The sequence below is a fragment of the Bubalus bubalis genome, chromosome X, assembly GCF_019923935.1.
Source record: "Bubalus bubalis isolate 160015118507 breed Murrah chromosome X, NDDB_SH_1, whole genome shotgun sequence".
In the NCBI taxonomy this organism is placed as follows: Eukaryota; Metazoa; Chordata; class Mammalia; order Artiodactyla; family Bovidae; genus Bubalus; species Bubalus bubalis.
This window is the reverse complement of record NC_059181.1, coordinates 55,816,451-55,959,788: the sequence shown is the minus strand read 5'-3', so window position 1 is coordinate 55,959,788 and position 143,338 is coordinate 55,816,451. Positions and strand designations below refer to the sequence as shown.

General features: G+C 45.5%; 5 protein-coding genes, 2 non-coding genes and 3 pseudogenes across 16 annotated transcripts; 8 read left to right on the top strand and 2 right to left on the bottom strand.

The window, feature by feature from the left end:
- The first annotated feature begins 28,135 nt into the window (after positions 1-28,135).
- Positions 28,136-28,990, top strand: LOC123331952 (annotated as a pseudogene).
- A 9,532-nt stretch (positions 28,991-38,522) lies between these two features.
- On the bottom strand, positions 38,523-38,595 carry TRNAR-GCG. Its single transcript has one exon. It is a non-coding gene; the product is annotated as a tRNA-Arg (tRNA).
- Positions 38,596-68,052: 29,457 nt separating this feature from the next.
- LOC102400584 lies at positions 68,053-69,516 on the top strand (annotated as a pseudogene).
- Positions 69,517-73,828: 4,312 nt separating this feature from the next.
- On the top strand, positions 73,829-83,674 carry GLOD5 (glyoxalase domain containing 5). The gene is made up of 6 exons (XM_044936476.2): positions 73,829-73,864; positions 74,831-74,899; positions 79,050-79,187; positions 81,948-82,103; positions 83,092-83,220; positions 83,621-83,674. The coding sequence occupies exons 1-6, from the start codon at positions 73,829-73,831 to the stop codon at positions 83,672-83,674; spliced, it is 582 nt and encodes a 193-aa protein (XP_044792411.2).
- Positions 83,675-90,506: 6,832 nt separating this feature from the next.
- TRNAR-GCG lies at positions 90,507-90,579 on the top strand. The gene has a single exon. It is a non-coding gene; the product is annotated as a tRNA-Arg (tRNA).
- A 2,124-nt stretch (positions 90,580-92,703) lies between these two features.
- Positions 92,704-99,476, top strand: GATA1 (GATA binding protein 1). Its single transcript, XM_006045697.4, has 6 exons — positions 92,704-92,784; positions 96,434-96,672; positions 97,161-97,538; positions 97,642-97,787; positions 98,315-98,440; positions 98,869-99,476. The coding sequence occupies exons 2-6, from the start codon at positions 96,453-96,455 to the stop codon at positions 99,238-99,240; spliced, it is 1,242 nt and encodes a 413-aa protein (XP_006045759.1). The 5' UTR covers positions 92,704-92,784; positions 96,434-96,452; the 3' UTR covers positions 99,241-99,476.
- Positions 99,477-108,304: 8,828 nt separating this feature from the next.
- Positions 108,305-129,826, top strand: HDAC6 (histone deacetylase 6). 10 transcript variants are annotated; one of them, XR_006548767.2, is made up of 31 exons: positions 108,486-108,504; positions 109,589-109,711; positions 109,797-109,925; positions 110,041-110,129; positions 112,555-112,639; positions 112,746-112,786; positions 113,467-113,563; positions 113,720-113,817; positions 115,026-115,130; positions 115,257-115,325; positions 118,793-118,919; positions 119,018-119,083; positions 119,176-119,235; positions 119,317-119,406; positions 119,718-119,824; positions 119,911-119,978; positions 120,236-120,404; positions 120,494-120,622; positions 120,781-120,949; positions 121,286-121,419; positions 121,938-122,006; positions 122,119-122,311; positions 123,761-123,910; positions 125,350-125,524; positions 125,635-126,059; positions 126,143-126,247; positions 126,380-126,526; positions 126,622-126,750; positions 126,965-127,137; positions 128,205-128,790; positions 129,392-129,826. XR_006548767.2 is itself a non-coding variant. In XM_025276695.3 (29 exons), exons 2-29 carry the CDS (start codon positions 109,619-109,621, stop codon positions 127,031-127,033), a joined length of 3,387 nt encoding a protein of 1,128 aa, XP_025132480.1. In that variant the 5' UTR covers positions 108,305-108,442; positions 109,589-109,618; the 3' UTR covers positions 127,034-127,351. The 10 variants fall into 10 exon arrangements, 9 of the variants coding, with proteins under 9 accessions (XP_025132480.1, XP_025132474.1, XP_025132473.1 ...); XM_025276695.3 differs by lacking the exons at positions 108,486-108,504; positions 128,205-128,790; positions 129,392-129,826 and adding an exon at positions 108,305-108,442 and having other exon boundaries at positions 126,965-127,351; XM_025276689.2 differs by lacking the exons at positions 128,205-128,790; positions 129,392-129,826 and having other exon boundaries at positions 108,413-108,536; positions 126,965-127,351.
- Positions 128,788-131,939, top strand: ERAS (ES cell expressed Ras). Its single transcript, XM_044937216.2, has 2 exons — positions 128,788-129,275; positions 130,958-131,939. The coding sequence occupies exons 1-2, from the start codon at positions 129,020-129,022 to the stop codon at positions 131,704-131,706; spliced, it is 1,005 nt and encodes a 334-aa protein (XP_044793151.1). The 5' UTR covers positions 128,788-129,019; the 3' UTR covers positions 131,707-131,939.
- A 915-nt stretch (positions 131,940-132,854) lies between these two features.
- Positions 132,855-137,293, bottom strand: PCSK1N (proprotein convertase subtilisin/kexin type 1 inhibitor). Its single transcript, XM_006045705.4, has 3 exons — positions 137,058-137,293; positions 133,486-133,958; positions 132,855-133,173 (listed from the first exon to the last, which is right to left on the bottom strand). Exons 1-3 carry the CDS (start codon positions 137,169-137,171, stop codon positions 132,981-132,983), a joined length of 780 nt encoding a protein of 259 aa, XP_006045767.3. The 5' UTR covers positions 137,172-137,293; the 3' UTR covers positions 132,855-132,980.
- A 1,302-nt stretch (positions 137,294-138,595) lies between these two features.
- Positions 138,596-138,871, top strand: LOC123332007 (annotated as a pseudogene).
- The last annotated feature ends 4,467 nt before the right edge of the window (positions 138,872-143,338 follow it).

The window sequence follows — 143,338 nt, the reverse complement described above, 5'->3', positions numbered from 1 at the left end:
AACCCGGGAAATATACACACAAACAAGCCTCGACATACACCAAGGAAAACAGACTCACATATTGGTATATAGCAACAAACAGATCAGAGACCTTACATTCTTGGAAATATACCACCCAACATATCAGAAACCTCACGCTTGGGATATACACCAACAAAGAGCTCAGACACTTTATACCATAGGATACACATGTCCAAAGAGATCAGAGAGCCACATCATAAGTCATGCAGTCACAAACATACTTGAAAACTCACATTATGCAACCCCCCCAAAATAAAACCCCAAAGATCAGAGACCTCATTCCCTGGGGTATACAAATAGAAAAATATCAGAGAGTTTGACATACACCCATATCCTTGACATATACCCATCAAGAGAGACCTCATATACTGAGACATATACAAGGACAGAGAAGTGAGACCTCATTTTGGGACATACACCCAGAAATAGATGACAGATTTCATACTGTGGGACATACACCCACAAAGACTTCAAGGAACTTACATCTTGGGAACCACACCCACAAACATTTTAGAGACCTCACACCCGCACTCACAAACTAAGCAGAGACCTCACACTCTGGGACATTCACCCTCAGATAGAATAGTCCTAACATCATGCAACGCACACCCAACAAACAGATCAGAGTACTTATACTCTCAGAAAACCACACCAAAAAATCTGGGAAATGTAATAACCAGGGCAATATATCCACAAAGAGCTCAGAGACCTCATATCTTGGGACATATACCACAAACAGATCAGAGAGCTCATACACAGGCACAAACACCTACAAAGAGATCAGAGCTCTAATATCCAAGGGTGCGTGCTCAGCCGCTTCAGTCGTGTCTGACTCTTTGTGACCCTATACACTGTAGCCTGCCAGGCTCCTCTGTCCATGGGATTCTCCAGGCAAAAATCCTGGAGCGGGTTGTCATTTCCTCCTCCAGGGGATCTTCCTGACCCTGGGATCGAACCTGAATCTCTTGTGTCTCCTGCATTGGTGGGCAGATTATTTACTACTTGAGCCAGCAAGGGTATAAGCCCCCAAAATAGATAAGGACTTCATACTCTTGACATACACCCAAGAAGAAAGACCTCAAATTCTGTAGCATACAATGACAAACAGATCAGAGAACTCATACACTGAGATATATACCCACAAGTAGATCAAAACTTTATATCATTGGATGTATACCCACAACAGAGCAGAAACCTCACACTCTGGACATTCACACCCAAACAGATCAGACAACTCACATCCTGGAATATACACCCACAACCAAGTCAGAAGTCTTTCATCCTGGGAAACAACACCCAAACATATCAGAGAGCCCTCATGATCTCAGACACACACTCAAAGAGCTCAGATACCTCACACCCTGGTATATACATCTATGAACAGAGACCTTGTATACTGCAACATTCAGCCACAGTCATGTCAGGGATCCCAGACATTTGGGACATACATCCAACAACAGCACAGGAACATTACAACACCCTTAAACAGTTCAGGGGGCTGAAACCCTAGGACACAGATTCCCCCTGCCCTCAAAATCAGTCATATTAATATCTGAACACAGACTCTCAAACACCACAGAAACTTCAAATCCAGGAACTCGGTGGCCCAAACTGTTCTGTCACCCAGTACTCTGGATGCAGACTCTAGTCACCTCGGTGATATATCTTTCTGGACCCTAAAAATCCCTATAGTTCAAAGAACAAACAAAACCTGTACACATCCTCCAAAGAGTTCAGGGCTGTGAAATCTGAGACACAAACTCCTAAAGGCCTCAATGTCCTCACACCCAGAACACAGACTGCCAGAGGGCTCAGAAAGTCCAAATCCTGGACCCCAATACAAGGTATTTTAGAGACATTATACCCTGGGGTCACAAATCCCAAGTAGTTATGATCACATTCTGGACATGAACAGAAAAACATCCCAGAACTCCCATAATTCTAGACCTAGATCCTCAATTAGTTCAGACATCTAAAACATAGAGAGAGAGAACCCAGAGATCAGAGACCTGAAAATGTGAAACACAGAATGCTTAAAACATGCAGATATGCATACAGGTTACAAGAAACTCAGGACTCTGGAACCCTGGACTGAGACTCTCAAAGAGCTCAGAAACACCACAAATTTCCCCTAAATTTAGCAGCTTAAAACAATGGTAAATGTTAATTATATCACACAGTTTTGAGGAGTCAGGAACTCAGGAGAAGCTTGGCTGCACAGTTCTGGCTTTGGATCTCTTGGGCTGCAGTCATCTGAAGGCTGGAGTGGAGCCAGAAGCTCCCCTTGCAGGTTGGATCACTTACACAGCTAATGAATTAGTGCTGGCTTTTGGCTGAGATACTTCAGTTATGTGGTACAGGTGTCTCCCCAAGGGGCTGCCTGAGTATCCTCACAATATGGTGGATGGCTTCCACTAAAGCAAGAGATCCCAGAAAGCAAGGCAGAAGCCAAAATGCCTTTTAAACTTCCCTAGAGGGCAGAAGAAGAAGGGGGCAACAGAGGATGAGATGGTTGGATGTGAGTCTGAGCAACAGACATGAGCTTGAGCAAACTCCAGGAGATAGTGAAGGACAGGGAAGCCTGGTGTGCTGCAGTCCATGGGGTTGCAGAGTCGGACACAACTTAGTGACTGAACAACAACTAAGTAAGCATTGCTTTGCTGCATTCCACAAATTAGGGAGTTTTAGTTTCATTTTTATTTAGTTCAAACTATTTTTAAAAATTTGTCTTAAGGCTTCTTTGACTCATTGAGCCTGTGTGCATGTGTGGTAAGTCACTTCAGTTATATTCAACTCTTTGCAACTCTGTGGACTGTAGCCCACCAGGTTCCTCTGTCCATGGGACTCTCCAGCCAAGAACACTGGAGTGAGTTGCCATACCCTTCTCCAGGGGATCTTCCCCACCCAGGGATCAAGCCCACATCTCTTACATTTCCTGCATTGGCAGGCGGGTTCTTTACCACTAGCGCCACCTGGGAAGCCCCTTAAGCCTCTGCACCCTCTCCCAAAGCCTTTCTCCAGAGCTCAGAACCTACCTCTTGCATAAATGCACAAACCTGTCTGTCTTATAACCAGATTTACAGTTTTCACAAGAGGAACAATGTTTTTTCCTCATTGTGTACCCCTGCCTCATGGTATACAGTCTATTATGTCTGTTCTCAACAGAACAAGTGAAGTACAATTGTGAATTTTGTAGAGATGGAGACACAATTCTGGCGAGTATTTACTCTTTCTTGAATCCAACACACATTTATAGTAAACAATATGTGCATGTTACTCCTACATTCCAACTGAGACAATCTCAGACCCACACTGGCCCCTGACCAGAGATGGCATTTACCTGGATTGCATTCCTCCCCCTACCCCTGAATTCTGCTTTCAGAAATCAAGGGAGTGTAGGTGTGTGGACTGTATATTGTCCTATTGACTCAGAGCTAAGTCTTCTAAAACTTCAGTAAATCAAGGTTTAGAAAGATGATTCAAAAAGTTCGACTCTCCAACCATCCAGCCAGGACTTAGGGGTTCCAGACTCTGAAACAGGGTCTGAAAGTGAAGTTAAAGTGTTAGTTGCTCCGTCATGTCCGACTCTTTGCAACCCCATGGACTGTAGCCCGCCAGGCTCTTCTACCCATGGGATTCTCCTGGCAAGAATACTGGAGTGGGTAGGCATTTCCTTTGCCAGGGGATCTTCCCAACCTAGGGATCAAACATGGGTCTCCAGCATTGCAGGCAGATTCTTTACTGTCTGAGCCACCACATGTGACAACATCTAGGGACAGTTGGGAGGGCGGAGGTGCTATTGGCATCTAGAGGGTAGAGATCAAGGATGCTGCTTGTCATTGCCCTTTAGCCAAAGACCCCCCACCCCCAGGAACATACCTGTAGTTAAACAAGTTGGGTTAATTACTCACTGCAGTGAGGAAGAACGTGGGGAACTGTGGGACATCTAGGTAAGAGGGTGTTAGAGAGAACAAATCATAGAATCTGGGCTTCAGTTGAGTGGTTTGGGGAAGGGTCTAAGGAACTGCAGGCTCACTCTAGATTGGATGCTGTCACAAAGTGAGAGCAGATTTATTATTTGGCATCTCAATAAGCCTTTAAATCTATGGGGAAGGCAGCCTAGAGTAAGGATAATGCTGAAATTGATAGAAAAGTAGCAGTCACTCATTTTAACCAAGTTGTTATTGTTGTCCAGTTCCTAGTCATGTCCAACTTTGTGAATTTATGGACTGCAGCATGCCAGACTCCTCTGTCCTCTACTATTTCCTGGAGTTTGCTCAAATTCATGTCCACTGAGCCAGTGGTACTATCAAACCATCTCATCCTCTGTCACCCCCTTCTCCTTTTGCCTTCAATCTTTCCCAGCATCAGGGTCTTTTCCAATGAGTCAGTTCTTCCGTATAGTCCATATAAAGCTATGGTTTTTCCAGTAGTTGTACGGAAGTGAGAGTTGGATCATAAAGAAGGCTGAACACCAAAGAATTGATGCTTTCAAACTGTGATGCTAGAGAAGACTCTTGAGTCCCTTGGACTACAAAGGGATCAAACCAGCCAATCTTAAAGGAAATCAACCCTGAATATTCACTGGAAGGACTGATGCTGAAGCTGATGCTCCAATACTTTGGCCACCTGATGTGAAGGGCCGACTGATTTTAACCAAGAGAGAGGGATGTTTGCTATAGTGCGGATGGCACAGTGACCTTGTTTTTGCCTATGCTTAGACAACATTATAACATGGCTTGGCTTTGTCTCATTTTGGCATAGTCTCAGAATAACCTTGTCTGAGGTTAGTATTCTATGAGATTTTTTATGTCTAATAAGAGAATAACAGCCTACCTGTGGGTGCCAGGACAACTTCTGGATGTTGGGGACTGCTCCTTTTCTCTCTCTCTCCCTCCTTTCTTTTCTGTCTCATGCTAAACATCTGTTATGAGTTGAGTTGTGTCCCTCAAAATTCACATGTTGAAGTCCTAATCCCTAGGACCTCAGAATGTGACCTTATTTGGAAATAGGGTCATTACAAATATAAGACAAGGTCATACTGCAGTAGGGTGATCCCCTAATGCAATATGACTGGTGTCTTTACAAAAAGAGAAATTTGGGCACAGACACACACAGGGAGAATGCCATGTGGAGATGAAGGCAGAGATTGGGGTGATGCAGCAAAAGCCAAGGAATGTCAGACTGCCAGCAAACCACCAGAAGCTAGGAAAGAGGCATGGAACAAATTCTCCTTCTCATCCCCAAGAAAGAACCAACTGGACTCACACCTTGATCTCAGACTTCCAGCCTTCAGCACTGTGAGAAAATAAATGTCAACTGTTTGAGATAGCGAGTTTTTTATACTATTTTTAAATTTTTATTGTTGCTTTACAATGTTGTGTTAGTTCCTGCTGTACAATGAAATACACACATACACATGTATCCCCTTCCTCTTGGACCTCCCTCCCACCCCACCCACATCCCACCCATCTAGGTCATCACAGACTGAGCTGAACTCCCTGCATTATACAGCAGGCTCCCACTAGCTAGCTATTTTACACATAGTAATGTATATATGTCAATTCTACTCTCCTAATTCATCCTACTCCCCCTCACTCCCATGTCCACACATCGGTTCTCTACATCTGTGTCTCTGTTCCTGCCCTTGATGTGGTGCTATTTTTTACAGCAGCTCTAGCAAATGAATACAACGCCTTCCATAAAGGATTTTCCAATCCAAAATGTCAATAGTGTGTGGTGATCATTTTGTAATGTATAGAAATATCAAATCACGCTATGCACTTGGAACTAACATCATGTCATAGATCAATTATATTTCAATTTAAAATGTATTATTTATCCAATTATTATTTTTTCTGTGTATTCCTCTTTTTTTTTATTATTTTTAAGCTTAATGGTTGATTTAATTCTGTTATGAACAACAGAAATCTACTCACATTGGCTTAAAACACAGTTTTTTCCTTTCACACATTGTATTTATTTTTTAATTTAACTTTTATTTTATATTGGAGTATAGTTGATTTACAATGTTGTGTTAGTTTCAAGTGTACAACAAAGTGATTCAGTTATACATATACATATATTCATTCTTTTTTCAGATTCTTTTCCTATATAGGTTATTTAAGAATATTGAGTAAAGTTCCCTATGCTATACATATCCATTTATTCTTGATTTGGGGGAAATTCATGTGGAATATCATAATCTTAAGATTCATGGTCTGAGTTTTCACTTACATAATAAATTTCAGTAATATCCAAAAAAAAAAAAAAAAAAAAAAAACTGTCAACAGTGCTGAGGTTGAAGAATCCTGCCCTAGACATGGAACCCAAAAGTACTTACTAACCTCAGAATCTCTGATAAAGACCAATAAAAAGTAGCAGAGTACACACAGCTTTGTACATAGACCCTTAAAGTGCTCAAAGACCTCACACCCTGAATACAGAAGCCTAAACAGCTCAGAGAAGACGTGCCTTCAAGAGACCCCTAATAAGTCAAAAACATTATTCTCTGGGGCAGAGACCACCAAGAAGATGAAAAACCTAGCATCTAGAAACAGAAACCAAATGCTCAGAGACATCAAGTATGGGACAGGAAACCTAAGAGAGCTCTGGGTCCAAAATGCTCAGATATTTCACTCTTTGAACACACACCAAATAGGCGAACAGCTCAAGAACAATAGTATCATTCATTTCCTGCTTCTAAAACTGTATTATCTTTATGTAAGTGCTTCACATTAGGGGAAGCTGGGCAAAGGGTATACAAGAACTCTGCACTATTTGTGCAATTTTTCTCTAAGTCTAAAATGATTTTTAAAATAAGCTTTTTAAAGGAAAAAAGATCAAAGGACATAGAACGGAATTTATAAACCTTAAATACATGGTTCCACAAGCTCAGAAAACAACATTATGCCCCTCTAGTAGTCAAAGAAAAGCCCCCCCCCCAAAAAAGAATTCGACTTTAAGGTAAAAAACCCCACTGACCCAAGGACAAAGACCCTCAAACAGCTTAGAGACTTTATACCCTGGGACAGAGATTCACAAACGTCTGTAAAACCACAACCCCTGTGACAAGAGCCTCAAAACAGCTGAGAGACTTCACTGTAGGGCCATAGACATCATACCTTGAACTGAGATTCCAAACAATGAGATTTCACATTCTGAACACAGTCCTCCAAAATGCACACAGCATGTAATAATTATAAGTCGACTGACTTAAAAACCATTTTCCTCCTACTCACTTACACTCAGCCAAACACCTTCCCTGCCTGATGCTTAAAATCCCATCATCAAAGTTTACTCCTTTGAGTTCTTTCTCCCCTTCAAAATTCTCCTTTAATTGTCACACATCCTTCTGTCCTAGAGCGTGAAATCATGCATCTCTCTCTAGTCATTTATGACCCAGCCCCTCACCCTACTCCTCCACACACACACACACACACACACACTGCCACACACCCCGAGTCAGGCCTGGTCCAGAAGGGGTAGGAAACGTCCAAGTCATCCTCTCCCGGGGGAGGAGGGGATGGCTTGGAGGAGGATCATGAGATCGCCTTGAACCTTCTCTGCCGGACTCAGACCTACAAAGGCAGCCTAATACAGTGATGTCAGGAACCCTGGAAAAGAATTTTTCTCAGTTGCTGTTGTGAATGGTGAGTGGATCCTGAAATCAATATAATGGGATGCAATATGCATTGTTCTAAAAAGAGAAACAACAGGTAGAAGAGAATATAAAAGATTACCCGACACATTCTGTGCCAGCCAATAATACCAGCTTCTTTTACAGGTGCGCAAACTGAAGTTCCTAGATGGGATTCGAACCTACAGTGTCCAGTAGCCAAAGCCCTGCCTCAGCAACTCCGAACGCCGACCCGGGAGCCATAGCGCCTGCGCCAAACCAGCAGCCAATGGCATCCCGGAGCCGGTGGACCCCGCGCTCGTAGCCTTTAAGTGAGTCCAGAAAACCTCAGTACCCTGGAAGAGCTTCTGTAGGCAACATAGCGGCGGCCAATCAAAGCTCAGGGCAAGATTTGATCCCGCCCTCCTCATCTAGGATCCAATCACCACTCCACGACCTTCCACCCCACCCCACCCACCCCGCTGTTGCTTAGAAGCGGTAGCCAACTCAAGCGGGACCAAACAGAAGATCGAGGCTGTGGCTGAGGGTGGAGTTTACCCTACCCCGGCCCCCAGGGCCGAGGTCGGTCAGGGCATCGCTATTCTCAGTCTGGGGAAGGGGCCAATACACGCGTGGGATATTTCGTGTTCGCAGACATGAAGTGGTTTCTTCCAAAGTACACTACCCACCCACCTCCGTGGTACCTCCCACAGCGGACTGTTCCATCTCTGCGTCGCGCGATGGAGTGTCCCGGAGGTGCAGAGTCTCGTCAGTAACTTCATTCCCAAACCTCACGCTTTTTGTGTGTGTGACCTAAAAAGAGCTGTTTTATGTCAATACTCTAAGGAGCATTCACACTTCGATTCACGTTGACATAACTACAGACTCTCTCTCTCTTTCATATCTTCCTCCCCTTGCCCATGTTCCATCCCCCGTCTCCCTCTCAAATGTCCCTCAATAGAGCATCCTAGCCTAATGATCTTGTTGAGAGCCAAGCTGAGGGATCCAACCCCCTGCTGCAGATCCCTGGCCCATAAAAAGGCATTCGTTCCCCTGATGCCACTGATAGAAGTGTGAATTTATGTGCCAGCATCTATAAAAATTAAAAAAAAAAAAAGACACCCCTTCCTACTAGAATGTCAGTACTACCAGGGTGTATATAGATTTCTAGTTCCCCTGTGTCCCCACAGCACCTAAAACTGTGCCCTGTACACAGTAGGTGCTCAAAGGGGGGAGGGGAGTGGGGGGTTGTTGAATAAATTGAGTCCTTTGACCTAGCAGTTCCACTTCTAAATATGTGTTCTAAGGAAATACACATGCACTGGTTTGTGTGCACATGAATATGAGATACACAAACTGGGGCGCAGGGTAATTGATGTCATACTGTTGCAGAAACCAGTAATCTAGAAACCAAGCACCACACTCGGAGAATTGGAGAACTCAGGTTTATTACGCCTGAGTAATAAACTGAGTAGGCCCAAACTCTGAGCCCCGAACAAAGGGGTTACAGAGTTTTTATATATGGACAGGCGTGATTAAGTGAGTTTGCAGGTTTGCAGGCACTGGGCGATTGCAAAGAGCAGTACAAGAGTGAGTGAGATAAGCTCCAGTTCCTAGTATTGTAAGTCCCCACTTTCTGAGACTATGGTACCTACGTGATCCAGACTTTGCAAGGAGCAAGCTGAGTTACAGAGGCAGAAGGAGCACGAGGTTATGTAAAATTTTAACTTTTCCTCTTTAATACCACAGAGTATCAGCTGTGAGACAAAATAAGACCTCAACACTGGAAACATACCCCACATGGCTCAGGAATGTCACATCATTGGACATAGCACAAAAGAACTTGGAAAACTCACATGATGAGACATAGATAACCAGTTCATAGATCTCATCCTTTGGTCACAGACTCCTACAAACATCTTAGAGATTTTACTCCCTGGGACACCAAAATGCCTCAGGGACCCATCACACTGGGACACAAACCCCAAATAGCTCACATACCTCATACCACAAACACAGACCCCCCAACAGCTCAGAGATCTTGTCAACTGAGATTTACATTAAAAATCTAGGCAAAGACCTCTGGCTCTTGACATAGACCACAAAACAATTCAGAGGCCTGGACACAAACAGAATGAGGGTGCTGGAGGGACCATTTACAAGACATACTGTTAATGGAAAAGCAAGTAGGAATGCAAGTGAAAAAAAATGCTCAAAGACATGAGATGAGCACTGGCCCTGCAAAGTGTTCTGAGATCTTATAGCCATACAACTCAGAGAAACAACTCAGACACAAATCTTGTGCCCCAAATCATAATCACTTCAGTGATCACACTCCCTAGGATATTGACCCCAAGGAGCTCAAAAAGGTGACATCCTGCACATAAGTTCCCAAACAACTCAGGAGACTCTCACACCCTGGGACAAGACAGGGTGTCTTGTCCCAAAAAATAGAATAGTGGGGACTTCCCCAGTGGTCCAGTGGTTAAGTCTCCACACTTCCACTGCAGAGGGCACAGGTTCAGTACCTAGTGGGGGAACTAAGATCCTTATGCCATGCAGCATGACCAAATAAATAAATATAGTACAGTAACCTGTGACTCCAGAAACAGGTCTCTAAACAGCTAATGAGACTTTATACTCAGGAACACAGACATCCAAATATTCATGACCCCCTACACCCTAGAAGAGAGGTTTCAAAACACTGCAGAGATGTAACCCTCTGTTACAAAGGCCCCCAAATATCTCAGATACCCCAAAACACAAGACACAAAGTTCAAAACAACATAGAGGCCTCATACCTTGGATGCAGACCTGGAAACAGTTCAGAGACCTTACAACACAAGTTAAATGAAAACATAGAAGATTTCATAGAAATAAACCACAAATAGCCTATGAGACTTCATACTCAAGAACTCAGACACTCAAAACACACAGATGCCTTGGAAAAGGGACACTGGTACAACTCAGTGACCTCACTGTTCAGACATAGACCCTAATATAGACACATCACTCTCTGGAACTGAGATCACCAAAACGATCAGAAACCTCATGCCTGGAAACAAAACTCAGCTTACTCAAAAATCTGACATCCTATAACTCAGGATGCACATGACCTCAAACAACTTGCGCATTAAAACCAAGAATCCCAAGCCGCTCACAGATCTCCAGACATGGGTACCCAGCACCTGACAAACTTTATACACTAGACGCAGACTTCTAAAACATTTCCAAGGCTGCACATTCTGGGATAGAGACCTGCCAAGAGAATAGCGATGTCCTACTTTGTGACACATTCCCATAAATAATTTTGGGAACAGACCCCAAATAGGGCAGGGACATCAAAATCAAGAAAGTAATCCCTACCCTCCTACACACTTGGTGGGAATGTAAATTGGTGCAGCCACGACAGAAAAAACGATATGGCGATCCCTCCAAAAACTAAAAATAGAGTTATCAGATGATCCAGCAATCCCACTCCTGGCATATATCTGGGGAAAACTCTAATTAAAAAAGATACATGCAGCCCTAATCTCTGTTTATAGCAGTACTATTTACAATAGCCAAGATATGGAAGACATGGAGGCAACCTAAATGTCCATTGACAGATGAATGGATATATATATAATGGATTATTATTCAGCTGTTAAAAAGAATGAAATAATGCCATTTTCAGCAACATAGATGGACCTAGAGATTATCATACTAAGTGAAGTAAGTCAGAAAAAAAGACAAATACCACATGATATCACTTATATGTGGAATCTAAAATATGACACAAATGAACCTATCTATGAAACAGAAACAGACTCAAAGACCTAGAGATCAGACTTGAGGTTGCCAAGGAGGAGGCGGGTAAGGGAGGGATGAATTGGGAGTTTGGGGTTAGCAGATGCAAACTATTATATAGACAGTGGATAAACAACAAGGTCCTACTGTACAGCACAGGGAACTACATTCAATATCCTATGATAAACCATAATGGAAAAGAGAATGAAAAAGAATTTATATATATATATACACACACACACACATACACATATATATATATTACTATATATAGTAATATATAGTGATTCACTTTGCTGTACAGCAAAAATTAACACAACATTGTAAATCAACTATACTTTAATATAGTGAGTTATTTTTTTAAAAAGAGGACTTCTCTGGCAATCCAGTGGTTAAGACTCCATGCTTCCAATGCAGGGCCAAGAGTTCCATCCCTGGTCAGGGAACTAAGATCCCACATGCTGTGCAGAGTGGCCAAAAAAAAAAATTAATTAAATTGAAAAAAGAAAGAAAGTAATCTCTAACAGGATAAAGACACCACATCCTGGGACTGACATATATGAAAGGAAAAGAGATTTCACATTCCAAACGGTTCAAGGATATCACCATATGGAGCACAGAATCCAAAGAGCTTGGATACCTCCCACCCTGAAACACAAAGGCTGGAACAGCTCTGGGAACTGAGACCCTGGACACAGACCCTAAACAGCTCAGAGACCTCACACGTCAGGACACAGACCCCGAAACACCTTAAAGGTGTAACACCATGGTATGACACACTCACAAAAATACCTCAGAGACCCAGACCCTGCAAACAGAACCCAGAAATAAATTAAAAGCCTTATTCTTGAGAACCTATGGAATAGCACAAGGAACTCTACTCAATGCTCTGTGGTGACCCAAATGGGAAAGAAATCCAATAAAGGGGGGATATATGTATATATATAGCTGATTCACTTTCTTGTACAGCAGAAACTAACACAACAGTGTAAACCAACTATTTGTTGTTTTGTTGATGTTACTGTTTTAGTCCCTAAGTGATGTCCAACACGTTTGTGACTCCATGGGCTGTAGCCTGCCAGGCTCTCCTGTCCATGGGATTTCCCAGAAAAGAATACTGGAGTGGGTGGCTATTTCCTTCTCCAGGGCATCATCCTGACCCAAGGACTGAACCCTCATTCCTGCACTGGCAGATGGATTCTTTACCACTGAGCCACCAAGGAAACCCATGAGCTAAAGATAAGGCTACTGTACTTCAATAATTTTTTTTTAACAAAAAAACCTCATTCCTGTACCTGAGACCCACATAAGCATCAAAGGCCTCACACATGAAAACATCTGCCAAATAGCTCAAAGATTTCAAGTGGTAAGATTTAGACCCATAAGAGTTATGAGTTCCCCCATCTTTGACAGAGACTTCCACAAAGTTAAGAAACTTTAAACTCTGGACCCACATCCCCCTGCAAAGCACAAATCCTCACACACATGCAGAAAATACACTCCAACAGCTCAGAAAACCTACACTGCAGGAAAAAGAACTATGAACACCTCAACAATCTCATTCTGTGGTACCGCACTATTCAAGCATGAAGATTCTGAGGCCTTGGACAGTGATTCCCAAGAAACTCAGAGATTTCATAGGCTGGGACAATGATTCAGAAACACTGCAGAGATCTCACACCCTGAGACACAGTGCCCCAAAGATCTCAGCAATCTTACACTGTGGGCACAGCAGTAAACAATTCTGAGGCCTTAAGCTTTGGACTGGGTCCACTCTCTCCACCCCTTACTCCTCACCAACCTCACAGACCTCACGAGTTCAGAGAAAATCCAAAGCAGAGACCTCACATCCTGTCACATAGAATCCTAATACATCAGAGACCTTCAGACCTGAACACATACCCCAGACAGCTCTGGCAATTCACACCCTAGGAACGCACAACCCCCTAAGGGCTCAAACTATTCACTCAGGGACATCAGTGACAAGTACCTCAGCGATCTCATCTCCTTGAGATTCAGCTCTCCAAAACAGTTCAGAGGACATGACACAAAACCCCAAACAGTTCAGAGGTCTCACACTCTGGAACCCCAATCCACGGACAAACAGTGATACCACACAGTTACACAGATGACTAAACAGACGCCACCCCTTATAAATGGAAAAGAGGTCAGAGACATCATACCCTTATCAGTGATTGTCCATCGGAAGAGACTCTTCACGCACCTGGAAACATATCCAGTTCAGTTCAGTCGCTCAGTCGTGTCCAACTTTTTGCGACCCCCATGAATCGCAGCACTCCAGGCCTCCCTGTCCATCACCAACTCCCGGAGTTCACTCAGACTCACGTCCATCGAGTCAGTGATGCCATCCAGCCATCTCATCCTCTGTCGTCCCCTTTTCCTCCTGCCCCCAATCCCTCCCAGCATCAGAGTCTTTTACAGTGAGTCAACTCTTTGCATGAGGTGGCCAAAGTACTGGAGTTTCAGCTTTAGCATCAATCCTTCCAAAGAAATCCCAGGGCTGATCTCCTTTAGGATGGACTGGTTGGATCTCCTTGCAGTCCAAGGGACTCTCAAGAGTCTTCTCCAACACCACAGTTCAAAAGCATCAATTCTTCGGTGCTCAGCTTTCTTCACAGTCCAACTCTCACATCCATACATGACCACAGGAAAAACCATAGCCTTGACTAGATGGACCTTTGTTGGCAAAGTAATGTCTCTGCTTTTGAATATGCTATCTAGGTTGGTCATAACTTTCCTTCCAAGGAGTAAGCGTCTTTTAATTTCATGGCTGCAGTCACCATCTGCAGTGATTTTGGAGCCCCAAAAAAATAAAGTCTGACACTGTTTCCACTGTTTCCCCATCTATTTCCCATGAAGTGATGGGACCAGATGCCATGATCTTCGTTTTCTGAATGTTGAGCTTTAAGCCAACTTTTTCACTCTCCACTTTCACTTTCATCAGGAGGCTTTTTAGTTCCTCTTCACTTTCTGCCATAAGGGTGGTGTCATCTGCATATCTGAGCTTATTGATATTTCTCCCGGAAATCTTGATTCCAGCTTGTGCTTCTTCCAGCCCAGCATTTCTCATGATGTACTCTGCATATAAGTTAAATAAGCAGGGTGACAATATACAGCCTTGACGAACTCCTTTTCCTATTTGGAACCAGTCTGTTGTTCCATGTCCAGTTCTAACTGTTGCTTCCTGACCTCCATATAGATTTTTCAAGAGGCAGGTCAGGTGGCTTGGTATTCCCATCTCTTTCAGAATTTTCCACAGTTTATTGTGATCCACACAGTCAAAGGCTTTGGGCATAGTCAATAAAGCAGAAATAGATGTTTTTTTTGAACTCTCTTACCTTTTCCATGATCCAGCGGATGTTGGCAATTTGATCTCTGGTTCCTCTGCCTTTTCTAAAACCAGCTTGAACATCTGGAAGTTCATGGTTCATGTATTGCTGAAGCCTGGCTTGGAGAATTTTGAGCATTACTTTACTAGTGTGTCAGATGAGTGCAATTGTGCGGTAGTTTGAGCATTCTTTGGCATTGCTTTTCTTTGGGATTGGAATGAAAACTGACCTTTTCCAGTCCTGTGGCCACTGCTGAGTTTTCCAAATTTGCTGCATATTGAGTGCAGCACTTTCACAGCATCATCTTTCAGGATTTGGAATGGCTCAACTGGAATTCCATCACCTCCACTAGCTTTGTTCATAGTGATGCTTTCTAAGGCCCACTTGACTTCAAATGGCTCATAATTCCCAACATGAGACACAGAACTTCCCCCCAAAAAAACACACAGATTTCATACTCTGAACATAGATCCCCAAATCGCAGAAAGTTCACATCCTGGGACCCAGACCCTAAAGAGCTCAGAGAACTTGAACCCTTGGACAGAGGCCAGGAAACAGATGGAGACATCAGGCCATGAACACAGATGCCCATGAGTTCACAGACCTCCTGTGTTGGGACCAGGATCCAAAATATCCCAGAGATTTCACACTATGGGTTATAGGTCCCCCAGAAAGTCCTTTCAGCCTAATCATAGTCACCAGAGAGTGTGAATTCACCTAGAGAGTTCAGACATCTCACACCTTGGACACAGAACACCAAAAACAAAACAAAACAAAAACTGTTCAGAAACCTCCTACCTTGATAACAGATCTCGAACAGATTCACAAACTTCATGGAAACCAAATGGCAAAGACAACTCCAACTTGAGACATAAACCTGATCCTTTTTCTAACAGACCACTTATTAGTCATAGGTATCACACCCTTACACAGAAACCACCAAAAGTGTGAGAATACCCTAAGTGACACAGGAGTTTTATGGCATGGAACACACACCCAAAAGAACTCAGATGTCTCATACCCTTCAGACAGCTCATATCCTCAAACAGCTAAAAGACCTCATTTCCTGGACCCTGACTAAAAAATAATTCATAACCATTGTACCACTACCAAACATCCCAAAGAAACTCAAAAGCCTCAAGCTTTGGGTTACAGATATAGAACCACCTCCAATACATCACACTGTGGAACACACCCAATGTGAAAGTGAAAGTTTTAGTCAGTCATGTCCGAATCTTTGTGACCTCATGGACTGTAGCCCAGCAGGCTCCCCTGTCCATGTGGATTCTCCAGGCGGGAATACCAGAATGGGTGGCCATTCCCTTCTCCAGGGGATCTTCTCAACCCAGGGATCATTCCTGGGTCTCTTGTATTGCAGGCAGATTCTTTACTGTCTGAGCCACTAGGAACACACCCAGGGACACTATAATTTCAAACAGCTCAGAGACCTCATTTCTTGGAACAGAGCCCTCACCCCCTACCCACATCCCCACCCCAATGCCTCAGAGACCTCACACCATGGGACAAAATACCTCACACATTTCAAAGACTTCAATTCTTGAGAAAAATACATATATTTTTCAGATCTCTCACAGCCTGGACACACATTCCAAAAGAGCTCAGATACAACATACCATAAAGCACAGAGGATCAACCTTGGAATTGAGATTTTCCAAAAAGAACAGATATATTGTGCTTAAAAATGTACCTCAAATGGTTCAGGAAACTTGTACCATGCAAGACAGATGCCAAAAGAGTTCTGAGAATTTACATTCTGAGATATGGACACCAAAACAACTGAGAGATCTCACACTCAAATACAGGAACTATGAATACCTTAGAGCTCTCATTCCTTGGGATTCGGGTCCATAAATGGCTTAGAGACTTCAGTTACTGGAAATAGTACTTTAATAAATCAATAACATCACACACTGGAACTGATACCACTACCCCTGCAAGGAACAGAAACTTAACACTTGGAAATATACCCCCAAACAACTTAGGGAACTCAGGTCATTGGACACAGAAACCAATGGTTCCAAGCCATGTCACCCACTGGACAGAGACACTCACACATAATCCAGAGTTTTCAAATTCTTTGCTATAGGTGCTCAAATAGTTAAAATAAATTCTAATTCAAATAAAGTCCCCAAAGATCTGAGAGACCGCATATTCTTTAGAATGAACTTCCAACAGTATAAGGATCTTGCACCCAGACCCACAGTACCCAACTATAATCCGAAGAGTGTGGGGGAGTAGTGGGGGGGATCTCTGGGGATTTTTTTTCTTTTTTTTTCTTGGTTTGCCCCGAATGGTGGTCCCAGTCCAGAACCATATGACAGCAGTGTAGGCAGCTAAATATCCAAGAGAAATGACACCATTCTGGCCAGAGGACCAAGGAAACAAGCTCCTGAAGGCTGCAGAATGGGGAGGGAAATCCCACAGAAGAGAGAGCTAGAGAAAGGAATCCCCTAATTCCATGTATAAACTGATACAAGTCTCAGGCTTGCTCCTGAGCTGTACGTGCATAAGGACAGCAAAGCTTTGAATACTACAGTCCACAAAGGGGGAGATAAAACTTGTGGTTTGAACCTAAACAAGTGGATTGTCTGGTAAAACAAATAAATCATTATTTTCAGGAACTTAAAAAGACCTAGAGTCTAAACAACACAAGCTTTAAAATATCCAATATATAACCTAAACTTCCTATACATACAAAGAGCCATGAAAATGCAGTCAATTCTCAGAGACTGGACAACAGATCAGATTAGATCAGTCGCTCAGTCGTGTCCGACTCTGCGACCCCATGAATCGCAGCACGCCAGGCCTCCCTGTCCATCACCAACTCCCGGAGTTCACTGAGACTCACGTCCATTGAGTCAGTGATGCCATCCAGCCATCTCATCCTCTGTCGTCCCCTTCTCCTCCTGCCCCCAATCCCTCCCAGATAACAACATGTAAAAATTTAGATGTTAGAATTCTAAAAACTTTTTTAAGACACCTGAAATGAATGGTATGCTAGAAGGTTTTGGGAGACAAATAAGTTTTAAAGGGGCTTCCCAAGTGGCGCTTGTGGTAAGGTACTCCCCAACCAATGAAGGAGATATAAGAGATGGGTGTTTGCTCCCTGGATCGGGAAGTTCCCTTGGAGTAGGAAATGGCAACCTACTCCAGTGTTCTTGCCTGGAGAATCCCATGGACAGAGGAGCCTGGCAGGCTATAGTTCACAGGGTCACAAAGAGTCAGACATGACTGAAGCGACTTAACATGCATGCATGCACCTCTTTTAAAGACTGTAATTTTTTTTAATACTCTACAGAGTATGTAAAAACTATAGAGAAACTATAACAAAGAACCATGTAGAAATTTTAGAACCCCAAAATACAACATTAGAAATTTTAAAATTATCTGGACAGTCTCAATAGAAGAATAGGTATAACAGAGGAGTCAGTGAACTTGCAGATAGGTGAATAGAAATAATCCAATTTGAAGAACAAAAAGGAAATATTGAAAAATGTAGTGAGAACTTCAGGAACCTATAGGAAATTATCAAAAGGTCTAATATGCATGTCACTGGAGTCTCAGAAACCGAGGATGATACTGGTAAGGAAAAAATGTTGAAGAAATAATAGGAAAATCATCTCCGACTTGGGTGAAAGACATAAATTAACAGACTCGAGAAATGCAATGATCTTCAAGCAACATAAACTCAAAGAAAATAATATCAAGAAATATCATAGTCAAATTGCCAAAAACAAAAGATGAAGTATCTTGAAAGCAATTAGAGAAAAATACACATTACTCATAGGAGGAAAAGGATACAAATTCCACATATTTCTCATCAAAAATATGGTGGCCAAAAGACAGTGGAACATCTTGATTTTAACAGTCACCCAGAGTTCCAATCAGCAAAAATTACATTCAGAACTGAGAACAAAATACATTTTCAGAGACAAAATTATGAGAATTTGTCAACAGCAGACCTGCTCTACAAGAAATGATACAGAAAAATGATACCAGAGGGAAACTTGGAACTTCAGGAATGAAGGAAGAGCAACAGAAACGGTAAATATCTGGGTAAACATAGAACACCATTTTTCTCCTCATATATGCTTTAAAATATGAATGACTTTTCTAAACAAAAATGTTATCATTGTCTCTTGATGTTTCAGAGTATACAAATATAATACAATTGACAATGTAACAGAAAGGAGCTGCTGCTGCTGCTAAGTCACTTCAGTCGTGTCCGATTCTGGGCAACCCCAGAGACGGCAGCCCACCAGGCTTCCCCATCCCTGGGATTCTCCAGGCAAGAACACTGGAGTGGGTTGCCATTTCCTTCTCGAATGCGTGAAAGTGGAAAGTGAAACTGAAGTCGCTCAGTCGTGTCCAACTCTTAGCGACCCCATGGACTGCAGCCTACCAGGCTCCTCCATCCATGGGATTTTCCAGGCAAAAGTACTGGAGTGGGGTGCCATTGCCTTCTCCAGTAAAGGAGCTACCTGGTTGCAAAACTTCCACATTTTACCTGAGGTGCTAAAATATCAACTCTAAAAAGACTGTGAAAGGTTAGGTACATTCATTGTAATCCCTAGAACAACCACTAAAAATTATTACAAACAGAGCTAAAATCCTCTTTGTTCTTCAGTCACTCAGTTGTGTCAAACTCGTTGCGACTCCATGTACTGCAGCATACCAGGCTTCCCTGTCCTTCACTGTCCCCCGGACTTTGCTCAACCTCATGTCCATTGAGTCAAGGATACCATCCAACCATCTCATCCTCTGTCATCCCCTTCTCCTCCTGCCCTCAATCTTTCCCAGCATCAGGGTCTTTTCCAATGAGTTGGCTCTTCCCATCAGGTGGCCAAATATTGGAGCTTCAGCTTCAGCATCAGTCCTTATGATGCATATCCAGGATTGATTTCCTTTCAGATTGACTGGTTTGATCTCTTTGCAGTCCAAGGGAGGCTCAAGAGTCTTCTCCAGCACCACAGTTCAAAAGCATCAATTCTTCAGTGCTCAGCCTTCTTCATGGTCCAGCGCTCACATGGACATACATGACTACTGGGAAAACCATCTCTTTGAGTATACGGACCTTTGTCAGTCAGGTGATGTCTCTTCTTTTTAATATGCTGTCTAGCTTTCTCATAGCTTTCCTTCCAAGGAGCGAGCATGTTTTAATTTCAGGGCTGCAGTCAATGTCCACAGTGATTTGGGAGCCCAAGATAATAAAGTCTGTCACTGTTTCCATTTTTTGCTCATCTATTTGCAAGGAAGTGATGGGACCTGATGCCATGATCTTAGTTTTTATTTCCAGTGTGGAGTTTTAAGCCAGCTTTTTCAGTGTCCTCTTTCACTTTCATCAAGAGGCTCTTTAGTTTCTTTATGCTTTCTGCCATTAAGGTGGTATCATCTGCATATGTGAGGTTATTGATATTTCTCCCAGCAATCTTGATTCCAGCTTGTGAGTCATCCAGCCCAGCATTTTGCATGATTCACTCTGCATATAAGTTAAAAAAGCTAGGGGACAATATACAGCCTTGATGTACTCCTTTCACACTTTTGAACCAGTCCGTTGTTGTACATCCGGTTCTAACCATTGCTTCTTCTTCTGCATACAGGTTTCTCAGGAAACAGGTAAGGTGGTCTGGTATTCCCATCTCTCAGAATTTTCCACAGTTTGTTGTGATCCACATAGTCAAAGGCTTTAGGGTAGTCAATGAAGCAGAAGCAGATGATTTGTGGGGAATCCCCATGCTTTTTCTAGGATCTAGTGCATGTTGGCAATTTGATCTCTGGTTCCTCTGCCTTTTATAAATCCAGCTTATACATCTGGTACTTCTTGGTTCAGGTACTGCTGAAGCCTAGAGTGAAGGATTTTGAGCATAATCTTGTTAGCATATGAAATGAGTGCAACTGTACGGTAATTTGAACATTCTTTGACATTGCTTTTCTTTGGGATTGGAATGAAAACTGACCTTTTCCAGTCCTGTAGCCACTGCTGAGTTTTCCAAATTTGTGGGCATATTGAGTGCAGCACTTTAACAGCATCACCTTTTAGGATTTGAAATAGCTCAGCTGGAATTCCATCACCTGCACTAGCTTTGCTCATTTAAGGTGAACTTTCCATTTACCTGTGAGGGCAAGCCGTGCTTTATAAGGCACATATTTCCAGAATGAAGCCAGAGTTTTGAGAAGGTTCAGAGGAGCTGGGCGTCTAGGGATGGCAGACATGAGAAGCAAGAATGTGGAAGCATCAGTGGACTTGTAGCCTGTTCCTGCAATGGCTGGAGTAAGGCTGCTCTCAACTGTCCACTTTAGAACAGGCTGTGGGAATGAGCACTTGCTGATTGGCTGTTCCATAGAAGCGTGGGGTTGTCTCTGATTGGCTGATATTCAGGAGGATTTTTCCACTGGCTGACTCTAGGACTGGCCATTAGTCACTCAGGGATAACTGGGTGTATTACTCCACAGTTTGTTTATCCTTTCTCCAATGTGCCCGAAGAAACAGAATTTCTGGATCACAGAAAACGTGTATATTTCAACTTTCTTAAATGATTCTGAGAGGGTAACAGGCAGGAAGGCTAGAGGCCCCCAAATGGAGGCAACAAACTACAAGTGATAGATTTTTTTCCCTTCTCTATACAAAATTAAAAGGAAGTTTCTTTTAAAATTCTGTGTTGCCATGATGACACCTGGTTCCACCTGAACTTTTCTCAAACCTTGAGCTAACCAATGCGTTTCTTATGGAAATGTTTTTCTTAAGCTATGTTAATGAGCTATGTATTTACCCTAGACTCTGTCTTTCTTCAAATTGGTTCTGCCTAAGACTCAGAACCCATAATGGCTGAAGAAACCAGTATGTTTTACTCATACAGTTGTTCTCCTACTCTATGTTAATGAGTCTATGTATTTGCTTGAAAATCCACCTTTCTTCAAGATTCATGTCAATCATTTTATGGCCTGGGATGACTCACCTTGTGCCAATGTTATCTCAAAATGCATGTTGTGGGTGAGGGGCCTGGTGCCACTCTCTGAGTTTTGAGACATTTCCTTTCTCTAATTAGAAGCCTGCTAGTAGGTATATGGCTTCCCTGGTGGCTCAGACGGTAAAGCGTCTGCCTGCAATGTGGGAGACCCAGGTTCGATCCCTGGGTCGGGAAGAACCCTGGAGAAGGAAATGGCAACCCACTCCAGTATCCTTGCCTGGAGAATCCCATGGACGGAGGAGCCTGGTAGGCTACAGTCCACGGGGGTTGCAAAGAGTTGGACACGACTGAGCTACTTCACTTTCAGTAGGTATATAACTTCCTTCTAAAGATTAGCAGAGGGGCACTCATTCTGCCACCTTCTGATGTCTATGTCAGAAACTTTCTTTATCTCTTTTATATTTTAATAAAACTTTATTATGCAAAAGCTCTGAGATCAAGCCTTGTCACTGGCCATGGATTGAATTCCTCTTCTCCAGAGGCTAGCATTCCTGGCATCTTTCATGGTTCAGCAGCAACGTTTCAATTCCAAATGGTTTTCTGAAGTGCTTCAATCATTTTACATTCCCACTAGCAGTGCACAAAGAATTACCTTGAATTTTTTTTCTTTTCTCTTTTTTAACAATCTGATATTATGTTATGCTCCTTATTGTGGTTTTAATTTGCATTTCCCCTGTGATTTATGAGGTTGAATGCCTTTCACATTTATTGGACATTTGTAATGTCTTCTGTAATTTGCCTGTTCAGATGGTTTGCCCATTTTTTGAAGCTTGGGCCTGTCATTGATGTGCCAAGTCTCATAAATATAGTCCCTGGGGTGAGGCTATTCCTGACTGGCTGATTTTCCAAGCACCTTCACACAGCTGAAGTTATATCTAAATGGTGATTACCTGGTCACAACTTGAGACTTTGCCCACAAAACAGCCTTTTCCTTTCTGCAGTGTGTATTTTTCATTCTCAGTCACCCTTTTTGGTCTTTCCTCCCTCAAACCTGCAGGAGCAACTGTAAGAGGTTTTCCAGATCTTTATTTGGGGAGGTATGATTTTCAGTAGTGTTGCCGTTTTAGCAATTTAAGAAGCAAATACTGGAATTTCCCTGGTGGTCCAGTGGTTAAGACTCCATGCTTCCACTGCAGGGAACACAAGTTTGATCCCTGGTAGGGAAACTGAGATCCCACATGCTGAGGGACACAAGGAAAAAGACAAAGAACCAATTACTGTGGCAGAAAAATGGCTCAAAATGTGCAGTTTTTGCGGGCTTTCCAGGTGGCGCTAGTGGTAAAGAATCTGCCTGCTAATGCAGGAGACACAAGAGATGCGAGTCTGATCCATGTGTGGGAAGATCCCCTGGAGTTGGAAATGGCAACCCACTCCAGTATTCTTGCTAAGAGACATGCACGTCCAGTGTTGGTAAGTCAATAGGGGCAAAAAAGCTAAATACAAGATCTGGGGAATCCTGACAAAGCCAATGCAGGGACATAGCACAAAATAAATACAGGACAGGCCCTGTATATATAAGATGCCTGGCAACCCCGCTCCCTACCGTTGGACCAGACCCCCCACCACATACACACACCTACACACACACAATGGGATTCATCAGATTTACACTGCACAGTGGTATAAAGACCAACAAAACTGTTAGGGAAAGCACATGGACTGAAACTGCCCACCCTGGCCAGGCACTATAGTAACCATTTGCATGAGCTGTTTTATGATTGGAGGTCCTGGTAAGGAACACAGAACTAATAAGCCACCACCAACTGGAAGAGTTCGGGAAAGGTCAAAAAGGAGACACCACATGTTCGACCACCTCCCAGAATCTTTCTAACTGGCATCTATCTTGGCCGAACAAGGCGTGCACCATCAGGAAGGACTCTGAGTCAGAACGATAGGCTAAAGACAACCCAAATACAAATCCCATCACCATAAAAACCGAGACTGCCTGCCACGTCGCAGAGCAGTTCTCCTGGGTTCCCCTACTCTACTGCTCTCTGCCCGTTAGAAGGTCAAACGTAGCTCCCCCGTTCTTCTCGCCCAACATGGAGCAATAGCTCTCAGGCAGGTCCTGGAGGCTTTCTCTGCCTGGCTTGCTAGGTGACGCCTCAGGGACCTGCATGCCCACTGACCTCACCATTGCATAGTCAGCTATAAAGTTCAAGAATGATTGGTGAATATTTTCTCAGCTTAAAGTCCTAATAGTAATATTGGCAGCCGGATCCTCATTTTAAATTTGAGCTGCTGCTGCTAAGTCACTTCAGTCGTGTCCGACTCTGTGCGACCCCTTAGATGGCAACCCACCAGGCTCCCCCATCCCTGGGATTCTCCAGGCAAGAATACTGGAGTGGGTTGCCATTTCCTTCTCCAATGCATGAAAGTGAAAAGTCAAAGTGAAGTCGCTCTATATTCTAATTAATAAGAATGTGCTTTAAAAATCCATGAAAATTTCATACCTTGAATTAATGAGGGAGAGCCAGGAAGGGTTCAGTTTGATTTTGTGTCCATCAAATTACCATTAGAAAATTATTAAAAAAGATTTTCAATGTTTTTTTAACTTATAAAAGGCTGTCTCCTCTGCTCTATATTCTTTAACAGCCTGAATGGTAAAAGAATTTGAAAAAGAATCAATATATGTAAATATATAACTGAATTTTCTTTCCTGTACACCTGAAACGAACACAGCATTGTAAATCAGCTATAGCCCAATATAATATAACATTTTTTGGATATCTCTGGTGGTCCAGTGGTTGAGAGTCCACCTGCCATTGCAGGAGACAAAGATTCCAACCCTGGTCTGGGAAGATTCCACATGCTCTTGGGCAACTAAGCCCATGTGCCACAACCACTGAGGCCCACAGGCTCTAAACCTGTGCTCTGCAACAAGAGAAGCCACTGGAATGAGGAGCCTGCACACCGCAACTAGAGAGTAGTCCTCACTCACCACAACTAGAGAAAGTCTGCTCACAGCAGCAAAGACCCAGCACAGTCAAAAATAAATAAATAATTTAAAAAAATAAAATTTAAAAAGGCTCTATGAACAACAGGATGAGGACATCTTAGAGATCAGGGCCAAAATCAAATGTGATACTTCCAGAAGAAAACCGTTGATGTGATGGACTCTGTTCTAGACAGGATGATGTATTTTTTGGCCCCTGATCTCAGCATTTCTATGCCATGTGCAGGGCTGGTGCCTGGAGATCCACATGATAACATGGGACTTCAGTCAACTCCTATGTGCCCCATGGGCCTGTATTTTCTGTCAAATGAGGAGTCATAAGCACTATTCTGATCTGTCACAGGTTGACAGGTTTGCTGAGAGGTTATAACACTGTGAAAATAAAGTATCTTTGAGAAATTACATCAGCCCTCTCAGAACATACTTTGAAATTATTATCACACAGAAGTTGTTTCTTTGGAGCAAAGTAGTGGGTAATGTCAGTGCATTAGTCTTCTCAGATTGCCATAAAAGAATATCACAGATGAGTGGCCTTCACATCAGAAATGTATTTTCTCACAGTTCCAGAGGCTAAAAGCCCCAAATCTAAGTGCTGGCTTGGTTAGTTTCTCCTGAGGCCTCTCTCCTTGGCTTGCAAATGGCCACCTACTCATTGTGTCTTCACCTGGTCTTTCTGTGTTATTGCTGTCCTAATCTTGCCCTTCTTAAAAGGATATCAATCAGAGTGGATTAGAGCCCACTCGACCTCATTTTAACTTAATCACCCCTTTAAAGGCCATATCTCCACTTCTGAGCTACTGGGGACTAGGGCTTCAACATCTGAATTTGGGAAGAAAACAGCTCAGCCCAGAACAGCCAGGCACAAATTTTATCTATTCGTCTACAATGTGGGGAGAGGAGGAAGGAGTAGGCTAGATCTGGGCTCTGCTGCTTGGCTGAGGAGCCCTCATCTGGGATGCACAGATTGCTCAATGGTGGCTATGGCTTCGGCAACGAACATAAATAATCACGACCCTATCATTTTGGTTAAAAATAATGACAATAATGCCTGCTCATTAAAAAAAAAAAATGCACCCCAAAAGTGCCAGGAAACACAAAGATGAAACATTTTTTAAAAAATCACTCTAGGGGGGCTCAAGATGGAGGGGACATATGTATAGCTAACACTGATTCATGTTGATGTATGGCAAAAACCATCATAATATTGTAATTATACTCTAATTAAAACAAACAAAAACCTTCTAGAAATAAACAAAAATTATTCTAAGTCTCACCACCAAGAAATAACCATTTTCTCTCATCATGTTTTTCTACACATGTAGAGTTAGAAGGCAAGATGAGTGGGTGCTGAGAGAGAGAGAAAGAAAAGCAATTTACACAAATGGGCTTATACTACATATCTTAGTTGAAGTCAAAGGTGTTGAGTTTATCTTCAATGACATTAAGAGGAGAAAAATAAAAGGATGCTGTATGAGTCTCCTATCGCTGCTGTAACATCAGCACAAACCTAGCGGCTCAAGGCAATGCTAATTAATACCTTACAGCTCTGGAGGTCAGAAATCTGACACGGGTCTCACCAGCCTCCGGTCAAGGTGTTAGCAGGCCTGCGTTCCTTTCTAGATGCTCTAAGGGAAATTGTGTATTCTTGCCTTTTCCAGCTTTCAGAGGCCCCTGCATTCCTCAGTTCCTGACCTACTTCCTCCATCTTGAAAGCTAATAACTTCAGCTGAGTTCTCCCATCTTATCCATTCTGACTCCCTCTTCACTTTGAAGAACCCCTGTGATTACACTGGGTCCACCAGACAATCCATGATACTCTCCCTATTTTAACGTCACTTGATTTACAACCTTAATTCCATCTGAAACCTTGATTTTTCTTTTGCCACGTAATGTAACATATTCACATGCGTGCATGCTCAGTCCCTTCAGTTGTGTCTGACTCTGTGCGACCCTATGGAATGTAGCCTGCCCGGCTACTCTGTCTATGGGATTCTCCAGGCAAGAATACTGGAGTGGGTTGCCATGCCTCCTCCAGGAGATCTTCCCGACCAGGGATCGAACCCACATCTCTTACATCTCCTGCACTGGCAGGTGGGATCTGTGGCACTAGTGACACCTAGGAATTCCTAATATATTCACAGGTTCTGGGAATTAGGACCAGGACATCTTTGGGGGGTAAGGGCATCATTCTGCTTGCTGCAAATGCAAAATGTAAAAAAGAAAAACCAAAAAACTGCTGAACTTCAGCTAAATTTTTCATCACAACACCTCCACTTTAAAATTTTTCTTAATTCTCTAAGTAAAAAAAAAAAAAAAAGAAAAGAAAAACCGTTATCAGATAAAATGCTTTTGTTTACAAGTAACAGAAACCAACTTGAACCAGCTTGACCAATAAGAGACTAAATCAGCTTACAAAAGAGGAAGTGAGCTCTGGCGCCCTGAATACAGACCTAGTGGCCCCGCATTCTTCTTACCTCTCTCCCCTGAAATATCCCAAGGCTCATAATACCTCTTGGTATTCATAATTACTAACATTTGCAAACACTTAATACCTGGAGTACAAGAAAGAGGAGAGGGCTTCAGAGAGGATAAGTAAACCGCAAAGGCCATCCTGCCAGGGGTCCCAGGTCACCCAACTCTAGAAGCCAGCATCTTAACCACTGTCAGTCCTCACTGACCTGTGCTGGTGGGGACACTGTGGTCCAGAGACCTGCCTTCCTGAGTGCGTGAGTAGAGGCTGGCGGCCCAAGTTTCCAGGTCTGGTGAGAGGCACAGGCCAGCCCTCAGCCTGTCCACTACACATGACTATGGAGCTGCACCAGGATATTGCCAGGTTGCCTATTTCCTTCTCTTCCCTCTGCCTGGCTGGGCTAATCTGGGCCTTGGCAATGTGCCTATTGCTTGACAGGCTGGTCTGCTACCTTAAACAGTTTGGTTTCCCCAGGTTAAAATTGTTTGTTCTTAGGATTTCCCTGGTGGTCCAGTGGCTAAGACTCTCTGCTCCTAAAGCCGAGGTCCTGGGTTCAATCCCTACTCAGGGAACTAGACTTCACAGGATGCAACTAAACAGATCCCACATGCCACACTGAAGATCAGAGATCCCCTGTCATGCAACTAGGATCCGGAGCAGCCAAATAAATAAACATACTTAAAAAAATATTGCTTGTTCTTGCCACCTCTGGGCCACTGGTGTGCGGGTAGCGCCTCCTCAAGGGGGCTCTCTTTAGTGTGCGGTATTTAGCAGAAGCGCTGGGCAGGGTTTGATGACGTGCAAAACTGCGGCCCAACAAAGGCTTCCCAGAGTGTCCCTTCAGTGGTGGCCTGAGGAAGAGGTGGTGGTGGCAGTTGGCGTTGGCAAAGAAACACGTTTAAGCCAGGACCAGGGTCCGCAGCATGCTCTCCACCCACAGAAATGAGCTGTGAGGCTGCACCAGCGTTACCTACTGGAACCTCAACACATATGCCATCCTCCCAGTGTGCCTGCCCTGACTGGCACCGCTGAGGCCAACAATGACCTGGCAAGTCTTTTTGAGTGTCCGGTCTGCTTTGACTATGTGTTACCACCCATTCTTCCCTGTCAGAATGGCCATCTCGTTTGTCTCAACTGTCGCCCAAAGCTCACACATCTGGCTTGCCAGGGCCCATTGGGGTCCACCTACAACTTGGCTATGGAGAAAGTGACCAATTCAGTTCTCTTCCCGTGTACATATTCCTCTTCTGGATGTGAACTAACTCTGTGAACTAACTCTACACAGAAAAGGCAGACCACGAAGAGCTCTGTGAGTTTAGGCCTTGTTCCTGTCTGTTCCCTGGTGTTGCCTACAAATGGCAAGGCTCTTTGGATGCTGTTGTGCCACATCTGATGGATCACCATGAGTCCATGACAAACCTACAGGGAAAGAAAATAGTTTTCCTTGCTATAGACATTAATCTTCCTGGTGCTGTTGACTGGGTGATGGTGCAGTCCTGTTTTGACTTTGACTTCATGCTAGTCTTGGAGAAACAGGAAAACCAAGATGGTCACCAGCAATTCTTTGCAATTGTACAGCTGATAGGAACACGCGAGCAAGCTAAAAATTTTGCTTATCGACTTGAGCTAAATGCTTATAGGTGGCGATTGGCTTGGGAAGCCACTCCTTGATCTATTCATGAGGGAATTGCAACAGCCGTTATGAACAGTGACTGCCTAGTCTTTGACACCAGCATTGCACAGCGTTTTGCAGAAAATGGCAATTTACACATCAGTGTAACTATTTCCATGTGTTGAAGGCAAACAAACATTTTCTGGCCAGTATTTAAAACCATTGCATTCAGTTTCCCAGAGAATAAGGCACCTGTCTGCCTACCAACCAGAAACCTTTGTTAGGTGGAAGCTAGACACATGATGGTAAATCAAAGGAAAGGCTGTTAAATACAGGGAAGGTTTGCATGTAATAACATTAATATATTTAAAAATAAGTCAACAGTAAACCACTGAAAAATATAGATATATTTACATGCAACATGGGCATCTTTTGTATTAAAAAAGGAAGCACTGTAAAGCAGTTCTGAATTTGTGTTTGCTGAAGATTGAGTGTACTGTTGAAAAATGCTGGGTTCTTGTTTTTGTTTTTCGTTTGCCTGTGTGTGTGTGTTTGGATTTTTTTCCCTTTAACTGACAAGATGTATTGAGTGCCCTTGAACCACTGATATTCCCCTATGTGAGTCAATACATAGTGCTGCTGCTGTTTGTGTATATTTTTTTGTGCCTGTATTTGCTAATTTTATTAATTCTAGTTTTCATTAAATAAATTTGACTTTCTTTTCTATAAATAAAAAAACATTGACTGTTCTCATCTCCAAGTGCTTTTACACATGTCACTGGCACATTCTGTCTCCCCTTCTTCTGCTTGGTTAACTTCATATCCTTTACATTTCAACCAAGATGTCACTTACTCAAGGGCCCCTTCCTGTCATCCTCAACTGTGGAAGGCTAATTAACACATGTGTGCCTGCTAAGTTGCTTCAGTTGTGTTTGACTCTTTGCAACTCTATGGACTGTGCCCACCAGGCTCCTCTGTCCATGGGATCTTCCAGGTAAAAAAGTACTGGAGTGGGTTACCATATCCTTCTTCAGGGGATCTTCCTGACCCAGGGATCCAACCTACATCTCTTAGGTCTCCTGCATTGGCAAACAAGTTCTTTACCACTACTGCCATCTGGAAAGTCCAGGCTAACTAATAGCCCTACAAAATTATCCACCTCCTAATCCTTAAAACCTGTGACTGTTCATTTATATGTCAAAAAAGACTTTGTAGATGTGATTAAGTGAAGGGTCTGTAGACAGGGAGATTATCTTGATTATCTGACGGGCTCTAAATGTAACCACATTTAGATCTGCTGGATCATCAAAAAAGCAAGAGAGTTCCAGAAAAACATCTATTTCTGCTTTATTGACTATGCCAAAGCCTTTGACTGTGTGGATCATAATAAACTGTGGAAAATTCTGAAAGAGATGGAAATACCAGACCACCTGACCGGCCTCTTGAGAAACCTGTATGCAGGTCAGGAAGCAACAGTTAGAACTGGACATGGAACAACAGACTGGTTCCAAATAGGAAAAGGAGTTCGTCAAGGCTGTATATTGTCACCCTGCTTATTTAACTTATATGCAGAGTACATGAGAAACGCTGGGCTGGAAGAAGCACAAGCTGGAATCAAGATTGCCGGGAGAAATATCAATAACCTCAGATATGCAGATGACACCACCCTTATGGCAGAAAGTGAAGAGGAACTCAAAAGCCTCTTGATGAAAGTGAAAGAGGAGAGTGAAAAAGTTGGCTTAAAGCTCAACATTCAGAAAACGAAGATCATGGCATCTGGTCCCATCACTTCATGGGAAATAGATGGGGAAACAGTGGAAACAGTGTCAGACTTTATTTTTGGGGGCTCCAAAATCACTGCAGATGGTGACTGCAGCCATGAAATTAAAAGACACTCACTGGAAGGAAAGTTATGACCAACCTAGATAGCATATTCAAAAGCAGAGACATTATTTTGCCAACAAAGGTCCATCTAGTCAAGGCTATGGTTTTTCCTGTGGCCATGTATGGATGTGAGAGTTGGACTGTGAAGAAAGCTGAGCACCGAAGAATTGATGCTTTTGAACTGTGGTGTTGGAGAAGACTCTTGAGAGTCCCTTGGACTGCAAGGAGATCCAACCAGTCCATCCTAAAGGAGATCAGTCCTGGGTGTTCATTGGAAGGACTGATTCTGAAGCTTAAACTCTAATACTTTGACCACCTCATGCAAAGAGTTGACTCATTGGAAAAGACCCTGATGTTGGGAGGGATTGGGGGCAGGAGAAGGGGACGACAGAGGATGAGATGGCTGCATGGCATCACTGACTCAATGGACATGAGTTTGGGTGAACTCCAGGAGTTAGTGATGGACAGGGAGGCCTGGCATGCTGTGATTCATGGGGTCGCAAAGAGTCGGACACAACTGAGCAACTGAACTGAACTGAACTGAAATGTAACCACAAGTGTCCTTATAAGAGGGAGCCTGAGGGAGATTTGTGATAGATAGTAGAGGAGATGCACACACAGTGGAGGTGGCATTATGACCATGGAGGAAGAGACTGGAGTGATGTGGCCAAAGCCAAAAAATGCTAGCAGCCACCAGAAGCTGGAAGACTCAGCTTCTGAGTCTTCATTAGAAAGCCTTTTTCCAGGATTGGATATAGATGTGAAGGCTGGAGGTACAGTAGCCATCTTGGGACCACAAGACATAAACATGAAAACATAAAAGTCAGTATGCTTAAAGATGATCAAGATGAACAATGGAGAGAATATTCGAAGCTGTTTACAGTATCATTGAGCCTGTGACTGCCAACCTCAAATGTTCTGGTAATGGGAGAAAATAAAGCCTTCCCACTTGAAGGCTGTCTAATAGAACTTTCTGTTACTTGCAGGGAGAAGAATGTTTAACTGAAAAAAAGAAAACCCTTTCAGATAATCTCTTAACTATCCCTTTGAAATGGCCAGGCTAGGTTCTAGCATGTCCATTTTATAAACAAGGAAACAGAGCTGCAGAGCCTATGTGGTTTAAATGTCTGGACCTGGTGGAAAGAGCACTTTTCTTTTCTTTTTTTGGTTTTGCTGCAAGGCTTCAGGGATCTTCGTTCCCTGATCAGGGACTGAACCACAGCCCTTGCCAGTGAAAAAGCAGAGTCCCAACCATGGAACTGCCTAGGAATTCTGGCAGGCATTTCCTTTGGGGTAGAAATAATACTGTCTAAACAAGAACTATCGCAGCATATTGTGTGGGCCTGTATCATAAGAACATCAAATGGCCCTGAAGGTGGCCCAGTTGGGGAACCCCTGCCCACTGCCCCACTAGCCCCAGGGGCTTTGTCCTAGGAGAAGCACTGGATCCAGTGGTGGGGGTGGGAAGGAGCATGATGGGTCTCATTTACAACAGAAAGTGCCTTTATTCTAAGGAGAAGAAGAAATCCACTGCTGGAGGCACTTAGTGAAATCAAAGTTATATTTAATGTATGTACAGAAAGTTGTGGCTGAATTCTCCCAACTCTAGATGGACCCTGAAACCCATTTGTAAAGCCAAACAGGCTATAGAACACCAGCACGTCATTCATCTCTAGTCTCTGAAGAACAGCATTCCATGTCCAGGGTCACTCCGCCCCCAACAGTGTTGCCCAGAGCAGTGTCCAGCTTGGAGATGCAAATGCTCTCCCATCCCCACCCCCTGGCCAGAGCTGTGTCTGCTATTAAGGAAGGAAAAGCAAATCCTAGAAGCTAGGAGGCCCTCCCAGAAGAAGGCTGCCCTGTCCTTGAGCTCAGCTTGCAGAGCCCATTTCCACAGAGGATTCGATCCACACAGCACTGTGTGTGTGTTCAGGAATGAATTCTCCTGCAGTAACAAACCAACACCCCAATGTCAGTGGTGCAACACAATAATAAACATCACAGACTAAAACCTGTGTTCCTGGTTGACAGGTGGATTTCCAAATAGTGGCAGAGGACCCCAGGTTCCTTGTACACTGTGGCTTCACTCTGCTGAGGCTCTGTAAAAGCACATGAAAGTTATAGTCGCTCAGTTGTGCCTGATTCTTTGTGACCCCATGGATTATACAGTCCATGGAATTCTCCAGGTCAGAATACTGGAGTTGGTAGCCACTCCCTTCTCCAGGGGATCATCCCAACCCACGGATCGAACCCAGATCTCCCGTATTGCGAGTGGATTCTTTACCAGCTGAGCCAGCAGGGAAGCCCATAAGCTCATGATAAACAACTATAATCCAATAACTTTTTTTACAAAAAGGTCTCATTCCTATAGCTGAGACCCACACAAACATCAAAGACCTCACACATGAAAACATCTGCCAAATAGCTCAAAGATTTCATGTGATAAGATTTAGAGCATTAAGAGTTATGAGTTCCCACATCTTTGACAGAGACTTCTGCTAAGTTCAGAAGACCTGACACTTGGACACAACACAATTCTGAGGCCATGGACAACGATTCCCAAGAACCTCAGAGATTTCATAGACTGAGACAATGACTGGGAAACACTGCAGAGACTTCACATCCTGAGACACAGTCCCAAAGAGCTCAGCGATCTTACACTGTGGGCACAGCAGTAAACAATTCTGAGGCCTTAAGCTTTGGACTGGGTCCACTCTCTCCACCCCTTACTCCTCACCAACCTCACAGACCTCACGAGTTCAGAGAAAATCCAAAGCAGAGACCTCACATCCTAATAGAATCCTAATACGTTGGAGACCTTCAGACCTGAACACATACCTCAGACAGCTCTGGCAATTCACACCCTAGGAACGCACAACCCGCTAAGGGCTCAAACTATTCACTCAGGGGCATTGGTGGTAAGTACCTCAGCGATCTCATTTCCTTGAGATTCAGCTCTCCAAGACAGTTCAGAGGACATGACACAAAACCCCAAACAGCTCAGATGACTCACACTCTGGAACCCCAATCCATGGACAAACAGTGATACCACACAGTTACACAGATGACTAAACACACGCCACCCCTTAGAAATGGAACAGAGGTCAGAGACATCATACCCTTATCAGTGATTGTCCATTGGAAGAGACTCTTCACACCTGGGAACATATCCCAAATGGCTCAGAAGTCCCATCATGTGACACAGGACCTCCCACCCAAAAAAACACAGACTTCATACTCTGAACATAGATCCCCAAATTGCAGAAAGTTCACATCCTGGGACCCAGACCCCACAGAGCTCAGAGAACTCACACTCTTGGACACAGGCCATAAAACAATTTGGAGACATTAGGCCATGAACACAGATGCCCATGAGTTCACAGACCTCCTGTGTTGGGACCAGGATCCAAAATATCCCAGAGATTTCACACTATGGGGTACAGGTCCCCTAGAGAGTTCTTGCAGCCTAGACATAGTCACCAGAGAGTCTAAATTCACCTAGAGTGTTCAGACATATCACACCTTGGACACAGACCACAACCAAAAAAAAAAAAAAAAAAAAAACTATTCAGAAAACTCCTAAATTGGGAATAGATGTCAAACAGACTCACAGACTTCATGGAAACCAATTGGCCAAGACAACTCCAACTTGAAACATAAACCTGATCAAATTCTAACACACCAATTATTAGTCAGAGGCATCACACCCTTACACAGAAACCACCAAATCTGTGAGTATACCCCAAGTGACACAGTGGTTTTATGTCATGGAACACACACCTAAAAGAACTCAGATGCCTCATACCCTTCAAACAGCTCATATCCTCAAACAGCTGCTGTTGCTGCTGCTGCTAAGTCGCTTCAGTTGTGTCCGACTCTGGGCGACCCCATAGACGGCAGCCCACCTGGCTCCCCTATCCCTGGGATTCTCCAGGCAAGAACACTGGAGTGGGTTGCCATTTCCTCCTCCAATGCATGAAAGTGAAAAGTGAAAGTGAAGTCACTTAGTCGTGTCCGACTCTGAGCGACCCCATGGACTGCAGCCTACCAGGCTCCTCCATCCATGGGATTTTCCAGGCAAGAGTACTGGAGTGGGTTGCCATTGCCTTCTCCCCTCAAACAGCTAAAAGACCTATCTTGGACCCTGACTGAAAAATAATTAATAATCATTGTAGCATTAACAAACATCCCAGAGAAACTCAGAAACCTCAAGTGTTGGGGCACAGATATAGAACCACCTCCAAGACATGACACCAAAGCGAAAGTGTCACTCAGTTGTGTCTGACTGTTTGTGAACTAATGGACTGTAGCCCACCAGGGTTGTCTATCCATGTGGATTCTTCAGGCAAGAATACTGGAGTGGGTTGCCATGCCCTTCTTCAGGGGATCTCCCTGACCCAGGGATCCAACCTGCATCTCTTAGGTCTCCTGCACTGGCAAGTGGGTTCCTTACCACTAGCACCATCTAGAAAGCCTGGGCTAACTAATAGCCCTATAAAATCATCCAGATCCTAATCGTTGAAACCTGTCACCGTTTACTGTTGCAAAATAAGACTTTGCAGATGTGATTAAGTGAAGGATCTAGAGACAGGGAGATTATCCTAATTATCTGGTGGACTCTAAATATAACCAAAAGTGTTATACAAGGGAGCCTGAGGCAGATTTTAGATAGCAGAAGAGGAGATGCATACACAGAGGAGGTGGCATTACGTCCATGGAGGAAGATATTGGAGTGATGGGGCCACAAGTGAAAAAATGCCAGCAGCTACCAGAAGCTGGAAGACACCACAAGACAATGCCTAATTAGAAAGAAATCCTTTGTCCTGATCCCCTTTTCCTGCATTGGATATAGATGTGAGGGCTGAAAGTGCAGCAGCCATCTTGGGACCACAAGGCAATAAATGTGATGATAAAAGTCAGTATGCTTAAAAGTGGTTAAGATGAAAGAGGGAAGGAAAATTCAAACTTATTTGCAATATCATTGAGCCTGCGATTGCCAGCCACAAATGTTCTGGTAATGGGAGAAAATAAAGTCTTCCCACTTGAAGGTGTCGACTAAAAAAAGATATACAACTTGAGAGTTCTGAGTTAAGTTTTATTTGGGGCAAAATGAGGACTGTAGCACAGAAGGCAGCATCTCAGATAGCTCTGAGAGACTGCTCTAAAATGGCAGTGGGGGAAAGTCAATATATAAGGTTTTGGTGAAGGGGGAGTTAAATGCCATGAAGCACTCATTTCACAAAAGGTTTTTGTTACTCATGAGGATCTGATGTCACCATGAAGGGATTTAGTGCTTCTCTAGATATGAGAAGATGCAAGGATTGAGATCATAAAATCTGTTCCTAAAAACATCCAACTATCTAAAGACCTGTCCCAACAGATTCCCTGGAGCAGAGAGTGCCTCACTCCACCCTGAACTCCCTCAGGGATTGCTGAAGGTCAACCCTAAGGTATAGCAGCATGGGGTTCAATCTCCATAGAAAAGTGAAATCGCTCAGTCGTGTCCGACTCTTTGCGACCCCATGGACTGTAGCCTACCAAGCTCCTCTATCCATGGGATTTTTCAGGCAATAGTACTGGAGTGGATTGCCATTTCCTTCTTCCAGGGGATCTTCCTGACCCAGGGATTGAACCCGGGTCCCCCACATTGTAAACAGACGCTTTACCGTCTGAGCCACCAGGGAAGTCCTGATCTCCATAGAGGCAGATGACAAATGCCTTTGTTGTTCAGTTGTTGGCAATGCTCTTGGTAAGTGCCAATTTGTAGTTGACATGACCCCCTTGTGGTCATAAATCCGGCCATATTTTGCAGGGCATTTCATGACCATTTTGTCCTGCCTTGCTGGGAAGGCTCATTCCCAGTTCTGAAGAAGGTTTTTCTTAATAAAACACTCAATGTGCTATTACTGGATTAGGTCTTAATAGTCAAAGATCTCTGGACGCTGTCTTCTAGTTATGGTCCAGGAAAGTATTCCCTCTTTCAAAGTTGCATCTTTTCATATCTAGAGTTACACTATTACAATCATTGATCATATATCGAGCTATATATTTGATCAACTGCTTCAAGTCTAGTTATCATTTTCATTGGAGGCTCAGTCATACACTTGGTAATACAAGAAATAATACTCTTGTGAAACAAGCAAAATACAAATGGTATAGATAATAACATTAGTGGAATTGAATATTTTAGCCACGAGCCTCCCACACGAAACCAGTTTTTTTAAAAGATCATTAAGACTAGGGAATGGGTCACTTAAAGCAGAAATCTGATTTTTCATGTGGCTCATCAAATGTGTTACATTAAAGGATTTATCAGGTATGAAAATATAGCATTCAGTTTGAATTTTAGCACAGATATCTTCCTGAGATGCTGTAAGGTGTCAATGGCCTTGCAGTTGTGTAGCACTGCCTTTCTCGTCATAGAGATCTCAGAATTCAATACACCAACAGCCCAATTACTATCATTTAAAGCTTATGAAAGTTGTTAAGGCTTAGATATGGTCAACTATATCTTCCAACCCCATTGAAGGCACACACACACACACACACACAAACACAAGCTGCTAAATGGTCATACCAGTAGAATACAGATCTTTGGCCCACTGGGATCATACCAATGGTAGATTAGTTAGGGTTACCTCTAATTTGTTAACATGTATGACCTTAAATTCATGGGAATCCCAGGCTACACCTTCGTATCCATCCCTGTAGATGTCAAGGCCATAAATTAGTGCTACAAATCCACTGAGTTCCATACCAATCACTCTCTCTAAGGGTAATAAGAGGCATAGTTCATAAAGCACCCAGCCTTGTCTCATAATTACCAGGTTGATCATTTTTAGTATGATTTAACTGTTCCCAACACAGAGGAGCCTTTAAACTTAAACGACCATAGCCTGGTGTTAATCATGTAGATCCTCCCCATAATTGTGGGAGTTTTCCTTTCAATAGATGAGAGGTTAATTTTTTATTGAGACTTAGCTCATCACTCTGAGTTTAAATGACCCTCAGAGAAAACTTAAATCTATGGCCAGCATCAGAGCAGGTATTATTAATTGGCCAGGTGAGAGGATCCCATCTAGTAATATCATGAATAGATAGAACAGGACTGAACACTCATCTAAAACAAATTTCCTAGGGGGTATCCAATGAGAGCCCTAGAGAACAGAAATCCACCAAGGTAACCCAGAAGTACTAGGCACAGGTAATTGGCCACAACCCAACAACTGGATTGAGTTTTAAACTAGCATAGAATCATGTCCATGATTGAAAACATGTGATTGATAGGCATATGTCCAAGGAATCAAGAAAACATTATAAATGATCATAAAAGTCAGATCACCATCTTGGGCAAGCTGTCTACTTCTGATGTCATCTTCTTCTCGTCCTAGTGTAGTGTACTTTCCTCTGTTTGAGCATTGTTTTAAGGTGAGTTTGAGATCAGCAGGCCTCTCTATGGACCAGTCCAGCTTAGGGGCCTTTGGAAGTGGGAGTTAAACCAAGAGTCAATTTCCCTTCAATTTCACTAGGCATGAGCTAGTTAAGAGTACCTGATAGAAAGGTCCTTCCATTCAGGTTGGAGACAGTTCCTTAAATTATTTATTCTTCCAGTCTTGATTGCAGGTCATATGTGAGGCATCTTATATTCATCCAAAGATAGATTACTGAGATAACCTTCAGAAACAACCTTAGAGTGTTCTTTAATGTGAAGTGAAGTTGCTCAGTCATGTCCGACTCTGCGACCCCATGGACCATAGCCTATAAGGCTCCTCTGTCCATGGAATTTTCCTGGCAAGAGTACTAGAGTGGGTTGCCATTTCTTTCTCCAGGGATCTTCCTGGCCCAGGGATCGAACCCGGGTCTCCCACATCGCAGGCAGACGCTTTACCGACTGAGCCACCAGGGAAACCAATATTAAAGTTCTTTAATAATTCAATTCAATTTTACATTAATATACACTAACAGCAAAGAACTATCCATGAAATGAGTCTTAGTAGATAACTAAGACTTAGTTATGAGTCTTAGTAGATAACTAAGACTTAGTTATAAGTCTTAGTAGATAACTAAGACTTAGAAGATAACCCTCCATTAACAAACTGGGATTTAACATTCATTGAAACATCTCTTTCTCCTTAAAATAAGCATCATTTTTACCAAATATAACCAAATTAAGACCTGTTTGTAGTATAGGTCTGGTCTCAATAAACTGGGCCTGATGACTTATATAGCCATAATTGATCATAGACTTTAGTCTCAGACTGAACTTTTAAAACAAAAACTTTCAGGGCTAGGAAAGCCATGCCAAAGGCTTATCAGATTTTGCCTAACAGATCTAAGTAAATTCCTCCCTTCTCAAGGTCTCCAAAATTCCTTGAGATTTCTGTACCTATTACTGAGATAATCTTCCTAAAGTATCTGATAAAGTTACTGGCCTTACAAATAGCTGTGAAAAGAAGAGAAGTGAAAAGCAAAGGAGAAAAGGAAAGATATAAAAATCTGAATGCAGAGTTCCAAAGAATAGCAAGAAGAGATAAGAAAGCCTTCTTCAGCAATCAATGCAAAGAAATAGAGGAAAACAACAGAATGGGAAAGACTAGAGATCTCTTCAAGAAAATCAGAGATACCAAAGGAACATTTCATGCAAAGATGGGCTCGATAAAGGACAGAAATGGTATGGACCTAACAGAAGCAGAAGATATTAAGAAGAGATGGCAAGAATACACAGAAGGACTGTACAAAAAAGATCTTCACAACCCAGATAATCACGATGGTGTGATCACTGACCTAGAGCCAGACACCCTGGAATGTGAAGTCAAGTGGGCCTTAGAAAGCATCACTATGAACAAAGCTAGTGGAGGTGAAGGAATTCCAGTTGAGCTATTCCAAATCCTGAAAGATGATGCTGTGAAAGTGCTGCACTCAATATACCAGCAAATTTGGAAAACTCAGCAGTGGCCACAGGACTGGAAAAGGTCAGTTTTCATTCCAATCCCAAAGAAAGGCAATGCCAAAGAATGCTCAAACTACCGCACAATTGCACTCATCTCACACACTAGTAACGTAATGCTCAAAATTCTCCAAGCCAGGCTTCAGCAATATGTGAACTGTGAACTTCCTGATGTTCAAGCTGGTTACAGAAAAGGCAGAGGAACCAGAGATCAAATTGCAAACATCTGCTGGATCATGGAAAAAGAAGAGAGTTCCAGAAAAACATCTATTTCTGCTTTATTGACTATGCCAAAGCCTTTGACTGTGTGGATCACAATAAACTGTGGGAAATTCTGAAAGAGATGGGAATACCAGACCACCTGATCTGCCTCTTGAGAAATTTGTATGCAGGTCAGGAAGCAACAGTTAGAACTGGACATGGAACAACAGACTGGTTCCAAATAGGAAAAGGAGTTCGTCAAGGCTGTATATTGTCACCCTGTTTATTTAACTTCTATGCAGAGTACATCATGAGAAACGCTGGACTGGAAGAAACACAAGCTGGAATCAAGATTGCCGGGAGAAATATCAGTAACCTCAGATATGCAGATGACACCACCCTTATGGCAGAAAGTGAAGAGGAACTCAAAAGCCTGTGGATGAAAGTGAAAGTGGAGAGTGAAAAAGTTAGCTTAAAGCTCAACATTCAGAAAACGAAGATCATGGCATCCGGTCCCATCACTTCATGGGAAATAGATGGGGAAACAGTGGAAACAGTGTCAGACTTTATTTTTCTGGGCTCAAAAATCACTGCAGATGGTGACTGCAGCCATGAAATTAAAAGACGCTTACTCCTTGGAAGGAAACTTATGACCAACCTAGATAGCATATTCAAAAGCAGAGACAGTACTTTGCCAACAAAGGTCCATCTAGTCAAGGCTATGGTTTTACCTGTGGTCATGTATGGATGTGAGAGTTGGACTGTGAAGAAAGCTGAGTGCCGAAGAATTGATGCTTTTGAACTGTGGTGTTGGAGAAGACTCTTGAGAGTCCCTTGGACTGCAAGGAGATCCAACCAGTCCATTCTGAAGGAGATCTGCCCTGGGATTTCTTTGGAAGGAATGATGCTGAAGCTGAAACTCCAGTACTTTGGCCACCTCATGCGAAGAGTTGACTCATTGGAAAAGACTCTGATGCTGGGAGGGATTGGGGGCAGGAGGAGACGGGGACGCAGAAGATGAGATGGCTGGATGGCATCACTGACTCGATGGACGTGAGTCTGAGTGAACTCCGGGAGTTGGTGATGGACAGGGAGGCCTGGCGTGCTGTGATTCATGGGGTCGCAAAGAGTTGGACACCACTGAGGGACTGATCTGATCTGATCTGAAAGTTACTGGAAACTAAGAGCTTCCAGTCTCTGGATGGTTCAGATATAGAGAAAAGATAAATGTTTCAATTTGTTTATAAAATATAATTTTACCAAATTACTGTCATAATTAGTTTGAGGGGAAGGGTTTTTTTCCTTACACCTGGAAAACACAGATTCAAATCAGTAATTTTTCAGATAGAAACCATAAAAGTTATAAGCATATTCACCACTTCCTTCAGTCCTTTTGTTAACCTTTGTGAAGTCATTAGGTTTTCTATTAGAATCTTTTACCCAGTTCAGAAACTGGTATTTATCCAAAAGTCCTTTTTATAAATCTTCTTGAAGAGGCAAAACTTGTTTAATGCTATGAGAATATTTTGAGATAGAAACTAGAATTATGCCTGATAAAATTTTACCCAAACATACCAGACTTTTAGGAACTTCATACAGTTTCTAGGATATCTAGATTAATAACATTTACTATACAATATAACCTGAGACTTATTACTCACTTGACAATACATCTCATGTAATTCTGTATACAATATGAACCTAATTAGTGTAATCTCTCTCTTTGGGATATTTCAGGGGCCCTCTCGGATCAGATCAGATCAGATCAGTCGCTCAATCATGTCCGACTCTTTGCGACCCCATGAATCGCAGCACGCCAGGCCTCCCTGTCCATCACCAACTCCCGGAGTTCACTGAGACTCACGTCCATCGAGTCAGTGATGCCATCCAGCCATCTCATCCTCTGTCGTCCCCTTCTCCTCTTGCCCCCAATCCCTCCCAGCATCAGAGTCTTTTCCAGTGAATCAGCTCTTCGCATGAGGTGGCCAAAGTACTGGAGTTTCAGCTTCAGCATCATTCCTTCCAAAGAAATCCCAGGGCTGATCTCCTTCAGAATGGACTGGTTGGATCTCCTTGCAGTCCAAGGGACTCTCAAGAGTCTTCTCCAACACCACAGCTCAAAAGCATCAATTCTTCGGCACTCAGCTTTCTTCACAGTCCAACTCTCACATCCATACATGACCACTGGAAAAACCATAGCCTTGACTAGATGGACCTTTGTTGGCAAAGTAATGTCTCTGCTTTTGAATATGCTATCTAGGTTGGTCATAAGATTCCTTCCAAGGAGTAAGCGTCTTTTAATTTCATGGCTGCAATCACCATCTGCAGTGATTTTGGAGCCCAGAAAAATAAAGTCTGACACTGTTTCCACTGTTTCCCCGTCTATTTCCCATGAAGTGATGGGATGATCACCAGATGCCATGATCTTCGTTTTGTTTTTTTTTATTATTAAAATATTTATTTATTTGGCTGCATGGGTCTTAGTTGAGACATGTGGGATCTATTTCCCTGACCAGGGACTGAACCTGAGTCCCCTGCATTGGGAGCACAGAATCTTAGCCACTGGACCACCAGGGAAGTCCCGATCTTTGTTTTCTGAATGTCGAGCTTTAAGCCAACTTTTTCACTCTCCACTTTCACTTTCATCCACAGGCTTTTGAGTTCCTCTTCACTTTCTGCCATAAGGGTGGTGTCATCTGCATATCTGAGGTTACTGATATTTCTCCCAGCAATCTTGATTCCAGCTTGTGCTTCATCCAGCCCAGCATTTCTCATGATGTACTCTGCATATAAGTTAAAAAACAGGGTGACAATATACAGCCTTGATGTACTCCTTTTCCTATTTGGAACCAGTCTGTTCTTCCATGTCCAGTTCTAACTGTTGCTTCCTGACCTGCATACAGGTTTCTCAAGAGGCAGGTCAGGTGGTCTGGTATTCCCATCTCTTTCAGAATTTTCCACAGTTTATTATGATCCACACAGTCAAAGGCTTTGGCATAGTCAATAAAGCAGAAGTAGATGTTTTTCTTAGTCCTAACCATATACAAAACTCTTTCCTTATGGTTCACTTTTCACATACCTTATGACTTTCTGTACCCATTATTATGTTCTTCCATCCTAAAAAGCCACCTGTAAGTCAGGCTTACCTCCTTTTCCATTCACAAAATGCAATTCCATTCCTCATACCTTCTTTACCCAAAACACACTTCCTACTTCCCTTAAGCAACCAAGAACTGACTTTTATGTTAGCATTTTATAGACTGGTGAGCATAAATATCAGTGATTATTTCTATTTTCTTAGAGAGAACATTTTAGGATGGCACCAAACATCATTTTTAATCCCAAATCTCCTTAGTTTCTCTGTAAGAGGTAATAAGTGTTTAGTAGTAAATGTTTCAAAATCTTATTTTATTTGGAAATGACTTAGCTATTCAATAGACTTCCAACACTTAGTTTAGCACAACCCGTAGAAGTTAAAGTTAGCTCAGTCTGGAGAGACTATTTTAGACAGACATTCCTAAAGCATAATTATTCTTAATAAAGTTTATCTAAAGGCTCATATTACATTTATATTTTTTAGAAGTTTCTTCACTCAAGGTAATTTCCTTGCTGACAAACTTGTAACAGATATAATAATATTTAACTTATATTAACCTAGGTACAATGAAAATATTCTGCTTAATGATAATTACTCTTAGACATGTCTACATTATTTAGATCAACAAATAAACATTAATATCAGCTATTTAATACTGAATATTTCTCAGTTCACATGAACCTGAAATTCATTTAAGTTAATTTCTCTTGCATTTAGAATTATTTGATTTGTAAGTGCTTACTTTTTAAAGGCCAATTAGATTAGAACTCATTTACAAACTGATCTCAGTGATCAGCAATATTATAAAAAAAAAAAAAAACAAAGACACACACTGAGACATACATATATCCAAATAGACACAAGAGATCCTATAGCTTTGTTTTCCAAACTTAGTTGTGAATAAAAAATGGTTGGAACAAGATTCTAAAAGGCTTTGTTCCCCCCTTTTAAAAGGCTTTTTTACTTTTGGTTTCAGGAATTAGATATGGTCTAGATAAGTGATCCAGAGAGCTCTGGTCTAAAGGTATAGGAGGAGTTACTTCCTTAGGGCAAGAATTCTTAAAGAGATCATTTTTTCTTCAAGTTTCATCTGGAGTCTAAATAATATAGTGACCACATTGTCAAAAATTGTATTTTTTTTGTGTGTGACCATAGTTTTATAGCCAAAATTTAGACCAGATAGTGCTCACCTTGGCCCTGATAACAAGGGCAGATTGGTCCCAGCAGGGATTGTCCCTCTGGGGAAGTAGGGGTCTTAGTTTGATCAGCCCCAGGCTGTTGATTACAGGAGGAAGTCCTGGACATAAGGAAACTTCAGTCCATTTTCCTATCCTATGTCAATAAAGATCTAATATTTTAGGCTATTTTTCTTGTCATTGGATCATAGCTATAGATTGACCAGTCAAAAAAAAATTTTTTTCCCCAAGGGGTTCCCAGGTGGAGTGTGGAACCTTATAGTGAGCAATTCCCACATTAGCTCGAGCAGTTTGTACCAGGTGTCTGTGCACTCAAACCAAACCAACAAAACAAAACAAAACCAGAACTTCACCAGGCAGGAGTCACACTCCAAATGAAACAAAAGGCAAAGAGATGCCCAGAAATCAAAAGCCAAGTGGCAAGAGTGCCCCAAAAAGATGGTTAAGTGATGCCCAGAAATAAAAAACCAAATGGCATAAATGTCAAACATGACTTCCCAGTTCGACTAGACCTGCGACCTGGCAAAGTCAGTGCTTAGCAGCCTTTTTTCAGTTTTGATATAGTTTCAAGCAATTTCTTGTGGATTTTCTGCGAAGAAGTTACTCTATCATTTCCTATTTTAGAAGTTTTAGATACCAAAGCATGGCCAGCCTTTTCTAATTGTGCATGCAAAAAATATCACTTTTAGAATATCAAAAGAACCCCAATTTGGCCATTTTAGGTTGAGATCTCTTTTAGTATAATTTCTCCAATTAACTAGGTACTTGGAGGTATGAGTTCCGTGCATATTGTACATGAATCTGGCTAGAGTGTAACTCAGATGCTGGCTTTCTAACACCCCTTTGTTTCTGTTTTTGAGAAATTCTGTTTCCCATTTTAAGCTGAATTTGTCAGGGATAAAAGTCACTAGTGAACTTGTGTAGTGGACTCATGTGCTTCTTGTGAGCTTAAGTCCGCCAGGAGTTGCCCCAGAGTTGTTTCAGCTTGTCTTACATGTCTTGGATCCTGCCTCCAGCAATCTAAGACCACCATGGCTGCTCAGGTTGCTGAATGGCCAGTTCTTAGGTGTGACCCCCAGATGAGCAAGTATTTTAATTAATGAGTGGGTTTCCCTATGGGACCACTGCACAGTATGAGGACTAGGCCTCCACCACTCCTGTAAATTTCTCAGTCACCTGAGAAAACTGAAACTGGCCGGGAGGAGTCTTGTCTCTTTTTTTCAGAGCAAAACTCGCATGTATTTTCCTCACTTTTATCCTGACAAATTCTATAAAGGCAGTCAAATTGAAGAAAAGTGTCAGATCAGCCTCTTACTTAACCACTCAGTCAAGACCATTCAGTCCCCTACAACGGCGTGACCTCAGTATCTTTCAGCAGAGCCCTGGGTATTCCTCAATTTTTTCACAATCGAGCCCCCTCTACCCAGTACCTTTTCACTGTGTGGGCAATTCTCCTGGCATCTTCAGCCAGCCCCTCACCCGGAATCTTTTGACTGGGTGGGAATTCCTTGGTATCTTTCAACAGAGCACCACTCAGTGTCTAGACCACGAGTGGGTATGTCCCGGATGTTTCACCTGGGCTCCCACCCCAGTATCTTTCCTACTGGGAGGGGGCAGGTAACCTGCTCCACTGCCAAATAAAACTGAGAATCTCAACCAATATGGTAGATTCAAGAGCCAGGAGAGACTTACCCAAATTCGTCTGCACCCCCTGAGGAGGCAGATGGGTGCAAGGGGCCGCTGCTGGTACCAAAGCTCCAGTTCCTCGTGGAGTCCAGTGGAAGCAAGGAAGTCCACCCTGGGTCCCTTCGTGGTTGCCATAACTGTTGACTAAAAAAGATATACAACTTGAGAGTTGTGAGTTAAGTTTTATTTGGGGCAAAATGAGAACTGCAGCCCGGGAGGCAGCATCTCAGATAGCTCTGAGAGACTGCTTCAAAGTGGCAGAGGTTGGGAAAGTCAATATATAAGGTTTTGGTGAAGGGGGCGTTCAATACCATGGAGCACTCATTTTACAAAAGGGTTTTTGTTAGTCATGAGGATCTGATGTCACCATGAAGGGATTTAGTGCTTCTCTAGATATGAGGAGATGCAAGGATTGAGATAATAAAATCTGTTCCTAAAAACATCCATCTAAAGACCTGTCCCACCAGATTCCCTGGAGCAGAGAGTGCCTCACTCCACCCTGAACTCCCTTAGGGATTGTTGAAGGTCAACAGCTATAGCAGCATGGGGTTCAATCTCCATAGAGGCAGATGGCAAATGCCTTTGCTGTTCAGTCATTGGCAATGCTCTTGGTAAATGCCAATTTGTAGTTGACATCTCTAAACAAGAACTGTCACAGCAAATTGTGTGGCCCTGTGTCATAACATCAAATGGCCCTGATAGTTGGGGAAACCATGCCTGCTGCCCCACTGGCCCCAGGGGCTTTGTCCTAGGGGAAGCACTGTGCCCAATGGTGGGGGTGGAAAGGAGCATGATGGGTCTCATTTACAACAGAAAGTGCCTTCATTCTAAGGAGAAGAAATCCACTGTTGGAGCCATTTAGTGAAATCAAAGCTATCTTTAATGTATGTACAGAAATTTGTGGCTGAATTCTCCCAACTCTAGATGGACCCTGAAACCCATTATTAAAGCTGAACATGGTTATGGAACACCAGTGCCTCATTCACCTCTGCATCTCTGAAGAACAGCATTCTGTGTCCAGGGTCACTCTGCCCCTGGCAGTGTTTCCCAGAGCCGGTGTCCAGCTTGGAGATGCAAATGCTCTCCCATCCCCACCCCCTGGCCAGAGCTGTGTCTGCTATTAAGGAAGGAAAAGCAAATCCTAGAAGCTAGGAGGCCCTCCCAGAAGAAGGCTGCCCTGTCCTTGAGCTCCTCAGCTTGCAGAGCCCATTTCCATAGAGGATTCGATCCACACAGCACTGTGTGTGTGTTCAGGAATGAATTCTCCTGCAGTAACAAACCAACACCCCAATGTCAGTGGTGCAACACAATAATAAACATCACAGACTAAAACCTGTGTTCCTGGTTGACAGGTGGGTTTCCAAGTAGTGGCAGAGGACCCCAGGCTCCTTGTACACTGTGGCTTCACTCTGCTGAGGCTCTGTAAAAGCACATGAAAGTTATAGTTGTTCAGTTGTGCCTGACTGTTTGTGACCCCATGGATTATACAGTCCATGGAATTCTCCAGGTCAGAATATTGGAGTTGGTAGCCACTCCCTTCTCCAGGGGATCATTCCAAACCATGGATTGAGCCCAGATCTCCCGTATTGCAAGTGGATTCTTTACCAGCTGAGCCAGCAGGGAAGCCCATAAGCTAATGATAAACAACTATAATCCAATAACTTTTTTTTACAAAAAAAAAATAGCTGTGTCTTAGCTGTGACTTAGCTGCTGCGGCTGCTAAGTCACTTCAGGCATGTCCAACTCTGTGCGACCCCATAGATGGCAGTCCTCCAGGCTCCCCAGTCCCTGGGATTCTCCAGCCAAAACACTGGAGTGGGTTGCCATTTCCTTCTCCAATGCGTGAAAAGTGAAAGTGAAGTCGCTCAGTCTTGTCCAACCCTCAGAGACCCCATGGACTGCAGCTTTCCAGGCTCCTCCATCCATGGGATTTTCCAGGCAAGAATACTGGAGTGGGGTGCCATTGCCTTCTCTGTCCTATAGCTGAGACCCACACAAACATCAAAGACCTCACACATGAAAACGTCTGCCGAATAGCTCAAAGATTTCATGTGGTAAGATTTAGACCCATAAGAGTTATGAGTTCCCATATCTTTGACAGAGACTTCCGCAAAGTTAAGAAACTTTAAACTCTGGACCCACATCCCCCCGCAAAGCACAAATCCTCACACACATGCAGAAAATACACTCCAACAGCTCAGAAAACTTACACTGCAAGAAAAAGAACTATGAACACCTCAACAATCTCATTCTGTGGTACCGCACTATTCAAGCATGAAGACCTCACACACTTGGACACAGAACATGATTCTGAGGCCTCGGACAGTGATTCCCAAGAAACTCAGAGATTTCATAGGCTGGGACAATGATTCAGAAACACTGCAGAGACCTCACACCCTGAGACACAGATTCCCAAGGAGCTCATTTGTCTTACACTGTGGGCAAAGCAGAAAACAATTCTGAGGCCTTAAGCTTTGGACCGGGTCCACTCACTCCACCCCCTACTCCTGCCAACCTCACAGACCTCACAAATTCAGAGAAAATCCAAAGCAGAGATCTCACATCCTGTCACATAGAATCCTAATACATTAGAGACTGTCAGACCTGAACACATACCCCAGACAGCTCTGACTATTCCCATCCTAGGAACACATCACCCCCTAAGGGCTCAAACAATTCACTCAGGGGCATGGGTGGCAACTGCTTCAGTGATCTCATCTCCTTGAGATTCATCTCACCAAAACAGTTCAGAAGACATGACACAAATCCCCAACCATCGCAGAGGTCTCACACTGTGGAACCCCAATCCATGGACAGATGATTCCATACAGTTACACAGATGGCTAAACAGATCCCACTCCTTAGAAACAGAACAGAGGTCAGAGACATCATACCCTTAATAGTGATGGTCCATAGAAACAGATTCTTCACACCTGGGAACATATCCCAAATGGCTCAGAAGTCCCATCATGTGACACAGAACCTCCCACCCCAAAAAACACACAGACTTCATACTCTGAACATAGATCCCCAAATTGCAGAAAGTTCACATCCAGGGACCCAGATCCCAAAGAGCTCAGAGAACTCACACCCTTGGACAGAGACCAGAAAAAAATTTGGAGACCTCTGGCCATGAACACAAATACCCATGAGTTCACAGACCTCCTATGTTGGGACCAGGATCCAAAATAGCCCAGAGATTTCACACTATGGGATACATGTCTCCAGAGAGTCCTTGCAGCCTAGACATAGTCACCAGAGAGTCTGAATTCACATAGAGAGTTCAGACATCTCACACCTTGGACACAGAACACCAAAAAGAAATGTTCAGAAACCTCCTAAATTGCTAACAGATATCGAACAAACTCACAAACTTCACAAACTTCATGGAAACCAATTGGCAAACACAATTCCAACTTGAGACATAAAACTGACCAATTTCTAACAGACCACTTATTAGTCACAGGCATCACACCCTTACACAGAAACCACCAAAATGTGAGATTACCCTAAGTGACAGGGGTTTTATGGCATGGAACACACACCCAAAAGAACTCAGATGCCTCATACCCTTCAGACAGCTCATATTCTCAAACAACTAAAAGAACTCATTTCTTGGACCCTGACTAAAAAACAATTCATAATCCTTGTACCAATATCAAACATCCAAAAGAAACTCAGAGACCTCAAGCGTTGGGGCACAGATATAGAACCACCTCCAAGACATCACACTGTAGTACACACTGTGTACTACACTGTGTACATCACACTGTAGTACACACTGTGTATCACACTGTGGTACAAGGAACACACCCAATGTGAAAGTGAAAGTTTTAGTCAGTCATGTCTGACTCTTTGTGACCTCATGGACTGTCGCCGACCAGGCTCCTCTGTCCATGTGGATTCTCCAGGCAAGAACACTGGAGTGGGTGGCCATTTCCTTCTCCAGGTGATCTTCTTGACCCAGGGATCAAACCTGTATTGCTGGCAGATTCTTTACCATCTGAGCCACTAGGAACACGCCCAGGGATGCAATAATTCAAACAGCTCAGAAACATCATATCTTGGGACAGAGCCCCCATCCCCACCTCCATCCCCACCCCAATGCTTCAGAGACCTAACACCATGGAAAAAAATTCTTCACATATTTCAAAGACTTCAAATTCTTGAGAAAAATACATGTATTTTCAGATCTCTCACAGCCTGGACACACATTCCAAAACAGCTCAGATACAACATACCATAAGGCACAGAGGATTAACCTTGGAATTGAGATTTTCCAGAAAGAACAGAAATATGGTGCTTTAAAACATGTATCAAATGGTTCAGGAATCTTGTACCATTCAAGACAGATGCCAAAGGAGTTCTGAGAATTTACATTTTGAGATCTGGACACCAAAACAACTGAGACCTCACACTCAAGTACAGGAACTACCAACACCTTAGAGCTCTCATTCCTTGGGATTCAGGTCCATAAATGGCTTAGAGACTTCAGTCACTGGAAACAGTACTTTAATAAATCAATAACATCTCACACTGGAACAGATAAGACCACCACCACCCCAAAGAACAGAGACTTCACAAATATACCCCCAAACAACTTAGGGAACTCAGGTCATTGGACACAGAAATCAAAGGTTCCAAGACACCTCACCCACTGGACAGACACACAAACACACATAATTCAGAGTTTTCAAATTCTTTGCTATAGGTGCTCAAATAGTTAAAGTAACTCCTAATTCAAATAAAGTCCCCAAAGATCTGAGAGATGACATATTCTTTAGAATGAACTTCCAACAGTATAAGGATCTTGCACCCAGACCCACAGTACCCAACTATAATCCGAAGAGTGTGGGGGAGTAGTGGGGGGGATCTCTGGGGATTTTTTTTCTTTTTTTTCTCTTGGTTTGCCCCGAATGGTGGTCCCAGTCCAGAACCATATGGCAGCAGTGTAGGCAGCTAAATATCCAAGAGAAATGACACCATTCTGGCCAGAGGACCAAGGAAACAAGCTCCTGAAGGCTGCAGAATGGGGAGGGAAATCCCACAGAAGAGAGAGCTAGAGAAAGGAATCCCCTAATTCCATGTATAAACTGACACAAGTCTCAGGCTTGCTCCTGAGCTGTACCTGCATAAGGATAGCAAAGCTTTGAATATTATGGTCCACAAAAGGGGAGATAAAACTTGTGGTTTGAACCTAAACAAGTGGATTGTTTGGTAAAACAAATCATTATTTTCAGGAACTTAAAAAGACCTAGAGTCTAAACAACACAATCTTTAAAATATCCCAGATATAACCTAAACTTCCTATACATACAAAGAACCAAGAAAATGCAGCCAATTCTCAGAGACTAGATAGCAGATACCAACATGCAAAGACTCAGATGTTAGAATTCTCAAAATCTTTTTAAAAGACTGTAAAAAAAGCTATGCCAACTATGTCTCATGAAGCAAAGGTAAATACATCTGTAGCAGATACCAACATGCAAAGACTCAGATGTTAGAATTCTCAAAATCTTTTTAAAAGACTGTAAAAAAAGCTATGCCAACTATGTCTCATGAAGCAAAGGTAAATACATCTGAAATGAACAGTGTGCTAGAAGTTTTTAGTAGAGAAATGTTTTAAAGGGGCTTCCCAAGTGGTGCTAGTGGTAAAGAACTCCCCTGCCAATGCAGGAGACATAAGAGACGCGAGTTCAATTCCTGGGTTGGAAGATCCCTTGGAGTAGGAAATGGCAACCCAGTCCAGTGTTCTTGCTTGGAGAATCCCAAGAACAGAAGAGCCTGGCAGGTTACAGTCCATAGGGTCACAAAGAGTCAGATACAACTGAAGCGACCTAGCACGCATGCACGCACATGTTTTAAAGACTATAAAGTTTCTTTATTTTTTTATTTTTTTTCTTACTTTTTTTTTTATTTTATTTTTAAACTTTACAACATTGTATTAGTTTCGCCAAACATCGAAATGAATCCGCCACAGGTATACCTGTGTTCCCCATCCTGAACCCTCCTCCCTCCTCCCTCCCCATACCCTCCCTCTGGGTTGTCCCAGTGCACCAGCCCCAAGCAACCAGTATCCTGCATCGAACCTGGACTGGCGACTTGTTTCTGTAGAGAAACTATAACAAATAACCATGTGGAAATTTTAGAACCAAAATACAACATTAGAAATTTTAAAATTATCTGGATAGTCTCAATAGAAGAATGGGTATGACAGAGGAGTCAGTGAACTTGAACAATGGTGACACCCTTATGGCAGAAAGTGAAGAGGAACTAAAAAGCCTCTTGATGAAAGTGAAAGAGGAGAGTGAAAAAGTTGGCTTAAAGCTCAACATTCAGAAAACGAAGATCATGGCATCTGGTCTCATCACTTCATGGGAAATAGATGGGGAAACAGTGGAAACAGTGTCAGACTTTATTTTGGGGGGCTCCAAAATCACTGCAGATGGTGATTGCAGCCATGAAATTAAAAGACGCTTACTCCTTGGAAGGAAAGTTATGACCAACCTAGATAGCATATTCAAAAGCAGAGACATTACTTTGCCAACAAAGGTCCATCTAGTCAAGGCTATGGTTTTTCCTGTGGTCATGTATGGATGGGAGAGTTGGACTGTGAAGAAAGCTGAGTGCCGAAGAATTGATGCTTTTGAACTGTGGTGTTGGAGAAGACTCTTGAGAGTCCCTTGGACTGCAAGGAGATCCAACCAGTCCATTCTAAAGGAGATCAGCCCTGGGTGTTCTTTGGAAGGAATGATGCTAAAGGTGAAACTCCAGTGCTTTGGCCACCTCATGCGAAGAGTTGACTCACTGGAAAAGACTCTGATGCTGGGAGGGATTGGGGGCAGTAGGAGAAGGGGATGACAGAGGATGACATGGTTGGATAGCATCACTGACTCAATGGACATGAGTTTGAGTGAACTCCGGGAGTTGGTGATGGACAGGGAGGCCTGGCGTGCTGCAATTCATGGGGTCACAAAGAGTTGGACATGCCTGAGTGACTGAACTGAACTGAACTGAATAGAAATTATCCAATTTGAAGGACAAAAAGAAAAATATTGAAAAATGTGGCCAGAACTTCAGGAACCTACAGGATCATATCAAAAGGTCTAATACTCATGTCATTGGAGTCTAAGAAACACAGGATGTTACTGGTAAGTACAAAATATTGAAGAAATAATAGGACAATTGTCCCCAACTTGGGTGAAAGAAATAAACGAACAGACATGAGAAATGCAGTGATCTCCACGATGCATACACACAAAGAAAATCATGTCAAAAATATCATAATCAAATTGCCAAAAACAAAAGATGAAGTATCTTGAAAGCAATTAGAGAAAAACAACACATTACTCAGAGGAGGAAAAGGACACAAATTTAACATATTTCTCATCAGAAATACAGTGGCCAAAAGACACTGGAACAATGTCTTGAAAGTAACAGTCAACTCAGACTTCCAATCAGCAAAAATGACATTCAGAACTGAGAACAAAATACATTCTCAGATGACAGAAAATTAAGAGAACTTGTCAACAGCAGAACTGCTCTACAAGAAATGATCAAGAAAAATGACACCAGAGGGAAACTTGGAAGTTCAGGAATGAAGGAAGAGCAAAAGAAATGGTAAATACTTGGGTAAACATAGAACACAGTTTTTTCCCTCATAAATGTTTTAAAATATGAATGATTTTTCTAAGCAAAATGTTATCATTATCTGTTGATGTTTCAGAATATACAGATGTAACACATATGACAATGTAACAGAACAGCACAGGGTAAAGGCAGATCGTGGTTGCAAAACTTCTACATTTTACCTGAAGTGCTAAAATATCAACTCCAAAAAGACTGAAAAGTTAGGTATATTCATTGTAATCCCTAGAAAGTGAAGTCGCTCAGTCGTGTCTGACTCTTACCGAGCCCATGGACTGCAGCCCACCAGGCTCCTCCGTCCATGGGATTTTCCAGGCAAGAGTACTGGACTGAGGTGCCATTACCTTCTCCAGAGCAACCACTAAAAATTATTACAAACAGATAGAGCCAAAATCCACTTTGTTCTTCAGTCACTCAGGGTGTCCGACTCTTTGAGACCCCATGGACTGCAGCATACCAGGCTTCCCTGTCCTTCACTGTCTCCCGGACTTTGCTCAACCTCATGTCCATTGAGTCAAGGATGCCAACCAACCATCTCAACCTCTGTCATCCCCTTCTCTTCCTGCCCTCAATCTTTCCCAGCATCAGAGTCTTTTCCAATGAGTTGGCTTTTCCCATCAGGTGCCCAAAGTATTGGAGCTTCAGCTTCAGCATCAGTCCTTATGATGGATATCCAGGATTGATTTCCTTTCAGATTGACTGGTTTGATCTCCTTGCAGTCCAAGGGACTCTCAAGAGTCTTCTCTAGCACCACAGTTTGAAAGCATCAATTCTTTGGTGCTCAGCCTTCTTATGGTTGAATGCTCACATCTGTACATGACTACTGGGAAAACCATCTCTTTGAGTATATGGACCTTTATCAGCCAAGTGATGTCTCAGCTTACTAATATGCTGTCTAGCTTTGTCACAGCTTTCCCTCGAAGACCAAGCATCTTTTAATTTCATGGCTGCAGTGACTGTCCATAGTGATTTGGGAGCCCAAGAAAATAAATTCTGTCACCGTTTCCACTTTTTGCCCATCTATTTGCAATGAAGTGATGGGACCGGATGCCATGATCTTAGTCTTTTTGAATGTGAAGTTTTAAGCCAGCTCTTTCACTGTCCTCTTTCATCAGAGGCTCTTTAATTTCTCTTCGATTTCTGCCATTAAGGGGTGTCATCTGTATATCCAAGGTTATTGATATTTCTCCCAGCAATCTTGATTCCAGCTTGTGAGTCATCCAGCCCAGCATTTCATATGATTCATTCTGCATAAAGTTAAATAAGCAGGGTGACAATATACAGGCTTGACATAATCCTTTCCTGATTTTGAACCGTCCGTTCTTGCACATCCGGTTCTAACTGTTGCTTCGTGTTCTGCATACAGGTTTCTCAGGAGACAGGAAAGGTGGTCTGGTATTCCCATCTCTTTCAGAATTTTCCATAGTTTGTTGTGATCCACACAGTCAAAGGCTTTAGGGTAGTCAATGAAGTAGAAATAGATGATTTTTGGGGAATTCCCATGCTTTTTCTAGGGTCCAGTGCATGTTGGCAATTTGATCTCTGGTTCTTCTCCCTTTTCTAAATCCAGCTTATACACCTGGTACTTCTTGGGTCATGTACTACTGAAGCCTAGCTTGAAGGACTTTGAGCATAATCTTGTTAGTATATGAAATGAGTGCAATTGTACAGTAATTTGAACATCCTTTGGCATTGTCATTTGGGATCAGAATGAAAACTGACCTTTTCCAGTCCTGTGGCCACTGCTGAATTTTCCAAATTTGTGGGCATATTGAGTGCAGCATTTTAACAGCATCATCTTTTAGGATTTGAAATAGCTCAGCTGGAATTCCATCACCTACACTAGCTTTGTTCAAATAAGGTGAACTTCACATTTACCTGTGAGGGCAAGCTGTGCTTTATAAGGCACATATTTCCAGAATGAAGCCAGAGTTTTGAGAAGGTTCAGAGGAGCTGGGCATCTAGGGATGGCAGACATGAGAAGCAGGAATGTGAAGGCATCAGTGGACTTGTAGCCTGTTTCTGCAATGGCTGGAGTAAGGTTGCTCTCAACATTCCACTTTAGAACAGGCTCTGGGAGTGAGCACTTGCTGATTGGCTGTTGGGTAGAAGCGTGGGGTTGTCTCTGATTGGCTAGTATTCAGGAGGATTTTTGACTGCCTGACTCAGGAGTGGGCATTTGTCACCCAGGGATAATTTATTTGGTGTATTATTCCACAGTTTATTTATCCTTTCTCCAATGTGCCTGTAGAAGTGGAATTTCTGGATCACAGAAAACACATATATTTAAACTTTCTTAAACAATTCTGAAAGGGTAACAGGCAGGAAGGGTAGAGGCCCCCAAATGGAGGAAACAAACTACAAGTGTCAGGTTTTTTTCCCTTCTGTATACAAAATTAAAGTTTCTTTTAAAATTCTGTGTTGCCATAACAACAGCTTGTTCCAACAGCTGAACTTAACTTTTCTCAAACGTTGAGTTTACCAATGCGTTTTTCCTATGGGAATGTTTTTCTTAAGCTATGTTAATGAACTATGTATTTACCCTAGACTCTTTCTTCAAGTTGGTTCAGAACCCATAATGGCTCAACAAACCAGTATGTTTTACTCATACAATTGTTCTACTAATCTGTGTTAATGAGACTATGTATTTGCTTGGAAACCTGCCTTTATTCAAGATTCATGTCAATCATTTTATGGCCTGGGATGACTCACCTTGTGCCAATGTTATCTTAAAATGCATGTTGTGGGTGAGGGGCCTGGTGCCACTGTCTGTGTTTTGAGGCATTTCCTTTCTCTAATTAGCAGTCTGCTAGTAGGTATATAACTTCCTTCTAAAGTCTAGCAGGGGGCACTCTTTCTGCCCCCTTCTGATGTGTATGTCAGAAGCTTTGTCTATCTCTTTTATACTTTAATAAAATTGATACTGAAGCTGAAACTCCAATACTTTGGCCACCTGATGTGAAGAACTGACTCATTAGAAAAGACCCTGAAGCTGGGCAAGATTGAAGGCAGGAGGACAAGGGGATGACAGAATATGAGATGGTTGGATGGCATCATTGACTCGACGGACATGAGTTTGAGCAAGCTCTGGGAGTTGGTGATGGACAGGGAAGCCTGGCATGCTGCAGTCCATGGGGTCACAAAGTGTCAGACACAACTATGCAACTGAACTGAACTGAAAATTTTATTACACAAAAGTTCTGTGCAATCAAGCCTCATCACTGGCACCAGATTGAATTCTCTCCTCCAGAGACCAAGAATCCCAGCGTCTTTCACGGCTCAGCAGAAACCTTTCAATTCCAGATGGTTTTCCAAAGTGCTTCAATCATTTTACATTCCCACCAGCAGTGCACAAAGAATTACCTTGAATTCTTTTTCTTTCTTTCTTTTTTTTTTTTTTTTTTACTATCTGATATTATGTGACCTTCCTTATTGTGGTTTTAATTTGCATTTTTCTGCAATTTATGAGGTTGAACATCTTTCACATTTATTGGACATTTGTAATGTCTTCTGTAATTTGCCTGTTCAGTTGGTTTGCCCACTCTTTGAAGCTTGGGCCTAAAGTTGATGTGCCAAGTCTCACAAATACAGTCCCTGGGGTGAGGCTATTCCTGACTGGCTGTTTTTCCAAGCACCTGCACACAGCTGAGGAGAAGGCAATAGCAACCCACTCCAGTACTCTTGCCTGGAAAATCCCATGGGCGGAGGAACCTCGTAGGCTCCATGAGGTCCATGGGGTCACAAAGAGTCAGACACGACTAAGTGACTTCACTTTCACTTTTCACCTTTATGTATTGGAGAAGGAAGTGGCAACCCACTCCAGTGTTCTTGCCTGGAGAATCCCAGGGACAGGGGAGCCTGGTGGGCTGCCATCTATGGGGTCGTGCAGAGTCAGACACGACTGAAGTGACTTAGCAGCAGCACACAGCTGAAGTTATATCTAAATGGTTATTACCTGGTCACAACTTGAGACTTTGCCCACAAAACAGCCTTTTCCTTTCTGCAGTGTGTATTTTTCATTCTCAGTCACCCTTTTTGGTCTTTCCTCCCTCAAACCTGCAGGAGCAACTGTAAGAGGTTTTCCAGATCTTTATTTGGGGAGGTATAATTTTCAGTAGTGTTACCATTTCAGCAATTTAAGAAGCAAATACTGGAATTTTCCTGGTGGTCCAGTGGTTAAGACTCCATGCTTCCAATGCAGGGAGTACAAGTTTGATCCCTGGTAGGGAAACTGAGATCCCACATGCTGAGGGACACAAGGAAAAAGACAAAGAACCAATTACTGTGGAAGAAAAATGGCTCCAAATGTGCAGTTTTTGCGGGCTCTCCAGGTGGCACTAGTGGTAAAGAATCTGCCTGCCAGTACAGGAGATGCAAGAGATTGGAGTTTGATCCACGGGTGGAAAGATCCCCTGGAGTTGGAAATGGCAACCCACTCCAGTACTCTTGCCAGGAGACACGCAGGTCCAGTTTTTGTAATTCAATATTGAAATAAAAACTATATACAGGATTTGAGGTATCCTGACAAAGGCAATGTAGGGACATAGGACAAAATAAATACAGGACAGGCCCTATATATACAGGATGCCTGATAAGCCTGCCCCATACCTTGGCACCAGACACCACACATACTTATACACACATACACACAATGGGTTTCATCAGATTTATACTGTGCAGTATAAACACAAATGAAACTGCCTGTTAAGTGAAGAAATAGAGCTAGAAGATGTCAGTAAATTCTTCTGTGAAGGACCATATAATAAATATTTGAGGCTTTGCAAGACACCATATGGTCTCTGTCACACCAATCAACTGTGTCATTATCATGAAAGTAGCCATAGACAATAGGTCAATGAAGGATGGTGGCTATGTTGCAATAAAACTTTATTCACACAAACTGAAATTTGAAATTCCTGTATTTTTCATGTATCACAAAATTTGTTATTCATTTTTTATAATTTTAAAAGGTAAAAACTTTCACTGTTTGTAGCTCATGGCTGTACACATACAGGCAGCAGAAAAGACTCTGCCCACAGGTTATAGTCACTGACCACTGAAATAGAGCATGGCCAGGACCACAGAGACCCTTGGTGGGACACTTCCCAAGTGTATGGTCCTCTCTACAGATAGAACCACTCCCCTGACTTCTGTGGTCATGATTGCCTTGCATTTCTTTTTCCTTACCATTCACATGTGTGAACATAAAGACAGAGTTTAGCTCTGCATGTTTTGAATAGGATATAAATGAACTAATACATTAGGTATTTTTAGTGTCTTGCTTCTTTTTCTCAACTGTATGTCTATGAGATGCATATGCGTTGTTGCGTGTAGCTGTAATATTTCTCCTCATCACACTTTAGCATTCCATTGGGTACACACTCCACTCAGTATGCAGCAAAGAGTGTCATCTCTGGGTCATAGAGGATGTATCCCTTTAATCTTTCCTAAATAATTCCAAATGGCTTCCAAAGTGATTGCCTCATTTGGCCCTCCCACCAACAGTGTAGAAAGAATTACATTAAACTATTTTTTCTTTTTTGCCAGTCTGATGTGAAGTGAAGTTCTTCTTTTGGTTTTAATTTTCTTTTCCCTAATGAATAATGAGGTTGAACACCTTTCACATTGTCGCAGAAACCAGTACTCAAGAAACCAAGTACCACACTCAAAGAGTTGGAGAACTCAGGTTTATTATGCCGGCAGGCCCAGAGGAGTTAACACTCCAAGCTCTGAGCACTGAACAAAGGGATTACATAGTTTTTATAGACAGACTATAGTGGGCAACACTAGGTGTTAATAGGCTGGTTTGAACTAAGGGATTCCACGCGTGCAGGAACAGCAGTCAAGATGGGGAGGGGGATGCCTGACTTTTACACGGACGGGCATGATTAAGCAAGTTTGCAGGGGCTGGGCAATTGCAAAGAGCAGGACAAGGGTGACTGAGATAAGATCCAGTTCTTAGTATTGTAAGTCCCCACTTTCTGAGACTATGTGACCTACATGATCCAGACTTTGCAAGGAGCAAGCTGAGTTACAGAGACAAGAAGGAGCAGGAGGTTATGTAAAATTTTAACTTTTCCTCTTCAACATGGTTATTGAACATTTGGGCAGCTCTTCTGTAGTGGGCCAGTTCAAATCTTTTGCCCACTAGTCTACTGGATGCAAAGGATTTTGAAAATTTTACCTAGTGACCAACTAGTAAAAGATCTTCTACTAGACCGCAGTATCTGATTTCTGTTGAGATATCAGAAGATCTGGCCACCTGTACAGCAGCCATATATGAGAGCTGGGTAGTGGCTGCCCCTCAAGATGGGACATGGGGTCCCCAGTGCCCCCAGAGACCACTGCCTATCTGGCTTCATTCACGGAAAATGCTGAACCCTGCAGGCACTGGAGTTTGGGACATGCTGGGGCAACCACTTCTACTCCATCTTCCAACCAGGTTCTCTGCAAGCATGAGGGGTCATGGAGAAATGTAGGCAAGTGTCTGCCAAATGCCAGCTCGAAGGTTGAAACTAGCTTCCCCATTCTTCTCGCCCAATATGGAGCAATGGCTCTCAGGCAGGTCCTGGAGCCTTTCTCCACCTGGCTTGCAAGGTGATGCCTGAGGGCCCTGCATGCCCACTGACCTCACCATTGCACAGTCACTTGTAAGCCCAAGTATGATTGGTGAATATTTTCTCAACTTAAAAAAAGACCTAAAGCAATATTGGCAGCTAGATCCTCATCTTAAAATTGAGCTATATTCTAATTAATATGAATGTGTTTTAAAAATCCATGAAAATTTCATAACCTTGAGTTAATGAGGGAGAGCCAGGAAGGGTTCAGTTTGATTCTGTGTCCATCAAATTACCATTAGCAAATTTTTAAAAAAGGTTTTCAATGCTTTTTTTACTTATAAAAGGTTGTCTCATTCTGCTCAATAAACTTTAATAAGCTAAATGGGAAAAGAATTGGAAGAAGAATCAATATACATAAATATATAACTGAATTTCTTTGCTGTACACCTGAAACTAACATAGCATTGTAAATCAACCATAGCTCAATATAAAATTACATTTTTTTGGATTTCCCTATAGAAAAGAAATGCAAAAAAGCAAAATGGCTGTCTGGGGAGGCCTTACAAATAGCTGTGAAAAGAAGAGAAGCGAAAAGCAAAGGAGAAAAGGAAAGATAAACATCTGAATGCAGAGTTCCAAAGAATAGCAAGAAGAGATAAGAAAGCCTTCTTCAGCGATCAATGCAAAGAAATAGAGGAAAACAACAGAATGGGAAACACTAGAGATCTCTTGAAGAAAATCAGAGATACCAAAGGAACATTTCATGCAAAGATGAGCTCGATAAAGGACAGAAAAGGTATGGACCTAACAGAAACAGAAGATATTAAGAAGAGATGGCAAGAATACACAGAAGGACTGTACAAAAAAGATCTTCACAACCCAGATAATCACGATGGTGTGATCACTGACCTAGAGCCAGATATCCTGGAATGTGAAGTCAAGTGGGCCTTAGAAAGCATCACTACAAACAAAGCTAGTGGAGGTGATGGAATTCCAGTTGACTATTCCAAATCCTGAAAGATGATGCTGTGAAAATGCTGCACTCAATATGCCAGCAAATTTGGAAAACTCAGCAGTGGCCACAGGACTGGAAAAGGTCAGTTTTCATTCCAATCCCAAAGAAAGGCAATGCCAAAGAATGCTCAAACTACCGCACAATTGCACACATCTCACACGCTAGTAAAGTAATGCTCAAAATTCTCCAAGCCAGGCTTCAGCAATATGTGAACCGTGAACTTCCTGATGTTCAAGCTGGTTGTAGAAAAGGCAGAGGAACCAGAGATCAAATTGCAAACATCCGCTGGATCATAGAAAAAGCAAGAGAGTTCCAGAAAAACATCTATTTCTGCTTTATTGACTATGCCAAAGCCTTTGACTGTGTGGATCACAATAAACTGTGGAAAATTCTGAAAGAGATGGGAATACCAGACCACCTGACCTGCCTCTTGAGAAATTTGTATGCAGGTCAGGAAGCAACAGTTAGAACTGGACATGGAACAACAGACTGGTTCCAAATAGGAAAAGGAGTTCGTCAAGGCTGTATATTGTCACCCTGCTTATTTAACTTATATGCAGAGTACATCATGAGAAACGCTGGACTGGAAGAAACACAAACTGGAATCAAGATTGCCGGGAGAAATATCAATAACCTCAGATATGCAGATGACACCACCCTTATGGCAGAAAGTGAAGAGGAACTCAAAAGCCTCTTGATGAAAGTGAAAGAGGAGAGTGAAAAAGTTGGCTTAAAGCTCAACATTCAGAAAACGAAGATCATGGCATCTGGTCCCATCACTTCATGGGAAATAGATGGGGAAACAGTGGAAACGGAGTCAGACTTTATTTTTCTGGGCTCCAAAATCACTACAGATGGTGACTGCAGCCATGAAATTAAAAGACGCTTACTCCTTGGAAGGAAAGTTATGACCAACCTAGATAGCATATTCAAAGGCAGAGACATTACTTTGCCAACAAAGGTTCGTCTAGTCAAGGCTATGGTTTTTCCTGTGGTCATGTATGGATGTGAGAGTTGGACTGTGAAGAAGGCTGAGCGCCAAAGAATTGATGCTTTTGAACTGTGGTGTTGGAGAAGACTCTTGAGAGTCCCTTGGACTGCAAGGAGATCCAACCAGTCCATTCTGAAGGAGATCAGCCCTGGGATTTCTTTGGAAGGAATGATGCTAAAGCTGAAGCTCCAGTACTTTGGCCACCTCATGTGAAGAGTTGACTCACTGGAAAAGACTCTGATGCTGGGAGGGATTGGGGGCAAGAGGAGAAGGGGACGACAGAGGATGAGATGGCTGGATGGCATCGCTGACTCGATGGACGTGAGTCTCAGTGAACTCTGGGAGTTAGTGATGGACAGGGAGGCCTGGCGTGCTGCGATTCATGGGGTCACAAAGAGTTGGACATGACTGAGCAACTGATCTGATCTGATCTGAGTGGTTGAGAGTCCACCTGACATTGCAGAAGACACGGATTCCATCCTTGGTCTGGGAAGATTCCACATACTCTTGGGCAACTAAGCCCATGTGCCACAACCACTGAAGCCCACAGGCTCTAGAACCTGTGCTGTTCAACAAGAGAAGCCACTGGAATGAGGAGCCCACACACTGCAACTAGAGAGTAGTCTTCTATCACTACAACTAGAGAAAGCCTACTCACAGCAACAAACACCCAGCAGAAACAAAAATAAATAAATAATTTTTAAAATAAAATAAATCTTAAAAAGGCTCTCTGAACCATAGGATGAGGACATCTTAGAGTTGCAAACTAGTACAGCCACTATGGAGAACAGTGTGGAGATTCCTTAAAAAACTGAAAATAGAACTGCCTTATGATCCAGCAATCCCACTGCTGGGCATACACACTGAGGAAACCAGAAGGGAAAGAGACACGTGTACCCCAATGTTCATTGCAGCACTGTTTATAATAGCCAGGACATGGAAGCAACCTAGATGTCCATCAGCAGATGAATGGATAAGAAAGCTATGGTACATATTCACAATGGAGTATTACTCAGCCATTAAAAAGAATACATTTGAATCAGTTCTAATGAGGTGGATGAAACTGGAGCCTATTATACAGAGTGAAGTAAGCCAGAAGGAAAAACACCAATACAGTATACTAACGCATATATATGGAATTTAGAAAGATGGTAACAATAACCCTGTGTACGAGACAGCAAAAGAGACACTGATGTATAGAACAGTCTTATGGACTCTGTGGGAGAGGGAGAGGGTGGGAAGATTTGGGAGAATGGCATTGAAACATGTAAAATATCATGTATGAAACGAGTTGCCAGTCCAGGTTCAATGCATGATACTGGATGCTTGGGGCTGGTGCACTGGGACAACCCAGAGGGATGGTATGGGGAGGGAGGAGGGAGGAGGGTTCAGGATGGGGAACACATGTATCCCTGTGGCGGATTCATTTTGATATTTGGCAAAACTAATACAATTATGTAAAGTTTAAAAATAAAATAAAATTAAAAAAAAAAAAAAGGCTCTCTGAACCATAGGATGAGGACATCTTAGAGTTCAGGGCCAAAATCAAATGTGATACTTCCAGAAGAAAACTGTTGATGTGATGGACTCTGTTCTAGATAGGATGATGTATTTCTTGGCCCCTGATCTTAGCATTCCTATGCCATGTTCAGGGCCAGTGTCTGGAGATCTGTATGCAAACATGTGACTTTGGTCAAGTCTCATGTCCCCCCATGGGGCCTGTGTTTTCTGTCAAATGAGGAGTCATAAGCACCATTCTGATCTGCCACAGGTTGACAGGTTTGCTGAGAGATTATAAACAGCGAAAATGAAGTATCTTTGAGGAATTAAATCAGCCCTCTCAGAACATTTTATTTTGTGAGGCTCCAAAATCACTGCAGATGGTGACTTCAGCCATGAAATTAAAAGATGTTGCTCCTGGGAAGAAAAGTTATGACCAACCTAGGCAGCATATTAAAAAGCAGAGCCATTACTTTGCCAAAAAAGATCCATCTAGTCAAAGCTATGGTTTTTCCAGTAGTCATGGATGGATGTGAGAGGACTATAATGAAAGCTGAGAGCCGAAGAATTGATGCTTTCAAACTGTGGTGTTGGAGAAGGCTCTTGAGAGTCCCTTGGACAGCAAGGAGATCCAACCAGTCCATCCTAAAGGAAATCAGTTCTGAACATTCATTGGAAGGGCTGATGCTAAAGCTGAAGCTCCAATACTTTGGCCACCTGATGCGAAGAACTGACTCATTAGAAAAGACCCTGATGCTGGGAAAGATTGAAGGCGGGAGGAGAAGGGGACGACAGAGGATGAGATGGTTGGATGGCATCACCAACTCAATGGACATGAGTTTGAGTAAACCCCAGGAGTTGGTGATGGACAGTGAGGCGGGGCGTGCTGCAGTCCATGGGGTCGCAAAGAGTCAGACACGACTGAGAGATTGAACTGAACTGATTCAGAACATATTTTGAAATTATTATCACACAGAAGTTGTTTCTTTGGAGCAAAGTAGTAGGTAATGTCAGTGTATTAGTCTTCTTCAGTTCAGTTCAGTTCTGTCGCTCAGTCCTGTCCAACTCTTTGCAACTCCATGAATCGCAGCATGCCAGGCCTCCCTGTCCACCACCAACTCCCGGAGTTTACCCAAACTCATGTCCATCGAGTCAGTAATGCCATCCAGCCATCTCATCCTCTGTTGTCCCCTTCTCCTCCTGCCTCCAATCCCTCCCAGCATCAGGGTCTTTTCCAATGAGTTAACTCTTTGCATGAGGTGACCAAAGTATTGGAGTTTCAGCTTCAGCATCAGTCCTTCCGATGAACACCCAGGACTGATCTCCTTTAAGATGGACTGGTTGGATCTCCTTGCAGTCCAAGAGACTCTCAAGAGTCTTCTCCAACACCACAGTTCAAAAGCATCAATTCTTTGGCTCTCAGCTTTCTTCACAGTCCAACTCTCACATCTATATATGACCACTGTAAAAACCATAGCCTTGACTAGGTGGACCTTTGTTGGCAAAGTAATGTCTCTGCTTTTTAATATGTTATCTAGGTTGGTTATAACTTTCCTTCCAAGGAGTAAGTGTCTTTTAATTTCATGGCTGCAATCACCATCTGCAGCGATTTTGGAGCCCCCAAAAATAAAGTCTAACACTGTTTCCACTGTTTCCCCATCTATTTCCCATGAAGTGATGGCTTCTTAGACTGCCATAACAGAATATCACTGATGAGTGGCTGACATATCAGAAATGTATTTTCTCACAGTTCCAGAGGCTAAAAGCCCCAAATCTAAGTGCTGGCTTGGTTAGTTTCTCCTGAGGCCTCTCTCCTTGGCTTGCAAATGGCCACCTACTCATTGTGTCTTCACCTGGTCTTTCTGTGTTATTGCTGTCCTAATCTTGCCCTTCTTAAAAGGATATCAATCAGAGTGGATTAGAGCCCACTCAACCTCATTTTAACTTAATCACCCCTTTAAAGGCCATATCTCCAGTTATGGTCACCTTCTGAGCTACTGGGGACTAGGGCTTCAATATCTGAATTTGGGAAGAAAACAGCTCAGCCCAGAACAGCCAGGCACAAATTTTATCTATTCGTCTACAATGTGGGGAGAGGAGGAAGGAGTAGGCTAGATCTGGGCTCTGCTGCTTGGCTGAGGAGCCCTCATCTGGGATGCACAGATTGCTCAATGGTGGTTATGACTTCGGCAATGAACATAAATAATCATGACCTTATCATTTTGGTTAAAAATAATAATAATAATGCCTGCTCATTTAAAAAAAAGCCCCCCAAAAGTGCCAAGAAGCACAAAGATGAAACATTTTTTAAAAAAATCACTCTAGGGGGGCTCAAGATGGAGGGGACATATGTATAGCTAATGCTGATTCATGTTGATGTATGGCAAAAACCATCATAATATTGTAATTATACTCTAATTAAAACAAACAAAAACCTTCTAGAAATAAACAAAAATTATTCTAAGTCTCACCACCAAGAAATAACCATTTTCTCTCATCATGTTTTTCTACACATGTAGAGTTAGAAGGCAAGATGAGTGGGTGCAGAGAGAGAGAGAAAGAAAAGCAATTTACACAAATGGGCTTATACTACATATCTTAGTTGAAGTCAAAGGTGTTGAGTTTATCTTCAATGACATTAAGAGGAGAAAAATAAAAGGATGCTGTATGAGTCTCCTATCGCTGCTGTAACATCAGCACAAACCTAGCGGCTCAAGGCAATGCTAATTAATACCTTACAGCTCTGGAGGTCAGAAATCTGACACGGGTCTCACCAGCCTCCAGTCAAGGTGTTAGCAGGCCTGCGTTCCTTTCTAGATGCTCTAAGGGAAATTGTGTATTCTTGCCTTTTCCAGCTTTCAGAGGCCCCTGCATTCCTCAGTTCCTGACCTACTTCCTCCATCTTGAAAGCTAATAACTTCAGCTGAGTTCTCCCATCTTATCCATTCTGACTCCCTCTTCACTTTGAAGAACCCCTGTGATTACACTGGGTCCACCAGACAATCCATGATACTCTCCCTATTTTAACGTCACTTGATTTACAACCTTAATTCCATCTGAAACCTTGATTTTTCTTTTGCCACGTAATGTAACATATTCACATGCGTGCATGCTCACTCCCTTCAGTTGTGTCTGACTCTGTGCGACCCTATGGAATGTAGCCCGCCCGGCTACTCTGTCTATGGGATTCTCCAGGCAAGAATACTGGAGTGGGTTGCCATGCCTCCTCCAGGAGATCTTCCCGACCAGGGATCGAACCCACATCTCTTACATCTCCTGCACTGGCAGGTGGGATCTGTGGCACTAGTGACACCTAGGAATTCCTAATATATTCACAGGTTCTGGGAATTAGGACCAGGACATCTTTGGGGGGTAAGGGCATCATTCTGCTTGCTGCAAATGCAAAATGTAAAAAAGAAAAACCAAAAAACTGCTGAACTTCAGCTAAATTTTTCATCACAACACCTCCACTTTAAAATTTTTCTTAATTCTCTAAGTAAAAAAAAAAAAAAAGAAAAGAAAAACCGTTATCAGATAAAATGCTTTTGTTTACAAGTAACAGAAACCAACTTGAAGCAGCTTGACCAATAAGAGACTAAATCAGCTTACAAAAGAGGAAGTGAGCTCTGGCGCCCTGAATACAGACCTAGTGGCCCCGCATTCTTCTTACCTCTCTCCCCTGAAATATCCCAAGCCTCATAATACCTCTTGGTATTCATAATTACTAACATTTGCAAACACTTAATACCTGGAGTACAAGAAAGAGGAGAGGGCTTCAGAGAGGATAAGTAAACCGCAAAGGCCATCCTGCCAGGGGTCCCAGGTCACCCAACTCTAGAAGCCAGCATCTTAACCACTGTCAGTCCTCACTGACCTGTGCTGGTGGGGACACTGTGGTCCAGAGACCTGCCTTCCTGAGTGCATGAGTAGAGGCTGGTGGCCCAAGTTTCCAGGTCTGGTGAGAGGCACAGGCCAGCCCTCAGCCTGTCCACTACACACGACTATGGAGCTGCTATGGTTTTTCCTGTGGTCATGTATGGATGTGAGAGTTGGACTGTGAAGAAGGCTGAGTGCCGAAGAATTGATGCTTTTGAACTGTGGTGTTGGAGAAGACTCTTGAGAGTCCCTTGGACTGCAAGGAGATCCAACCAGTCCATTCTGAAGGAGATCAGCCCTGGGATTTCTTTGGAAGGAATGATGCTAAAGCTGAAACTCCGGTACTTTGGCCACCTCATGTGAAGAGTTGACTCATTGGAAAAGACTCTGATGCTGGGAGGGATTGGGGGCAGGAGGAGAAGGGGACAACAGAGGATGAGATGGCTGGATGGCATCACTGACTCGATGGACGTGAGTCTCAGTGAACTCCAGGAGTTGGTGATGGATAGGGAGGCCTGGCGTGCTGCAATTCATGGGGTCGAAAAGAGTCAGACATGACTGAGCAACTGATCTGATCTGATGGAGCTGCACCAGGATATTTCCAGGTTACCTATTTCCTTCTTTTCCCTCTGCCTGGCTGGGCTAATCTGGGCCTTGGCAATGTGCCTATTGCTCGACAGGCTGGTCTGCTACCTTAAACGGCTTGGTTTCCCCAGGTTAAAATTGTTTGTTCTTAGGATTTCCCTGGTGGGTAGCTAAGACTCTCTGCTCCTAAAGCAGAGGTCCTAGGTTCAATTCCCAGTCAGGGAACTAGGTTTCGCAGGACACTACTAAACAGATCCCACATGCCACAGTGAAGATCAGAGATCTCCTGTCATGCAACTAGGACCCGGGGCAGCCAAATAAATATATATACTTTTAAAAATAATGTTTGTTCTTGGCCCCCTTCCGGCCTCCAGAACACGCGGGGTCGCATCTGCTGACGACTGCTGCCATTGTGTGTGTTATTTAGTGGGAGTGCACCGTTGGTGGGGGGAGGTTCAATGATGTGCAAAACTGCGGCGAACAGGGAGAGCTAGGGCGGACATTGAGGGGCACACTGTCAAGTGACAGCAGCGACCCAGTGTGTCCTCTCAGTGTTGGCCTGAGGAAGAGGCTTTGGTGCTGCCAAAAGGTGGTGGCTGTGGGCGCTGGCGACGGAGCACCTTTGAGCCAGGACCGAGATCCGAGGTTCGCTCTCCGCCCACAGAAATGAGTCATGAGGCTGCACCAGCGGTACCTACTGGAACCTCAATGTGTGCTCCGTCCTCCCAGAGCATGCCTGCCCTGACTGGCACTGCTGTGGCCAACAATGACCTGGCAAGTCTTTTATGAGTGTCCGGTCTGCTTTGACTATGTGTTACCACCCATTTTTCCCTGTCAAAATGGCCGTCTCATTTGTTGCAACTGTTGCCCAAAGCTCACACATTGTCTGACTTGCCGGGGCCCCTTGGGGTCCACTCGCAACTTGGCTATGGAGAAAGTGGCCAATTCAGTGCTTTTCCCTTGTACATATACCTCTTCTGGATGTGAACTAACTCTGCCATACACAGAAAAAGCAGACCACGAAGAGCTCTGTGAGTTTAGGCCTTGTTCCTGTCCATTCCCTGGTGTTGCCTGTAAATGGCAAGGCTCTTTGGATGCTGTTGTGCCACATCTGATGCATCACCATGAGTCCATGACAACCCTACAGGGAGAGGATATAGGATATAGTTTTCCTTGCTATAGACATTAATCTTCCTGGTGCTGTTGACTGCATGATGGTGCAGTCCTGTTTTGACTTTGACTTCATGCTAGTCTTGGAGAAACAGGAAAACTACGATGGTCACCAGCAATTCTTTGCAATTGTACAGCTGATAGGAACACCTGAGCAAGCTCAAAATTTTGCTTATCAACCTGAGCTAAAAGCGCATAGGCAGCAATTGGCTTGGGAAGCCATTCCTTGATCTATTCATGAGGGAATTGCAACAGCCGTTATGAACAGTGACTCCCTAGTCTTTGACACCAGCATTGCACAGCTTTTTGCAGTAAATGGCAATTTACACATCAGTGTAACTATTTCTGTGTGTTGAAATGGCAATCAAACATTTTCTGGCCAGTGTTTAAAACCATTGCATTCAATTTAGACTGGAGTGGGTTGCTATGCCCTTCTCCAGGGAATCTTCGTGACCCAAGGATCCAACCCATGTCTCTTAGGTTTCCTGCATTGGCAAGCGGGTTCTTTTCCACTAGTGCCACCTGGAAAACCCAGTCTAACTAATAGCTCTAGAAAATTATCTACCTCCTAATTCTTGAAACTTGTGACAGTTGCTTACATGGCAAAAAAAAAAAAAAAAGACTTTGTAGATGTGATTAAGTGAAGGATCTAGAGACAGGGAGATTATCTTGATTATCTGATGGGCTCTAAATGTAACCACAAGTGTCCTTATAAGAGGGAGCCTGAGAGAGATTTGAGATAGACAGAAGAGCAGATGCACATACAAAGGAGGTGGCATTATGACCATGGAGGAAGATATTGGAGTGGTGGGGCCACAAGCCAAAAAATGCTAGCAGCCACCAGAAATGTCCAGGGTCACTCCACCCCCAGCAGTGGAGCTGGTGTCCAACTTGGAGGTGCAAATGCCCTCCTATCCCCTCCTGCTGGCCAGAGCTGTGTCGGCTATAAAAGAAGGACAAGCAGCACCTAGAAGCCAGGAGGTCTCCGGGAAGAAGGCTGCCCTGTCCATGGTCTCCTCAGCTTGCAGAGCCCATTTCCACAGAGGATTCAATCCACACACCACTGTGCGTGTGTTCAGGAATGAATTCTCCTTAGTAACCAACCAATACCCCAATGCCAGTGATGTCACACAGTAATAAACATCACAAAATAAAACCTGTCTTCCTGGTTCATAGGTGGACTTCCAAGTAGTGGCAGAGGACCCCGGGCTCCTTGTAAACTGACTTCCCTCTCTTGGGCCTCTCAACCTCCAAAAGATGAACAAAAGGCACATGAAGAAAACACTGTTTGTTAAGTATACACATCATTTTAGCGCAAGCTCCATTCAGCAGGACTGGCCATATGACCCCATCCCTGTGCAAAAGGTGTGGGAAATGTAGTTTATGGCTGGGCAGCTGCTTTGCAGTAGCTCAACACTAGGGAAGATGAAGCATGACTTTTGAGGACAGCCATCTGTCACCGTGACTCCCCGTCAGATGGGTGTGGTCCCCAGGAATCTCAGGCTGGGCCAAGCAAGTGAATTGTTCAAGGTCACACAGTTAGATCCATGATTACAAACTTAGTATCCACTTTCCCAGCTCCTCGTGCCACGCCATTGGACCAACCAGTTCTGTGCTTTGAATTTTAGGAAAAATCTTCAGCCTGGTACTTCATGTTACAAAGCAGTTTTAACTAGAGAATGTCACTTCATCCTCAAAGTGTTTTGGCAAAGGAAGTGGGAAATAAGTTATCCCCACAGATCTGGAGAAGGAAATGGCAACCCACTCCAGTATTCTTGCCTGGAGAATCCCATCCACACGATGAGTTAATATGCATTTGGGCTTCCCCAGTGGCTCAGTGGGGAAAGAATCCACCTGCAATGCAAGAGACACAGGAGACACGGGTTCAGTCCCTAGGTTGAGAAGATCCCTTGGAGAAGGAAATGGCAATTCATTTCAATATTTTTGCCTGAAAAATCTCATTGACAGTGGAGCTTGGCAGGCTGTAGTCCAATGGGTTGCGAAGGCTGAGCAACAAAGCACACAGCACAGAGTATGTGTGACCCCAGGAGTGCCCACCCCCAAAGCTGTGTCACACCTGCAGTGTTCACATCCCAGTCCCTGAGATTCTGAGTGTTCAAATGCTGTATGAGTGACCCCAGAAGTGTTGACTCCCCACTGTGTGTGACTCCACAAATGTCCATTCCCCAATATGTGTGACCCTATGAGGGTCTAAATACCCATATGTGTGACCCCAGAGCCACACACACCACAGCCTGTGACCTCAGCAGAGTCCACTCCCCAGTCTATACTGAGGAGTATCCATTAACCACTCTGTGTGACCACAGGAGTATACACCCTCAGTCCCTAGCCCGAGGGGTGCCAACTCATCACTTCTTTGACCACAAGAATGTCTGTACCCTTTCACTGAGACTGCAGTGATGTCTACAACACAGCCTATGTGACCATAGGACTGTCCTAGCCTCAGTCACTATGACCCCAGGAGTGTCTTCATCTCTGTGGGACACCATGGATGCTCACACTCCAGTCTGTGCAACCTGAGGAGAGTCCAGTCCACAACATGTGTGATTTCAGGTGTCCACTCCCCAGTGTGTTTAACTTCCAGAGTGTCCCAAACCCTCTGTGACTCTTGGAGTGTTCATGCCTCTGAGTGCCCTCAGCCTGTGTGACTCCAGGAGTGTCCAAACCCCATCATTGTGGCCCCTCATCTCTCCACACCTACTCTATGTGACCTCACAGTTGCCCACACCTTAGGTTTTCTGATCCTGGAAGCACACATCCCAGTCTGAGTGACCCTAGAGGCTCCACACTACAATCTGTGCAAATCCAAGGGTGTCCATGCCTCAGGCTATCTGACCTCAGAGGTGTCCACACCCCGGTATGTGTAAGCTTATGAATGTCTACTAACCAGTCCAAGTGACTCAGGAGTATCCACTCCCTAGTGTGTTTGAGCTCAGCAGTGTCCACATACCAATCTGTCTGACCCCAGGACCACCCAGTCTAGTTTGTTTGACTGCAACCATATCGACACACTAGCCAATCTGACCCCAGAAGTGTCTATACTCCACTCTGTGATTCCAAGAATGTGCAGTGTCCAGTGTGTGTGACTTCTGGAAAGCCCAGACCCCCATCTGAGTAACTAAGGCTGTTCACAGTGTATGCTGCTTCATGTGGGCATCACGCTCCTGTCTATGTGGCCCCAGGAGTGTTCACACCCCACTCTGTGTGACTCCAGGATAATCACACCCCTGTCTCTGTGATCCCAAGGATGTCCAGACACCAATTACCCAACGGTATGTTCTGAGACGGTACTAGATTCCTTATCACTGCTATTCCAGCACACCCTCTGTGGGTGTGAGCTGGGGGGTGGTCTGCTCCACAGCTCCCTCCAACACCATAAAGGGTCTCTTGTATCCCTATTTCCTCTCACTCTCTCCAGTGGACCATGCAGTTTCCATATCCCCCATCCCTGGCCACATGCACGTGCACACACCCACACCCCCAAATACAGAGTCCCAGCTCTGTATAGAGAGCTGGGTCAAATAGAGAGCAAAGGTCAACGCAGCCTGCCTCCTGCTGCAGACCCCACCCCACAGACAGCAGTGGAGTAAAGGCACCACTGATGAGAGTGAAACCTTCCAAGACCTTGTGAAACATCTAAATAAAAATTGGACACCCTCCTCACCAGCTAGACTGTCAGCTCCATGTGGGCAGGGACATTTGTCTTATTCTCTGATGTCTCTCCAGCGCCAAGAACAGTGCTTGGTACACAGATCCCATTCATTAGGTGTCCATTGAGTGAACAAACCCTTGACCCAGCAATCATACTTCTAACTCAACATGCACACACATGCACAGAGCTGTGTGCTCAAGACTGGCAGGAGCAAACAGCTGGGAAAACCTTGTAAATGTCCATTTCTAGCCAATGATAGTTGCAGAGTAAAACAAATGGTGGGGGTTTATACTGTATCTCAGAGCACCCACCTAACATGATACAGAATGAATGGAACCTGTGTGTACCTGTCAGGTGGGGATGCCTTCCACGGGACATGCTGTTGACCAGGAAAAGTAGGTGGGAGATGGTTATGGTGACTCTGTGTGTGTTGTGTGTGTGTGTGTGTGTATAAGGAAACACTAGAAACTGACTTCAGTGGTCATTTTTGGAGAGTGGAGCTGGGGATCACCAGTGTAGTTCATATACTGGATGTACTTTTGGAACCTTTTATACAAACCTATGTGTGCTGTGTACTAAGTCTCTTCAGTCATGTCCAACTCTTTGCAACCCCATGAACTATAGCCCATCAGGCTCCTCTGTCCATGGGATTCTCCAGGCAAGAGAATACTAGAATGGGTTGCCATTTCCTCCTCCAGGAGATCTTCCCAACCCAAAAATCGAAACTGCATCTATTATGTCTCCTGCATTGGCAGGTGGGATCTGTAGCACTAGTGCTACCTGGGAAGCCCATACAAACCTATATTCATGTGTAATTCTTCATAAAGGAAAATCTTAAGCAAAACCAATATGCACAGCACAAAGCATTTGTGTGTCTGTCTGAGTGGGTATCTAGGGTGTGTCTAGGTACAAGAATCTGAAACTCACATGCCCCAGGGGCTGGACAGCTCATTAACAAGAGAAAGGGCACTCAGCTCAGGGTAAGGTGAACAGCAATGGGGCTGATGAATGTTCCCTCTCAGCAGTGGAGGGTGAGGATGGGGTTGAGAAAGGGGTGGGAAGGGGAGGACTTCAGAGCTCACACCCCAAAAGCATTCATAAACTCACACCCTGGGACAGAGAACATTTAATAGCTTCGAGATCTTGCCTTGGAAACAGATCTATTACAAATTAGTGTAGTTATACTCTAACTCAGACTGTTCCTAACTTCATACGCCAGACACAGACTCCCAAAGAGATCAAAGATCTCACACTTGGGAGATACACTCTAAATAGATCAGAGATCTCACACCCTAGAATAAAGGTCCTCCCCCCAAATTTCAGGATGGGTAGTTTTTCTATGTTATTACAAAGGAATCCTTAATTGTGGACTGAATGTTTGTGTCTCCCTCCCCAAATCCATGTGTTGAGGCCCCCAATGTGATACATTAGGGGCTTTTAGGAAGGTATTACAGTTAGATGAAGTCATGAGGGTAAAACCCTCAAGATGACATTAGTACCCATGTAAAAAGACACCAGAGGGACTTCCCTGGCAGTCCAGCAGTTAAGACTCTGCACTTCCATTGCGAGGGCTATGGGTTCAGTACCTGGTCAGGGAGCTTTTTAAAAAAGAAGACACCAGAAAGTTTGTTCTTTCTCTCTGCCATGTGAGGACCTGGCAATAAGGTGGCCATCTGCAAGCCAGGAAGAGAGATGTTATCAGAACCCAACCATACTAGCACTCTGATCTTGGACTTCTGGCCTCCAGAATGGTAAGAAAATAAATTACTGTTTCAGCTACCCTGTCTATAGTACTATATTATGGTGGCCTGAGCTGGCTAAGACATCTTAGGCTTTCACTTTCCAGGCCCTGTGTTTTATGTCAGAGTCCTTGTACTTGCACCGTCTACCTCTGTCAACACCAGCAGTCCCTAGTCAGTGGCCCTCCCATTCCTGCCCCTTGATCTGCAGGCATTGAGCCAGAGGGCTATCTGAAGGCTGGGGGCAAAGACACTTAGCCTACCACACTGCGCCATCTGCACTCCAGGCTGCCAGCCAGGATGTGGAGTTGGACTTTGGAGAAGCAGGTGAATGGGGTGGCCCCCAGGGGTCTTGGGGCACGGGTACTGGCAGCAAGGCTGAGAGTTCCCAGCTGGGCCTGGCAACCTACTTCCCTTCTATGTGGCTGTCCCGGTGTGCTTTCATCCATTTCCCCACCCTCTTCCTTCTTCTTTCCTCTTTCAAAGACAAGCAGAGGGCAGCAGAGGGACATAGAAAGCCCCTGCTCTAACACACAGCAGACTGTCAGCAGGTCTGCAGGAGTGGGCAGCTGCTCAGCTCCGCTCCCTAGGGGCGGCTCCAGGAGCCGGTTCAGCCAGGGCCATTGGGGTGGGGCGGGACAGGGAGTGGCCAGGAAAGAGCGCTGCTCTTGAGGTTTGCTAAAAGAATTCCAAGGGCCACTGGCACCCCGAAGGAGACCTTGCAAAGGACTTTGTAGGAAGATAGAAGCCGTCCCTGTGGAGGAGGCCGGAGGGAGGCTATAGTATTTTGGACAGTCTAGTTTATATATATTTACATATATAATACACATATAGACATATATTTGGTTGTGAGAAATAAAGCGGATTATGCTTTATGCAGTGCTTAGAACAGAGCTTGACACATAGTAAGCTTAAGTGTCTTGCTTGTAGAAAGGGAATGGTGCCTGCTGTTCCAAGTAAACAATGAATGTTGCCCAGCCTCAAGCCAGCAGCCACTGCAGCTGCCGCCCAACAATGCACCCTGGGGGCATTTAGGAGAACCACCCTAGGTAGTTAAGCAAACTGGCCCTAGGTAGTTAAGATGCATACCTGAGAAAAGATTTCAATGAGCCCAGACTCTCGCATCCTCCCATACATAGAAAAGTGCTAAAATCATTAACTTGAGAAGGCTGCTTTTTGTGATTAGCAGTAATATTTTGATGTTTGACTACATGGTTTTTTTTTGTTTGTTTGTTTGTTTTTTCAGCAAAAATTCCTGTATATCCAGAGTCCTCCCTTACCTATTTGGAGCAGCTCCTCAGAGCTATCTGAGCAGCTGTCTCCTGGGTTATTGTCCTCAGTCCTCAGTCAAGTCCTGAAATATAACAACTCAACAACTTTTAGGTTGTACACTTTTCTTCAGTCATCTTTTTTAAAACCAGCCTCCCTAACCTCATCTCAAAACCCTGCATGATCTCGCCTGGGCTTCCCCTCTTCCTGTCTCACTCTCGGATTCCATGCCACATGGGCCTTCTTCCAGTTCCTCAAGACAGCCAGCTTTGCTTATTCTTGAATTTGCAAGGATGGAGCTCCACATCTGCAAAGCAGAATTGGGGAGTGAATGTGAGCTAGTAGGGCACTGGATAATGGAAGGAGTTAGTTGAATTGATTTCCAAATACTTATCAGATTTGGGGGATGTGGCTAAAGCAGTTTAAAGCAATGCTCAGGCAATAATCTATAGCTCTAAATGTGTAGAAATGTAAAGACTTGAAAATCAAGTACCTCAGCTTCCATATCAGGAGTCTGGCAAAGGAACAGCAAATTGAACCCTGAGAAAGTGGAAGGAAGGAAATTATAAAGAGAGCAGAAACTGGGGAAATGGGAAACATACAACAGAGAAAATTAATGTCAAAAATTGGTTCTTTGAACAGATTAAGAAACTATTAGTAAATTTTGTTTTCTCAATAAGAGAAAAAACATAAAATACAAATATCAGGACTGAAAAGGGAGTGCTATTATCAATCCTACAGACATTAAAAGGTTAATAAGATTTTTAATACATAGAACATTAGTTTCAATGAAGCTCAAATGGTCAATCATTTCCCCAGTTCTATGGCTTCTGTGTTCATATGGATACTCTGAATCCATGAGGACAGCAGAACTCAAGAACTTTTCTAATGCCTCCTTCACTCATGAAAATAGAAAAGCACAGTATTTTTTTTAAGCTGGGGCTCAAGTGAAAGCAATTGTTTAAAATGTAATGGGTTTTTTTTTTTAATGTAATGGTTTCAAATGGAATTGAACACAGCAGAATAGAACAGAGTGGAATAGAACAGAGGCCAGACTTTGTGCCAGGCACGGGCTCTAATTATTGTAGTGAAGTGAAGTTCCTCAGTTGTGTCTGACTCTGTGACCCCATGGACTGTAGCCTACCAGTTCCTCTGTCCATGGGATTTTCCAGGCAATAGTACTGGAGTGGATTGCCATTTCCTTCTCCAGAAGATCTTCCTGACCCAGGGATCAAACCTGGGTCTCCCGCATTGTAGACAGACGCTTTACCATCTGAGCCACCAGGGAAGTCCAATAACTGTCGTAGATATTCATTAATTGAACAAATATTATAGAACATCTGCTAGCTATTTGGGACACAGTGGGGAACAAAACAGAAATTTCTACACTTATGAAGCTTATATTCTAATCAGGGAGACAGATACTAGCATGTGCAAAAGGCCCCGAGGCTAAGGTTCAAGGATGGCCCTTATGAGGAACAGGCAAAAGGACAACATGGCTTGGAATCCAAGAGCAATGAATGAGGGGACTTCCCTGATGGTCCAGTGCTTGAGGATCTGCCTTGCAATGCGGGGACACAGGTTCAACTCTTGATGGGGGAACTAAGATCCCACATGCCACAAGGCAACTACGCCCAGGTGCCTCAACTATACAGCCCATGTACTCTGGAGCCCATGAGCCACAATGAAGGATCCCAAGTGCCACAACTAAGAACTGATGCAGTGAAAATAAATAAATAAATAGGTTGCAAAGATTGAGGGTCACAGTACAGAGAGTCTGGATTTTAACAAGATGACCACAACATCATCATCATCAACTCTTATAGCACTTGCTGTCAGGCATTGTTGTAAGATTTTTTTTTTTTTGGCCACACTGCCCAGCTTGTGGGATATTAGTTCCCCAACCAGGAACCAAACCCGGGCCCCTGGGAGTAAGAGCACCAAGTCCTAACCACTGGACCACCAGGGAACTCCTCCCAACTTTTTTTTTAAGCTGTTCACAACAGTTCTATAAAACACATAAAAAAATCATACCCATTTTCTAGAAATGGAAACCAAACTCTCTCAGCCCAGAGAGCAAGTAAATATCAGTCTGGCTCCACAATATTTTTTTTAACCACTATACTCTGCAATTTATGGTGCATAGGCATCTTATAATCCTGTAGCAGATGTAATGTAAATATACAAATTACTAAAGAACTCGAATCAAGAGAAAGATCTGGTGGGAGGTGTGCTGAAGGCAGGAAATGAGTGGTGGGGTGGTGTGCCCTCCCCCTAGGCATCAGTGCTGATCTGTAGGCACACATGCCCAGAAACATTACTGCATCTGAGTTGCTCCCTTCTTGTCCTGTCCTCTGTGATTAACTGTGGAGTGATAAAGGAAGGGACTGAGTTTTAAACTGGCCAATAAAGGGCTTGTACTCATGGAAGTGGGCCTCCTCTGTTCTTATTATTTCTTATAAAAGAGATGAATTCCAGCTCTGGGAAAACAAGGGAGAGTTTGGTTTTTGGTCTCAACTCTCCTATCTTCCAAAAACCAAACTCTCCCTTGTTCTATAAAGCAGCTTGCTTTGAAGAGTGGCCTGGTGGGGGTGGCAAGCTGAATTCCATCATTAGCCCACTAGTAACATTATGTGGAATTGTCTTAAAAAAACCAACAAATGAGTCCATTTTTAAATACCCGCCTCCTTAAAAAAAAAAAAATTACAGGGCATTGTAGTATGGTAGTTCAGAGAAAGAACTGTGGTGATCAGCATCAACAAAATACCATCGGTAAACTCCTAAGGGATATAAACCTGACTTAAGCTGATCACCTTTGGAGAAGGAAATGGCAACCCACTCCAGTATTCTTGCCTGGAGAATCCCATAGACAGAGGAACCTTGCAGGCTACAGTCCATGGGGTCGCAAGAGTTGGACACGACTGAGTGACTTTCACTTCACTCCTATCTTCACCTCTATCCCCCTGGAAGGAGGAAAATAATAAGAAAACAGTGAAGGGTGGTCACGGCAGACACATGGACTCTTGTGAACCCACACATGAGCAATAAGTACTGAAGATTCCTCCCAGGACTTTCCCCTTGGAATGGGGGTAGAAGGAAGTATAGTCACTGGGGAGGTGAGGGGAAGTGGGGAGAAGGAAACACAGGAAACATGGGTGTGACCAGTGGCAGTGTGGTCTCTTTTGACTCTTTTTTTTTCTTTTTTTAGTCATGGAGGGACAACAGTCAGACCCCTTCCCTGTGTCTTATCCATAGACTTGACTACATTGTGATGACAGTAAAGAGACTCAAAGACACCACTATGTTTTATTCCAAGATCCTGGGCATGGAGGTCATGACTTCTGAGGTAACAACTTCCCCAAATGCCAAACTGCAGCTGGGGTAAAATTTGATTATACTATTTTAAAAAGTAGCCTAGAACTCCAAAACACACACACACAATTTAAAAATGACCAGTGGAGGAGATTCCAAACTCTGAATAGTGGGACTTCACTATTCAGTGAATAAAGGGAGGGAAGGAAGGGAGGAAATAACCACAGAATAATGTGAGAGAACTTTCCAGTCCTTATATGGAGAGTTAACTGAGTATCCAGCATGTTTACACCTAAATATGTTCCTAAGAAATTATAGAACATCAAAATAAATACAAAGCTCCTAGAAGTTTTCAGAGAGTTTAAAAAGTAGTTCAACTACAAAGGAAAAGGCAATGTAGACTTCAGATTTCCCAAGAGTCAGAGACCAGAAGACAACAGAAGAACAACTTTAAGATTCTGAGGGAAAACATTTCAACCTAGAATTCTATGACCAGACAAATTATTAATCAAGGTGGGTGTAGAATAAAACATTCTTAGACATATTAATAAAAAGACTCAGAAACTTGGCCTACTTGCTTTCAAAATTACTTGAGAATATCTTATCAAAATGAGTGATTAATCCAGGAAGACATCAAAGTCAGGAAACAGTGGATCCTAAGAGGAAGATCCAGAAAGATACCTAGAACACAATCAGTCCAGTTTGGGTCAGGAAAACAAATGTCCCCAAGAAAAACGGATTCAAGGTAAAAAGGTTTCCAGAGATTGAATACAATCCTTGAGAATTTGGAACAACTCCCAAGTGGGAGATGCAGAGACACTGATTGCCTTCAATGGAAAGGACCCACGAATGGCAAACAGAGTAAAAAAAATGTAAAATTGACATGGAATGTGTGCTCTGTGCTGTGTGCTCAGTCTCTCAGTTGTGTCCAACTCTACAACCCTATGGACTGTAGCCCGCCAGGCCCCTCTGCCCATAGAATTCTCCAGGCAAGAATACTGGAGTAGGGTGCCATTTCCTACTCCAGGAGATCTTCCCAACTCAGGGATTGGACCCGAGTCTCTTGGATCTCCTGAATTTCCAGATGGATTCTTTACTAATAGCACCACCTGGGAAGCTCCAACATCGAATGTCATGCATAAAAATAGAATTATGCACTATCAGACTGGATGTATACACAGCAAGATCTGGATGTATACACAGCAAGGGTCTTAAAAAGATCATGCTGAACAAAAAATGGTGAAGTCCAATTATGTCCATAGCACAGTACCACTTATAACATACACACATAAAACAATAATATACCTTTTACAATAACTTATAAAAACCAAAGAATGAACATCAAACACATTATAATCATTGCCTATGTTGGGGACAGGAATGAAGACTGGAGATAAAGAGACTAAGTATACAAATAAAACTAGAGAAGGGCCTTGCATGCATCAACAATAATAGGCATACGAAGCCTCAGCCCTTGGTATCTGGACACAATGGAGTGAAATTCAGTACATCTAGGATCAAGAAAAGTCTTAAAAGCTGCAAGAGTGGAGGGTGGATGCATCATATAGAAAAGAAATGAAAAACAGATTAACATCAGACGTCTTATCAGCAATACCAGATTCAGGAAGACAATGAAGCCACATATAAAAGGCTATGGGAAAATAGCCTACAACCTCAAGTTCTATACTCAGCTGAACTATCATTCAAGTGAAATAAAGTCATTTTCTGATAGAATGAATGTAGTATCTGCCATGGTGATATAAAGGGACTATAAAAGTGATTTTTTTTTAATGGCAGAAGTCTCATCCTCCTGCTCAACCAGAACATGTGCATACAGATTCTTTTCTGTGTGGTGTCTATGGAGTGGGGGAAATAGCTTTATGGAAAATTAAAATATTTTGCCATTAAATACATAAATAAATAAAAATGGCAGAAGTTGACAGGCACAGGAGAAAGAGGCAAGATGAAGAGGATAGTTGGGTCAATGAGATACTATGTTCATCCATCAAAACATTAAGGTGCAAGTGGGTTATTTTTAAATTGTAAAGGAATCAAAACAGGAGCTAAAACTGATGACAATTCTATTGGGAGGGGTAGTATTGTGGATGAGCTAAATTCTCATTTATCATAGCAGGAAAAATAAAATGTCTGAAGTTGCCAAATCAAGAAATAGTGGCACGTCAGTTAGGGACTGTGTTTGGAGGCACGTGGGAGAAAACTTAACTGGGTTAAGCTAAGTGGGCTAAATAAAATAGAGTTTTCTCTTTCTCTCAGTCAACAATCAGTCTAGAGGTAGGCAGGCAGGGTGTGGGCAGTGGCTGAAAGGAGGAAATGAGTAGGCAAAAAGCGTCAGCTCAGTGGGGTGGGAAGGTTTTCAGAAGCATGGCTCACAGCCTCTGCTAACATTTCATTATCCAGCCTTCCATGGCTGCCCAGCAAGGAATGCTGGGAAATGCAGGTTTTTAAAGCTGGGTACACAATAGATCCCACTGAAACTTGGGTTGTCTTTAAAATAAAAAGGGGAGAAATGTATATTAAGCAGGCAGATTATAGTCTCTGCCATGGATAGTATCAACATATTATTTGGAGGTATGGAAATAATTTCCAGAAGAAACACATACACACATTGAAAGCATTTGCCTCTAGGGAACAAGATAAGAGTGGGGCACCAAGTGGCTATTTTTCATCAAAGCCTTGTTCTATTTCTTTTTTAACCTTGTTGGTGTAGATAGGGGGCTGTGCCTCACACTCACCTTGGAGGTTTAGTTCCAGGTTGTTTTCTCCCCCCAAATAGGGAGACCAGAAAGCACTGTGTTTTGGAGACCAGAAATTTAACCTCCACGAGGTGGGAAAGGAATTTGAACCCAAAGCCACTCACCTGGTCCCCGGCTCCCTGGATATATGCCTGATCATAAAGATGCATTTGGAGGAAATGGTCCAGTGCCTCAAGGTGAGTCAAACTTCCATCTTCTTTTGAGAAAGCTGCTACAGATGCAATGAAAACAGAAGTATGACTCAAACTTCAGACATAACAGATTTCATCACATCCAGATAAGGTTTGCACACCATTGTTTACTCATTATCATGGACATAATTTTCCCCATAAACAAATGTATTTTAAAAGAAAACTTTACATCACCCTTGTGGAAAACAGTATACCTAAACTCTATTTATATAAATACATTTGTGTAAAAAGAAAATGTTCAACCAAGTAAGTGGAAATTCATCATATCTTGGCATAAAGAGGAGACAATTATAAAAACAAACAGCTGTAAAAGCATCACAGTGTCATTAGATTCTAGCCACTTCTGCTTCCCCCAATCTCTGGGCTTGACAAAGTTAGGTTGGTTAGAGAGGTATCAAGGACTTCGCATCCACCAGACACTTTCTTCTTGGTATAATCAGAAGGATTGAAAGAGGACTGAACAGGGAATAATTTCTGACTCACTGTAATTTTTTTTTACTCACTGTAATTTAATTTAGTATCCTTGTAATACTTAAGATGATTTCATGTGAAGGGGACATTGGTTCTCCTTTTGGGAAACACAGATTGAGGTATTAAATCTATTTTGTGCAAATTGACCTGGATTCTTTTGGAAAATATCAGTGAAAAAGTCTGGCTTAGAAGTAAAGTGGGTAAAGCATAGGGTTTAAGGGTATGGACTTTGGCTTGCCTGGGTTTGAATTCTGACTCTGCCACGTACTAGGCACATTATCATCCCCATTTGATGGATGAGGAAACTGAGGTGCTGAGCAGTTAGGTACTCTGCTTGAGGTCATACAGCTCTTAAATAGCTGGAACAGAGTGAGGGAGAGGAGAATGGTAGGAGATGAAGTGTGAAAGATACAGGGGTCTTCTAGGCCACCGTAAAGAATGAAATTTTGGTCTCAAACATGGTCTGTGAATGAATGATTTTTGTTCTCTCCTCCCACTTCAGGCTTGTGATGTCATTGAGGAGGGTCCAGTCCCCAGAACAGGGGCAAAAGGGCCCATTATGTCCATCTACCTCCGAGACCCTGACGGAAACCTGACTGAGGGGTCCCAACTATATCTCCTCATGATGGAGGTTAGTTCTCTGCCATTCTATCCCCTGCCATGTCACCCCCTCCCTTCCTTCCTGCAAACCCTTATCCAGGCCCAGAAACTTCTAAGGACTGAGGACTCGGGCACTTTATGCATCTTGCTGGGCGATCTGAGGTGGGTTTGGGACCAACATGTCTGAGAGTCCCCTATCCAAGCTGCCCAATAAATCACTTTCAATTAACATGAGCTCTTTATTATTACTGTCTCAGCATTATACATGGCTGTTTTTCTAGAACATAAGGTCTCTGAGCTATTTGGGGGTCAGTGACCAGGGGGTAGGACATCTCTGAGGACAAAATTCAGGGTCATCACCTTGGGATTCAAGGCCCCTGATAGATTTCTCCTTGTCAGTGAGCTTATCCTTTTCATCCTTTTTGATTCAGCTCACTCCTGCCAAGTGCTGCCTGATGTTTATTCCACCCAACTGGTTTGACTGAACTCCAAGATCTCTGCAATTCCCATGGGGCCTTCAAGGGCCAGCCCAGATAACACTACCTCCTCCTAGAGCACCTTAGCTGGTTTCAGCCCTGCGGAATGTGGCACTTTCTACATTTGGATCTGGTAGGTTCAGACTCATCTCAACTGAGGCTCTGCTCCTACAAGAGGAGACAGATGGGACAAGAACAAATTTTCTCTGTTTCTGTCCTCTTCCCCCACCATTTACTGATTCAGTCAATCAATAAACATACATTGAGCACCTATTGTGTGCTTGGGCCTGTTCCAGGCATTGGAAAGACAGGGTTGAACAGAAGAGATAAGCTTATCTATGTTTGTGGAGCTGCCATTCTGGTGGGAGAGACAGAAAAGAAATAAAATTAAGTAAGGAAAATATCAAGTGTGCTAGAGGATGATAGGTGCTTTGGGAAAGTGGCAACAGATTAAAAAAAATCTGAAGCATTTTCCAATATGTAATAGGATGGTCAGGGAAACCTCACTGAGAAAGAGACATTTTAGCCCAGACATGAAAAGATGAGGGAGGGAGCTGTGCCAATAGCTACAGGAAGACCATAGCAGGCAGAGAGCATAGCCAGTGCAAAGGCCCTGATACATGCAGGGGCCTGGTGTCTGTGAGGAGCAGCGAGGAGGCTAGTACAGAGGAGCAGAGTGAGTGGGGGAGCAGCAGGAGGTGAGGTGGGGGAGGTTGGGGGGACAGATGGTGCAGGGCCTCATGGGCCATGGAGAGGACTCTGGCTTTTACTCTGAGTGACAGGGGAGCCACAGGAGGGTCATGAGCAGAGGAGAACTGTGATCTGACTTAGGATTTAACAAACTCCCTTCGGATGCTTTGAGGAAAATAGACTACAAGGTTGAGGGTGGAAGCTGGGGGACCCTGAGGAGGAGGTTACTGCAGTGGTTCAGATGAGTAACACTGGTGCTGGTGGGAGAAGTGGTAAAAAGTGGTTCGATTCTGGAGATACTCTGAAGACAGAGACCACGTGAGTTCACCAAGAGAGAAAATGTCAACTAGAGAAGAGGCCCAAGGACATTTAGAGTTCTAAAACAAGAGGAGGAACCAGTGAATGATGCAGGCAAAGAGGAAAGGAGAGAGCACAGATCCCTAGGCAAATAAGAGATGGATGAAGGAGTACATATGAGACTCTCTTTAAGGTGAGGGAGCCCCTAGTCTTGTGGACTCTGGTCTCTTAAACAGTCTCCAGGTGGTAGTTTAGCCATGCCCTATGAGTAAATTCCCAGGGAGCCCCCAAAATGCTGGGGATAGAGGATGGTTAAGGATGTGAGTTTTAGCACTTGAAAGGCTTTGCCAAAAGCTGTAGCACGTTTCCTGCCTATTTTTTAAAAAAATAACTTGCCTTGGACCCAGATGCTATGTGCCAAGAGATAGATGATTTATGGAAGGAAGGATGGAACAAAGGAAGGATGGAAGGAAAGGAATAATGGAAGGGAATAAAGAAAGAAGGAAGGGCATGGATAGATGAATAAAGGGGTAGGTGGACAGGTGGATGGATAGATGGGTGGGGAGGTGGAAGGATGGATAGACTGATATCCCCTGCCCCAGGAAAAAACTCTTCCACATGTGTGTGCACAGAGACATATGAGCTTGTAAGTTGCAGGTTTGCTGTAATAAAGAAAAGACTGTAAACAACCCAGATGTCCATCAGCAGATGAATGGTTAACCAAAACATTGTATATCCATTCCATGGAATACTACTTGGCAATAAAAGGGAATGAACTTATGAGGTCATCATTACTTGATACCAAAACCAGACAAAGACGTAGTAAGAAAAAACAACTATAGACCAATATCACTTATGAATATAGATGCAAAAATCTTCAACAAAATACTAGTAAATAGAATACAGTAACATATAAAAGGATTATACACCATAACTAAGTAGGATTTATCCCTGGAATGTAAGATTAGTTCAACATGTGAAAATCTATTAATGTAATATGCCATATTAATAGAATAAAAGACAAAATCCACAGGATCTTAATAGATACAGAAAAAAGCATTTGACAAAATTCAACACCCTTTCATGATAAAACACTCAACAATGGCTGATTCACAATGATGTACAGCAGAAACCAACACAATATTTAAAGCAATTATCCTCCAATTACAAATAAATTAAAACAAAAACACAAAACACTCAAAAAGCTAGGAATAGAAGAGAACTTCCTCAACCTGATAAAGGGCATCTACAAAAAATCTACAGCTAACATCATATTTAATGGTGAAAGACTGAATACTTTTTCCTGAAGATGAGGAACAAAACAAGGATATCCCCTCTCAGCACTTCAATATTGTACTGGAGGTTCTAGTCTGGGTAATTAGGCAAGAAAAAGAAATAAAAGACATCCATATTGGAAAGAAAGAATTATACAATCTCTATTTGCAGATAACATAATCTTGTACACAGAAAATCTTAAGCAATCCACAACAAAGCCACTACAACAAAGCTCTGCAAGGTTGTAAGACACAAGATCATAGAAAACTTGATTGTATTTCTATACACTAGCAAAGAAAAACCCACAAGTGAAATTAAGAAAACAATTTCATTTACAACAGCATCAGAAAAATAAAATACTTAGTAATAAACTTAACAAAAGATGGGCAAGATTTATACATTGAAAACTATAAAACATTGTTGGAAGAAATTAAGAATACCTAAATAAAAACACATCACATGTTTATGAATTACCAACTTCATAGCATTAAGATAGCAATACTCCCCAAATTGATCTACAAATTTAGTGCAATTACTATCAGACTCCCAGCTTACTTCTTTGCAGAAATTGACAGGCTGACCCTAAAATTCAAGTGGAAATGTTGGGGATCCAGAATAGCTACAAAACTATTGAAAAAGAAACACAGAGTTGGAATACTTGCATGTCCCAATTTAAAAACTTACTACATAATATGGCAATCAAGACTGTGTGGTACTGACATAAAGATAAATATACAGATCAATGGAATAGAATTGAGAGTCCAGAAATATATTTATGCACCATGGGCAATTGATTTTATCAAGTGTGCCAAGACATTTCAATGGGGGAAGGAATAGTCTTTTCAAAAAATGGTGCTGGGACAGCTGGATATACACATGGAAAGAATTAAACTGGACCCCTACTTTGCATTAAAGTAATTCAAAATGGATCAAAGACTTAAATATTAAGCACTAAAACTATAAAACTTTTAGAAGAAAACCTAGGCATAAATCTTCACAACCTTGGATTAGGCAACGGTTTCCTAGATATGACACCTAAAGCATAGCAACCAAAGAGAAAAATAAATAAACTGGACTTCCTCAAAGCTAAAAACTTTTGGGAATTCCCTGGTTGCCCAGTGGTTAGGACTCCATGTGCTCACTGCCAAGGTCCTGGGTTCAACCTCTGGTCAGAGAACTAAGATTCCACAAGCTGCATGATGCATCCAAGAAAAAAAGGCTAAAAGCTTTTGTGCTTCAAAGAACACTCTCAAGAAAGTGAAAAGATAACCGACAAATAAGAGAAAAATATGTGCAATCACATATCTGATAAGGGTCTAGCATACAGAACAAAGAATTCTTAATACTCAAAAATAAAAAGACAACCCAATTAAAATGGGCAAAGGATTTGAACAGACATTTCTATAAAGAATATATACAAATGGCCAACCAGAAATTCCTTGGTGGTCCAGTGGTTAGAATTCAGTGCTTTCACTGCTGAGGCCTGGGTTCAATCCCTGGTCAGGTAACTAAGATACTGCAGGCTTCATGGTATGGTTAAAAAAAAAGGCCAACAAACACATGAAAAGATGCTCAATATCATTAGCCATCAGGGAAATACAAGTCAAAAGCACAATGAGATACCATATCTCATTTACTAGGATCAGAAATGAGCACAGTAACTGGAAAGGATGTATAACCTTCATATAGCTACTCTGTAGAATACCTTTGAGGTTCCTCAAAAAGCTGAAAAAAGAATTACCACAGGACCTTGCAATTCCATTCCTAGATATACACCCAAGAGAACTGAAAATATATATACACATAAAAATTTTCACATGAATGTTCATAGTAGCATTATTCACGACAGCCAAAACTGTTCACTGATTGGATGAATGGATAGCAGAATGAAGTTTTCATGTGATAGAAAATTATTCAGCCTTAAAAAGGAATGAAGTACTGATCCATGCTACAACATGTTGCTGCTGCTGTTAAGTCACTTCAGTCATGTCCGACTCTGTGCGACCCCATAGACGGCAGCCCACCAGGCTCCACTGTCCCTGGGATTCTCCAGGCAAGAACACTGGAGTGGGTTGCCATTTCCTTCTCCAATGCATGAAAGTGAAAACTGAAAGTGAAGTCACTCAGTCACGTCGGACTCTTCGCGACCCCATGGACTGCAGCCTACCAGGCTCCTCTGCCCATGGGATTCTCCAAGCAAGAGTACTGGAGTGGGTTGCCATTGCCTTCTCCGCTACCTTGAAAACTTTATGTGAAGTAAAAGAAGCCAGTCACAAAAGCCCATATGTTGTATGATTCCACTTATATGAAATGCCCATAACAGGCAAATCCATAGAGATATAAAGTAGATTAGTGGTTGCCAGGGGCTGTGGGGAGGGGTAAATGGAAAGGGAAATGGCTACTAATGGGCACAGGGTTTCTTTATGGGATGATGAAAATGTTCTGGAATCAGAAGGTGGTAACAGTTGTACAACCTTGTGAATTAACTTACCACTGAAATGTATACTTTAAAGGGTGAATTTTGTGGTATGCAAATTACATCTCAATAAAAAAAAAAGAATGAGCTATACAATAACTTGGATGAATCTCACAGATATTATGCTGAGCAAAATAAGCATATACTATACGATTTCATTTATATGAAGGTCAAAAACAGGCCTAAACCCCCAAGTATCATTTGTTGTTCATGGATACATACATATGCAGTAATGTAATGTAAAACATCAAAACATTCATGAAAAAGATAAACACCAAATTCAAGGTAGTGGAAGGAGAGGGGGAGATGAAATTAAATTGGTGCAAGGGTGTCAACTGTATCTGTAATATATTTCTTTTAAAAAGGATCTGAAGTAAATAGGACAAAATATTAACATTTGACAAATGTGAGTGCTTATTATAGTACCTTTTATACTTTTCTCTTAAAAAACAAAATAGTGTGGTTTTAAGGCAAACATCTGATTCCTTAGTCGACTTTGGTTGATGCTTCTCCAGGTGCTAGTGACACGGAGGGGAGCCAAGCTCGTCCCAGCCCTAGTAGACTCCACAGTCTGGAAGAGACAAGAATAGTCCAAATGCCATGGGCTTGGACCAAGCTCTGGAGCCCCAGAAGATGCCAGGAGGGAGGGAACCAGTCAGGGAAGCCTTCTGGGAAGAGAGGGGAATAGAGAGCAAGAGAGGCCGTTGGGGCTGAGTCTCAAATGGAGGCCTGAGGGAAAGGATGCTTGGCCCAGACACCCACCCCTGCCCCCACCCCCGCCCTCATTGGGCTCCCCCAAAGCCTGGCCTGGCCCTGGCGATTCCCTTATCTGCCCACTCCCAGCTGCCTCCCTGCTGGCTGAACTGTCACCACAGACTTCTGGGCCTGTGCCCCCTCCACAGGGATGGGGGAGGGAATGGGGTGAGGCCTGGCCTCAGAGCCTCAGGGTTTTGGTTCTTGATGGAGGCAGAGCCCTGAGGCCCCAACTCCCCATGCTTTACTTCCGTTCTCAACCCTTTCTCCACTCCAGTTATGAAGAAATGGGCTGTGAGTCCAGCAGCCAAACCCTTGTCTGAGACATGCCTCTGAAGAGGGCAGACTTCCCCACCTTACCCCAACACTGCACCTGCTATTTCTAGTAACAGTGAGGAGAGTTACTACTACAGAGCTTACCATTTATAATGTGCAGGCAGGCCCTGTGTTGAGTGGTCTCTCAACAACATTTGAGGTGGTTTCTATGATTATACCCATTTTCCAAGCAAAGAAACTGAGGCTCAGAGGTTGGCCTGCCCAGGAATCGGCAGCAAATCAGTCAGAGCTGAGACAAGAAAGAACCCAAAGCCTTGGATGAACATTTTCATTTCTCTGCACCTATTCCCAGTCCAGAAGATGGGGGCAATTATACGCACTTACACCACAAGGATTGGTGAGATCAGGATAAACACGATGCATGGAGAGCATTGAGCACAGTGCCTGGGGTGGCTTGGCAAATAATGCTACTGTGGTTATTATATTAGTGCTAGGAAGAATATTAGTATCAGAATTAGTATTATTATTAGCCACTGAGGTCACTGATAGAATTAAAATAAATAATAATTATTAGTTCTAGAATTCATATGAATATTAATAAAGTACTCATATAGATTAGAATTAGCATTATTATTTATGTTATGTTATGTTAGTTGCTCAGTCGTGTCCAATTCTTTGCGACCCCATGGACTGTAGCCTAGTAGGCTCCCCTGTCCATGGATTTCTCTAGGCAAGAATACTGAAGTGGGTTGCCACTTCCTTGTCCAGGGGATCTGCCCAACCCAGGGATCGAACTTGGGTCTCCTGCATTGCAGGCAGATTCTTTACCATTTGAGCCACCAGGAAGCCCATTACTATTAATGCTTACTGCTAATAATAAGCATTATTAGTATTACTATTAAAATTAGCATTAGTGCTAGTATCAATATTAGAATGTTAGTAATTAGAATTAGTACTGGTATTGGTATCAGCATATTACTAGCATTAGTACTAGAAGAAGAAGTAGTGCTGATAAAACAGGGCCAAATACCATCCTTCACACACAGTAGGCACTCAATGAATAAATAAGAATCTTCCCTGGTGGCTCAGATGGTAAAGCGTCTGCCTGCGATGCAGGAGACGCAGGTTCGATTCCTGGGTCAGGAAGATACCCTGGAGAAGGAAATGGCAATCCACTCCAGCACTCTTGCCTGGAAAATCCCATGGACTGAGGAGCCTGATAGGCTATAGTCCATGGGGTTGCAAAGAGTCGGACACGACTGAGCGACTTCACTTTAACATTTATTGAGATTTCAGAATCAAATGAGTTGAAATCACTTAATGGATAAAGTCTCATTGAGTCACTCTAATCACCCTGTGGAGTGGCCGCTAGTACCCCATCTTTTCAGATGAGGAACTGAAGTCTAGAGGCGACAGTAACTGCCCAAGGCCACACGCCAATCAGTGGCCCATAAATGAGGGTGGGCCAGCTCCAGAGTGGATGTCCTGAAATCATTACTTGAGTGATAGTGGTCTTTGTCCTCTCTGATACTGACAAGGGCTTGGCACAGATGGGCACAGAGCAGGAGCTCAATAAATAGCCTCCTTTCCTCCTCAAATCTTCCATTTTGCATATGAGGACAGTGAAGCCCAGACAGGTAAGATGAGGATGATAAAATCCCTCTGGGGTGGGCCAGTGAGTGAGCAGAGCCTACTCATCCTTGCCCTCTGCCCTTGGTGTGTCTCGGTTACCTCATCCATAGAATGGGTGGACCAGGGAACTCCCTGGCCCATGGAGTCCCAGGGCCATGGCTGGTTAGTCTTACCCCCTTCCCTATAGGGACCCAAGTTGGACAACTTTGTTTACAAGTTTATTCAATGATTTTACATGGGACACTCAGAATAGGACATGGGTCTGTGTTAGCAACGAGACAGTACTTGTTGTCACCGTTGTTACTATTTGGGGAAAGGAGAACAGGACAAGAAGGTGGCACAGGGGCCCAGTGGCTCTCTGGAGGTCCCTCTCAGGCCACAGGCCACACGGGTCCACATCAGTCCACACCCCCTCCCCTCCCACCCACCCTGGCACCACCTCCCCAGGGCATATGCCAGGCTGCTACCTGGGGTCTCATGACTTCCTCTCAAGCTCTCTGTCGCTGAATCTGTGTCTCTGTCCTCCCCTTCTCTGTATCATCTTTGTCTCCCTTCTCAGCTTCTCCACCTGTGTCCTCGGCCTCTGTCACTTTCAGGTTTTATCTTGCACCTTCTGTCCGTCTCTGCCTGTCTCCCTTTCTCTTAGCCTCTGTCTGCCCTTCACTGTCTCTGGCCCTCTCTGTGCGTCTCTCACCCTCTGTCTCTCCTTCCTTTCTGTGCCCTCTCTGTCTCCTTCCAGCTCTACATCTCTTTCTGTCTCTTTCTCTATTTATCTGCATCTCGTCATTCCCATCTCTCTACCTCTCTCCCTTCTCTATCCCTCCCTCCTTCCTTTCCCCCACCTTATCCTACTCAAGGACCTGCAGAGGAACCAACCCCTAGTCCCACCTGTTTCCCGCCTCCAAAGCCGCATGGCGGGCAAGAAGTTGAGGCCACCGTCCCTGGGTGCCCCCCCCAGCTCCGCGCCCCCCCAGCCCAAGACAGCCTGTTACCACCGCGGAGCCAACAGCCACGCTGGCCTCCATCTGATAAGACTTATCTGCTGCCCCAGGGCAGGCCAGAGCTGGCGTAAGCCCCAGCGGGGCGCTGAGTGAATGTGCCTCTGCTTCCCGCCAGTCTTGGCCTGGTCCCCGGGGTGGGCCTGGGTCCTGAAGATGTCCCACCAACATCTTGATTCAAATTCCCACCAAACCTCTTTGAGCCTCATTCTTGTCACCTGCAAAATGGGTACAGTCACAGCCCTTCTCTCCCTTTGGCCAGGAAGACACATACATAAGGGGCCAGCCCTCACCTGGCTAAGCACACAGTAGGGGCTTTACGTTTGTAAAACTCACTGAAAAGCCCAGCTGGGTCATGAAACCATATCTGCTATTTTCATTTTATATTGCTTTCAGCCCATTTTTGTTTGACTGGACACTGAAGCCCACAGAAGCCCAAGTCAAACAGGGTCCAAGAATCTACAGGGTGGGCAGGTGGGGTGGAAGAAGGCCCCACTGCCCAAGAGGTGCCCCACCAGTAGGGGGCCGGCCCCCTCCCCTGGCCTGCCCCACCCACTGGGGCACCAGCCACTCCCTGGAGAGGAGGGAGGAGGGAGAGGGGAGGGAGGGAGGGAAGGAGGAAGGGAGCCTCAAAGGCCAAGGCCAGCCAGGACACCCCCCGGGATCACATTGAGCTCGTCACATCCCCAAAGCAGCTGAACCCTCCGCACCAACCAGCCCAGGTCAGTCTCAGCCCCCTAAGAGCCCCCAGCAAGGCAAACCCTGGGCCTGCTGCCTCTTACTTCAAGGCTACTCCCCAAGCCTGCTCTAGGCTCCCCAACCCACCACTGGTCCCCAAAGTGCCTACCACCCCTGAATCCCCTGACAGCTCTTCCAGACCACCTCTATCTTTCTAACCCCCATCTGTACCCCAAATCTTCCCCCTAAACCCAATTCTCTCTGCCCTGACTCCCATCCACTGCTTCCAAGATATTTATGCTCTCCTGATCCCTTAACTCTGCCCACCATACTCCATCTCTGACCTGAAATATGCTTTCATCCCACCAAATCCTAACCTCTGCCCCAAATATGACTTTCACTAACTCAAACTTGTCCCTGAATTCACCACAAAGGCTCACTTTTGTGCCCCCCACCACACACACCTATTTCTTCTCTGAAGCCCCTGCCTACTCCACAACACCCCTGTCTCTGCCCCCAATTCTCTCTCTGACCTCCCAAGCCTGTCTCTGGATTGCCAAACCCTAGCTCCACGCTCTTGACCCATCGCTGCCTCTCAAATCCCATACTTGTTCCCTGTGACTTCTCTCTGATGCCCTAAAACCATTTCTCTCTCTCAACTCCTTGCCTATGCTCAAAAATGTCTTCATCACTCCAAACACCAAGTCCACCCCTTCAATCTGTTCTGTCACATGAATCCTCCTGTCTGCCTTCTCTAAACCCCATCTTAGCTTCCCGATATTTCTCTGTCCCCCTAGGTGCCCTCTCTGGCCCCCAATCTTTCTTAACTCCAATTGTATCTCTATTCTCAAACTCTTCCTGTGCTCCATAAGCCATCTCTAGTCATCAGACACACCTCTGCCTGCCTATCATAACTCCATCTCCGCTCCAGCAAAACCGTTGGACCCTCACACCTTTCCATGACTCTCAGAATCCACCCTGACCCCTAAACTATAGCTCCAACTTCTCAACTTTCTCTCTCTCTCAAACTTTGCCTCTGATCCCCAACCCTGTTTCTGCCTTCCTAACTTATTTCTGATGCCAAAATGTGACTTTTCAAGCAAACCTTTTACTGCTTCTTAAACTCGCATTTGTTTACCCCAAACTCCATAGTTGTTCCCCAAACCCCTGACTCCTTAACCCCATATCTAATCCTCAAACTCCATCTCAGACTCTCCCAAGACTCATCTGCCCCCAGATCCCATCTGTACTCCCTTCAGTCCCAAGGGACCCTCCCTTGAGGGCTGGGGTGGGGATGTTACCTGGGGTGAGGGGCTGGACTGAGGGAAAGCTGAGGGCCGGCCAGCTGCCTGCCACCCGTTGGGGCAGCACTTACTCTAGTGGGGCAGCTGATAAGGAGTTTTCATATCCCCCAGCCTCGAGATAAACTTTATCTCTGTCCAGAGAGTGATAACTGGGGGGGCGGGGGGAGTTGGGCCCCTGCCACAGAGGGGTGGGCAGTCCTGGACCTGCCAAGGTACAAGGTGTAGGGACAGGGGCAGTGGGGTTGGAAGGAGACTAGGGGGGTGCTTGTGAGGACAGGATGAGGGGATAAAAGAACAGTGGTTAACAGAGACAAAAAGAGTAAGAAACAAATCGAGACAGAGAAAAAGGAGGAAAAAAAAAAAACAAAGAGAGATGGAGAGGGAGAAAAGGAGCAAAATTCAGAGACATGAAGAGAAAGAAGAAAAAGAGAGACTCAAAGGAAGAGTAAGAGAGACGGAGAGACAGGAAAGAGGGAGAGACTCAGGAGCAGAAAAGGAGAGTGAGACAGAAATGCAGAGAGACTCACAGATAGAATCATGGCGAGACAGACAGGAAAGAGATGGAGTTGGAGATGAGGAGGCAAGACACTGTCCCCAGAGAAGACAGAAGGCGCCCCAGGGCCTAGAGAAGGTTGATGGTGGGTACACTGACAGGCCTGTCTCTTTCCCAGCACAACCCCAACCCAGGGCCCAGCTGTGAGCCTGTCTACATAGGCAATACAATGGGTCACTTAGGCAGGGGAAGGTGGTCTTCTTTTTCTCTGTCACTTCACCCTACAGACAGGGAGACCAAGGCTTTCAGATTCACAGGGCAAGTCAAGTAAGGGGGTAGGTTTCCTGACTCCTCAACTGGGGTTGTGTGCAGAAGGGTATGATCAGGGGTATGGGAACATTGAGAAAGACATTAAAATAAGGCCAGAGGACCCAGAGAGAAACACGAAGGAAGAGACAAACAAGCAGAAAGTGACAGAGCGGGAGAGATATACAGACATTCAGAGAGATGAGTGGAGAGGGAAAAAGAGAAACAGAAAAATATAGAGAGAGCAAAGAAAGAGATAAAAGAGAGATAAAGATGGAAAGAGAATCAGAGACATGGGAAGACAGACAAGGGGAGGAGGAAAAACAGACATTTATAAATGCACAGAGAGAGCATAGAAAAATGGGAGGGAAATACAGAGAGCCAGACTTGACAAGAAGCAGGGTAGGGGAAAAGAGACACAAGAAGACAAGAGATACGCACAGAGACGAATAGAGGCAAAGGGGCAAAGACCCCTGTCACCACCTTCTATCCAGCAGACAGGGAAACTAAGGCCTGAGGATGGTGGGGACTGAAGGAGCTGGAAAGCAGAACTATGGCAGACCTCTCCAGAGGGCACGGTACAGGCTGAGGGAACACCTCCCACCTGTCCCCCTCCTCAGAGGAAGCCACAGGCCTTGGGGTGATTTCAAAAGTTGGGCGGGGATGGCAGAGATAAGCAGTGGGGGTACTGACCCCCCCATGAAACAGGGAGGAACTGAGGGGGCCCTCTGTCTGCACACCCAACGGAGGTGGAGGAGGGGAGAGTCAAGCCGGAAACCATGGGGTTTCTGAGAAAGTCAGAAGGCAAGATGCAACAGATAGGGATGAAGTTGGGGAGACAGGAGGCTGAACCCCAAGGTCTGGGGAATGACCAAGGAGTTCAAGGGACTCTGGTTCTGCAGCTCAGCCCACCCCACCTACAAACTCCTAGGAGCGTGAGGGGGTGGAGGTAGAGGGAGAAGAGAAAGTGGAGGAGGAGGAGAGGAGAAAATGAGAAGGAGAAAAGAGATGAGCAGAAAGGGAGGCAAAGGAGAATGATGAAGACAAAAGAAGGGAGGGGAGGACAAAGGAGGAGAAGGAAAGAGGAGTGAAGCAGTTGTTGAATGGGGAAGAGGGGGAAGCTAAGAAAAGGGGAGGGAGAGGAGGAAGAGACGGAAAGAGAGAAGAGATAGGGGACCAGGGAGAAAAGAAGGACAGGGAGAGGAAGAGGAAGAAGGAAAAAAGAGAGAGCAGGGAGGAAGGAAGGGGGAGGAAGAGTAGAAAGTGAAGGAAGAGGGGGAGAGGAGGAGAAAGAAGAGATGGGGAGAGAAAATGAAGAGGAGACAAAACAGAAGAGGAGTAAAAGGAGGGTGTGGAGGAGAGAAAAGGAGGAGAGGAAAGATAAGAGGAAGAAGGGAAAGGGGGCAGGATAGGGAGTAAGAGAACTGAATGGAAGGGAAGATGAGGGTGGACAGAGGAGGCAAGAGGAGGGTACTAGGGAGGTGGAAGAGTGGGGTAAGAGGATTGAGGGAATGGAGTGGGAGGAGGGAGAAAGGAGGAAGAGAGGGGAGAGGGGGATTGTGTGTCTGAGAACCCCTCCTGTCCTCACAGGTCAAACCCCAGAGGCCCCATGGAGTTCCCTGGCCTCGGAGCCTTGGGGACCTCCGAGCCCCTACCCCAGTTTATGGACCCTGCCTTGGTATCTTCACCACCAGAATCGGGGGTCTTCTTCCCCCCTGGGTCTGAGGGCTTGGATACAGCAGCCTCCTCCACTGCAGCCAGCACCGCCACGGCTGCAGCTGCCGCACTGGCCTACTACAGGGACGCGGAGGCCTACAGACACTCCCCAGGTAACTTCTTTGGGTGGCTATCTTGGCACTGGCTCTGTGCTGTCAAGGTTGCCATGGAGACCCAGAATCCTTCAAAGAGTCAATTCTGGAAAATGGGATAAGGCTTCACATCTCTGTGCTGACTCCTAGTCAAGTCCAGAACTGGGAATGCCATTGCTCCCCAACCTGTCCTCTTGGGGTAGCCATACCGGGAAGCAATGATGGAAGTAGACAGTGGCTGGAGTTGCCAGGTAATATATGGGGCTCCAAATCCCAACAAGTCATCCTCAAAGCTCATTTGGAAATGTTGGAGGTCAGGGGACAGAGCAACCACTAGGGCTCAGAACACTGGAGTCACTCAAATGCCAGCAGTTCTTCTGGTCACCCGTTCAAAGCATGGAAACTTGGTCACCATACTGGGGCTCTTGGGCATCATTAGACCCCGAAAGTAAGATGAATTTAGACTGATTGTTTCTCTTCTTTCCTCTTTCTTTCCCATACCCCCATAGTCTTTCAGGTGTACCCACTGATCAACTGTATGGAGGGGATCCCCGGGGGCTCACCATATGCTAGCTGGGCCTATGGCAAGACCGGGCTCTACCCTGCCTCAACTGTGTGCCCCACCCGTGAGGACTCCTCTCCCCAGGCCTCAGAAGATCTGGATGGGAAAGGGGGAAGCAGCTTCCTGGAGACCTTAAAGACAGAGCGGATGAGTCCAGACCTCTTGACACTGGGGACTGCACCACCTTCATCAATTCCAGTCCCTAGCAGTGCCTACGGGGGTCCTGACTTTTCTAGTACCTACTTTTCTCCCACTGGGAGCCCCCTCAATCCAGCACCTTATTCCTCCCCTAAGCTTCGTGGAACTCTGCCCCTAACCCCCTGCGGTGAGGTTCTCAAAAAGGGACTGGGAGGTTGAGGTTGGTGGGGGTGACCAAGGGAGAGCTGGTCTGAGACTAACTCCTTCTTCCCTTCTGTCTACCCCACCAGAGGCCAGAGAATGCGTGAACTGTGGAGCAACGGCGACACCATTGTGGCGGCGGGACAGAACAGGCCACTACCTGTGCAATGCCTGTGGCCTCTATCACAAGATGAATGGGCAGAACAGGCCCCTCATCCGGCCCAAGAAGCGCCTGGTAACACCAAGCCCTGCCATCCCTGCTGTTCTCAACCTTCACAGAAATCCCAGTCCTGATGATCTATAAGAACCCACAGGTTCTGCTCCTTCCCCATCCACCCAGGAAACCAGCTGTGTACAGTACCTCTTATCCTTGACCAAACAACATAGGCTGCCAGCAGGAATTCTATTCTCTCCCTGTACTTTTCTTCCTTTGTGTCACACTGGGATCACCTTGGGGCACTTTGAACCACTAGGGATTGATTGAGACCCTCCTCAGATGTGTTGGTTGAACTGGTTGGGATGTGGGGGAATCATGATTACTTCTAATTCCCATAATGATTCCAGTGGATGGGCAAAGTTACATGCAAATTGTGTAGTGCCCTATAAAACACCCCAAATGCCTATCCTGGCAGGGAGGCCCTGTCCTCACCCACACAGAAACCCTAGCCCTCGCCCTGAAGCAAACCCTGCCCTCAACCTGACCCTCACCTCTTTGGTCCTCCACCCAGCAGCGTGTCCATACTTACTTGCTCTCTCCCCCAGATTGTCAGCAAAAGGGCAGGGACCCAGTGTACCAACTGCCAGACAACCACCACGACACTGTGGCGGAGAAACGCCAGCGGGGACCCTGTGTGCAACGCCTGTGGCCTCTACTACAAACTACACCAGGTGACCCGGGGCTCGTGGAGCCTCCCTCCTCTCCTTCCTCCTATTTCCCTTCCTTCCCCTCCACCCTTCCCCCTTCCTTTATCCATTAGCTATTTTCTTCCTTCCTCCTCCTTCGCCCTTCCTCCACCCCCCATTCCCTCTCACCCCTCCACCCTCTCTCCTGATTCCCACCTGTCACCTCCTCCCTAGGCCATCAGCTAATTTCCACTCCCCTGCCCTGCCCTAGACCAGGGGCAGCTCCCATCAACCTGAGAGGCTTTCCCAAACTCACAGCCTGAAAACTTCAGGATTCTTGTCATATCAGGGGCACATTCCCTAATCCTTGAATAAGTTCTCTATTCTTAGAAGTGGGGTGAATTGGTCATCCCTGGAGGAGTCATAGAGCAAGATGTGGAGCTGGGAAACAGCCATGGCCTCCCTCTTGGCAGGTGAACCGACCACTGACCATGAGGAAGGATGGTATCCAGACTCGAAACCGCAAGGCATCTGGGAAAGGGAAAAAGAAACGGGGATCCAGCCTAGGAGCTACAGGAGCAGCAGAAGGACCATCTGGCGGCTTCATGGTGGTGGCTGGGGGCAGCAGTAGTGGGAATTGTGGGGAGGTGACCTCAGGCTTGACATTGGGCCCACCTGGTACTGCCCATGTCTACCAAGGCCTGGGCCCCGTAGTGCTGTCAGGGCCTGTTAGCCATATCATGCCATTTCCAGGACCCCTGTTGGGCTCACCCACAGGCTCCTTCCCCACAGGCCCTGTGCCTCCGACCACCACCACCACTGTGGTGGCCCCACTCAGCTCATGAGGGTACCGAGCGCAGCCTCAGGGCAGGGTCTGGTGTTCCCTCCCCATTTCTAGCCAGCAGTGTGTCCCACCCAACCTCCTGGGACCCAGAAAAACCTTGGGCTGGACCTTCAAAGCTTCCGTGAAATAAAACCACCAGAGTCCTGAAAATGGAGGTGTGAGTCTATGTGGGACTGGGGTGTGTGTATGTATCTGTGTCCATGATTATTTCATGACACTGTGAGCTTCCATGTGTGACCATGGGAGATGGCACATGGGGCTTCACAATTGTAATGGTACATGTGAAACCAAGTGTGACAGCGTCCAGGTGGAATGAGACAGCATGTGCACTGACACATCATGGCAGGAGCCAGTGTGCAACGGGCAATAGGGATGAGGCTGTGTGACATGACGTGCATGACTCCAGGTTCCCCTGAAAGGCTGGGCAGGGGTGAATGTGTGAAGTATGTGGAAATGTGTCAGCGGCAGCATGTGCTGAGTAAACGTGTGGGGTTGTGCACCAGTGGGGTGATCTTTGAGACAGCACGACGGCATGTGCACTGGGCACAGAAGTGGATCCATACACATTTCGCAACATTGAACAAGAACTGTTATATGATGGTGTGTGAGGCACAGCAGTGGGACCGTGAGGGTCTGAGTCTTAGAATGTCTTTGTGGGTCTGGTGACAACAGTATTTCTGTGCAAGTCTGTATGTGTGTGAGCATATCATGTGGCGTGGGCCATGTCCCAGTGTCTCCGAGTGGTTGACAATGTTTGTTAGTTGTTCAGCTGTGTCTGACTCTTTGCGGCCCCATGGACTGTAGCCCGCCAGGCTCCTCTGTCCATGGAATTCTCCAGGAAAGAATACTGGAGTGGGTTGCCATTTCTTTCTCCAGGGGATCTTCCCAACCCAGGGATTGAACCCGGCTGTCCTGCATTGCAGGCAGATTCTTTACCGTCTGAGCCACCAGTTTCAGTTGGTGTAAGCTAGGAACCCTCTTCTAAGGGACATCAGACATCTGACAGGAAAGGGAGGAAGGGGGGGGAATGGTAGCTGTCAAGTAGGTCAGAAGGCCAGTGCAGGACTGTGAGGCTGTCTATGGGCCTTTCTGTCACTTATCTCTTACCTCTCTCAACCCAGATAGGCCTGCAGCACTGCGGGAAATGGTAGAGAATGAGCGGGGGAGATTAGGAAGACAAAGTGCCCTCTGGGGGTGATATTTAGATCCTGAGGGTCGGGGAGCTCCCCACAGTACCAGCTCCCCCCCCAACACACCTACCTACTCAACAGGGTGAACTGCTTCCCTGAACGTGGAACCTGTACTTCCATTTAACAAACCCTTACACAGGAGCAGTCAGGTGACATCCTAAACCAGACAGGTTAAGTGGCTCGCCACAGCTGGCCGAGGCTTTCCAGCCGCTCCTAACAGCAAGCAGCACCTTTAACTGGAGTGCTCACTGTGGGTCAGCAACAGCTGAGAGACTTCAGCTGCCTTAGTTCATGAACACCTGAAAAAAAAAAGCCTGAGGAAACTGTATTCATGCTCATTTGACTAATGAAAAGCTAGGGTCAGAATTCGCCCTGACCACACTGAGTTTAAGGAGTGGATTTTAGATGGGTGACCCTCCCTTCACCATAGTGAGTCTTCAGTTCAGTTCAGTCACTCAGTCGTGTCCGACTCTACAATCCCATGAATTGCAGCACGCCAGGCCTCCCTATCCATCACCAACTCCCGGAGTTCACCCAAACTCATGTCCATCGAGTCGGTGATACCATCCAGCCATCTTATCCTCTGTCGTCCCCTTCTTCTCCTGTCCCCAATCCCTCCCAGCATCAGGGTCTTTTCCAATGAGTCAACACTTCGCATGAGGTGGCCAAAGTACTGGAGTTTCAGCTTTAGCATCAGTCCTTCTAAAGAACACCCAGGACTGATCTCCTTTAGAATGGACTGGTTGGACCTCCTTGCAGTCCAAGGGACTCTCAAGAGTCTTCTCCAACACCACAGTTCAAAAGCATCAAGTCTTCGGCACTCAGCTTTCTTCACAGTCCAACTCTCACATCCATACATGACTACTGGAAAAACCATAGCCTTGACTAGATGGACCTTTGTTGGCAAAGTAATATCTCTGCTTTTGAATATGCTATCTAGGTTGGTCATAACTTTCCTTCCAAGAAGTAAGCGTCTTTTAATTTCATGGCTGCAATCACCATCTGCAGTGATTTTGGAGCCCAAAAACCTCACACTTAATTGGTCTGGTTCTCTGTACAGCTTCTCCCCTGGAGCCCCAAGGTGAGGACTGTGGGCCCACATATCTTGAACACAGCAGGGGTGAGTAGCTGTTCTGAACAGAGCAGCATCCCTTCAGAGCAGTCACCACACCAGCCTATGTGAGAATCATAGTGGTCCACACACTTCTTACAGGAACTGTCCACAAGGGCCCTGGCCCTGTAAAAGCCTGGTTGCCCCCACAGGACCCCAGCCCTCTCAGCCTAGAGGAGGCCTAGTCTTCATCTTGAACAGAAACCCCTCTCAGAACCTGTGTGGAAATGTGCCTGGCCCCACATTGCTCAGGAATCTGGGTCTACACCCGGTATAAGAATGGCTGCCCAAGCCCAGTACAGAAACCTAGTTCTGGGACTCTAAGGGAACCCCTTTTTCTAATTATCAACAGGAAAACCAGCCTGACTCTGGACAGGAACACAAGCCCTCACCTTGCACTGGAGGAACCCCTGGCCTCCCATGGCACAAGAACCTCTGTCTTACTCCTGCTGGCAATCTGGAACTCCCACTGAAAGAAAGTCCCTGTACCACCCCTAACAGAAATGCCTGTCCTGCCCCTCTTCCCAAGCCTCACTCTCTTTATAGGAATCCTATCTTGCCCTTGGACAGGACACCTCTGTCCTCACAATGTACTGGAGCCCTGCCCTTCAGGTAGCATTTTCAAAATACCTCACTCACTAGAAAATCTAGTGAGTTCAGAAAATCCAGACTGAGTTTAGAAGCCCTTGCCTCCATGATAGACAACAACTCCTGACGTCACTCTGCACAACAAGCCTGATTTCACAACCCACCACGCAGAGCATGCAGGAACTCATGCTCTAACTCTCAACATGAACTTCAGTCTTGAGTTTACACAGGAAGCCCTGCGTTAGGGACACCTGTCCTAACCCTCAACTTTAAGGCCATATCTCATCCTATGCAGCCACCTATGGTCTCACTTGGCACAGGATCCCCCTCCCAGACACTGTACAGGGCTTCCCCTCCTCACCCTATGTTTGCACCAGGGCCATGACTCTCTACAGGAGGCCTTGACTATAACTGTCCTGGAACTTCTAACCAGACTTTAAAAACCTTTATCCTGACTCTCCACAGAAATCCTTAATTTGACTCATTTATAGGAACCTCTGACCTGATCCTTTACAGGAACTCCTAACCTTCCCCTGTGGAAACACCCCTGTGACCCTGCACAGGAAGCCCTGTGACTCTCTACAATAGCCCCTTCCCCTGCCTTGTCCCAGAAGCCCCACTTTTGCCCTTTACAGGAGCCACTGTCCTGACCCAACAGAAGAAACCCTCACCTGAATCTGTGAAGGTGACTATGTCCTACCTCTGCACAGGATCTCTGTCCTAATGCTGTGTGGGACCACCCTGAGTCCTTCAGGAACTTGTGTCCTGAGCTGGTACAGAAAACCCTGCTCTCATACTCAAAGGGAACCTCTGACTTGAGAGACATCCAAGAAATGAACCAGTATAAAAACATCTATCCTGCACAGGAACTTCTGCTCTGACCTTGTTAAACAATCCAGAATCTGAATCACCATGATCACCTGTCCTCAGTCTGTACAAGAACCCTGGCCTCCTGGAGTAGAAAATGGCAAGTCACTCCAGTACTCTTGCCTGCAAAATCCAATGGACAGTGGAGCCTGGCGGGCAACAGTCCACTTGGTCGCAAACAGTCGGACAACATTGAAGTGACTTACCATGCACACTGCTACATTTAAAATGGATGACCATCAAGGACGTACTGTAGCACGGAGAACTCTGTTCAGTGTCAGGTGGCAACTTGGATGGGAGGGGTGTTGGGAGGAGAATGGATACGTGTATATGTATGGGTGAGTCCCTTTGCTGTTCACCTGAAACTATCATAATATTGTCTGTTAATTGGCTATACCCCCAACAAAATGAAAAACAAGCAAGCAAACAAACAAACCCTGGCCTAACCCCTAAAAGAGTCTCTCGATCTGCGTCTCTGGCCACCCAGCTCTGATCCCATGCAGAAATACCTGGCCTCAGTATGTTATGATCCTTTGGCCTGACCCTCTACAGAAAACCACCCTTCTGGCCTCTAAAGGAACAGCCATGCTTAATCTGCCCAAGAAAACAATGCCTTCACATCCTTCCCTCTCAGTCTACAATGTCTCCAACCCTCATATTTTTCTACAAACCTGTCTTACCAGATAATAGGGTCATTCCCCAGACCTCAGACAAGACAAAACAACCTGACCCTATAGAGAAACCTCTGCTGCTGCTGCTGCTAAGTCGCTTCAGTCGTGTCCGACTCTGTGCGACCCCATAGACGGCAGCCAACCAGGCTCCGCCATCCCTGGGATTCTCCAGGCAAGAACACTGGAGTGGGTTGCCATTTCCTTCTCCAATGCATGAAAGTGAAAAGTGAAAGTGAAGTCACTGAGTCGTGTCTGACTCTTAGCGACCACATGGACTGCAGCCCACCAGGCTCCTCCATCCATGGGATTTTCCAGGCAAGAGTACTGGAGTGGGGTGCCATTGCCTTCTCCGAGAGAAACCTCTACAGGTGGAGAAACCTCCACCTCCACCCCTGTCCTGATGCATTAAAGAGAATTCTCAATAGCAGTGCTGTCCAAAAGAAATACAATTCTAGTCACATGTGTAATTTTAAATTTTCATGCAGCTGCATTAAAAAGAGAGACAAACAGGTGATGTTAATTTAAATGATATATTTTATACTTTACCCACTATAATTGAGTACAGTTGACACTTTAACAACAAGGGGGGAGAGGCACTGACACCTCCGAGCAGTGAAAATCATGTATAACTTTATTAGTCAGTCCTCTATATTTGGTTTCTCCACATCAGCAGTTTCACATCTATAGACTCGCAAAGTCACACAAAACTGAGTGATTAAGCACAGATTCAACCAACCTCAGATCATGTAGCAGTAATATGTATTGAAAAAAAAGTTGCATACAAGTGAACCCACAAATTGAAATCCATTTTGTTCAAGGACCAACAGTATTTCATTTCAATATGTAATCGATATGGTGGCTTCCCTGGTGGCCCAGTGGTAAAGAATCCGCCTGACAATGCAGGAGACATGGGTTCGATCTCTGATCCAGGACGATCCCACATGCTGCGGAGCAACTGAGCCCGAGCAACACAACTATTAAGCCTGTGCTCTAGAACCCAGGAACCATAACTACTGGGCCCATACACCCTAGAGCCTGTGCTTTGCAACAAGAGAAGCCACTGCAATGAGAAGCCTAAGCACCACAACTAGAGTTACTCCGGCTCTCCACAATGAGAGGAATGCCCACACAGCAATGAAGACTGAGCACAGTCAGGAATAAATAAAATTATTTTAATCAATTTAAAAGTTATTGCTGGGACTTCCCTGGCGGTCCAGTGGTTAGAACTCCATACTTCCACTATAGGGGGCCTTCCCTTGTAGTTTTGTCGGTAAAGTATGTGCCTGCACTACAGGAGACCCAGGTTCGATCCCTGGGTCAGGATCATCCCCTGGCGAAGGAAATGGTAACCCGCTCCAGTATCCTTTCCTGAAATATCCCATGGATAGAGGAGCCTGGTGGGCTGCAGTACATTGGGTCGCAAAGAATCGGGCATGACTGAGTGACTAACTCTTTCTCCACATTATGGGTCTCAGGTTTGATCCTTGGTCAGGGAACTAATCGGAGAAGGCAATGGCACCCCACTCCAGTACTCTTGCCTGGAAAATCCCATGGACGGAGGAGCCTGGAAGGCTGCAGTCCATGGGGGTCGCTGAGGGTCGGCCACGACTGAGCGGCTTCACTTTCACTTTTCACTTTCATGCATTGGAGAAGGAAATGGCAACCCACTCCAGTGTTCTTGACTGGAGAATCCCAGGGACGGGGGAGCCTGGTGGGCTGCCGTCTATGGGATCACACAGAGTTGGACACGACTGAAGTGACTTAGCAGTAGCAGCAGGGAACTAATATCCCCCATGACACAGCTCACCCCCCAAAAAATGTTATTGATATATTTATTTATACCAATTCAAAAAAAAAAAAAAACTCAGTGTGTATTCTACACTTACAGTACGTCTCAAGTTGGACTAGTCACATTTCAAGGGCTCAGTGTGAGGCTAGGAACTACCACATTGGACAGCATAGCTCTGTGGAGTCTATAGAATCCTGTAGCAGGCACTGCTGTAGGCTCTGAAATCTGTTCCTTTTCTTCCTAGGCTCACCCACTTTTCCCACCTCCCTTATAATTAGATATGGGCATGTGACAGAGCTCTGACCAATGGAATGTGGGCAGATTGACATACTACACTTTCAGACCTCTTCCATAAAATTCTCTCATAGAATCTTCGACTCTCTCTTTCCCCATCTACTAGCTGAATAGTGAGGACTCCAAAGGCTCAGAGGAGAGCAGAGCTGCAAAATGGAAGTTGCCTGGGTCCATGAATGACCAGTAATAAATATTCCCAATGGATTTTGTATGAGTAAGAAATAAATATGCATCTGTGAAGCCTCTGAGATTCTAGGTTTTACAGCAGCTAACATAATTGAGCACAATTAATAATAATCTAGACTGAATCTGGACATGAACACCTAATGCTAAATTTGTATGAACACGGCTCTGAACCTTTACAGAAACACCTGTGCTGACCCTGAATTGGGCTACATAATCTCTTTTTGAGGAGAAGGCAATGGCACCCCACTCCAGTACTCTTGCCTGGAAAATCCCATGGATGGAGGAGCCTGGTGGGCTGTAGTCCATGGGGTCGCTAAGGGTCAGACACGACTCAGTGACTTCACTTTCACTTTTCACTTTCATGCATTGGAGAAGGAAATGACAACCCACTCCAGTGTTCTTGCCTGGAGAATCCCAGGGACGGGGGACCTGGTGGGCTGCCGTCTATGGGGTCACACAGAGTCGGACACGACTGGGGCGACTTAGCGGCAGCAGCAATCTCTTTCTGGGGTTCCCTGGTGGCTCAGCAGTAAAGAATCCACCTGGAATGCAGGAAACCAGGGTTCGATCCCTGGGTTGGGAAGATCCCCTGGAGGAGGACATGGCAACCCACTTCAGTATTCTTGCCTGGAGAATTCCATGGACAGAGTTGCCTAGTGGGCTACAGTCCATATGGTCACACAGAGTCAGACACGAGTGAAGCGACTAAGCAGCAGAAGCAGGGGAAGATCCCCTGGAGAATGAAATGGCAAGCCACTCCAGTATTCTTCTCTGGGAAATCCCATGGACAGAGGAGCCTGGTGGGCTATAGTCCATGGGGCTGCAAGAGTTGGACACAACTTTGCAACTCAACAACCACAACCACCTCTTTATAGGAACCTGTCATAATGCAGTCTATGGAGCCTCATCCTGAATTTGTATGGGAATGCATAGCCTGGATTTCCCTAGAAACAACTGGTTATTTCCTGTATAGAAACCCCTGCCTAGTTCCGTAGAGGAACACCACTACAGAAACTATAGGAATCCCTATTCCCCATTCTGTCCAGGAACATTTGCTTGACCCAGTACAAGAACACCAGAAATAACCTGACCTTTTCTATGAATCCCTATCCTCACACCTCACACAAAAGGAATACCACTCCTCAGGAAACATGGAACCTCTGCACTCATCCTGTAAAAGAATCCCAGCCAGATAAAGGAAACCAAAGACTGACACTGTACAGCAGGGATCCACAAACCGTGACCTTCAGGCCAAAGCCAGACTGCAACCTGTTTTTACACTTTTAAAGAGACAAAAAGAACATAAAGGAGAGAAAAGGAGGGGAAGGGATGGAGAGAAGAAGGAAAAGAAAGAAAGGGAACCAAAAGAAAGGAAAAGGAAGGAAGAGAGGGAATAAGAACAGGAAGGAAGACAATGCCACAGTGGCCATGTGACCTGCAAAGCCTAAAATATTTGTTATCAGGCCCTTTATAGAAAAAGTTTGCCAACGTCAGTTCTAGAGAAATCTCTCTTCTGACTATTCAGAAAAATATGGGCCTTGGCCTTTACAAGACTCCCTCTTTTACCCTGCATCACAGTCTCAAAATGTTCCTCAGGGTGTATCACTGTCTACATGCTTTCTTTGGTCTATGCAGAGGTTTAAAGGTCTTAAAGCTGTAACCCTCTTCCACTGGGACAAAAGACATGGTCAGGTAGGAAAAGACTGTAAGGGACAAGAAGGCTTGAACCGGGGTTTGCAAGGTCAGAGGACCCAGCTACTGGGCAATGGGGCTGTCAATCTGTTTGTTAGTAAGTGATGTTGAACCCCAGACCGCTTATCTCTCCCACCCCAGCCTACAGCCCAGTAGGAAATGGTGAAGAATGAGACAGGGAGATTAGGACAAACTGGCTTACTGTGGGGCTGACATTTAGACATGTGATGTGAGGTAGCTGGGGATGGGGTGCACAGGGGCAACTTCCCCTACCTGCTAGGCACACACTTTGTATTACAGCATGGGAGTAGAAGTGACCCTGTGGAGGGCCACCGCCCAAATAAAACTCCCCTCCTGAGGTCCATTCTGTCTCTGGGCACTATCATTATCACAATTTTCCAGATGAGGAAACTGAAGCACAGAGATGTTCAGGAACTTGCCCAAGGTCACATGGTTAAGTCACGTAACCTTAGTTTCCTCATCTGCAAAGCAGCCTCAAGGAACTACCTCATAGTATTTTGTCTTACGACAATGCCTGTCACACAATACTTGCTATTATCACAATTATTTGCCCCTATCAAGACTCATTCCGCTCCACCATTTTCGTGGCAGAATATTAATATCTAACATTTGGTGAATGTTTCTTGTGTACTACCTTAGTGAACACGAACTCAGAAAATCCCCACATTTATCATCATCACCACTCCCATTTTGGCCGCCACCAGCCTTGTCCAGGTTCCAACGCTCTCCAGGCACAACCACCAGCCCGCCCGGGCTACGTCATTACGGCGCGTCGCGCGGGAAGCCACGGGGAGGTGAGAAAGCGCCCCTTCCTAACGCCCTTGTTTGCTTGCTTCCACTCCTGAGTCATCGCACGGTAAGGTGGCGCGGGTCTGGAGGGGCCCTAAGGTAAGTGGACAGGGAATAAGGGACGGCGGCCATGGCCGATAGGACGACAGCTGTGGTGGTTGGGAGAGGGTCGGGCTTGAGCCCGGGCGCTTAGTCGCGCCTCCGGCCCGCGCCTCACGCAGGCGCAGTACGGCCAGCGTCGCGCGCAGAGAAGAGGAGTAGCAGTTAGTGAATCCACGGGAGGTGTGGCCCGCACTAGGGGCGCGGCGGCGCGGCACGGTCCCCTGTGTGGGCGGAATCGGGGCGGTCTATAGAGAGACTCGGCCCAATGTAAAAGAGGGGATCACGCACCTGCGGTCGTCAGGAATTTGGAGGCTCCAGACAAGGGCGGAGTTTGAGAAAGGGGCTGCACCCGGTGAGTGGCGCGGAAGGGATTGGTCCGTGCCAATGGCGGGGCGAGAAGGAGGAGGGGCCAGCGGAAGGCGGCTCGAACTGGCTGAAGGGGCTTGGTGAAGCGCTAGGGGTTGGATTTGGGTAGGGGGTGGGGCCTGTTGGAGGGAAAGAGGCAGTCCCCTGAGGAGCCGGGCTTGTCGAAACGTTAGGGTCAGGATCTAGCCAAGTGGAAGGTGCTGGGCTGGCCCGATAAGGGGTGGAGTTAAGTGGATCGTTAAGGGTGGAGTCGGGGCCGGGGCCGGGGCTGGGTCTGGCTGAGTGAAAGGGTGGCTGATTATCTTGGGAGATTGGCTGGAAGGGGCAGGTTTGCGAAGGGGTGGGGTCTGCGCGAGGCTTTGAGGAATGAAAGGGTTGATAGAGCGGAAGGGGCGGTGAGAACGGATTGAGCTTGGGGGTTAATTGCTCTGTTAAAGGGCAAGACTTTGAAAAGAGAAATAATAGTGTTAAAGGGATGGAGCCTAGTGGAATGGGCGGGACCAGGTAGGATGGACACCCGGTTGGAGGGAGAGCGCCTTGAGAGACGGAGTTTAAAAGGCGGTGGGCAAGAGCCAGCATAAGGGAAGGAGACTACCCTAGGGGGCGGGGTCTGGAAGGGGCTGGTATGTGGGGTCTTCAGGGCGTTCGGGCCCCTTCACCGTCACCTCCACCCCACCCCCCAGGACCGCGTCAGGGGTGAAGTCTCCCCAGCCATGACCTCCACCGGTCAGGATTCCACCACACCCAAGGAGCGAAGGAATAGGCACAATCCCCACTCCCCCACCCACGACTCCAGCATCACCTCGGTGAGGCCCCCCAACCTGCCTTGATGAGGGGGAGGGGGAGCAGCGGGCTGTGCATTGGACTCTGACCCTTCTCTCTGTTTGGCAGAAGCGAGGTGTTAAAAAGGGTGCCATACTCCGCTCCAGCCCCAGTCTAGCGGAGGTAAAGAAGAAAGGCAGAATGAAGAAGCTTAGCCAAACAGCCGAGCAAGACCTAATCATGGGGCTACAAGGGCTGGTGAGAGGCTCCTGGGACAATCAAAACCCTAAGGTTCTCCATCCTGGACAGTGTGGAATGTTCCTTCTGATTCAGGCCCTCAATCCATCAGTGTCTCCCATTTTTTTCCTCGCAGAATCTGAACCTGGAGGCCAGGACACTGTCTGGCACTGGCTTGGTGTTCGATGAACAGCTAAATGAATTCCACTGCCTCTGGGATGACAGGTGAGGCTGGCTCCTCCAGGCCATACCCAAACCATACAAATATATGCACTTAGAGCCCATTAGCAAGAATGAACCCTTTCTTACTCTAGCCTAGAGACTGGAAGCAAATGATTTAGGGAGATGGGGATCAGGCTCGAATGGGTTCTTTTCATTTAGCCAACGAACATTTATTGAGTGCCTACTGTGTGCCAGAAATGATACAAATGTGTCAGACAAGACAGACAGGGAGCTGACAGGTAAGTAGAAGAACAGGTCTGTAAATAGCCATCAGCAACGTGAGGTGTTTTAATGAAGGAGGACCTAAGACCAGGGCTTTCAATAGTGTTTACTCGAGGATCTTAGACTAGTAACCAGGGTTCTCAGGAGGCTTCCTTGAAGAAGGGACCTTTGTGCTGAAATGGAAGAATAACACTTCCCATTCAGTCACATGTTGCAATCCATCAGCAAATTCTTTTGGCTCTGTTTGAAGTGTATTCAGAATCTGACCTCTCCTTGCTGCCTCCACTGCCACCACCATTATGACTCACCTAGACTTGCAGAGGCCTCCTTGCTTCCACCCTCACCCCTACTGCCTGTTCTCCATACAACAGCCTAAAAGAATACATACAATGATGTTCTCTCTCTTAAAGTCCTTCAAGGACAGACTGTTTCCCTTTAAAGTTAAATTCTTCATCCTGGCCTTCAGCGTTCCACGTGACCTGGTTCCATATCACCTCCATGACCTCGTCAGCCAGTCCTACCCCTCATTTGCTTCGCTTCACTTCATGCACACTGATCCCCTTGCTGTTCTTCCAACATGCCTGGCATTCTCTCATCTCAGCCTCCTCTCCCAGTTAACATTCAGATCTCAAGGAGACCCTTGGAGAGGTCTGGCCTGGCCACTCCCCTTTCCCCACACCTGAGATATGCCATTGTTTTGTCCATTATTTTTCTTACATGGAGAATGAAATGGCAACCCACTCCAGTGTTCTTGCCTGGGAAATCCCATGGACAGAGGAGCCTGGTGGGCTACAGTCTATGGAGTCGCAGAGTCGGACATGACTTAGCGACTAAAAACAACATGCTTAAGTGTTTACCAGTTTAATTTCTATTGCCCCTCTTCCAGTGGAAGACTCCGGATGGCAAAAGGCTTCATTACCGAATACATATCTATCTCCCGAGGCACTAGGGACAGGCAGTAGACAAAACAAACAAAACTCCTGCCTTTGTGGAGATTACATTGTAGAGGAGAAAGTGAAGTCGCTCAGTCGTGACCGACTCTTTGCAACCCCATGGACTGTAGCCTACCAGGCTTCTCTGTTCATGGGATTTTCCAGGCAAGAATACTGGAGTGGGTTGCCATTTCCTTCTCCAGGAGATCTTCCCGACCCAGGGGTTGAACTCGGGTCTCTCGCATTGTAGGCAGATGCTTTACCGTCTGAGCCACCAGGGAGGGAGAAACAGTAAACAAACAAAACAAGGGATAAAGTGTGTTAGAAGGAGAAGTGCTATGGAGAAATGCTAAAGCAGGAGGAAGAGTAGCAGAAAGTGCAGTGGAGGGAGCTCTTCAGTTTTAAGTGAATGATGATCAGTTAAGGCCTCACTATCTGAGCAGAGATCTGAAGGAGGTCAGGGAGTGAACTAGAGAGACATCTGGGGGAAGGTTGTCCTGGGCAGGAAGGAAAGCAAGTGGAAACGCACTTGGTTTGATTAAGGAATAGGGAGGAGCCCAGTGTAGAAGCGAGCAGTAGGAGATGGGGGTCAGAGAGGTAATGGGAACAGGTGGTCACGGGACTTCTGGGGCATGGGGAGGACTTTGGCTTTTACCCTGAATGAAATGGGAGCCAGGAGAAGGTTTTGAGTAGAGGAAGGACGTGACCTGATTTGAGTTTTAACCAATGTCTAGGCTGCTGTGCTGGAGAAGGCAATGGCACCCCACTCCAGTACTCTCACCTGGAAAATCCTATGAACGGGGAGCCTGGTAGGCTGCAGTCCATGGGGTCGCTGGGAGTCGGATACGACTGAGTGACTTCACTTTCACTTTTCACTTTCATGCATTGGAGAAGGAAATGGCAACCCACTCCAGTGTTCTTGCCTGGAGAATCCCAGGGACGGGAGAGCCTGGTGGGCTGCCATCTATGGGGTTGCACAGAGTCGGACATGACTGAAGTGACTTAGCAGCAGCAGGCTGCTGTGCAGAGAAAGGACTGCTGGGGGAGCAAAGGCAGAAGCCAGGAGGCCAGCTGAGTTCAATAACCCAGGCCAGAGGTTGTGGTAGCAGCAGTGGAGGTGATAGGAGAGGGTCAGGCTCTGAATATGTTGTGAGAACAGAGCCACCAGGTGCCGGAGGTGACTCCCAAGTTTCATGCATCAACAGCCGTGGAAGGGCAGATGGGGCAGATGTGGTGCTCACCAGTGTCATATATCTGTATCTCTGTTAACCCAGCTTCCCGGAACGCCCAGCACGGCTCCATGCCATCAAGGAGCAACTGATCCAGGAGGGCCTCCTGGACCGCTGCGTGTCCTTTCAGGTGAGTCCCCCAGCCAACATCCTGAGCAGAAGGCAGTGGCTGAGGGAGGGACCCAGGCACAGCCAGAGCAGAGCCTTAGCCCTTTGTCTCTCTCTTGCCTCACCAGGCCCGATTCGCCAAAAAGGAGGAGCTGATGTTGGTTCACAGGTGAAGGTTTAGGAGCCTTGTAGGGGATGGGGAGGAGGCTGCCGCTGGGCCAATGCTTTGAGAAGGAATGTCACTTGGGCAAGTCACTGAGCCTCTCTGAATCTCAGTGTCATGCCTGTAACCTGAGAGCTAGTAAACATAAGGAGGATGTGATATGTACTTAGAATGGTGCCTGGCATATCATCAGTCCCTGGTGAGCTCTTTTTCTTACTATAATCTGATGTGTAAACAGACAATGGATATGTGGATGGAATGATCAGAGGGTTCCCCCAGCGGGGCTGAAGGAACCCAGAATAAGAGGCCTGTTGTGGTATGTCTCAAGGAAAGTTAGCTTGTCAGAGGGAGAATCAGAGCTGAAAAGAGAAAAAAAATGAGTCCAATGAAGAAGGCTGAGGAGAGGAAGGTCCAGACAGCTGGGACAGTCTGGCCAAAGACCTAGAGGTAGGATCTGGTATGGCCAGAGCAGAAGACAAAGGATATTACTAGAAATGAGGCAGACTGGGGAAGGAGCACGGAAGGTGTCCTCTACCCCAGCTATCCCCCACATTGACAGGTGAGGAGGCCTGATTTGTCCAGGGGTTTGATGCATGGAGGACTCAGTTGGGGAGGGTATGGGGCCCCGGTTCAGGGCCAGGGAGGGAGGCGGACCCCTGAATCCCATCCCCCATCTACGTACCCAGCCTAGAATATATTGATCTGATGGAAACGACCCAGTACATGAACGAGGAGGAGCTCCACGTCCTAGCAGATACCTATGATTCAGTTTATCTGCATCCGGTATGGATGGGAACTGTGAGGGCAGAGGGTGGTGGCCATCCTGGGATTCCCCATTCCCACATCCACACCACCCTGGAGGGAGTAGCTGAGTGGACATGGCCACTCTCTCCTCTCTCTCCCTCATTCCCCTCTCTGACTCCCCACTGTCTTCTCCAGAACTCATACACCTGTGCCTGCCTGGCCTCAGGCTCTGTCCTCAGGCTGGTGGATGCAGTCCTGGAGGCTGAGATCCGGAATGGCATGGCCATCATCAGGTAGGGCCCACTGGCATTTGGCTTTTTACATTTAAAAAAAATTCCTTTCTCAAATGTGAAAGGTAGTGATATGGATAGTATATTTACATGGTTCAAGAATCAAATGTTAAAAAAGTTGGCAGTCAGGTACAAGTGAAAGTCCTCCCTACCCCTTACCCCATCTCTAGACCCCTGCTTCCTCTCCTGGAGGTAATCACTGTAACCAATGACTCATGTGTCCTCCTGGAAACAGTCTGTGCCTATTTGTGGGATAAATGCCATATTTTGTTGATTCTAAGACGTATATTATTTCATATTTGTAACATCTTGAAATTCAGATGCATCTTAGAAACGGTAATGCCTCAGAATTCCTTTGGCATCATTTCCTGCTTTGTTGTTGGCATGTGAAAAAAATCACAGTCCATCTTATCATCCTTGGCACCCCAGAAGTGATGAAATGCAGAAGATGTAGCTTTTTTCCTCCCTCCCCTTTGGTTTTAGTTGCTCGGTTGTGCCCAACTCTTGCGACCCCATGCCCTGTAGCCCGCCAGACTCCTCTGTCCATGGGATTCTCTAGGCAAGAATACTAGAGTGGGTTGCCATTCCCTTCTCCAGGGGATCTTCCCAATCCAGGAATTAAACCCGGTCTCCTGCATTGCAGGCAGATTCTTTACCGACTGAGCTACGAGGGAAGCCCCCCTCCCCTTTATTAGCCACAAATTATGGTAGCATTCAACACATTCCCTGTACCATGTGTTTTTCATTTTTATATCTTGGAAAGCTTTTCTCTTTAACGGTGTATAGGCTAGACCTATGTAGAACACCATTATACAAACATGCAATAAGTTAACCAGCCCCTACCACTGGGCATTTTAGTTCTCTCCAATCAATTGCTATTTCCAAAAAATGCTGCAGCAAATATCATCCAATTATAAACATGTTATTTCACCCTTTTTGTTATATAGGTTGTGGACTAAGTCCCCAGGAACAGGACTCGGTATGAGGGTGTATGCATTGATCATTTTAATAAGCATTTTCAAATTTCCTTCAGAGAGAGAAGAGTAGACTAGGGGTGAGGGTCTGAGGGCTCCAAATACTCAGTTCCTGGCGGCTGTGCAGGCATCAGCACTGAGGGAGTTGGTGGTCCAGGAGTAGAGAGCAGGAAGAGTCCATCTCTGCCAAGGAAAACCCCACCACCAGCAATTTGTGGCCTTCCCTGCCCTGCCCAGGCCTCCTGGACACCACGCCCAGCACAGTCTCATGGATGGATATTGCATGTTCAACCACGTGGCCGTGGCTGCCCGTTACGCTCAACAGAAGCATGATATTCAGAGGTCAGCAGCAAGCAGCAGGGCGGGTGTAATGAGGGTGATATGAGGTGGGGTGTCCTGGTCTGGGCACTTCTTCCCAATGTTCCTTGATCTTCTTACATAGTGGCCCCCCTTCTCTCCCGCTCACAGGGTCCTTATCGTGGATTGGGATGTGCACCATGGTCAGGGAATACAGTTCGCCTTTGACCAAGATCCTAGGTATGCCGCGATGCTAGAGTACTACCCCAAATGCTAGACTCCCAAACACCCCCTACCTTTACAGGCAGCCAAAAGGGGCCCCAGAGGGAAGGGAAGGCATTCATATTCGTTGGTTGGACCTGTCCTGGGAACAGGCTCAGTGCTGCCCTGTGCGTGTCTGCTGTCTCTCAGAATTTCACTCTGAGGCAGGGGCTATTGGGGTCCCCATTTTACAGATCAGGGAACTGAGGCTTACAGGTTAAGAGGTCATACAGAGAAGTTGAAGAGACAAGATTTGAGCCCACAGGTATTTGGAGAGCTCATTCACCAAGTTACCCAGGAGCTGAAGTGAACCTCAAAATATTACTTTATTTTCCAATTATTTGTTAAAAAATTGAAGGGAGTTAGTTCCCTGGTCACCTAGTGGTTAGGATTCTGGGCTTTCACTGCCACAGCTGGGGTTCAATCCCTGGTCAGGGAACTGAGATCCCACAAGCTGTATGGCACAGCCAAAAAGAAAGTAAATAATATCAAAATGTCTAAAGCAGTGACTCTACTATAATTCCCATCACCTCAAAAGTAACTGAATCTTTCCTGTAGATGTACAAATATTCATCATTATCATTACTATTATTAACATACTACCACTAACTACTACATTTTCTTCAGCAACTTGCTTTTTTGCTTTTAACAGTATGGTGTGGGCACCTCTCCGTTAGAACCTCTGAAAAGCATCTCATTCTTTGTAAGGCTCTACCATGTTCCATGGTATGGCTGTAACTTTGTTCATTTAATCTTAGGACATTTATAGTGTTTCCCAGTCTTTGCTATTATGAACAATTCTACAGTGAATAGTCTGGTAAATAATTTTATACTTCTCTGAGCATATCTGTAGGATGTTTTATCTGGGCTTTTATTGAATTGACTGCATAAATTGTACTTTCTCCCTTGTAAAAGGGCTCTTGCGCTCCTGTAGCACTTTATCTAATCTAGGTTGGTGGTTCTCCAGACATTGCTTTGTTTATTTTCCACCATTCAGTGCTGCTGGCACATGTTCAGATATCAGTCTGATTTCATTCCTTTCCAATATATTTTCCTTTCTGGATGGTTTTAGGTTCTTCCTGGTGCCCTAAATTTTCACTTCACCACTGATTCTACTTACCAGTGGTAGACATTTTACATCAGAATATTCACACCTTTCTTAAATCCTCAGAAGTTTTCTGTTAGATTGTTGATGATTTCTTCTACTGTGTCCTCTCTGGTCTCTCTTGTTAGTCAGATGTTAGACTTCCTGGGTTGATCCTCTGTATCTCTTATTTTTTATCTCATATCTTCTGTCTCTTTTTCCTTTTGCTCTGTGTCCTGGGAGATTTACTCAACTTTACTTTCTAATTCAACAGTCCTTCTGTTGAATTGTGTTTATGAATTCTTTTAATCTCCAAGAACACTTTCTTGCTCTCTGTATCTATGCTGTACTAAGCTTTAGTTTACTTATTTTCTTTGTATTCATAAAAATGTTTTAAGAACTATCCTCCTGATGGAGTTGAGAGATAAGGAAGCTGGATGATTGAAGGTCATGGATAGATTTCTTTTTTGTTTATACATTCTTATTCATAAGGAAGAATGTACTGAATATATTCATAGTTCTTCATACCTATACATATAGTCAGTCATATATCCACAGAAGAATACAGCTGTTGCCTCCAAGGCATTTATTACAGAGAATGACTAATCATATTAAGGAAATCTTATTATCATGCCTAAGAAAATTAACAAGAATTCCTTTAATAAACTAAAACTTAGTAGTTAAAAGGAAAAAATAAATTTAGTGAGTTTGTCATTCAGTGACAGAATTGATTTTGAGTGCATTGACCTACATCTGTGCATGACTTCTCCAGAAGGGAAACTTCAAACTGTCTTGGGTATCCTCCCAACATGTTCAGTATGGGAGAGGGCTCACTGGGGCCCTGGACCCTCAGACAACTTTCCAGGGATTTGTTGAAGTCTCTAATTGTCTGACATCCTTTCTCCCACTCTCTGTTTTCCTGCGTTGATTCTTGTTTAAAATATCTTTACTATCTTTTGATAGGATTGTAGGGGAGTGAGGAGGTAAACCTGTGCTATTAATCTACCATTCTTTTACTGGAAGTTGATTGAACTTATTTATTTACTTATTTTTAGCCATGCATCAGCTTGTGGGATCTTAGTTCCCTGACCAGGGATGGAACCCAGACCCTTGGCAATGAAAGCACAGAGTCCTAACCACTGGACCATTAGGGAATTCCCAGCTGAACTTATTTTATCTCCTTCTGTTTGTTTTATAAACTTGGACTTTCTTCATATCTTTTCTTTATTCCTTTCTTTCCCTGATCATAATCTTTATGTTCTACTATATATTTATCTATCAGAGTCAAAAGTGAAACAATCACCCCCTCATCTGCTCAAGACCAGAGTTTTCACATGGACTTCATCCCCCAATTCCAAGATAGTTTTCTTCGATTTCAGAAATTCTTTTATACCAGTTTGCATTTAATTTCACACCTACAGTATCAACATTTATTAAAATGTGACTGTTAAGTTTGCCTAGATTCATTGCTTACCACTATTTCTTGCCTTTTCCTAAAATAGAAAAAAAATGCTGCCTTAAATCATTTTTGGAACAAGGCAGGAAGTGAATGAACAGATGGATAGAAGGATGGATAAGAGATATTCATTTTGATCACCTCAGTCAGAATCAAGCCCTCTTACTGGGCTTACTATCAGAACATATACCATTGTGACTTCAGTATCTGTTCTGTGTCAGTCTTCCTCACTGCTCTGAGTGCTCAGTTTCTCTAGAAAACAGAAGTGATAGATTTGGCCTGTAAGGTATTGGAGAGAAGGAATTGCCTCCTCACTGGCCTCATGGAACCCCAGCCAGCATCCCCACTCCAGCCCCATATAGCTCCTGAGTCTCCCCACTTCCTTCAGTGAAAATACTAAGCTCCCTAGCCTTGCCTGGCATTCTTTTCAGCCTTACCTGGCATCCACTAACTAAGAGCCACATGCCCCTATGGGCCTCCATTGTCACAGTGTTCTGTGTTCACTACCATGGTAACAGAGGCAGGTGGGTAAGCAGGCATGATCTGGAGTCCCCCATGGGGTCAGGAGCCCTTGGGGGTGGAATAGACCTAATAGCTCTTGGGGTCTCAGAGGTAGAACTGTATGGGCACTGAAAGGGGCAGCAGTGTTTGCTGTGGGAGGAATTATAGTAAGAGACCAAATGAATGAGTGAGTGAGGTAATGGGTAAATAAATGGAAGAATTAATGGATGGGAGGATGAATAATTTGGCAACTGAATGGAAGAATGAATATATGAATTTAAAAATTCATGGGGAAATTAATGAGAGAATGAATGAGTGGTTAAGTCAACTGTGGTAGCTGTGGGTTGGAGGTTTCTGGGGAATACTGACTGAACCCCCCACCTCTTTTTTTTTCTCTGCCTCCAGTGTCCTCTATTTCTCCATCCACCGCTATGAGCAGGGTCGGTTCTGGCCCCATCTTAAGGCCTCTAATTGGTCCACCACGGGTTTAGGCCAAGGCCAGGGATACACCATCAACGTGCCTTGGAACCAGGTCAGTGTCTGCCTACCCTTCACCCCCCCAAAGTGATACCCACTCCTGCCCTTCAGAGCAGATGGCAGCACGTCCCCATCATACCTCCCTGTCTGCAGGTGGGGATGCAAGATGCTGACTACATCGCCGCTTTCCTTCACGTCCTCCTGCCAGTTGCATTTGAGGTCCTGGGGCTCTGGGGTGTGCTGGGGCAGAGGTGATGTTGAGGGATGGGCCATGATAGCAGGTGGCCTCATGTGACTCCTCCCTCCTTCAGTTCCAGCCCCAGCTGGTCCTGGTAGCCGCTGGATTTGATGCCCTCCAAGGGGACCCCAAGGTAAGGCAGGTACTCAGCGATGGCGGGAGGGCAGAACGAGGCCCTGTGGAGCCAGGCTGACCCTCCGTGTCCCCCCCCCAGGGTGAGATGGCCGCCACTCCAGCAGGGTTCGCCCAGCTCACCCATCTGCTCATGGGTCTGGCAGAAGGCAAGCTGATCCTCTCACTGGAGGTGAGTACCTCACTTCCACTTCAGCCCATGGATCCTGGAAAACAGAAGAACAACATTAAAATCTGGCAGAAGTTCCTGTCCCAGCATTTCCACTTACTAGCTGGACAACCTCACCTAAGTCCCTCAACCTCCCTGTGCCTCTGCTTCTCTTATGTCAGAGGTGCATCATAATAGTGGTAACCACCCTCAGACTATTTGCTCAGCAAATGAAATCACCCTTCAAATGCCTTGACATGCAGCCAGCACCACCCCAGTGTCACTCATACTCTTCTCTGGTAAAATCTGGCTCTTTCCTGCTCTCCCTCTCCCAGGGTGGCTATAATCTCCGCTCTCTGGCTGAAGGTGTCAGCGCCTCCCTCCACACCCTTCTGGGTGACCCTTGTCCTGTGTTAGAGTCTCCTGGTGCTCCCTGCCCAAGGTAAGCCCAGGTGGAAGAGGGGAGAAGCAGGCCCCTCACTGCTCATTCAGGAGCCTGCTGGTCACATTTCACCCTCACTTGACCAGTGCCCAGGCATCACTCTCCTGTACTCTGGAAGCCCTGGAACCCTTCTGGGAGAGCCTTGTGAGATCAGGTAGGTGGCAGGGAGTGTGTTGGGTCAGGGGTTGGGTAAGGAATGAGCTGTGGGAGGAGTTTCTCTTCAGACCCCACTCTGACCTTCCGGAAGCCACCTTGCTGGGGGGAGGGGGGAGTCAGGCCCTCTCTCACTGGGCCCTGATTTCAGGCCTCCCACCCCTTTTTAGGTTTGGGTAAACCTCGTTCCAGAGTATTACAGGGATCTAGGTTGGGGGTGGCATAAGGGAATAGGGTGAATGTGGCCTCCCCTGACAGTTGAGAGCCTGGAAGAAAAGGACACTGTGGAGAAGGATGATGTGGAAGAGGAGGAAGAGAGACTGCCACAGTCCCCTGAGCTCTCCGTTCCGATATGGCCGGTGCTGCAGGCTCGCACGGGGTTGGTCTATGACCAGCAGATGATGGACCACCACAACTTGTGGGATAAGTAAGCAGTCAGAGAGCCAGGCTAAGTGGGAGGTGGGGAACAACCCCCGCTTTCAGTAGTAAGCCCTGCCTCTGTTCCCCCACTCCTAGCTACCACCCTGAGATGCCCCAGCGGATCCACTTTATCATGCATCACCTGGATGAACTGGGCCTTGCCAAGCGCTGCCACTCCCTGCCCGCAAGGCCCGCTACAGATGCTGAGCTGCTCACCTGCCACAGGTCAGACCCACATGGCCAGGGTAGGATGGGCCTCAGAGCATGGAGCCTGGGCTTGCCTCTCTGATACATGGAGCTGTTACAAGACACGGGGTGGGGAGGGATGTGGAGGGGACAGAAGTACCTGGCTGTCTTCTCAAGTGCCCCCTCTGTACCTCCAGTGCTGAGCACTTGGAACGTCTACGGGCCACGGAGAAGATGAAGACCCGGGAGCTGCGCCGGGAGGGTGCCAACTATGACTCCATCTACATCTGCTCCAGCACTTTTGCCTGCGCACAGCTGGCTGCAGGGGCCGCCTGTCGCCTGGTGGAGGCAGTACTGGCAGGAGAGGTGCCTGCGCTTTGGGGAGGGGACCTTGGGCTCTTGGCAAGGAAGTCCTGGGGGCAGGGGGGGGCAGGAAAGAGGCGGCTCTGAGAGTTGGGCCAGGCCTGAGGAAAGGGGACTGGGGGAGCAGTCCGCAATGGAAGGGGACTACAGCCCCAGGTCGCCAGAGGCCTTACGCACAGGGAAGTGCATCCAGGGGGATGGGGCCTACAGGGCGATGGGGAGGAGGCCTTAGCAGCTGGTGGAGTAGTAGGGGGACTAGAGACAGGGAAGAAGAGACAAAAGGGGAGGGAAAGCGGTGAGGGTGGGTGGTCTAATCTTTGCTTCCTGCCCCTCCCCCAGGTTTTGAATGGCGTTGCTGTAGTGCGACCTCCTGGCCACCATGCAGAGCCGGATGCAGCTTGTGGTTTCTGTTTTTTTAATTCTGTGGCTGTGGCTGCTCGCCATGCCCAGGCCATCAGTGGGCATGCGCTGCGGTAAGTCTCCCTGCCCCCACTGCCCAGTGCTTACTCAGCAGGCCCTGTAATGCAGCACCCAAAGTTACCCAGAACCACTCCAGGGTCCAGTTGCCCAGCACTTCCAGAAAAGGACCAAGGAGGATCTAGCTTTTGGGGCCTGACCCAAATGGGATCCCCAGATTGTGGCATGCAGGTGCTTATCAAACAGAATCCAGGGTGCCCTGCCCCAGAATTTCTGGCCCTTGATGACTATCCTAACAGAACCCAGAGGACGGTCTCTGGTGCTTACTTCAAAAGGCCCATGGCACTTATCCACATGGGGCCCAGGATCTGGCCCTGAGCACTTGCTCTGGCCCACAGTGAAGCCCTTAGGACTCTGATAGGACCCACAAGCCTGCCAGCCAGTGCTTTCCCCAGGGACTCAGGGTCCTGCCACTGCAGTAAATGTCCCGGCACACTGACTCCAGGGGTGTAGCCCCTGCCCTCCCCCAGGGAACCAGTGTTGCCAGGTAACTAAGGTGCTGTCCCCTCCTCAGGATCCTGATCGTGGACTGGGACATCCATCATGGTAATGGAACTCAGCACATATTTGAGGAGGACCCCAGGTGAGGGGCTGGGGCAGGGGCTGGAGTGTGGTCAGGGAGATGGGCAGGCCATGCCTCAGGGGCACCTTGCTAACCAGCTGTGTCCCCCCCCCTTCCCACCCTGTCCCCACAGTGTGCTGTACATTTCCCTGCACCGCTATGATCATGGTACCTTCTTTCCCATGGGGAACGAGGGTGCCTGTACCCGGATAGGTAAAGCTACAGGCACAGGATTCACTGTCAATGTGGCCTGGAATGGACCCCACATGGGTGATGCTGACTACCTGGCTGCCTGGCACCGTCTGGTGCTTCCTATTGCTTACGAGGTATGATTCGGGGTGCACATGATGAGACTATGTGGTAGTGAGTGTGCGTGTGTCCAACTTACAGGTGACTGATCCTGTGAGAGGGCCTGTGGGTGACAGTAGTGATGGCTCTGGGTGAAGGGATGTGACTGTGTGATGGCTTTTGGGTATGTCTGTGCAGTATCTGTCTGTGACTGCCCTCTGTGTGTAACTGTGAGGACTTCTGGGTGTGTGAGTAATCTTGCCTGGAAGTGTGCCTGGTTGTGAACATGTCCCATGTGTACACCATCACTAGTGCTGGTCTGTGTGTCATGGTGGCCCCATGTGACTGCCAGCTCTATGGAACTGCACGGTGTTGAGGGGTTTGAGTATGTGTGAGACTCTACGGGTAGCTGTTTGTCACTACCATTGCTCTGTGTGATGGCTGTCATATTGTGCATCACTGCACAGTGCTCTCTCTCTGACAGTCATCTCTCCAAGTGTCTGCTATGGTCTATATATTAATATATATTTGCCTGACACTGAGTGGCTGTAGGTAACTCTCTTCTCCATGTGTAAACCATGTATGTCTGTGGCAAATCATGTATGCATGACTTACTCTGAGGGTTGATGAATGTGAGTGCCATTTTTGTGACCTCTGTGCAGACATGCATGTTCAGATGTGTATGTATGTCTGTGCACAGTGGCTGTGACTACCATCTGTGTTTGTGTAACTCTGAAATAGTATGTGTGTGACTGTGTGCAAGTGTCCATCTCCTGTGGGTGCAACAGCATGTATGACTATTTTGCCTTTGGTGGTGACGTGTATAATTGTGTTGGTGCAGGAGTAGCTGAGGGTTACTGTTCCCTCTGAGAAATTATGTATGTGTGTGTATGTGTGACTAATACCATGAATAGTCCAGTCTGTATGAGACTGTTTGATTGTGTGCGGCTGTATGTGACCATCTTCTGTGTGTGGTACTTTTGTTGTCATCTTCTATGATGGAAGCATGTGTGTACCTCTTTTTAGCACTGTGTATAAAACCCTGTGTTGTGCACATGTGTCCCATGTTTGATCCAGGGAGGGGAGTGTTTGCCTCTTGGTCTCAGCCTTGGGTGTATATGTGAGAACATAATCTCTCTGTTTCATGTCACTGTCTCTTGACATGAGTCTCCACAGCTTACAATTCTGCTTCATGTCCCCGTCCATCCATTTCTCACATCTGCATCTCTCTGTATCTTGTGTCTCAAAATCTGTGTCTGATGTATCCATGTCTCCAAGTTTCTCTTATGTCTCCATGTCCTGCCCTCCCTATTTTCAGGGCTCTGGGCTTGTGTCTCCTGGGCTCCGGGTCCCATGTCTCCATCCCTCTGACTTGCATCACCCTGTTTTCATTTGTCCTTGTCTCCATGTCTCTGGGTCTCCCTGTGCTACTAAGTCCCCATGCCCCCTCCTTCATGCTCAGTGTGTCTCTTCTCTCTCTGCCTCAGTTTAACCCAGAACTGGTGCTGGTCTCAGCTGGCTTCGACGCTGCTCGGGGGGATCCTCTGGGAGGCTGCCAGGTGTCGCCTGAGGGCTATGCCCACCTCACCCACCAGCTGATGGGCTTGGCCAATGGCCATATCATCCTAATCCTAGAGGTAACTCTCTCAGTCCCTCTTCCCATGGTCGGAGGATGGTCGGGAAGACTTGGGTGTCCCCACCTGGGGTTGTGAGCATACACTGGGCATTAATAACACCAGCATGAGCAGCTTTAATTGAGTACCCACTATGTGCAGGACACTTCTCTCAGCACTTAACATGCGTAACTAATGCATTTACTTAAAGCAGTCTTGTGAGGTAAGGTCTGCTGACCTTATCATTTTCCTCTCTCAAGATCAGGGAAGCCGAAACACAGAGAGCTGTAGTGACTAGCCAGAGATCACACATTTAATAATGGCAGAGCCAGGCTTGGACCCAAGCAGCCTGGTGCCAAAGTCTATGCTTTTTACCTCTGCTTGAGCTGCATCCAACAAAATCCCAGGACAAAGGAAGTTCACTGACCTTTTGTAAATTACTCAGCGCCCCTGCCCCTTGTACCTCAGTATCCTCGTCTGTAAGGTGTGGCTGGCTAATCGTGGAGGGGTGCCTGGAACGTCATAAGCCTTGTACAAGAGCTGTAGCTTATTGTTACACATTGTTCATATGTTAGTTTTACCCTCTCAGCAACCTTCTGTGCTGTTATTATTGCTCCTTTACAGATGAGGACAAAAAGTCACAGAAAGATTAATTGACTAGCAAGATGTCCCACCATGTGCCCAGGCCTGCTTGTGGCAGGGCGGAGTGGTGGACTCTTTCCTCAGGTAGCCCGGGTTTCAACCTCAATGCTACTTCTAACCATCTGTTAGGATCTCAGACAAGTCATCTAATCACTCGGAGCCAAAGTTTCTTTATCTGGAAAAAGAGCAGAGACTGGGGTTCCTATAGAGTGTAAGAAACAGGGGATCCCTTACCAGATCAGGACAGAGGTTTATGTAGAGAGAAAGATCAGTTGTTCCTATACCAGGGCAGGGCAGGGGCTTCTGGGTGGGTGGGGCCAGGGGTTCCCATTACTGTGGAGGCAGGTTCCTGTACCAGTTCGGTCTATGTGGCTGTGAGGATTCAGTGCTTAGAATAGGGTCTAGGACTTCCCTGGTAGTCCAGCGGTTAAAACTCTGTGCTTCCACTGCAGGGAAGGGGTTCGATCCCTGGTTAGGGAACTAAGATCCCACATGCTGCAAGGCTTGGCCAAAAAAACGTAGGGTCTAGCACATAGCAAGCACTTGATGAACATTAGTTCTTACTATTGTTGCCATCAGTGCTGTTGTTGTTGTGGTTAATATTATCTTGCACATTACATCACAAGTTTATCATCCTCACAACCGTCTCACACAGTAGGTGCTGCTCATCTGACACATGTGGGTCCTACTTACTTGTCCCCAGTACCCACCCTCCAGACTTTTAGGGCCCCAAGGGGAGATTGGGAGGCAAGACATTGTGTCTCCTGAATTCCCTGAGGACTACCCCATCATACCTTTCCCTCCTCTTTTCCTTAACAAAGGGTGGTTATAACCTGACATCCATCTCAGAGTCCATGGCTGCCTGCACTCGCTCCCTCCTTGGGGATCCACTGCCCCTGCTCACCCGGCTGCGGCCCCCACTATCTGGAGCCCAGGCTTCCATCACTAAAACCATCCAAGTCCATCGAAGATACTGGCGCAGTTTGCGGGTCATGAGTGAGTGGGCACAGGGCATTGGGGGCAATGGGGGCTCAGGGGAGGGCAGGGATCAGAGGCGAGAGAACGGATAGCACCCACATTCAAGGATCTCCCTCCCATGGTTCCAGAGCGCAAAAACAAAGAGGAACTCTCCAGTTCTAAGTTGATCACCAAGAAGCCATCCCAACCAGCCAGTTCTGGGTTAGCCAATGTGACGACCACAGTGGAAGGGAACATCCTGGAGGCAGGCATGGGACAGGCCGCCTCAGAAGCATCTGTGAAAGAGTCCACTCCAGATCAGACTGAGTCAGCGAGAGCTCCAGTAGAACTTACTCAGAGCCAGTCCTCAGACACAGCCACACAAGGAGCTGCACTGGACCAGACCATCTCAGAGGGGGCCACAGGGGGAGCTGAACTGATCCAAAACCCTCCAGCCTCATGCATCAACAACAGGATTCCTCCTGCCTTACCCGTGCAAGGAGCCACAGCCCAGACATCCCCTAGTAAGCTGATGACAAACCTCAGAATACTGGACCTAGATAGCACGACTCAGGTAAGGCCCACCACACCCAGGGAAGGGGAAAAAGGGATGAGGATCAGGCCTCCTAGATACATCTTTCCTCTCCATGTGTACAGGAGCCCTCAGAAGAGGAAGGACTACTAGGAGAGGCAGCTGGAGGTCAGGACACAAATGAGTCAGTGCCAGTGCAGGTCTTTGGAGATCATGCTGACACTGACGAGGTGAGTTCAGGGAGAGGCTAGAACGGTGGCTTCCTTCTCACACCCATTTGTGCCTCAACCTAGGAGTATGTGTTATAAGAACGTATAATGGGGAGATAGAGTCCCTAGCTTACTCAGTTTTACCCACCCCAGGTCATGTTTTATGCGGTGAGACCACTGCTTTGGTGTCCTCATTTGGCGGCAGTATGCCCCATACCTGAGACAGGACTAAATGTGACCCAACCTTGTCAGGACTGTGGAACACTCCAGGAGAACTGGGTGTGTCTGTCTTGCTATCAGGTATGCTGCTGAAGAAGAGTGTGGGGTGGAGGTTGACCCAGGAGCAAACCCTATATGGGTCTAATCTCCATCCAACACTCGTTCCCCAACCTCAGATCTACTGCGGTCGTTACATCAATGCTCATATGCTCCAGCACCATGAAGGTTCAGGACACCCACTAGTACTCAGCTATGCCGACCTGTCTGCCTGGTGTTACCACTGTCAAGCCTATGTCCACCACAAGGTGGGCCCTGGGCAGACCCTCTAATGTGTGCATACTCACTCACACTCCCTCCCCTACACACACACCTTTTGTGATTGGGTAAGGGACAAATGGAAACCCTTCTGCATGTGTGATAGGCCAAGAGACAGTGTGGTTGAGGGCTGGAGTTGGGGCAGCCTCCTAGCTGAGGTAGAGGGGTGCTCACTTTACCTCCCCTCTCTTGCCTCCTCCTCAGGATCTCCTAGCAGTGAAGAACATCGCCCACCAGAACAAGTTTGGGGAAGACATACCCCATTCAGACTAAATCCCAGGATGTGCTCCTTTACCTTCAGAGTCCCAAGATAGACCAGCCTTAGTTCATCCCATCCTGAAGACCCTTTCCAACTCCCCCAGGGTGCTGATTTAAGTGTACGTACTTATATGAAGACTGTGGTCATCGATTGTATATCTCTCCCTGCCCACTGCCTGCTCAAGGGACTCTATCTACTCTGCCCCAAAAGGAAAGGGGAGCACAGCTCAGTGACCCCAAAGGGGCCTGATATAAACCTACTTTGGAGGGCAGAAGAATCAACTGAAGTATGGCAGGGTTGCATATGCAATAAAGTACAAACTGTTACCACCACCTGGAGAAAGCTTTTAACCTTGAGTGGGTAAAGAAGCCCACCCTTCTGTCCAACAGAACTGATGAGTGATGAAGGAATGAAGGTGTGGGTCTTTATGGGTCTCTATCAGGTCAACCCCCTGTTCAATCAGTGCCCCCCCGAAATTAACTGACAATAGAGCAAGCAGCTTAACTGGCTCCATAAGAGATTAAATGGTGAACTCTGTGAGACAAGGAGCACCTGCCTTAGAAATAGAAGGCTCACAGCCAGTCCCAGCTACACCCTGGGCTGGGAAGGTGAGAAAAATGATCATGAAGTGTCCTCATTAGGCCTCAGCCTTCCCATATGTCTTTTTGTCTTGATTGTCAGGGTGGGGAGAGGGGAACAATGTCCAGGTTTACCATGCTTAGATGTGGTGGTCATGGGTAGCTTTCCTGGGGGAAGAAGTATCTACTACTGACCAAGGGTGGGGAATTGGAGGATAATTGCGGGGCGGGGGGGGGGGGGGGGCGTTATTTCCCCTACATAATGAGAATTGCTTTGGCTACTCAAAGGAGTCCAGGCTGATGTTTCCTGGACTTGTTTTCATGGCCACCCTCGTGCTCCCAGAATGAGTATCAGAGCCTCTCCCAATCAAGAAAAGAGAATGGGGAAAGGGGCTGCTGGTCAGCTCAGTCATCCCCTTTAAAGGAGCATTCTGGTTGCCCCACCTCCACAACTCCTGCTTACATTTCATTGGTCAGAATTGTGTCACATGACAGCCATAGCTGCAAGGGAGTCTGGGAAATGTAGCTTGGCACATATCTATCTCAAATCAGGTTCTTTAGACCTTTACAGAATAACACCTGCTTTGCAACTTTCTCCTCCCTTCAGGACCGGATGCAACTCTCTCCCATGCTACCAAAACGCCTGCTTGAGGCAGCGCAAGCTCCCAGGCCTCAGAGAGGCCCTCACAAAACATTTTGCAAAGACGGGACACTGAGGTCAAAAATGTGACAACCGCCCCATACACTAAACACACAAAATCACGTCCCAGGTGGGGGCAAGGTAAAGAGGTACAGCAGGATGCACGAGGTACACAGGGTAGTCAGCGCTTACAGCACACCTCAAGAATACCTCAGGGCGCACTCACCTAGGAGCGCTGACAAGGGTGCGCCAGCAGAGGGGCCTGAGGGCAGCCTGATGCGCATGTGTACTCCCATCTTCCCCTTCCCCATCCCGTCACTGGGACCTGAGGGAGCATCTCTGTCAGAGCGGCGGTTGGGGTCGCCACCGGCCTTCCTGGAACTGAGGTGAGCTGGGGCACCAGACCTCCCCCTGCGCCCCGCCCCCACACCGATCTGGGCGGTCCTTCTACTTAAGGCTGTGGGGGTGTGGCCGAGGTCAGGTGTGAGGGCAGTTTCCCCTGTTTGCCTCCTCTCCTCAGAGACCAGCAACCTCCAGCCGCCTTTGTGAGGACGTGAGTATGGACTTGGGTGAGGGTGTAGGCCCCAAGCGGGGAGCGGGGAGTCGGGAGTTGGGCGGGAAGGTGCAGGCCGAGCGCGGCTTTGGGGTGAAACCGGGTGTGCCCCTCTCCCAGCCCCACACCGGGCCAGCCTCCTGGGCTTTAGTCAGGGGATGCCTGACTGAGGTGGTGCGGAGCCTGGGCCACCTTGGAAGGAGATGGAGGGGACTGTCGTTGGGTGGACATGCCCCTCCCTCCTTGGGTCAGGGAGACGACAGCGGTTCATGCCTGGGGGAGGGGTCCCCGACCACCTTCCACTGGCAGTTGGCACCGTTGCTTCCCAATTCCCCTGCCACCCTGCAATGGTCTGTGTGACCTCGGGTCAGTCATCGCCACTCACTTTCCCAAGCCTCGCTGTTCCCGTTCCTCATTGCATGGCAGCCTCAGCCCCGGTGACCCCCGCCCAGAGCGAAGGCTCCTCGCACCCGGCCCTGTCTCAGGTGACAGCGGCCACCTCTCCGGCGGCCTGCACCCGTCCCCTGCCTCCAAACCCTCAGCAAAAACCCTGTCAGGCCGGCCTTCGGAACATCCCAAATCCCGCTCTGCTCTCATACAGGTCCCCTACGGCCTGCATTGCTGCCCTGGCTCCTGGCTGGCCCCCTCTCCTCGGCCCAACCTCATGATCTGATCTCTCCGTTTCTGCCCCCAATCGGGGTGGGGGGACCACCAGAGCTCCGTCTTCTATCAGGTCCCCCTTCCTGGCGGGAGAGCACATTCCACAGCTCTTTTCAGGGATCCTCTCAGGGCTGAGGCCCCACAGCTGGATCTCCACCTGGGACCTTCCCCCCTGCCCCAACTCTGACGCTGGGATCCCAAACGCCACAGAATTCCTCCATCCCGCCTAGCTGCCACTGCCCTGGGGCTTCCGGAGAGACTTGGGGCCTCAACCATTATGATGCATATCCTGAGGCCACACACCAAACCAAGATCGGGGATGTGTATTGAAAGGGTTAATGGTGACATTCTATTAATAGTGGACGCTAATTGAGCACCTGCTGTGTCTTCTAACTGCATGGTAATTTACTTGCTTATCTTGTTTATTGTCTCTTTCTCACTTCCAGAATCCTCCCAAGGGCAGGGACTTTATTTTGTTCTCAGCCACTTCACCACCCCCACACCTCCTGCCCCCAACCCTACCTCCCATCTCCACACCCATCACAATGCCTGGCATGCAGGAAGGTCCCCGAATTAGTGAATGAAAATTAAATTATAATAGAAATGCCTAACATTAACTAAGCACCTTCTCCCTGCTTATCACCTATTACTGAAGCATTCTTACTGATTTATCTTTGTTGTCTGTTTTCCTGACTAGAAAGTCACATTCAGGAGGGCCAGGGTTTATTAATCTCTTTTTTTCCCCCACCTCTTTGTCCTTGCCACACAGTAGGTTCTCAATAGCTATATGTTGAATAAGTAATAAAGACTAAATTCCAATGATTATGATTAACAGACTTCATAATTAGCTTAATTCTTTGGTTTATTGTTTCCATCTTTTTAAAATTTATTTTTAATTGAAGGATAATTACTATACTGTGTTGGTTTCTTCAATACATCAACATGGATGAGCCATAGGTATTCATATATTCCCTCCCTCTTGGTGTTTCCTTCTTTTAGAACATAAACTCCTGGGGGCAGGAATGCTGCTCACCACAAACTGTGTCTGGCAGTGTGCTGGGCTGCGGTCCAACAGTGACATGATCCGAAGTCGAAACTGATGAAATTCCTGCCGTCCCTCCAGAATGGGGAGGAACTGCTAATGGGCAGGGGCTATCTTTTCCAGGTGACTGGAAATGTTCTAAAATTAGATTACGGTGATGGTCACACAACTCCGTGAATGAATTTAAAAAACAATTATACACTTTAGGTTAACTTTACAGTATATAAGTTAATCAAGGTGTTTTAAAAAACCCTGCCTTCACAGAGTTTATGTTGTAAAGGGGAATAAGAGAGAATAGACAACATGAATAATGTATGTACTGTATTAGGTGATTGGCACACACTAGGCACTCAATAAATGTTGATTCAATGACACCTGGCTGTCCCTCTGTCCCTAAATGGTCTCACCTAATCCCCCAACCCCCTACCCCCCCCCCCATTGTCTTTCTTTTCTTCCCATCTGCAGGGCCTGCTGTCCACATCTCTTCCTTGAGCTGCCCGCTTGGAGCCATGGCACAGCCAACAAAGCCTGACATGTTTGATTTGGGCCTGGGCACCTGGAGCCCTAGATCCCGGGAGCAGAGCCACAGGGCTTGGGGGTCGCCCTCCAAGGGTGTAGGCAAGAAGCTGCCTGAGTACAAGGCAGTGGTGGTGGGCGCAAGTGGTGTGGGAAAGAGTGCACTGACCATCCAGCTGAACAACCAGTGCTTTGTGGAAGACCACGACCCCACCATCCAGGATTCCTACTGGAAGGAGATGGCCCTAGACCACGGAGGCTGCATTCTGAACGTGCTGGACACAGCAGGGCAGGCCACTCATCAGGCCCTGCGTGACCAGTGTGTGGCGATTGGCGATGGTGTGCTGGGTGTCTTCGCCCTCGATGACCCCTCATCTCTAGCCCAGCTGCAGCAGATGCGGGCCACCTGGGGCCCACACCACACCCAGCCCCTTGTCCTTGTGGGCAACAAATGTGACCTTGTGACCACTACTGGAGATGCTCGTGCCGCTGCTGCAGCCCTCGCAAAAAGCTGGGGGGCCCCTTTCGTAGAGACCTCAGCCAAGACACGCCAGGGTGTGGTAGAGGCCTTTTCCCTACTCATCCAGGAGATCCAAAGGGTCCGAGAGGCCATGGCAAAGGAGGCCACGACAGGGCCAGGTGGGGATAAAGGCCGGCACCAGAAAGCCATGTGCCACTGTGGCTGCTCTGTGGCCTGAAGGTCTTAAGTCTAGAAAAGTGGACCCTCCCCCAGACCAGGGTGATGGTTCCTTCTCATGAGCCCCCCTCTACCAGCAAGTAGCTGTGTGGAACACTGTTGGTGTCTCTCTCCTGGGGAGGTTTTCTTTTGGTGATGGGCTTTTTGGCAGTGTGGGACATAGTGTTGGTTGTGTTATGTCAAGTTGAGAGATTCTGTGCAAAATTAAATAAATTGTGTTCTTAGGTTTTAAAACTGCCTCCATGCCAAGTGTTATGTGGGTGGGAATGAGACTGGGTGGGGAGAATGTTATTGAGTTGTGAGAATTCTTCCATTCAAGAAATGTGGGGGAAAACCCCTATATGCCAGGCCCTGCTTTGGGTACAGAATATGTAGAGGCAAACCACTGAAAATCCCTGCCCTTGTAGATAGGACATGAGGCTATGTAGTAAAGGCAGGTGGAGGAATAGAGTGACGTGGAGGTCAAGGAAAGCCTTAGTAGGTGATATTTGAGCAAAATCTTGTGGAAAACTAGGGGCAGAGGGAATAGCCAGTGCGCACCAGTTACCACCACACTGACTCCCAATATCTTTAGGGCGGGGGTAACAGTACAGTAAGAGTGGCCTCTATACTATTAATATCTAATTAGATATTTAAACATTCATATCAAGCTAACAATTCATCCTATCCTCCTACCTTGATGAATACATTTTCTCAATGATCTGAAAGCCCAGAAGGTGACAGCATTGGGAGGGCTGACCCCTGGCCAGCAGCCCATTCCCTTTCTCTTCCCTCAGGTAGCCCCTCCCCATGTCAGGGAGTTCATGTGTGCAAGTGGACATCCCAGCACCATCCAAGCTCTATTCACCTGCCTCAGAAACAGCTTGGTCCTTGGGATGGACTCTGAGAAGGTGCTGCTGAAAGTGGCCCTCAAAGATTTCTGGGCTCCCCATTCCCAACCGAGGCCTAGAAATGGGGCACAAAATCTGGTAGGCACTGCCATTGCCCACATGGAGATCTGCCCAGGGAGGAGAGGCAGAGACTGCAGGGAGGGGGTTGTCTTAAAAGTGCTGGACCGAGGGCTGGGGCTCCTCTTCCTTTGTCTAAGAAGGGCCATCACCACTTAGTCCACAGGCCCCTTAGACACTGTCACTCACACAAACAAGTACATAGCTGCTTCAGATTACATTTATTGTGGGGTTGGGTGGGGATCCTGGGGTTCGAGGGCAGCAACTGTGGCTGGCGGGAGCTGGCAGGTTGTCCTGGACAGGAAGGTGCACGGGATCCTGGCGGTGCTCAGGGCAGGAGGCGGCGCGCTGGCGCTTGGGGTGCGGGGGTCTCCAGACGCTTCACACGCAGCAGGGCCCCCAGCACACCCTCAGGGGGTAGCTCAGGGCCAGTATCCTGGTCGGCGGCGCGGCGGAGGCGACGCGGGGCAGCGACGGATTCGGTGTCGGCGATTCCCGTTAGGATCCGCCCCAACAAATACCTGCAGTGAGGAGGTGTCCGTGAGTCAACGCCTCGGCCCTAGGACCTGGAGGCCGCCGGTACCTCTAACCTCTCCGGGACCTGGCAGCCTCCTCCCACTCAGGCGTCCAACCGCTTTCTGGAGACAGGTGTCCCTGCCTTCCACTCCAGCCATTCGGACGAAGGGAGCCAGCCAGGCACCTCTGCCCCCACCTAGGGTCCCAGGACCTAGGTGTTCGCACCTCCACCCTGTAAAGAAGGCCCTCCGCCGCTCCTCGCCCCCTTCCTCCCAGGATGATGGCACCCGCCCCCCGACCACCCTTCGTGGAGGTACCTCAGCAGCTCGGGGTCCAGGTCTGGCGTCTCGTCGCCGGCGTCCTCGCCATCGGAGCCTGTGGGGCCATCGTCGTAGACGGGGGGCCGGAGTCTGAGCGCCGCGGCGGGGGCAGGGGCGGGGACAAGCTGGGCTGCCAGGGCCGCCGGGTCCAGGCGGGCGCGGAGCAGGGCGCGGGCGAGCTGCGTGGCGGGCGCGTCGGGGTCGTTCTCCAGGCCCAGGGCCGGGTCACTGGTGCGGGGTGCGCCCCAGATGCGCCGGAGCTGCGCCAGGACGCGCGCCTGCTGATCCTCGGCCTCCTGCGCCTCAGCCCGCGCCCGCTCCTGCCGTTCGGCCTCCAGCAGGTGCGCCAGCGCCCGCGCCAGCTCCTGCACAGCCCCCGCAGCCTCTCCCCTCTGCACCGCCCGCCGGAAGCGGCGGTGACCGCTGGCCTCAGCCAAGGGCGGCGAGGCTGCGCCCAGGCTGCGGGGCTCCTGTGGGAAGACAGGTTGGAGCGGGGAGGTCTTCAGCATTCGCCCGGCCAGAGACTCCCAACCCGCAGGACTCCGCGGACCTCAAATATCCCTAGATGCCACCAAAGGTGCCATGGGCCCTTGAATATGACTAGACACCCCTAAGGCCAATGGAGACCCACAAATATCTCTGGTCACACTTAGGGCCACCAAAGACCCCTAGATTCAACCCCCTCCCCCCATCGCGAACGATTTCCTAGTGACTCAGACCTTGCCCCTCCCCCCCCCCCCCGGGGGCTGCAGAAGACCAGGTTTCTTTATAGGAATAGAGATGGTAGATATGACAGCAATGTATTTCTCTATATTAATGTTGTGGACAATAGGAACTTATATTTGCATTTTACAGATTCCTACTGTCCATTTGTTTTACCCAAAAGGTAGCAGACTGTTCTATGCCTTGTTTTTTGGAATCTTATGTCTAGATCCTACCCTAAAAGCATCCTTTCTTTCTTCGATCCTTCCTTTCTTCTGCTTTGAATCCCTCTCCTATGGATGTACAATAGTTTATTTAACCAATCCAACTGATGAACATTGAGGATGTTTCCAATCTTTTTCTATTCTTATAAATAATGTCGGAATGAAAAACTGTGTTCATATATCATTTATATATCTTTTGTATACATATATCATTTGTATATACAAGTCTATCTGTAAAATAAATTACCCAATGACTAATGTTCAGTTCAGGCAGTTTTAAAGCAATTTCAGTAAGTTTAAAGAAATAAAAGATATCAAAAGTATGAGAAAGGAACAAAAGACCATTAAATGGCCATAAAGGTTTGAAGAAGAGACATACAGAACATTTAGAAAAATAAATGACATTAAAAATTGAATGGGCAAGTTAAACCACAGATTCAGTGCAGTGGAAGAAATAGGATTGAACAGAGCTTGGAAACAGATGCACACACACTGACACTTGCTATGACAGAGGGGACACTGCAGAGCTATGAGGGACAGGAACAACTTCAGTAAATTGTGCAGGAAAAATAAGTGATCTAAATTTGGGAACAATGGAAAGGGAAAAAATTAATTTGACTACATTCAAGCTAAGAATTTCTTTTTATCCCAAGACACCATAAAAAGAATGAAAAGTAAAATCAGAGTAGGAGAATATGCTTGTAACACAAATAATCAATAAAGGAACAGTGTCCAATATACCAAAAATTCCTAAAAAGCAGTAAGAGAAAAGCAAATTAAAGTCTGACTATGTCAAATGTTGATGTCGACATAGGAAAAATGGAGGCTTTTATACATTGCTTCTGGGAACTCAACTGTCAAAATAGTGCTGAGGAACAATTTGGCAACGTCTTGAAAGATACACATATCATATGCCCCACTCCCGGGGTGTTACACCCCAGAGTAGCTTTTGTGCATATACTACTGGACAAAGGTTCATGAAAAATTACAGCAGCACTGTTCATAACAGCATAAAAGTGAAGGGAGGAAAAAAGAAACACCTAGAAACAACCCAAATGTTGTTGCTAGCATATTGAAAATGCATCTATAAATCATGATATACACATACACTCATGATATACTCATAGTGTAAAATATTATGCAGTAATAAGAATAAATTAATTATAGCCACATACTTCAATGTGGATGAATCTCACAATGTGTAAAAAAAATCAAGTTCCAGAATTCCACTGCAGACTGCCTGTTACAACCAGACACCCTGATGACTTCCTAGTGACCCCTAGTGACTACCAGGAGCCAGACACCCAGTATGATTCCATCTCTGTGACGAAAAACTAAACAAGATATTGTTTAGAGATACAGACATAGATGATAAGCTACAAACAAAAGTAAGGGTTAACAGAAAATACAGGATAATGATTATGGAAGAGAGAGACTGCTGTGGTGAAAGGCACCGAGGGGCTTCTAACTATTGGTCATGTTTGATTTAAGCTGAGTAATGGGCACACAAAGGGATTATTTTATCATTATTTCTTACACTGTATATATACATATCTTTAGATATATTCTCATATATAAAGAATACTTTTAAAAAACCATCCTTGATGCAGACAGCCTTGAACTCTACATTATAGAAGGATGGAAAAAAAAAAAAAAAAGAAGGATGTGCTCCAAGTGCCCTTGATGGCCACCACCCCTGAGACCCACCCCAGGGAATCACACACGTCAATCGTGCCCTCATACACACTACTTGGACTGACAAGCCTTGAGATGTCAAATATGCAACCCAACACTGCCACATCCACACTCGGGGGGCTGCACACATTCACACTAACCAATGCTATGCAGTTACAATCGCCAAGCCATCTAGATGCAAGAATACACACCACCCTTAAAGACATAATGCCGCACAGAGAGCAACATCATGGCTCCTCTCTCCACAATGACACAGCTCCACAAAGAAACAGTCTCATCAACACATATACAAAATCCCAGTCTCTCAGTTCAACAGAACCGAAATGGGGTGTGCACCTAGGGGATGCAAAGACCACTCCCTCCCAAACAAAAAGACAATCACACAGACACACACCCAAACACACAGACACACCCATAAGTCACACCATCACCACAGGAATCACAAACACACCGGTGCACACTGAGAAAACTCACACACAGAAGCTTCACACACAGTGCACACCCGGACCCACAATGGCACCTTTGTATGGATGCTCGTAAGCGCTTACATCAAAAGAAACACACAGAGACAGCACACACTCATATCCCTGTCATCACATCTTGCGGACACAGACCGAGGCCCGCATCCCCCGCCTTACAGTGTGCTACGCCCGTGGACAGCGCCACAGGAGGCGGGCGGGGCGAGGCCGGGCCCAGCGCCTAGTGCGGAGGGATGCGCAGGGCGCGGCGGCCAGACGACCCCCAGACACTGCCACCCACACACCCAAGAGACGGAGGCTGGCATGGCCTGGGCGCAAACTGGAGGCTGGACCCCAGGCCCCCATGGCCGATCTCTCCACAGGTCCCGAGAACTGGGGCCAGCGAGGATAAGGGGCCAGTGGCTAGGCACCGACCCTCGCCTGTAGCATCCTCCCCCCACCCCCACCCAGAGCCCTACCCGGGTCGCACCTTTACCGGCCTTGCGCAGAGAGTGCGGGGTGGCTCAAGTAAGCCCAAGAGCAGCAGCACCAAAAGGCCGACGCCCCCGGCCCGCGGCCCGTGGAGCAGTGGCGACCCCGCCATGCTGCCCCAGCGAGCCGGGCTCCGGACGGGCGGACTGACTGGCAAGTGCGCAGCGTCTGAGCTACCCTGCACCGCTGCGGTGCTTTGCGGCTGCGCACGCTGAGGAATCTTGCCCTTCCCTGCCCATCCCATCCTGTCTACGCAGGCGCAGCCTTTAGCTCCCTCAGCCTCTGCATCCTGCCCGTTGCCAAGGAGATGCCCGAGGGGCAAGGTGATGAGCTGGAGCCTTTGATGGCGGTTGCCATGGCAGTCGGAGGCCAGTAGCCAGAGTAACAGACTTTGCTGTCGCCTCAGCAGACAGGCAGGAAAAATGACTCAGTGGAGTGGAATGGAGGTCTGGTCCCCTCTGCTGCCCCACTTCTTGGGGAGGAGATATACGATTTTGTTCATTGGATAAACAGTTACGGATGGCCTATGGACCATGGCCTTTATAGAGTGATGAGTTCAATTAGCTCACCATTCTAAGGTGCTGTCCCTTACCTGCATAAAGCGGTTACTAGTAACTGTCTCCCAGAGTGGCTTTGAAGGTTTAATAAGAATGGTATTTAGAGGACTTCCCTGGTGGTTGAGACTTCACCTTCCAATGCAGGGAGCAATGGATTTAATCCCTCATCAGGAAGCTAAGATCCTACATGCCTCCTAGCGGAAAACATAAAACAAAGCAATGTCATAACAAATTCAATTTTTAAAAAAACTTTTAAAAAATGGCATTTAGTAGGAGCTCAATAAAAGTTCCTTTCTATCCTTTCCTTGTCTCTTTCCCAGTATCTTCATCTCTCCATTGCTCTGTTTCTCTTTCTGACCTTATATGCCCATAGGTCTCTCTGTCTTCCCCTCCCATCTATCTCTTCCTGCCTCTGATTCTTTCTCTCCCTTCATCTCTGCAACCTTCCTCCTGTCTCTGTCTTTATTTTGTTGTCTCTATCTACTTGTCTTCCATAGATACGTAGATCGATTTCACTCATAAATTGTTCCAAAAGGATTTTAAGCCATGTAAAATGATACAGCAAACAAAACAAAACTTTGGTAAAATTTCTGTATCTATAGGGGGAAAAATAACAGGAAGGGCATATCAGTGGTTATTGTGAGTGCAGGGGGAGATGACAGGTGCTTTGTCACATTCTCCTTTACATTTTTCTCTGTTATCTGAAAAAAAGTTTCAATTAATATGTATTATTATTATAACCAGATTTTTAAAAGATATTTTCACTTTGGTTGGAATTTAAAAAGTATGGTAACATGACATAAATCAAAAGTGAATAAAAGAAAGATCCATTTGTGTTGCTGTGAGTATATCTAATCCATTCTAACTGCTTCTACTGTGCGTGCTCAGTCATGTCCAACTCTTGCTCGGTGAGAATACTGGAGGGGGGACCAAGGAGCACCTCACACCCGTGGCAAAGAAGGAGGTGACATGCGGCGGGATGGAGGCTACCTTAGAACAGCACTTGGAGGACACAATGAAGAATCCATCCATTTTCGGAATCCTGTGCACAGATTCACAGGGACTCAATCTAGGTTGCTGCGGAACCCTGTGAGATGAGCATGCTGGGGTGATATCTGTTCTAGCCCAGCAAGCAGCTAAGCTAACCTTGGACCCCACTGATATTCTTGTGGTGTATCTAGAATCAAATAATGGGAACATTATGATCCAGAAGCACGATGGCATCACAGTGGCAGTTCACAAAATGGCCTCCTGACAACTCGTATCAGTTCTCCAGCAGCCTGTCACAGGGACTCATTCATACCTTATGTTAATTATCTTATAGAACTATTAGACCATTCATGTAATATGTATTGAGCACTTTTCTATTAATTTTAGAGTAGGCTGCATTTTGACACTCTGTGAATTGACTTATCAAAATACTAGTTAAGGAAAGTATCATGTTTTGAAGCAACATATTTAGGTCACCTTGTATATAGAATTTTGTTATGTTTAATAAACCTGGTTGGAGGAAAAAGGAGAATACTGGAGTGGGTTGCCAGGGGATCTTCCCAACCCAGGGATCGAGCCTGCATCTCCTGTGGCTCCTGCATTGGCAGGTGGATTCTTTACTACTTGAGCCACCTGGGAAGCCCCAAAATCCTTATACACATCCACTTATGAACCTGAAGATTATATGCTCAGGGATAATGTAATGGACACACAATTAAGATGGCCCCCATGATCCTTGTCTCCTTGTATTCTCATCCTTGGGTAATCCCCTCCCTTTGAGTATGTGTGTGTCCAAAGGTGATCAGATGTATGTGATTACATGTAGATAATCATGTTAAAAATGAGGTGGAAATGATCAACTTGTGAGGCAACTCCCACTCCCTTTCATGAAACAATTGACCACTTTGGAGAACCTCACATGGCAAGGAATAGAGGGTGGCCTTTAGGAGCTAAGAGTGACCCCAGCTGACAGCCAGCAAGAAATTGAAGCCTTCTGTCCTATGACTGCAAGGAACTGAATTCTGCCAACAACCTGAGTGAGCTTGAAAACAGATCCTTCCCCAGACGAGCATCAAATGAGACTGTAGCCCTGGTCAACACCTTCATTTCAACTTTGTGAGACCCTAAGCAAATAACCCAATTAAACCATACCCTGACTCCTGTCCCACAGATACTGTTAGTTACTGTTTTAAGCTGAGAAGTTTATGGTAATATTGTTACACAAAAGATAATCTGAATAAAAGAAGACATGTTTCATTCTCTTGGATGAGACTATTTCATATTATAACTATTTCAGTTATATCCAAATTACTATATAATTTCTATATAACCTTAATTTAAATCCCAGCTGAACATTTTAAGGAAAATCAATAAATCTTATTCAATAAAGTATATAAAGAGTCCACACAAAACTTTTACATGCATGTTCAAAGCAGCATTTTTCATAATAGCCCCCAAATAGAAACAACTCAAATATCTGCCAACTGATGACTGGATAGACAAAATGAGGTATATCCATAAAGTGGAATATTACTCATCCATAAAAAGAAACAAAGTACTGATACATGTTGCAATATGGATGAAACCTGAAAATACGCAGTGAAAAGGAGCCAGACACAAAAAGTCACATAATTTGTGATTCCATTTATGTGAAATGCTCAGAATAAGCAAATTCATAGAGATAGTTGATTAGTAGTTGCCAGGGGCTGAGGGGAGAAGAGAAGGGAACAGGGGTGGCTGCAAATAAGTACAGGGTTTCTTTTTGAGGTGATGAAAATGTTCTGATGTTAGATAATAGTGATGGGTGACCAACTTAGTGAATATACTAAAAACCATTGAATTGTACACTTTAAAATGATGAATCTTGTGTATATGGATTATATCTCAATAAATAAATATCTATAAAAAAGAATAAAGATTTGTGAAGTGCTAAATCATTTCTGAAAAAGATAAAAAAGTAGACTTGACTTATCAGGTATTAGGATGTGTTCTAAGGCCAGAAAGGTAAGATGGTGTATGGAAAACTGAAAGAAAATAAGCTGGAGTCCTACCTCATACCATATACAAACAATAGCTCCGGACAGGTTAAAGATTTTCATGTAAAAGAAAACACTATACATTAATATGCCATGTGACCTAGGGATGGGGAGGGACTTCCTGAACAAAACTTCAAAAGAACAAACCACAAGGAAGAATGTTAATGACGATGTACATATCAAAATTTACAGTTTCTGTTTAATAAATGAACCTATACACAAAGTTAACAGATGAAACAGCAAATATCTATTTGCTGTAGCTGAAATCACCAGAGATTAAACATCCAGAATATAAAAGTGACTTTGAGAAACAGCAAGAAAAAAACAAGAGCCTCAAAGAAAAATGGGCAAAGGATAGGAATAGAAAGCTCACACAAGAGGAAACCCATGAGGTTATCAAGCATGTGAAGACATGCTCAATTTTACTAATCATTAGAGAAGTGCAATTTTTTAATTGAACAAATTTTTCCATTTTTAATAGAAAAAAAGTTAGGCAATATGACTTCTACACTGTAGACTTGTTCCTGAAAGGTAGGGTCCAGCTGCTCACTGCTCAAAAGCCAATAAAATGAAATATTATTTTATATCCATCACACTGGAAAAAATTAGAAAACTGAATCACATGAAATTTGGCAGTCTTATGGAGATACAGGGACTTTCATGTACTGTTGGTGAGAGTCTGGGCTTAAGCAGCCATTTTGGGCAATTGTCTGGCAGTACTCAACCAAATTTAGCCTGTACACCAGAGTTGTCAAGTACCCAGTGTAAGAGGGTCTACCACCCATAGTGGGGGAGGGGGCTGGGAAAATTCCCCCTGAGAAAGGGTATCTATGCTGAGATCTAAAGGTCCAGGAGGAGTTACCCAGGGAGATGGGTATAGGGGGAAAGCATTTCAGGCGAGGGAATTGCACAAGAAAAGGATCTAAGCTGAGAAGCAGCATGGCATGTTCAAGGAAGTGAAGTAAGGCTGGTGAGCCTGAAGCACAGCGGGACATGTTTTAATTCGCTGTATTTTGAAGCCTTCTGAGAGAGTGTGGCAAAATGGTCTAATGAGCAGACACATCTAACTCCCTTCCTTCCCCCAAATTCCCCCAAAGCAACCCCCCAAAATACCTTGAGTGGTGCTTTTCAAGGGAGCCATCAGGGGACCAATTATTCTGAGGCATTCTTTAGGAGACAGATTGCAGATGGAGTCAAGCCATGCAGGGTGGTGGGGTGGGGCGGGGGGGAGAGTTAAGAATCAACCCCCAATTACAATGGATGGGGATAGACTTTTGCAGAAGTAAAAACATAAAAACAAGTCCATTGGCTCTCTGTGGTTGTCATTCCTGCTGTTTGCTAGGATTTTCATTTTTTTCTCCCTTTCAGGACCATGGAAGGTGGGATGATTGTACTTCCTCATGACTGAGTGGAAACAGCCAGTGTGGCTTCAGGCTGGAGCACTTGATTGCCAGTATGAGCTCCTCCAGAGCTCTGTCACTCTAATTCTTTTTATTTTATTTTATTTTAAAAAATTTATTTGGCTGCATCTGGTCTCAGCTGTTGGCACACGGGCTCTCTAGGTGTGGTACAGGGGCTTAGTTGCCTCAAAGCATGTGGAATCCTAGTTCCCTGACCAGGGGATGGAACCCGTGTCCCCAGCACTGCAAGGTGGACTCTCAACCACTGGACCACCAGGGAAGTTGTTCCAGTCTGATTCTTCAAAAATAGCCTGTATTTACTGTTACTCCCAAATTCATATCTCTAGCCCGGGCTTCTTGGGATTCAAACTCCAACTGCCTCCTCAACATTTCTACTTGGGTAGAAAGAAGCATTTCAATGTTAACTTCCCCAAACTCCAACTGTTGATTTACTGTCTTTCAAGGCCTGCTCTTCCACTGTAAAGACAAAAACAAAACAAAAACTCTATTCTTCTCTCAGTCTCCCCCATCTCCATAAGTGGTCCATCATTCACCCAGCTTCTCAAATCAAAAACCATAAAGCATCCTTTTTTTAAAAAAAAATTATTGTAGTATAATTGATTTACAATGTTTTATTAGTTTCAGGTGTACAACAAAGTGAATGTATATGTCTATTTTCTTTCAGAAATATTGAATAGAGTTCCCTGTGCTATGCAGAAGGTCCTTGTTAGTTGCCTATTTTATATATAGTAACATGTGCATGTAGAGCTTTCCCAGTGGTTCAGCAAAAAATAACCCATCTGCCAATGCAGGAGACACAGGAGACACAGGTTCGATCCTTGGATCAGGAAGATCCTCTGGAGGAGCAAGCCACTCCAATATTCTTGCCTGGAGAATGCCATGGACAGAGGAGCCTGGTGGATTACAGTCCATAGGGTCCCAAAGAGCTGGATACAACTGAGCAACTGAAAACACACACACAATTTGTGTATGTTAATCCCAATCTCCTAATTTACCACCTTCCCCCATATATCCCCTTTGGTAATTATAAGTTTGATTTTGAGATCTGAGCTTGTTTCTGTTTTGTAAAAAATTCATTTGTATCATTTTCTATAAGATTCCACATATAAGTGATGTTATATGATATTTGTCTTTCTCTGACTTACTTCACTTAGTATGATAATCTCTAGGTAAATCCATGTTGTGGCAAATGGCATTATTTCATTCTTTTAAAAACCATAAAACACCCTTGATACCTCTCTTTTTCTCACCTCCACATCCAGTCTCTGAGCAAAT

What these genes read in the sequence shown, in the direction of transcription:
- GLOD5 (XM_044936476.2), top strand. Translation starts at nt 73,829, where the DNA reads ATGGGGCTGATGAATGTTCCCTCTCAGCAGTGGAGG. An exon ending in TTCCCTCTCAGCAGTGGAGG is followed by an intron (nt 73,865 to 74,830) that starts GTGAGGATGGGG and finishes AAAGACACTTAG; the next exon opens with CCTACCACACTGCGCCATCT. An exon ending in GTTGGACTTTGGAGAAGCAG is followed by an intron (nt 74,900 to 79,049) that starts GTGAATGGGGTG and finishes TTCTTTTTTTAG; the next exon opens with TCATGGAGGGACAACAGTCA.
- HDAC6 (XM_025276695.3), top strand. Translation starts at nt 109,619, where the DNA reads ATGACCTCCACCGGTCAGGATTCCACCACACCCAAGGAGCGAAGGAAT. An exon ending in ATCAGTGGGCATGCGCTGCG is followed by an intron (nt 121,420 to 121,937) that starts GTAAGTCTCCCT and finishes TCCCCTCCTCAG; the next exon opens with GATCCTGATCGTGGACTGGG. An exon ending in ATCATGCTGACACTGACGAG is followed by an intron (nt 126,248 to 126,379) that starts GTGAGTTCAGGG and finishes TACCCACCCCAG; the next exon opens with GTCATGTTTTATGCGGTGAG.
- PCSK1N (XM_006045705.4), bottom strand. Translation starts at nt 137,171, where the DNA reads ATGGCGGGGTCGCCACTGCTCCACGGGCCGCGGGCCGGGGGCGTCGGC. An exon ending in TCTGCGCAAGGCCGGTAAAG is followed by an intron (nt 133,959 to 137,057) that starts GTGCGACCCGGG and finishes GTCTTCCCACAG; the next exon opens with GAGCCCCGCAGCCTGGGCGC. An exon ending in CTGGACCCCGAGCTGCTGAG is followed by an intron (nt 133,174 to 133,485) that starts GTACCTCCACGA and finishes TCCTCACTGCAG; the next exon opens with GTATTTGTTGGGGCGGATCC.
- GATA1 (XM_006045697.4), top strand. Translation starts at nt 96,453, where the DNA reads ATGGAGTTCCCTGGCCTCGGAGCCTTGGGGACCTCCGAGCCCCTACCC. An exon ending in TCTGCCCCTAACCCCCTGCG is followed by an intron (nt 97,539 to 97,641) that starts GTGAGGTTCTCA and finishes CTACCCCACCAG; the next exon opens with AGGCCAGAGAATGCGTGAAC. An exon ending in TCTACTACAAACTACACCAG is followed by an intron (nt 98,441 to 98,868) that starts GTGACCCGGGGC and finishes CCCTCTTGGCAG; the next exon opens with GTGAACCGACCACTGACCAT.
- ERAS (XM_044937216.2), top strand. Translation starts at nt 129,020, where the DNA reads ATGCCCCTCCCTCCTTGGGTCAGGGAGACGACAGCGGTTCATGCCTGG. An exon ending in CGCACCCGGCCCTGTCTCAG is followed by an intron (nt 129,276 to 130,957) that starts GTGACAGCGGCC and finishes TCCCATCTGCAG; the next exon opens with GGCCTGCTGTCCACATCTCT.